The sequence below is a fragment of the Phascolarctos cinereus genome, unplaced genomic scaffold (assembly GCF_003287225.1).
Source record: "Phascolarctos cinereus isolate Bilbo 61053 unplaced genomic scaffold, phaCin_HiC Scaffold_726;HRSCAF=1367, whole genome shotgun sequence".
NCBI lineage: Eukaryota > Metazoa > Chordata > Mammalia > Diprotodontia > Phascolarctidae > Phascolarctos > Phascolarctos cinereus.
The window spans coordinates 216903586-217043705 of NW_027556098.1; the positions used below are offsets into that span (position 1 = coordinate 216903586).

At 38.9% G+C, this 140120-nt stretch overlaps 2 protein-coding genes across 6 annotated transcripts; both read right to left on the minus strand.

The window, feature by feature from the left end:
• Nucleotides 1-3629: 3629 nt before the first annotated feature.
• On the minus strand, nucleotides 3630-7690 carry DLX1 (distal-less homeobox 1). The gene is given in 4 exon segments (XM_020990835.2): nucleotides 3630-4960; nucleotides 6418-6617; nucleotides 7235-7340; nucleotides 7342-7690. Coding segments are annotated over 4 exon segments (768 nt in total). The 5' UTR covers nucleotides 7549-7690; the 3' UTR covers nucleotides 3630-4705.
• Nucleotides 7691-13492: 5802 nt separating this feature from the next.
• METAP1D (methionyl aminopeptidase type 1D, mitochondrial) lies at nucleotides 13493-102591 on the minus strand. 5 transcript variants are annotated; one of them, XM_020990965.2, is made up of 11 exons: nucleotides 102500-102590; nucleotides 43877-44035; nucleotides 34142-34311; nucleotides 31967-32116; nucleotides 29654-29802; nucleotides 28974-29016; nucleotides 25057-25220; nucleotides 17054-17151; nucleotides 15129-15176; nucleotides 14141-14219; nucleotides 13493-14011 (listed from the first exon to the last, which is right to left on the minus strand). In XM_020990965.2, the coding sequence occupies exons 2-11, from the start codon at nucleotides 44001-44003 to the stop codon at nucleotides 13933-13935; spliced, it is 1107 nt and encodes a 368-aa protein (XP_020846624.1). In that variant the 5' UTR covers nucleotides 44004-44035; nucleotides 102500-102590; the 3' UTR covers nucleotides 13493-13932. The 5 variants fall into 5 exon arrangements, 4 of the variants coding, with proteins under 4 accessions (XP_020846624.1, XP_078003097.1, XP_020846626.1 ...); XR_002325439.2 differs by having other exon boundaries at nucleotides 13999-14011; nucleotides 15066-15176; nucleotides 102500-102591; XM_078146971.1 differs by lacking the exon at nucleotides 15129-15176.
• Between the last annotated feature and the right edge of the window lie 37529 nt (nucleotides 102592-140120).

Below are 140120 nucleotides of genomic sequence, written 5' to 3' on the forward strand. Positions count from 1 at the left end.
GAGGTTCACATTTTTTGAACAAGAAAAAAAAATCCTAAAATTGCATTTTGCCATTACAGACTCATACATAAGGAAAGGTTGTGTTTTCTAAGTGACAATTGTTAAGACATAATATTCGAAATCAGTATTTAATCATTGTAATGAGGTATTGTTTAAATATAACCACCTTTAGATTATTCATAGTTTAATTAATATACTCATTATGAAAATCTTTGAATCAGATATTTGATGAACTACTTGTCAGTAACAAGGCAGCATTAATTAGGCCTATATTGAGATTAACATTTTTAAAAGTACAACCGCTTATAATTATAATAGAGCCTAACTAAAGACCGCCTTCGTTGAGATAAAACTAATAATTTCTCTATTTGAACTGTTAGCAAGACATTATTAAATTAGTATAAGCTAATATCTCAAAGTATTAAAATCCTCTTGACCAAACAGATTCTGCCTGTGGCTCAAGGCTTTGGACCCCTGGCTGCTGTTTCTGGGGAGAAGAGTAGGCTATATGATCTTCATCTGCCAGTAACCTAACCAGTAACAAGTGAGTCACGTCTCACTGGGGAAACCGAAGTCTGAGTGAACTCCGCTAAGACCAAATGTCTAGCTCTCTGGCCTGGCAAACCCATTCACACTCATTCAGGAATAGGAAGTGGGCTGAATTCGTGGTTTGGAGGTAGATCGCGGTGTGGAATTTTTTCTGCTTTCCTATTTTTCTTTTAATGATCCTGGGTCAAAACTCTCTGGGCATCCTGGAAAGGCCAAGATAACTACTTCCCGGAAATGTCCTCCAGTTGCCGGAGTGAGAGCCCACCGTTTTCCCATCCCTACACGCTTCCATCCCGTACTTGTGCTTTTCTGGAGAGGCGTCGAATGGACCCAGATCATTTGATCATTCATCATCATGAATTGAAAAATGGGTGCGTGTCACAACAAAAAATCAATGCCATTTATCAACGCTTTCCTCCCAACCACCCACCGGAAATCCACCCCACCCCCACCCCCAACCCCGGCAGAGGCTGCATTTGCAGACCCAGACCTAGACCTAGTCACCGGAATCAAAACCAGCTGCCCCAGCGCTCCCCACCCCCAGGCCAAACCCGTGGTGACTGGCAGGTTCGGTGAATGGACTCTGAGTGCGGGTCAGGGCTCAGATCCCGGACTAGGGTCGCGACCCGCAGCAACCTCTGAAGAGAGGCCTAGACTCGGATCAGAGAGTAGGGCAGGGGCAGAAGCGGCTCACGGGTGCTATCCAGGGAGGCCGGGGAAGTGGGATAAGGTGAGAAAGAGTTAGGTTCGGGTTTGGTCCAGGTGGAATCTTCCCCAGAACGGTCCGAAAGTCTAGGTGGATGGCTTTGGGAACTGGAGAGGTAGTTGAGTCTGCTGGGGGTAGAATGGGAAGGCTGAAACTGAGAGAAGCAGGCGACTGAGTTTCCTGTCCTGACCCATTGAGTTTCCAGAGTCATCCCCGACGGCCCACACAAGCAGGCTACCAGTCAAACCATCTCACAGGCGCATATACTACAAATCCTGCTTTTTAAAGAGGGGAGAGAGTGTGCATCCGAAAGAATCCACTCTACAAAATAATCATTTACAAAGTCCTTTAACCCAAAGCTTCCTGTGCTAAAGACCCCTCCCTCCACCTCCCCTACCTCCCGGTGGAGATTTCAAATCACATTTCAGTTCCAATAAGCAGGGGGAAACATTTCCAAACTGTTTACAGAAATGTCATTCTCCTGGTTAGGCAACGACCAGCTTCCCTGCTCGGACATCGAACACACCCCACTCTCTGGTGAAACACTAAGGCCCAGGGAGCGCTTGGCAATCCGTGAACTAAACAAGCTTTCAGAAGTGCTTAAATCAAACAAGGCTTTGCGAATAAGTGGCCTTAGCCCAAGCTGTCTCCGGCATGGAAGATCCTGCTGCTTTTTTCACCCTCCTCCTGAAAAATGGGGGAATGCTCCCTACCCCCTTTCCTTCTCCCTCTCACTAATTGGGTGTATAGTAGGCACTCAATAAATGGTCGTTGATTGATTGAAAAGGGAGAAATGAAGACATAGACTTTTGAGCTCCCCACCCCCTACCCCGCTAGTGTTTGGCTGGAGACAGATCTGAGTGCTTTCAGTCCAGGGACAGGGGTCAGAGTCTGTCAACCCAGCGAACGAAGGAAGTCCTCTGTTTACTGCTCTTCATCCCAGCCCAAACTTAGTGACTTGGGGAAGGGACACTCCTGAAACCCAAGGCAGTCATAGATTGGCCCAGCAGCTGTCTTGATTGCCCGTCCTTTCTTCCTGCCCTTTAACTTATATTTCCCACTCCCGACTTCAACTCTTCTCGGAAGCACCTGTTCCTTCTCTGAATTTCCTTTCAACAACCTCGTGCTCTCTCCCCGACCCCATTCCCTCTTTCCTCCGCCTTTTAAACAGGAGTAAGGGAGGATTAGAGGAAGCCGCTACAAGAAAGGAGAACAAACTTCTAATGTTGAGAAGGAAAATCTGATGCAAAAAGAGGGGACTGAGGGCCTCAGAAGGGCCAGGAGGTTTCAGGGGCTGAGAACGATTCCCTCCTCTCCTGGGGTGGGGTGAGCACCTAGTCCAAGGACTTCGGGTCTGTGGTGTCCAGACGATCTCAGAGAAGCAGAGCAGGCCATAGGAATGGACACACCAGGCTTGGATTAGACACACTAGCCAAGGCAATCGACTCACTCAGTTTATAAGCATCGAAGTCGCCACTCTTCAGCAGGTCCCGTGGCGAAACTTAGCTAGCATTACACTTTGTCCCAAAAGTTCTTTTCTGAGATGCATCCTTCCCTAGGGTCCAGGTTCTGCCAGCCCCCACGTCTGGTAGGCTCTTGGCCTCTGAGGACTAGTGGGAAGAGGCCAAGGGCCAACCCGCATTGGGCCACAGACAGCATCTGTTTCTGCCTGACTCGAAGATTCCGGGTCCTGGCATCTCAGCCCTGCTCCTTTCTCTCTTGCCCAAAATTCGCTCCTGTACACAGCACACAGGGCATCATCTCTTTTTCGAAACCATAATTTTACTGTCTCAAAGAAACTTTATAACTTATTTACAAAGTTTTTTTTCCCCAGATACAAAGCAATAAGTTAACATTCTCAATATAAAACTAAACTTTGACATATAGAACACTAAACACAGTTGATTTCAATTGATCACATTTTCCAAATTTCACAAGTAAAATGTCAAGATTCCCATTTCACAAAGCATCATGTTTTACAGCCACACAAAACGGAACAAAAAAAGGCTAAATTTGTGCAACATGTTTACAGAACAATAATAATAATAATAATAATATGTACAGCGATTAGATCTTGCACTGGAGTATGTGCATGTAGATTTTTGATTGGCATTTTTCTGTGGCAAAGCCTCTGGAGATCGTTTTTAAAGCTGCACTGTCTCAATTCAAAGCCCATTGGAATAATTTCGCTTCCTCTCTCCTCCCTCTTTCTTCTTTTCCACTCAGAGCAAGCAACTCTCTCTCTCTCTCTCTCTCTCTCTCTCTCTCTCTCTCTCTCTCTCTCTCTCTCTCACACACACACACACACACACACACACACACACAGAGAGAGAGAGAGAGAGAGAGAGAGAGAGAGAGAGGAGAGAGAGAGAGAGAGAGAGAGAGAGAGAGAGCGCCAAGAGAATTCAAATTTTTTCACTCTAAGCAATCAACCGCTCGGAGGATGAATGAAATTGTGTTCGCTTATTTTCATTTTCTTTTCTCTCTCTTTTAAATAACACTGAATATGTAAAAAAAAAAAAAGAACGCAAATCATTCGGACCCAACCTCTCCACATCACCAAAGTATAAAAGTTATTGTAAAAGTTAAAAATCACATCCTCATTATTTTTTTTCCTTTTTCGATTAAAGTAAACGGTGCTTTCAAACAGTGCACTTTGCAAGCCAAATATATTCACCAAGTGTCTAGCACTCAGATAGTGGTAGTTTAAGTCAATTTGTCAATAAATAAAATCCCTTCCCCTCCCTTTCCTCCCATCCCACCCCAGCAAACTACACATATGGATAGGCAGGGCACAGGAGAATGTCCAAAAAAATTTTTCCAAACTATTACAAGGCGGGGACAATTGAGGGGGAAAGAGTATTCCGCTTCCGTGCTCATTGCTATCAAAGAGGCTGTAAAGGTGGGGAGAACAAATGAAATTACCTATATTTGATCAGGGCACAGAGACAGAAAGAAGACGACGAGACAGACAGGACAGAAAAGAGAGTGTTTCTACAAACATTGTTTTGTTTTCTGATCGCCCCACAAAGCTGAGGGTCGAATTGTCTCCCTGCTCCCAGGTTGTCCTCCGAGTGATCTAACAGAGCTCAGAGGCAGCTTTCTCAGCTGTCAGCACTTGGGAAACAACCCCGCATCACATCCGCGCTTGTTTGCGGCACGCCAGAATTTGGAGCGTCATCCAACCGAAGGCTCTCCCGGGTCTGAAGAGGTCCGGTGCACTCTGTGGTCTGTCTGGAGACTGGTGCTTAGCAATGGTGGTTGGTGGCGGCGGTGGTTTGCATCCTTTGTTTATGTTTTCCTTTCCTTGGCTCTCCCTTCTTCTCCTCTGGACCCATAGTGCGTGTCAACCGGGGGTGGGCTGGGCTGGACTGGGGAGACAAATGGGGACCCGGGTACTGGGTGGGGAGAGGCGGCAGGAAGGAAGATGGGTTGGTTTGCTTTTGTAAATCACATGAGCTGAGGTTGCTGCATAGCTTCTTGATGGGCTGAGGGGTACCACGACGTGTAGCTCGGTATGTAGGTGCCCGCGTTGCCAGTGGAGCTCTTACTGGAGGAGCTGCTGGTGTTCCAGCCCGGGGGTACTGGAGGTGAGCTGGCGGACAGAGCCCGGCCGTTCGCCAGGGCGCTGCTCTCAAGCGCAGCCCCTCCCTGCTTCATCAGTTTCTTGAATTTGGACCGCTTGTTCTGGAACCAGATTTTAACCTGCAAAATCAAACATCACAGACGTGACTTGGGGTGTGGGTATGGGTGGAACTATGCTTAAGGGACAAGATTTATGACTAGGGAGAATGGGGAGAAAGAATCGAAGGGAAAGGGGAGGGAGTAGTGTACAGAGAAAAGCCCGGCCTTTCCTGCAAAGCCTAGGAAAGTGAGCCCAGAAGGCAGCGGCGCTTCTACCGAGAGAATGAAATGTGATTCCCCTCATCTAATCCCTTCGCATTGACTTTTAATGATAAAGCCAGTGACCAGCCCGTGGGGCTAAGCAACGCAAAAGAGGAAGAACAGAGCTTACACTCAGTCCAGGGGGCGCGGTTGGGAATCCCAACTACTGCTAAGAGAGAACAGCTTTTTTTTTTTTTTAAAAGAGAGAGAGAGAACAAGTTTTAAAAGAGCAAGGATGGTGTGCGCTCGTGTTGGCGGCGGGGGGGGGGAGGTGTTGAGGAAGGTCGGAGGGTAAGGGAGAGAGAAGAATCGAAGAAGAGAAAGAATAAAAGGCTTTTTTCCTGCCTAAGCCAGAGACAAGAATTAATCTCACAGGCTTTTCCATTATTTGTCTACTACCAGATGCCGAGATCCCATGAATAACCCTTCCAATTCCAATTTAAGCAGTTATTTAGAGAATAAAAAATAAAAACAAAAAGTGTGGAAACTACAGAGATTGTTTTAGGAAATTTATTTCGAGTCCACGGCGTTCTCTTCTCACTGATTTCTTTGCCCTAGGGTGAGTTGGCTGAGAAGATGGTGTTACGTTTGACATTTCTCTGGGCTCAAACCAATCATTGCTTTTGTGTTTGTTTGCTCCCCCCACCCCCACTCCGCTCCAAATACCGGCCCGGGACATTCAAAACCAAGAATATTACTAAATGACAGAGATGCTGAGAGAAAGAATGCTTGCTCTTTCTCTCAGAGAAAATCTAAAATGTAGCTAAGCAAAATTATGCGGTTTTCTCGTTAGGATCGTGTTAAGAGAGATTGTGCCCTCGGGGCGGGGAGGAAAGTTCCCCCACTCCCACCAACAAAGTGGGAGAGAAGGCGGAGGAGGAGGAGGACTGGGAAGAAAAGAAGGGTGGCAGCGTCGTGGTGCCAAAAGGCTGAGTGATTAGCAATGCACTTCAAAGCCATAGAGGGGATTAGAACCCGTCTCGTTCCTATTGTTCCAGTAGTTCGGGCACGTGCGGCCCCAGCGCCCCCAAAACAAAACCCAGCGAGGAAATCCTACCGCTTCAATGATCAGAGTGCCCGGGAATCAAAGTACGGCAGAGGATCACTGGTAAAAGGGGAGTGAGGGCAGTCGGAGAGACAGAGAGGTTATATGTAATATGACATTACATATGTTCTATTCTATATATGTATATACATGGGAGGGGGGAAAAAACAAAGCAAAGCGGGATAAAAAGAGGCCTGTGTGAGTGGTAGGAGAGGAAGATTCTCTCTTGTACCTGAGTCTGCGTGAGTCCCAGTGAGGCTGCGAGCTCCGCTCTTTCCGGCAGAGCTAGGTACTGAGTTTGCTGGAACCTCCTGTTCAAAGCCTGCAACTGCAAACTGGAATAAATAGTCCTGGGTTTGCGAATTTTTTTCCCCTTCCCATTGAAACGAACTTCCCCTCCTTCTACCACGGTGCTTTTCTCTGAATCTGCTCCTGAAATAACAGCAAAGAAGATGGGCAATCATTAATAGTAATAATGATGGTGGTGGTGATAATCACAACGATAATTAATAACAAGCAAAGAGAAGAGCAGAAGCAGCGACAAGGTTGGGGGAGAAGTGGAGCAAGTGGGAAAGAGGTGTGAAAAAAAGGAAAAAATGCGAGATCAAGTTCCTCTAACAAAGGCTGGGGGGCTATTTCAGAAGCTTGGGCTCCTTCTCAGGGAAAGTTTGCTATTTTTACAGGCTGCAGTTTAGGTTTAATTACCCTTAATTGCATACATTGTTTATAGCGCTACGCAATAAATAATTACCAAGACTAATACGTGCACATCTGGGTTTCTGTTTTCCAGAGGGGCATTGTGTGCTCAGCACACGGAGCCGCCCAGAGACACAGCCAATTCGGGGAGGACGAACGCTGGATTTATTCTTTTCTTGATGGTTATGAGTTTTAAATTTTTTCTTTGATAGGATACGGATGCATAGACTGATATCCGAAACCTCTCTTGCTCTCTCCCGCCCTCCCCCCTCCCTCTCCCCCTCTCTGCTCTCTCTCTTTCCTCACACCTCCTCCCCTCCCCTTCCTCCCTGTGGAAAGCCAAGTGCACATACCTGTCTCCTCTAACCGGGTCTGAGTCAGGCTGGAGCTGTTGGGATAGGATTGCACTGAACTGATGTAAGGATTAGACGAGTGGCTGCTGACGGAGTTGACATAGGGGGTAGCCCAGCGGTCTGGAGAAGGATGAGGCCGAGCTGTAGGAGCTGTCGGGCTGCGAGTGGCCAGCAGAATGTAAACAGTGCATGGAATAGTGTCCGTGGGACATGGGAGAAGGAGACATTTGCTGGCTGGGTGGCCCAAACTCCATAAAGACAGCCTTGCCCGACACAGGGCTGTTGAGGCTTTCTGGCATAGTAGTCATGGTCATTTCTTCTCGCTGGGTCTGGGTGTGGGTCTCTCTCCTCTGCTTTCCTTTTTGGGGTCTCTGTGTTTCTCAGGACAGGAAGGAACCCAATTTAAGCGGAACAGGGATTTTCACTTTCCATTCATAAGAAAATGGAGTTTGTCTCTTTGAAAAGTCTAAGCATGATGCTGCCGAGCTCCCCAAACTCGCCTCAAAGCTTTGACTCAGCCAAGGTCATGAATATTCATGAGCTGGCGGATCTGATTGGTCCGCCGTCTTGCATAATCGCCTGGGATTGGTCCGAGGTGCTTTGGCTCGGCTGGACTAGAGGGAGAGAGGCAAGCAGGACTTGGGCGAGATGCGTCCCCGAGCCCCTGCGAGTGAACATCTGCAATAGAGCAACACGACAGGGCTCACAATGCGGCGGCGGCAGGCGCCAGAGCGGAGAGAGTTTACAATCCCTCCAACGTCCCCCCCCACCTCTAACTTCTTTACCCCCTCTTTTCCTTCTCCCTCCTCCCTCAAAGCGCCTTCTTCCCAAGAAGCCAACCAGCAAGTCCCCCCACCCAGCCCCAGCCAGCACGCCCCCCTCACTGGGGGACCTCGGGGGGGCTACAGCTTGCAGCAGCCGCCCCCACCTCCTCTGGTCCTCTGGGCCCCCAGCCTAAAACAGGGACGGGGAAACGCAATGGGGCGGAGGGCGGCCTGCAGTCTCTTGACTGGCCTCACCACTACCCCAGTTCGCGCTTCCCCTGGACCGCAGCATCTTAGGCGCCAGCACGCATAGACGTTCCTGGGACTAAGTGCGGAGCAGAGACTCCCAGGGAAAGGCGCCTCCTTCCACTCTAATCACGCTTACTTCTTTCTCCGGTCTCTTTTTTGCCCCTTTCTAATGCATCTATTTCTTGCCTGTTTTCCACTCTTTCTCTCCTCCCCATGCAGTCCACCTTCCCCTTTTCTTGGTGACCCTCCTCCCCAACTCCCCCTCCCTTCCTAACACATACACACAATTGCTCACTCCACCGGCGCTCCTCTGCTCACCAGGGACGGCTCGCATCTCTCCAGCCTCGACTCCTCGCGTACGCTGAGGCTGTGGCTGATCTGATTAGTCCCTGTGAGCGAGGTGGACCCCACGCTTCTCCTCCCAGGAAAAGAGGATGCACCCCCCCCCCAGACACATACACACTCTTCACCCTCCTTCCTTTCCTTCCCCTTACCCCGTTCAACCGCCGCCTTCCTCCTCCCCTTCCCACCTCATTCCCCTTCCCCTATGGGCTTGGTGGCTAAGGGCTAGTTTCCAGCACGCCAGGGGAGCAGAGAGAAACCAGGACATGGGCAGAATCAGCAGGGGTCAGAGCAAGCTGAATGGTCGCTGGAGGGTAGGATTTCTTCGTCTCCCTAAGGAGGCCTTGTTAAAGTAAAGGGTGTTACCTGTGCGAAGGGGGAGCACTCTCCCGCACGCAGCAACAGGGTCTGTGTCCGTTGGCGCACGACCGTAGGAGGACGCATGTCTCCATTTATGCTCAGCTATCTTCCACATGTATAGGGCTTGGCCTCCAAACCCGGTTAGAAACACGAATGAACTGGGGCGGGAAGTGGGGGTGAGGTGTAGGAGGGCGTTGGGTAAGACCCTGTGCTGCTGCCCAGGAGGTGGTCCCGGACTAGGGCCCAAGGCGAGGCGGTGAAAATGGAAGTGGGGAGGGGGGGCGGGCGAGTGGGTGGCTAGTGAAAGTGAGAAGGCCCTCCAGTTCTGCCCCGAAGCATAAGACAGACAACAACAAGCACCTTTCGCCTGAAGCAAAACACACCCCACAAAAATACACACACTCACACAAAACAACTGGCACGGAGTCGCAGGCATGCTGACAACGTTGGGCTGCAGGATCCCAATCCCGCTAGCCCCACGGTGAATCCCAAATTACTTTGTTAGATAATTAGAAAGTGTTGATAATTATTTCTTTCATAATTTAGTGGTGTGACGGTAACAGGGAAATGATCTTGTGAAAGTTCACACGTGCAGATGTATTAGTTACTGATTCATTTGATTAAATGCTAGTCTCAAGTGCTCTGATCCACAGCTGAAGGCGGCCCCATTAGCATAACACTGATGTTTAATTTTCATACGCATAATTAGCCATATATTTAACACTAATAGCAACATGCAGCCTTTCAGCGTTAAACAGCCTGGGATTTGATCTGGCCTGAGCTGAACCTTCTCCGTTACACCTTAGCCTGTCTAGGGTGCGCAGTTATCACAGGACCAAATCTATGTAATCAAGCACATTTTGGCAAAGAGAGAACACCAATAAAAATGAACATTCAAAACAAATTACATTGGTGATGTCGTTACAGATATTAGTGGAGGGGGCTTCTCTCTTTTTTAACTTCTGCAGCAGCGGCTGCAGTCGCCGCTGTTGCTGCTGCTGTCGGAATTTTTCTCTCCGGGTTTAGGACATTAGGCTGGGGGCAGAAATATGTCAGGAAGCGTGGTTGGAGCAAAAAATAAAAACAAGCTGGGGAGGAGGAAGAAATCTTCCAAACCAATAATGGGTTTGCCAACGTTAAAAAGATTTTTTTTTAAATCTCTGAACCACACGGTGATGCTTTGTAGCAACAACCAGCTAATGACTGAAACCTGACAGCCCCCGGAGCCTGTGGGTTCTTCCTGATTTAGTTAGCAGTTACTCTCGTGATTTTAATTGCTCCTTCCTAGAGCTTGTTTCACGCTCGTTTTGGGGTGAGCCCGGTAAAAGTTCATTTCTCTGGCCCAGCCGCGGATCGGTGGTGGTGGTGGTGGTGGTGGTGGTGACGAGATGGGGGAATCATGCCTGCCATTCCCCCAGCATGAACTCCGCTCTGGCAATCAGGTCTCCCCTGCGTGCTGCCTTCCTGAGCCGTGGCCATGTAAGTGATCACTCGAGGCGGGTTCGTTTTCGGGAAGAAGCAGGGGTTGGGGGCCCCCAGAGCAGGAGGAGATTCGGGATAAGGAAGGGGGTTATTGAGACACTAGGTTGAAAGCATGTCAGTGGACAAACTAAAGTGACTTGTTTAAGGAGAGATTCACTAAAAAAAAGCTGTCCGAGAGAAGGAACAGCTAGGAAGGAGTTGGCAAGAACGTGAACCTAACTAGCAAATGCAGGTCAAGGATCCTTTTGATGAATTACTCTTATTTGCATCCGGACAAGGGAGTAAAGGCAGAGAGCTGCAGTCAGCATTATGGTTTGCAAATGTGATCCCTTAGACTGATTCCGTGTAAACAAAGCCAACTCAAAGTCCTTTCAGCTGTTGGCTGGTTCCACAAGAAAAAAAAATCCTAACCAGAAATATTTAGATTAGCGTTATACTTTAATGCTGAATTCTTCGGCATATCGTGGGAGTGCTTATGTATGAACGCGCTTATCTGGAGTACCTGTGCATTTATTTACACCTAGAGAGAGTCGTGTTCGTGTATAAATCTGAGGAGAGGCAGCGGAGAGAAAGATCTAGTACACTGGACAGACTCAGCTTTCTTATCAAGCTATTTTTTTTCCTGGTTGTCACCAACTTTGCGTGATCTTATCTATCTTCTACAAACCTTAAGAGAACAATCCCTCTCCCCATTCTCTTCCCCATTGAGAGTAACACCTGTTCTAAAATGCCTAGCTTTCCCAGGTCTCTGCATGTCACAACTCTGATAGGAAAGACAGTCCCTTTCCTCCAGAGTTTCAAAAATACTGAAGCTGAACTTGTTTTGAAATTCACCAAAAACCAGTCAGATATCCTTACAGAAAGTTGTGGCTGTGTGCGTGACTGTATCTAGATGTAAAGTGAAATAATTTCAAAAGGATTCAAAGTCGGTCCTAACAAATATTTACAAATAATTTGTCATGAAATGGAGTAGGACTGTTAGAGGCAAAAGAAATACTTTTCAAATGGTCATACTAATTTCATCCCGAAAGGCCATTCTACTATATATAGCGGGACTGGGTTGTCTTTGTTTATTTTTGGTTGGGGGTTGGGGGGGGTCGGACATCTATTTTTTAAAATTCTAGCAATAACCTTTATAATTAGGATTATAAATACATATCATAAATATAATCACCTAGTTATAATTGCCACATAAACAGCTTGTTACCACAGCAGTTGGTAGAATCCTGCAGTCCTAATAAAAATGATTCTCAAATAACCCCAGAGTCAATAGATCCTAACCCGGGATCCCGGACTAATCTCCAACAATCCGATTATCCTTCGCAGAAAGAGAAATCATTCTTTTGGCAAGCGTCCCCGAGCATCGAAATGGCCCCGGTGCTCTTAGGAGACTGCATTGTTCCGTGCTACCCCAAGGGCGTTCTAACGCTTCTCCACTTCCTTCTCTCATAGCTCTGGTTGCCCAAATCCTGGGTCAGCCTCCTGCTAATTCCTTACTGCACTTTCTTAAACTGCACACTCATCGCCTTTTTCCAACTCTTTCCTCTTCAGTGTACCAACTAAAACTGTGAACAGGACGCATCTAAAGAACCCAGCTTCTTGCCCATAGAATTAACTAGTATCCACGGTTGCAGAGACAACCAAAATGTGGTTGCACCAGGGTTTGAAATGCAGTGGGAAACCGTATGTCCAGGTAACAATCCAAATACCTCCTTCAAAACGAGATGTTTTCCATGGGCAGCATACCCGTTCATTTGTCTCTCATTACCTTCCTATTCTAGTGGTGTGGAGTCTGAATTTGTCAGAAGACTGGACCCTCCAGTAATTCCACTTTGCTTGGCTGCAACACCAATATCTGTGATACTCTGGAGGAAAGGGACTGTCTTTTCTATCAAAGTTGCAGACATGCAACAGCAGACATACACACACACACACACACACACACATTTGCTTATCAAGTTTCTTTAGAAACAAGTATCTATATTTCTCTTACTTTAAAAAGATACCCCCCCCCCCACTGATTGGATTCCCAATTGGTGTGCGAAGTTCAAGGCCTTGCAGTCCCAAAAGAAGCCAGGCGGAGTCTGGATAGCTGAGTGAGAAGGAGACAAGGAAAGACGTTTGGGTTTGGGGGTTTACTTTTGTAAGACGTTAGGTCTTTAAAAGGATACAGGGTCTGTACAAGGGGAGTCCCTCAAGTGAGAGATTAGTCCCTTAAGACAAAGCAAAAGTCAAACCCAATAGCCACCATCCGCCTAATTTCCACACGATCCCCCACCCCCAACCTAGCTTTTCAGATACCATCTAGCCCCTCCACCCTGCCAGAAACCCGTTAGCCCCGCCAGTCAGAAATCATTTCATTCGGCGGATGGAAGGTCTAGTTCGTGATTTTATGGACAGAAAATATACATGTATACGTAAAAGGAGGCACTGCACCCTTCCCAATCGCATGCGTTTGGCTTGGAGAGCTCGGGATAGGTTTTCTGGCCAAGTTTTTGTTCCAAGGGACTCCACGTCCTATTCGAATTTTGAATTCAAAGCTCTGCCCTTTTGGTGTGGGTGGACTTCGGCTCCTCTGGGTTACTCTGAGTGTTCTTGTAGATCCTTCTTTAAGGGGACCGGGGAGAGGAAGAAGTACTAAGAGGCAGGAGAGACAAGTTCCTGCATTTTGGAAGTCCTACTAAAATAGACTTAATCCCCACAGCCAAGGGGATTGTTTGGAACAAACTCCTCCGTTTACCATGAGTTGTTTTTTCCTTTCAAAATCTGGCTGACAAAACTAAACAACCCCTCAGTGAACCATAACCTACCTCCGCACAAAGACGACTGATATACTGGCACTGGCAATAGGAATAGTGGTAGGATTCTGTCACTTTCTTATGTGCAAGTACGAAGGGATTTTTCTTTTTTAAAAATTCTCTTACCAAAGAAAAGCCACAGTTACAAGTAAAATTTTTTCTGATTGTGTGCACTCAAGTATGTGTTTTTTAAAAAAGTGCAAACACTTCCACTTTACCCCAAACTATAGGAGAAACATTGTATTGACACCACGGACAACTGGTTTAAAACACAAAACCTTTTACTCGTGCAGATTCAATTCGAGGAAATGCTGGTTAATTACGAAGTAGAATTATGCTCCTTCGGGGAGTCCTCTCCTAACCAGGGATTCACCAGTTCCGTCTCTTTCCAGTGGAATTTGAGCCTGCAGACAGGAAAGTGTCAGCCTGATTCCTTCTTATCCCGAATTCGGAGGGGGGAAGGCAAGTTCTGTGGAACCTGACACTCCTCAAACGTCCGAGGAGTGGTCTTCAAAACTTTCGACTATAATCCCTCACCCAATAATCAAATTGATTTTCAGAAGACTCTAGGTACCATGCTGCTCTTTCTCCTCGATCTGCCTTCACCGTGTCTTCTAAAAACTCTCCAAATGAGTTTCTAAACCTTTCTCAAACTAGCAAACCCTAAAGGATCGCTATCCCCAAGAAATCCTGGATGCAGCTCTTAAAGTTCTTCAAGCAGTTTGGTCAGGATTTCGGCCCCTCCAGATGTAATTACGATGGTATGTTCAAACTGCGCTGATCTGAAACACACATTTAACAATTAGGAGAAACTATGTAGGTTAGCAATATTGAGACCTTACCCCAGAATTCTGGCTGAGAGCTGGTGAACTTGAAATAAAGCAAAGAAGTAAAGGGACCGAAATAAGCACCTTTTATTATCTGTAGAGACTACAGTCCATTTATCCTCCAGGACTTTAAAGTCGGGGGATCCTTCCACGATGATTGGCTCTGTAATGGGAAAAATATTTACTTCAGTGACCTCATCTGCTCCTTGTCAAACACTGTTTGGGCTCATTATCAAAAGATTTATCAAAAGGTTTATCTTCCAAGTACTTCCCCACTGTCTCATGTTGTCATTCTGTAAGGTTTCTTTAATTGAAGTTTTGCTTTCACATTAAACTACCAACTAAACAGTGGGAAGAAGAAACATTAAGGCATTTAAACATGTATGAAGTTACCCGTCTCATTTTTTAGAGGGCATTTTAATCAAGCCTTAATTAAGACCCTGTGGATAATCACCACCAAAACGCAGGCCCCTCTTATACACATCAAACAGTTTAAAAATATTTGAATTTTTAAAACATGCTCAAAATGTTCATTAATCAGCAAAATAACAATTTTCTTATTTTCCTCTAATTGCTTTGCCATTAAGTCACACTTAGGGGGGGAAAACAGTACTTTTCCATAGCTGTGTATGGGTGAGAGATCTGGATGGGGGATCTAGCAGTTATTAAACAAGCAGAAAGCAAATTGGCACGGGACATTTGCAGACCTGGAGGAAAAAAAGAGAGAGCAGACGCAAACCATCCAAGTATTAAGGAAAAACGAGGGTTACAAACACCTCAAACTCGTAACACTACACTGAAAAGGGAATTAGATGTTGGACGGCTGCCGTTTACAAAACGGGCTGGAGAAATGTCTGAATTAGGAAGATGGGTCTCCAGCAACTAGATTTAATAAGATTTACTATGGAAGAAAGTTCGCTCATTAGGTAGATGAGTGGCTTTGCTCCGGCCCAAGTTAGTTGCCTCAAGGCTCAACAGAGACGGAGCAGACAGACAAACAGACGCTTACAAGACGTGCAGAAGAACCCGGGAGGAGCGAGGTCTAGGACTTCGAGCGTTCAGGGAGACTAACCTATGGTAAACGCCATTCCCTCTTCCATCAACAAATCACTGTCGTTAGCTACAAAAGAAAAACACGGGGAAGGGCAGGGAAGAGTGAGAGAAGGAGAAACATAATCAGGAGTTTGGGCCACTTACTCAAAAAGCTACATTGCACGTGTTCGGTTTTTAAAAAAAAAATTGGGGGGAGGGGAATTTAAATTTAGAAGAGTGAAAATCTAGTGAAACATAGAGAAAAAGTATCTTTCAAAGTAACTCACCTTCCAAGGAGATATAATACACCTACCAGGCCTAAAGCCCAGTCCCACCCGGCCCCAAAACAAATCCACCTGAAATCTCTGAGTTACAGGAAAGAGAATGGTTTGGCCTAGGTGAACTCGAAGCCTTCTTGTATTCTGGCCCCAAGTTCACCCCCCCCCACCCTTGGAAGGCCAGAAAGTACTGCCTGCATTGTAGCCTCACTCTATCTCCCTACCCAGCCAAAGAAAGCTATAAAGTGAATCTGGGGTGAAAGAAGGGGAGAGGAGAAAACACCTCTCCAAAAGTTTGCTCCAGCCAAGGGGTGGAGTGGGGGTGAGAAGTCTATCAGAGTTTCCAATGGGGGGGGTGGTGGAGGAGGGAATCATCCATGTGGCCATCACCTTGAGAAATTATTTCCAGGTGTTGGCACATGGAAGGCTGAGTTGGAGAGCTATGTAGGAGACTCCCCAGCAGCAGGAGGTGGAGTCTGGAGACAGACAGAACCTCCACAGAAACCTCGATGGCCTCTTCACTACCTACTCCCTTCTACAAGGCTCAGACACTGGATATGTGAATTAGGACACTGTTGCAGGGTGCACTTAAGGAGAAAGAAAGCCAAAGCCTGGCAAGTGTGGGTTCTGAACTACTCGGTTACACCAGCACAATTTCTTCCAGATGGTTAATTCCAGTAGATTGATCTGAAAGACTGTCTTAAAAAAAATAAATCACAATACAGCACCAGATATTGCCTCCCCACTCCCCTAACTCTGCCTCTTAAGAATCGAGAAGTTGTGGCCAGAGAATTTGTGATCAGAGAGCTCACACTGGATGGCTTAAGGTGGGGCTCTTTTGGGGACACAGAAATCCCTAAAGTTTCAAAAACTGGGGCGAGACTACCTTGGTGCCTTCATGTGATCTCCCCATCTTCTCCCCTGCCCCAAACTCTAGGCAAATCTCAGGACCAGAAGTTAACTCTTTCATAACTACACCCACACTCTCCCCACTCCTACTTTTGCTCACACCCTCCTTTACACCCACCAGCCTTACACAAAACACAACTTCCTTTCCTCACTCCCACCCCCCTCTGCATAACTCTATTTCTCCTTACCACTCCCCACCTTCAACCCTGCCTCACTGGAGGGGCACACACTACCTACTGGCAGTGAGAAGAGAGGGATGATAGAGGAACATGAGGGAGGGAGGAGTAGGGAGGTGGGTTACAACCTAGAACTCACAAAAGAGGTAGGTACATGCTGCTAAATACATCAGCTGTCAGCGCTGTGTAGGATGTAATGAAGTTTAACCACAACAGTCAGCAGTTTGAAAAGGGGGCAGAAAAAGAAAAACAGAAAACAGTCATATGAGCATGCTGGGATATTGATGCAGTAGAGTTTTGTTTTTATCATGGGTAACTTTTTTTCAAGAAAAATATTCCCCTCTGCCTTCCAGCCAAGTACCCTTCAGGAGAAGACATAAAGCAAAAAAGAAACCTTATTTTAAGATTGGAAAACTGCAGGGCACTAGTCCAGTAACATAATGTGATGGTTAAGAGTAAGTGGGGTTTTATGGAAGTGCAGTTTTGGTTTTTGGTGGTGTTTTTTGGTCTTTTTTTTTTCCATGCTAAAAGATGTTAAAGAGGATCGTCTGTGGGGGCATAGCTTCTATTCTGCTAAATTTCCCCTATGTTAATTTGCTTACCATGATGCCAAATTTCTGGGTGTCCATGAAAGTAGGATCCTATTCCATGCCCAACAAAGTGAGGACAGACTTGCAACCCATTTTCACAGGTTATTCGGCTTTAAAAGTAACCAAACATGAGATGTATTATTTTTACAGATGTAGGGGCAATCATTTCAATGCAGACTCTTGCCAAGCAAGGCCACTTAGAAACAGTCTTCTGAAGTTTAAAAAAAGTAACCATATTCATTAGTCAGTTTATAACATTAAGGTTCCTTTAGTGTGCTTAAATAAATTTAACCCCCTATCTTTTTTGGAAAGTAGAAACACAATATGCACACATATAAAACCCATAGGCACTATGGTTTGTTGCCCCCTATTTAATTCAGCATAGCTTTAAATGAGGCTTATTTTAACTTCTGAGCATTTGTAAGATATCTAGATATTAGGTGCACATCCTGGTTATGCAGATAGAATTCAGAACACAAAAATCTACATTCCTTTTGTCTGAGATTCACTAGAAGACTACATAAGTCACTGCTGGTTTGAAGAAAACAAACAGAAAAGAAACATATTGGAAAATGTTTTGACTCTTCACCTAATTCTTTTCATTCTAGTCTCTTCCAAAGAATTATACATTTTGTAAAAAGGCAGGTCATATCTAGTCAAATCTTTTTTGTCAATGTTCTTATAAACATACCCAAATCATGTGATCATTTGGGAACTCTACATTAGTCCTATATCATTTACAAAGTTAATAGAAAATGCTTAATCACTACAACATATAGGCTAAACAGTACTATTCTTTGAAGCTAAGTAGCTAATACCCGTGGACATGCGTTAGACTGAATTTTTTTTTAGACTAAGTATATGATCTGCATTCAAACAGAAAAAAACTTCATCTAAAAGGGTGAAAAGCCATGTTTTCAAAATCAAATGGACACACTTATTTCTGTGAGTACTGGAAAGATAAGTACTTATACACCTTCCATTAACTACTTATATTTTCATGCTGATGAAGGATTTTGTGGCACATGCAGAAATTTACCCTGCGTGAGTCATGGTCCAGAGGATTTAGAGGCACTACAATTATAGTCCTTACTAGTGTCATGGGACAAAGACCCAAATCAAAGTTTCAAATGGACCCTTGGCATTGGCTTAACATGCAAACAATGCTTTGGAGCTAGAATCTTTAACATTTTGGGCAAAATCACTATCTGAAAACATTTTCAGCCTTCATCTGACTTTTCTTTAAGACACTGAGTTGGACTCAAAGCTTTTTAATCATCTATTTTGAAGTCACTGTGGCTATTTTACTCTTCCTGGTCTTTTCTCTCATTCAGGTATAATTTTAGTCTAAGAGATTACAGAAAGAAGAATGTAATACAGAGCTTACAGTATGGAGCCAAAGGGTTATGAAAACCTTATAAGCTTCACTGTATGTTTTATATTTTATACTTTGATCAAATAAGCTTTAGGACAATTAAAAAATTTTTCCAAGGTTAGATGTGCAAAAGTCTCAAGTCACTGCTAAATATAAATACAGAAGGAAAAAGGGAGATTGTAAAAATAATATAAGAACCATGTATTTTAAAATTAGTGCAGTCTATTGGAATTAATATATTTGTATCAGGCCACTTCTAACACATCTCAGTAAGGGTAACTGCATTTGACAAAGCATTCATTTTGCAGATAAAGAAACAAAGAAGCTGAGAGGAGTATTCTATTGGTCAGGGAAAAGATTTGTTGTTTTTCAGTTGTTTCAGTCATGTCTACTCTTTGCAATCCCATTTGGGGTTTTCTTGGAAAAGATACTAGAGTGGTTTGCCATTCCTTCTCCAGCTCATTTAACAGATGAGGAAACTGAAGCAAATGGGGTTAAGTGACTTGCCCAGGGTCATACAGCTCTTAAGTGTCTGAGGACACATTTGAACTCAGGAAGATGAGTCTTCCTGATGCCAGACTTGGCGCTCTATGCACTACTGTGCCATCTAACTGTTCAACAAAGTCCAACTCTCCTGATTCCAAGATCAGGGCTTTCCCCACTACATCATGGTATATATCATGGTCTACTGAGAGAGGTTTTAGGGGATAATGTGCAGGGCTTGGAGTCAAGAAACCTGGGGCTATATCTGATCTCAGATATTTATTAGCTATGTGATCATGAGCCAATCACTCAACTTCCATAAGTTACAATTTCCTCATCTGTAAAATGGGGATAATAATACTGGCACTACCCACCTCACATGGTGCTTGTGAGCAAAATTCTCTAAAACCTTAAATTAAAGCACTATAGAAATATGAATGATTCTATCTAAAGCCCACCCCCAGGTATGTATTTCCTAGTAAGCCATATCAGAAGGGATGCTCCCTCCCTCCCACAGTCTGACATTATTTTGTATTTTTTGGCATACATTTTCTATGTAGTTATCTGTTGTTTTCTTCCAGTAGCAATGTAAACTCACTAACAGCAGGAACTTTTTTTCTGTTTTGGTTTGTTTTTTATTTTGGCCTTTGTATTCCCATGACCTAGCAAAAGGCCTGGTACACAGGAAAGGCTTAATAAACGTCTGTTGAATTGTGGTATTTCTTCTCCACCACCTTTCCCACCTCCCTGCCCCTAAACACAACAACAACAAAACCTGATGGTCAGGGACTTAAATGCTTGACATGCACCACTTCCAAATTTTAAGACTGTATTGCAAAGAAAAAAAAGAAAAAACTGAGTCAAACCATTATGTTCATTTCTAAAGAAGAAAGAAGCAGTATGTCCATTGTGTTTTTGAGCTCTCCTCTGCTGTTCATAAGATATTCTGGGAGTACCTAGTTGGCCAAAACCATTCTGAGTTTATCCTTCTATAACAATTCATTTGCTTAATTCTACTAGAATGTCTAGTTCTAGCATAGAATGTATGCATTATGGATGCCTGAGGTCAAAGGAATACAAAGACAAAAGGAAAAAGAAAGCACAGAAAAAAAGCATGGTTGGCTCTCTTGTTGAATACCATCTACTCTACATCATCCCTAGTGACTGATAATGGGGAGGGGGAGGTAGAGACAAAGCATATGCTTCTGAGTCCTTGCTTCTGTGAATTTTCATTTGGGATTGGGATTTAGTATTTATATTCAGTTACTGGGGACAAAGGGGATAAAATACCACGTAATGAGTGTTTAAACTGACTACCTACAACAATCCAGGGATACTTACTAATAGACCACATGGCTATTTGCCTTTTTTTGTCATTTGGAAACTTCACATGCACAGACAATATAGGGGTTATCAATGGAGAATCTCATTCATATGAGCAGTAAAACAAATTATGTAACCCTGTTTGGCAAGGAGAGGTCCAATGTGTGAGTGTACTCCTGACTAGTTCATTCAGAATGAAGATGGTAGTGCCAACAACACTGAGATGTGAGAATTTGATGCAATTCCTTTGTGGTACCAGAAGTGGCAGCGCCAGGACCTATTTCAATGCAAGGATGCTTCTCTTGCCCCGGACAGTGGAGTATCACATCTATTACACTTACCGATGAAAGTCTGCCTTTTCTGAATTTAAGCTGTCAGTGCTAGCTTTTCTATAGTTATTTTCTCTGATTTAAAAGAAAACAGGAACTAATATGGAAATGTTTAACATAATTGTACGTGTATAACTTCTATAAGATTGCTTGCTGTCTTGGGGAAGGGGGAGGGAAGGGAGAAAAATTTGGAACTCAAAATCTTACAAAAATGAACGTTGAAAACTATCTTTACATGTAATTGGAAAAAAAATAAAATACTATTATGTGCAAAAAAAACAAAACGGGGAGCAGAAGGTATTATATATGTACTTGGAAGTATAATTTTACTTGCAAATATTCTGAGCACATTCATAATTTTAAGTTCCTCATATAGGCTTTTCAGGGGCAGGGGTGAGGATAGAGGAAAGGAGAAGATATAATAAGATTTTATGCATCTTATTCTTTAAATTTATTTTAAGTTAAATAAAAACCTTGTGTCATATTCATAAAGTCAGTTTCCAGTTTCAAATGTCTCACTTAGAGAATTTCATCTTATGATAATTTTCTTTAGTTTAATTCTCTTTGAAAAGAAGCTCATACTCAACTAAAATGGTTGTTTCCTGGTGGGGGGGGAGGGGCTTGAGAAGGAAGGCTGGGCTTATTCATTCTCCAAATGGATGAAGGAATAATAAATGTATGGCTATACTCTTTAAAGAAAAAAAAAGAATGCATATGGGTACAGATTTAATGAATTTTTGTTATAAGCTAACAGACAATACTAACCCCCATACTGATCATGTCTTTGAAGTGGTTGACAGTACCTGATTTGGTAAGTTACAGAATCCCACCTGAAATATTTAAAATGTTTTTATATTAAGTATTTATTTTTGACTGAAGGAATGTACAAGTCCAGGGGACTCTTTAATAACAAGTAATGTTTAAGTATAATTAGTAATATTTTTGAAAACCGACAATTGTTTTTTGAAAGAAAGGTACACTTTTTGTTTCAAACTGGAACATAAATTACTGTATTTTTCTTACAATACTGCTGAACTTTTATTTGAGGTTTTCTGTTTCTGAAAAGCAGACATGATGGATTGAAATAAAAGATAATTTATTGCAATGCTTACTTTCAAGTGTAGAGAGAAGCAGTGTAATTGTAATTTACAGTAGCTGTCAAGGAAAATCTATCACAGATGACATTAAAATGACTTATTTTGCCTGAGCCAGTTATTGTTTAAATGTGCATAATCTCATAGAAACAGATTATTTTTTAAAATCTGCTTTATATTGTTCTAAATTAATATCAAAACATATACTTATGAGTTAAACATTTAAAAAGCATTTATTGAGACTTTGATCATGGAATTTACACCTATTGAGTATGAATTATTTTTACTGAACTGTAAAATATTTGGAATGTACAAACCTGTATCTTTACAACATTTTTATAGGTACGAATCTATCTACAAATGATAACAACATCTTTAAGCAAGTGGTTGGGTATAATGAGTTAGTACCATTAGTGGCCCTAACAAAGGTACATTTGTCAACATTTTCTTGTTTTATACAATAATACTAGCGAGTTATTATCCTATGTTTCCTACAGAATTCCAAAGCCTATCCTAGTGCTGAAGTCCTCTATGTATGGTACATAATATAGTTATTAATAAAAATACTCAAATTCATGGTCTTCTCCAGGGAACTCATGGTATGTGTGGACTAAGATCAGCTGTTGAGGGGGAAGAGTATGCTAAAGATGATGAATGCCTTTTAGCAAACAATGAACCCAAGTTGAAAGGTTTGTAAACCTTCAGATTGTAACAGTTCCAAGTTCTTTTTTTGGCTATGGATAATGTCTGTTTCTAGGTGTACTGCTATTCTTAAGATTTTGCTTGCACATGAAAAGGCAAAATAATAGCTATCCAAAAACATTATACTTCAACAAACCAGGGCAAGCATTTATCAGAATAATTTTTCAGTTTCTTCCCCAAATGGCACACAAAATGCATTTAAATAATAAAAGTATACTAGGGTAAAAGTAAAAAGTTCATCCTCTGTTATTTTTCATATAGTTTTGTGAATGTAGTTGCAAGGCTTGATGTGGTTTCCAAAGAAGCCTGGGCATGCAAATTCATAGTCTAAGGAAACTGACCTTTATATCCAGATAGCTAAAAATCCAATGTCACTTTCAATTCTACTCTTCCTTTTTTTTTATATAGCTAGAATTAATGTAGTGAATATGTAATGAAATGCATTATCCTGCATGGAGATTTATCAGATTTTCCAATTCAATGCCATGCTTTGCTAGTGCTAGCTGGAGTTCACCTGCATGTTGGTGTGGCGTGTGGCTCTTTTTTGTAAAGAGTTAAGTCGTACACAAAAAAAGGGAACAAAGGTCAGCACCCAGCCGCCACTTGAATGTGAGATTTTTCTTTTTATTCCCCTTGATGTATACTAGGCTCTGTGTTATTAGTCTTAATGATGGAAAATTGTAGTGTTGATACAAATCTTTTTTTCAAAGTAGTAGGCGGGAGCTCCATTTGTTAGTAAGTTTTTTTGTGACTAAAAGCCACGGACAGTACATTTATGTAGCAGTAAAAGGCCTAGATGCTCTTTCCATAGCAGAGCTAATTATTCCTACTGTGACCTTACTGATCTACCCTGTTCCTAGTACATCTCATCTGCACGCCTGTTCCTCTGTGTAGATGGTGTCAGAGAATATGAAAAACCCTATAATGAAACCATTTTCATGATGGAGAAAGGCTACCGGAGTTGCACTTGCTACAAAGAGGCTCAATTATATGAGTAATTGTGATAATTTTCTACATTCATAGCCTTCAATGGGGAAAAAAGAATGAGAGCCACAAAGGAAAATTACTTTAACAAGAAAGTACAGAGAGTAAAAATGGAAGAAGAGACAAAAAGGGGGAAAAAATAACCAGAAAAAAAGTTTAAAAAATAGATCTGGAGGGAGGAATAGCAAGACAGGGAGAACAACAGAAATGCTCAAAAAGCCTATGTGCAGCTGTGTTGCACAATTAAATTGAATTTTTTTTCTGCAGTTGATGAATGTGACTACTGCAAATGTGCCTCTGTAGTTAGCTATCATTTGTTGTTCCGTGACAGGAAAAGGATAATTACCTCTCAGAGAGAATCAAAGGCTGACATGCCCTTTAGACACAGCCATGAATGCAGAGCTCGATAGAATGCCTGAATAAGAATCTAGTGTTCTATGCCCCCTTCTACTGAAGAATAAATTTGGTTAAAATGCAAGAGTACCACCAGTAAATTTGTTGAACCCTAGGTGTTCACAAATATGAGGTGCATCTATCGACTCATCCCATTTGCAAAAATAAAACTGCATTTTGAATTCATTTCTATTATATTCATGGACAGTAAGATAGTGAGATATGCATTAAATTTCTTTTCCCAGTAGGGGTCTGATTCAACATTTCCTAGGCAAGAACAGAAAGACACTATCCTTTTTTTCCCAGGCTAGTTAGCCTATAATTTAAAACTGTCAAAAACACAATTTTGTTCAAAGTCTTCAATAAAAGCTTCTCAGATATAACCCAAAGAGATTTTACTAAAGTTTGATGCAGACTCTGTTACAATATTTTAAAATCTATAAATACATATAACTGATATCTTACCACTTTTTTCTTAAGTATTTGAAGGCTCACAAAGAAAAAAAGACAGCATCTTTCCAAGGTGACTAAGCCTTTCATGTTTTAGGCAAACAGAATATATTCAATAGTTTATATTAATGAGAAAAACACTTTTACAGAATACCAATGTGACCATCTTCAGTGAAATGAGATGCCTTTTAATGAAAAACAACTCCACGTGCCCTATTTTGCAACATTTATCCAAAAAAAAAAGATCTAAAAATGGGTAACAGAAGCAGCTTGAATTCAGAAAAGAAACACACATATACACAAAAACAAGCCTAATGGATCACACTTCTCCGGAGTATTACATATAAACAATGATTCACAATAAAAATGAGTCTGTCCAAAAAAAGGACAAGGGGTCTTCCTTTCCGGTTATTCGCTTAATCTCAGTTTTGAAAGGTAAAAAAACTCTGGGGTAAACACCTAGTTGTCTTTACAATAAGGAGACATCTTTTGGTTGGAGCCTTCTTAAAAGTGAACCTTTCTTTCTGCTTCCTCACCATCCTCAGAGTGTTGGAACATCTACTGTTTTCTTAGTCAAATTTATTTAGTAACTTTTACAGTTTTAGGTAAAAGGGAAGCTATAAAACCAGAATGAACCTGCTCAAGGAAGCTTTGTAGACACATTCTGTTTCCATAGGTGTCTTTGCTGACCTCAGTGTAAGTCACTTTTTAAAAACCTTTTTTTACCCAGGGAACAACATTACAGGCTGGCAGTTCACATACTGATATCAGACTGAAATGATGGTTCTGAATCATAAAACATGTCATCAGTTTTATACCAAACCACCAATAACCTTTGTCCTACTTGCCAACCCTCCCTTTACTTGTCAGTATAAAGCTTACCTGATTGTGTTTCCAATTACAGAGAAGGGAGCCCCTGCTCTGCAAGCTGCAATTGCTTCATCTCTACATCTCCTGGCAACCTCCACTAACTTTTTACCATATTTATCCACATTGCCCACCAAAAATGTTTCGGAAGTATCGCCGTGGTAGCCATTGTAATAAACCTACAGGTAAAAATGTCAAGATGTATTCTAGCTGTCAAATTCACTTTCTCAATAAAGTATGTATTTTGAATGAATTATGTGTCTATATTCATAGATTTATATATCCCCAACTTCCCCCTTTTGCCCTTCCCCAACCCCAAACAGTGTTACATGAAATTTGTTTGTAAAACATGGGATGAAAATACTGGACCTCATTCAAAGATTTTTAAAAATGCAGTGACAGAGTGAAACTGCAGAGCTTAAAATAAACAGAAGACTAATAATGTGCCACTACTTTGGCACTGTGATTAGTACTGCCATTTGAACATTTTGGGTCACAGATTTATCTTTGAGTACAACAGTGTCTAGTGAGTATAATAACCTCATCATCAAACACCACATTGTAAAGTTGCTCACCATTAATGGGCAAAGAATTTGACCTAGGGTTGGCACACAGAGGATTATAAAACAATATATTGGAAATAATTTCTTTAATATAGTTAGGATATCCCATGTATTCCTATGTATTTATCAATTCTGCATTTTAGAAGTGAAGATATTACTACCAGAAGAAATGAGCGAAATGTGTCCATGCCCTAACACATAACAGGGGAATTTTATGCCAGAATTTTATGCCAGTATTTCATTCCCAGGAGAATTGGGAATATTTTAAAGTTACATTACAGCAGACTATTGTTTATCTAGAAAATTTAGGGAACGATGTTTTCTGGTTAGTTAAATTATCTGGTAAACAGAGAGTTACAGAATCACAGAAACCTTATCAAGTTTAACACCTCCTTGTTATAGGTGTGAAAATTGGAGTCCAAGGTCACATATCCAATTACCCATGTGACCTGGAAATATTAGAAGTTAGAATAGTGCTGCTGAACAATAAAGGTAAACATCTGAACACAGCAAAATGTACTCAAAACTAAAATGATGATGAACATAATTTAACTCTCTTTTAGTGATTAAGAAGGCAAAGAAAGACCTTGTGAGCTCAGGATCACTATCATTTTGAACATCAGGGATCACGGTCTATTACTGTTGGCAAAGAGTCAGCCGCTTACTCTCTTTGCCATTTCTCATATCTGGAGGCTGTACTCTGGAATAAATTCTTGATATTAACTGTGTATCATGGGTCTCCTTGCAAAAGTAAAATGAGGAATGTGTTAGTTCCATGAGCTTGACCTTTCTAGTTATGTGAAGTCTGCACTAATAATAAGACTTCAAGTGTGTATAGTTTCTCACAGTACTCAACAGGGTGTTTTCAAATATCTAGTGATGCAGTAAACGATTATGATCCCATTTTACAGATCGGGAAATTGAGGTATAGATTATATAACACAGCAAATAGTGGCAGAACCAGAAGAGAACTCAGGTTCCCAACTGCTAATTTAATGCTCTATTCCACACTGCATCTGTATATTATTACTTTATACTTTTCAAAGTATTTTCATATCCATCATATAATTTGACAAAGAGGATACTCTGGTATAGCAGAATAAACAAAGAACTTAGAAGCACAGGACCTGGATTCATGACTTAGCTCTGATGCTCATAAGCTGAGTAACCTTGAGCAAGTCATTAAACTTCTCTGGACCTCATTTAAAAAATATACTTCCCTTGTCACAGGGTCATTAAAGGGAAAAGACTTTATAAACCAAAAGTGCTATGGAAAAGTGAATAATTATTATTAAAAAGTAAAATTTTTTAGAACAGTAACAACATAAAAAAGGGCAAGACTTTGATTTTATAACTCATTTTTTGACAACGTAAAGATTAGATGAGCTAAATGAAATGGCTTCTAAGAATATGGGAACTTTTACAAAGCATCACGTAGTAATGTATGCAACAAAACAGTTTTAAAATGATCATGTAATTTTCATTTAGTGTAAAATATTCTTCTCCAGTAGTCCTAAACAGGATCATTTTAAAGAGTCAACATGTAAAAATAATAACAGTATTTTAGACTCTACAATAACTATACTAAGTCTCTAATCATAGCTTCCATATACAAAATATCATAGTTTTTTGCTCTGAATTTGGATTTTTTTAAATTTTAAAAGTTCAATTAAAAGAAGTGAGGAAAACCTGTTTTCTTCTTAGACATAAGGAGTAAATCATAAGTCTATTTCCTATGAAAAATGTATAGAATCAGAGAATGTAGCCCTCCAAACAAGTATCAGATTTCTCTGGATTCTTGGACACTTGAAAGTACTAACTTTGTTAAATGAGTTTCGTGAACCTGAAGACAACTAGATGTCAGAAGTACTAAAAATTCTGAGTAAACATCCAAAAAGGAGAATACTCTTTCTCTGTCTAAAGAAGAGACACTAAAGATGACATTACTCAAAATAGTCAAGGTTTCTTTGGCATGATTAAACAAATTAATAATTGCAAAGCAGGTGACAGCTGAAGAAAGAGCCTACTAGGAAAAAGGTTTTATTTAAAGCATAATTTACAAAATACCTTTAAAAAAACAGTTCGGAATTGGGAAGAAACAGAATCTTCAAGTATTCTAAACAGGATACAAAGACTTTGAAAGAGGCTCAAACTCAGAATGAGTAAAATAATGAAAAATGGTATCAATCTCAAAACTAAGATATCTACTACAAAAGACTTACTGGCTATGCCTACACACAAAGTGATATTCCTGAGAGGGGAGGGAGGCTAACTTAATTCAAACAACTGGCTATTTTCAAAACAACTGATTTAATTCAGTCAAACAAAGAGTAAGGTACCAGTTGTGTGCCTGAATTAACTAATCCCCCCCCCAAAATGGTTTTGTGTGTATGGACAGAATATAACTATATTCATAGTATTTCCTCATAAAATGAAAATGTATGTGCTAGCTTCCTCACAGAATTACCAACTGATGTTTATGATCTATTAAGACTCTAATGTATATTATATACTTAAGGCAACAAAAAAGCTGAAGACCCCTTCAAAATGAATTACCTTTTGAGCAAAGTGAACTGCTACAGCACAGATAAATAAATCCAACTCTGAGAATAGTGAAAGGCTAAGAGAATGATAAAAGCTTTGTATTTCTGTAATTGGAGTTCCTATGTTGGATGATTTCACCTTGTTATTTAGAAGTACCACTATTAACCATTTGGTGAAAACTTAAGTTCATGGGGATAACTGCTCTCTGCTTGTGAGCTTAGACACAGTCCAAGGCTCTTTATACCAGAAATGGAACACAACACTACCTTCGGAGATTTTAATAAATGTAGGGAACACTGCTAGCACAAGAGTTGCTGTCCAAATAGACTGACATACACAGGCCAATGTAGCCTCTAATGACAGAGTAAGATAATGACAGGCCCCACTCAAAATCAGCAGGAAGAGGAAGATCAATCTTGGCAGAGTGAAGGAAAAATGCTGGCTTTCTTCATGTTAGCTCATCTCATACATATCTATCTTCAGCAGCTGCCCAGTACTGCGGCGCTCTGCATTAACTACACAGTGGATCAATAACAATTACACCTTCTCAAAAACATGACACATAGCAGGATTGGGTTGACATTTCACTTAGGCCAACATTGATCTCAGTGCATCTGATTCCAGCCCTAAATTCAAGTCAGGCCTGGGTCTTGTTGGAATAAACACAGAGTTAAAAACAAAAAAGGAAACCAGCTGCTTGCTCCTGGGTTTAGAAGTAAACACCACGTCCATCTGTGCATTCCATATTTTCAATCTACTCTTCTTCCTGTTGCTACCAGCAATTCTGAAGTTGATCAAAGACTATTTTTTATATGATTTACTCACCGTGACATCAATGTTGATAATATCTCCATCCTGAAGAGGTCGACTGAAACATAAACAGAAAAAAAAATAATGGTGATAGACAGGCCTCAATAAAATAAGTATAAAAATAAACACCTAATGACTACCATCACAAAAACCAATGAGACACAAAGATAATTTGGAGTGGAGGAGGGAGTAAATGGAATAACTATATCTAATCTTCAGGTCTTGCTACTTAAAAAGAACAAGTATAATCACATGGATTTTTACAAGAAACATCTAATTCAAACTTATTGTCATTGTGTGAAAACCTTCCACCGCTCATCAAAAGACCCTACTTATTGGTGGCCTGGTATTTCTTTGCATGCAGCCAAAACAAGGGATGACAGCCAATATTTGCATAGTTCAGATCTTATCATTATCATCATTAAAACCTAAAATGATTTAAAGAAATAGCTAATGTACAAATCCACCATCCCCTCTTCCTCCCTTCTTAAAACTACATGCTTCTTCAAGAGACCTTAAGATGTGGTTCTGTCAAATTAGAAGCAATACGATTTCATAATCAGTGCTTTACCACATGGAACTACGGAAGCTTGCAGGTGGGTTTCAATTAAACCAGTGTCTTTCAACATGAGCTGTAGATCTTGGTTTCAGGTTTTAGTGAGCAGGGGAACAATGTGTTATTAAGAAATGAATACCTGTCAGGAATACCATGACACAGCACGTTGTTTACAGAGGTACAAACGGATTTTGGAAACCCTCCATAGCCTAGAGGTGAAGGATAGGCGTTGTGACGGATTATTTCCTGATGAACAAGAGAGTCTATCTCTTCAGTTGTCATGTCAACCTAAAACATTAAATTTTTATTTAAAGATATGCTGAGACAGTTGAAGATATTTCTTTTATTTAACAAATATGATTGTGGGAGAAAAAATGCAATAACATTTGCTTTGCACTAGTTTGTTGCCAAAAACCATAACTACAATATTTTAATGGCTCACATGAGTTTTAATAGTGGTATAAATTTTGTACCTTACTGCTTAAGTGAGTATATGATACTGTTAGCACCTATTATGAAATAGAATTTTTTTTTAATTTGAAGGATCATGGAAATTCTCTATATGCAATTAAATAATACATGTTATTGTACCCTATTGGTCCCAGAAATTCGCTCTTAGGCAATGTCTCTCTCCCATTTTCACCACTGGTCAGAATTCTAGGGTTGCCATTAATGTTGGAAATCAAGGGCTTAATTTGTATGATAAAGTTAGAGAACTAGGTCAACCTTGTATCCCTTAATCTGGACAAAACATTAAATTGGGTTTGATGGAAATTGTGTGAAGATTGTAGACTTCCAACTTCTAACAACAGTCTTTGACATCATTGAAAAATTCTGTTTGTTTTATTGGGTGATTTAAAAAAATCCATATCTGGTTTCCAGGACATAATTTTATTCTTGCCTGTCAGTTTTCTGTAACTGTGGGGAAGCATCTAGTATCCTTATTTATCCATATTTTGCACAATAAGCATTTGGTAGAATTATATAGTATCAAGCCCCCTGTGAGAGTTCAATAAATACCTTACTGAATGAGGGGTTCAGCTTTTGATATATTTTTATTTCCCCATTTCCCAAATGGTTTAGTTCCCCTTCCCCCCACTGGAAGGCACTTAATTGCTCCAGAACCCTTCAAAGTTACAATTTTGTGAGTACATGAGAATTCTCTAATGAGTAGGGAAGGAAAACCCTGCCCCAACTCACAGCACAAAGAAAGTTGGGATAAGAAAAGTCATGTTCTTTGTTGTAAATGATCTACTACTGCTACAATTGTTTCTTCTATGGCTAAGGATTGTGCTTTCACCCAATTACTCACACTAAGAGTTCTTACCTGCATGGAAGGAGTTGCTAACTAATATAACTTCACATGCAAGTCTCTCTGTCTAAACTCCGCAACAATTTCTGCAGAACCACAAGATATTCCAGATAACCGCTGAAGAATCCTGCTATTTGAAAGACCACTAAAGGATGGTGGGAGCCATTGCAAAGGTTAAAAGGTGCAAAACTACACAGCTACTGTGATGGTAGCCAGAGCTTTAGGTGCTCCAGCTAACAGCAGAACAGAGAGGGAGTGTGAGAGAGGTGAGTCAGAAGACCCAGGTTAAAGACCCATTTCTGACATTTGATGTATGGCTAGGCTAGTCACTTCATGTCTCTGTGCCTTAGTTTCCTCATCTGGGAAATAAGGACATTACTAGTACTGTCTAGGGGCAGCTAGGCAGTACCATAGTGCATAGAGTGGTGCTGGGCCTGGAGCCAGGAAGACCTGAATTCAAATCTGGCCTCAGATACTTACTAGCTATATACCCTGGGCAAGTCACTTAATTCAGTTTGCCTCATGTTCTTCATCTTTAAAATAAGCTGGAGAAGGAAATGGCAAAGCACTCCAGGATCTCTGCCAAGAAAATCCCAAACGGGGTCACAAAGAATTGGACACAACTGAATAACAATTTTATTAGGTTGTTGCAAAGATCAAATAATATAATGTATACAAAATGTTTTGCTAACTGTAATGAATTATATAACTATGAGCTATTATAATTAATCTTCCAGAGAAAAGCAAATATTAAGGAAAAAGGAGACAAAAAATGAGACAGCACAAAAATGACAGGAAGAACAGAAATAAGTAACAAGTGTAAACTGACGGCAAATGGAGAGAGTTTCAAAGTCAAAACAGTCTATGTTTTTGATCCATCTTTTAAGTCTTATTTAGGGAAAAGCAGCTCTAGAACTTTTTTTTAAATCTTAGATACTTATGATCATCCAGTAAATTTCATACAGATCAAAAATTATCTTCTGAATAAACACCCAGAACCAATGTAACATTCTTCCTCCCTTCCCCCACCAAAAGCTAACAAACTGGATGTACATTGAATAAGAGTCTGAAGGATAATTTTTTTTAAAGGAAAAGTCTCCATAAATAGACAGTCCATCTAAATTCTCATGAAGCTACTACCTTTAAACTCTTTCCAGCTAGAAGGAGGACATGACGGGCCAATTGACAAGCCTGACGAAGGCCCTGAATCTGATCTTCCTTCTTAACTTCTATGCTGTCTCCCCAGTCTGGTACAATGCCTGTCGTCACATAGTCTGGCTTCTTTATGTGCTTGAAGAAAAAGGATTGAAAATGAAGATCAGAACACTGAGCATGACAATGGGATCATTTTCTCAGATACAGCCTTCTGCTTCATGGCACTCTGCCCTTCCTGTTGAAACACCGACCTCCCTAAGCCCGCAGAACAAACCCTCAAGGCTGCTTCAGTATTTCTTCTACTGCCCTTGTGAACTTAACATTGCCTGTTAGGATTGACTTCACATATTCTGTTAACCTCATGGTGCTAAGATCCAAGTTAGACTATAGTAGACTTCTGGTCAAAACAAACAGTTTCATTTTCTTTCTCCTGCCACCATGGGAAACATATCATCATCATTGGTGAAAAATGCCACTAAACTTCAAAACAGCCAAATGGTTAAAAAAGAGCACTTTCATCAATTTAACATAAATGTAAAATTTGTACAAAAGGTAGCAACTTGACAATATCATTTCTGAATGGATATATCTTAAAAGATATCAAGTTCACTGAAAGTTACCCTTTTCTTATACTTTGCAATCATTTTCATGTAAAGAATAAGGGAAGGAATAGACAGAAACAGATCCCTTAAATCAAAATTACCTGTAATATTTCTATTACTTTTATCATTTTTAAAAAGTCTACAATCTCTTTCTTAGAAAATTCTACATTAGTTATCACAAGTTCTTGGGCAGGCTTCATAAAATAAATAATAATATTTTACACACAGAGTTTCTTTCAGTCCCAAAGGATTCCTTAGCACTTTACAAACTATTTACAGAAATTGCTACATAAGTATGATTTAATACTTATATACAGTATACAGTAATACTACACAGTTTAGGACAGGAAGCTGAGGAAGACAACACTATTCAGTTGAAATATCAGGGTAAATACTTAATGGCATTGAGGTTAATGTCTCCTCCTCTCTATGAAAAACACGATTCAATTCTTAGTGACCTCAAAAGTTCTTAATATTAGTTCTCTATTTTCTCTTAATAGCAAGTACCTCCAAGAGCATTCTGCTTCAACCACCAACTCACAGCTCTGATTTGTCACTACTTTACTGTGGATAAATAAATGTTTGCTCTTCTGAGACTACAACAAGTCTCCCTAAAAGAATTTATGACCATGACCCAGTTCTGTTGGGCAATCTGCTGAAGTCAGAGCTACAAGCAAGAGCATAGGCAATGGTTACTATTGAGGCAATGCTAAAACAATGTGTTGCCACTTTTATAGGTTTTCCTTTTCTAACCAACAAGTTAAATTCTTACTCCATCATGGCTAATATCAAGTGCTAAATCCCTATTCTCTATGACATTAAAGTACTTTGCCCTGGAAAGGGAATAGCTTTGTTGGTCTATTCAGTGTTAGCAAACTTTATCAACAAGACAGTATTTTTAACTTAGGAAATACAATACCCTTGTCATTGGTTTACTGTAAGGGGAAAAATAGCAGAAGAAAGAAAAAAGAAAAGAGCTGCCTTTGTGATGAAGTCTCCTTCTTTTTAGCTTTTCTGATTCTTCCCTCATGACTCCTATGTCTTTTTTACACTGAATTTTGAAAAATGGACCAATAGCCTTTTGTAAGGATTTCATCCCCAAAAATCTCAAGGACACTCGGAGGCCTGATATTCTGTTTTATTTATTCTAAAGAAATTATTTTAAAGCAGCAGCAATAACAATGGAACTGTGAAAGTAAGGTTTAGGAAAAACATATCGTGTGTCAATTTTAATCTGCTTTTTTGAGGTGTCCCCAACCCAGAACTCAAATCTTTGCTCTAACAAACACGATATGTGCTTTGTTCAAGCTAGGAATGCAAATTCAAATGCTGTGGAGGAGTTATTGGCTTAGAGTCTTAATGAACAGATTCAATCCTTTGCCTGGAAAAGACTGTTAGAAGTTCTAACACTAGTGTTTCTATGTCAAATCACAAAGCACGTAACAGACATATGATATACATGTCCTCACAATCCAGAGAACAAATCAATGTACTCGATCTTTTGTGCAGCCAACCTTTCTAGGACACAAAAAGTAGCAGAGAACAGGCTTCACAGTACCTGAGGAACTGGATGAGCTGAAGAGACTGCAGCAGGCAAAACTATCCTATGAGATGTGCATTTTTGTCTTTGGAAAAAGAAATACTTCCTTTGCTGATTGCTTGTCTGCTTGTGTAAGTAGACAGGATTGACAGGTGAACAGAAAACTCTAGGACAACCAGTCACATGACCTTTGAGGGGGGAAAAAAAGTCTATTTAAAAACAAAGAAAAGCAACACATGCATTGCTATGGCCAAAAAAATGTTGCATAACATTTAAAAATTCTTCCATATTTAATTGATTCCAAAGGACAAATTCTCCAGATAGAGAAGGAAAGCAGATAGCACATTAAGTTTTGGCCCATGGGATTCATTACTTTGTATACTATTGTAGTATATTTATTAGCTAGTAGTTGGGTTTTATTTAATGTTTGGCAATAAAAAGCAATCCTTCTATAATGAAATACAAATATCTGCAACCATCTTGCTATGTATCAGAGCTGTCAGAAGATTCTGTGGGCTATATCTGGTAAAGACAGAACCAAGAGGACCCTTGACTCAGGTCTCTGTTTGGATTATTTCACACTCAGACTGATTTTCTTCCAAGTTACACAGACCAACTGTCAGCAGGACCCCCTGACCTTGATCAGATTACTATGTGTTAAGTTGTATACAGTGGGTCATTACAATGAAACACAGTGGCAAATGTTTGAATCAGATAAAGAATAAGAGACATGGCAAAAATTCAGGGCCTCACACAAAAGGGTAATGAGAACAAAACAGAGATGGCATTAACAGGTCCAGAAGTGACTCCTCGGCCTGTGCTGTTGGGAGATCCAAGAGACCAGACAAACCACTTAGTTTTGGATGGTAACTGTGACAGGGATTGAGCACAGTGTCCTCTCATAAAATGACCTCAGAAATAAAGTCTCTAATTGGATTTGAAAAGGACGTTATTCATGCCAACTCAGCTAGCCAGTAAGTCAGTCTTCTTCATGGAACTCTTTCAAGTACTTTCATCTGGAAAATAAGGCCTGGTTTTTTGCTGACTGGCTTTAGCTTTAACTAGGATTTCAAAAGAGTTGTTAAGACCAAACAAAACAGTAGCAGTAGAAAGGCAACATGGTGGTAGCAGAGTGCTGGACATGGCACCAGGAAGACCTGTGTTGTAATCCTGCCTCCAACACTAACTAGTTGTGGACCAAGGGTAGGTCCCTTACCTTAACCTCACTGGGACTCAGTTTCCTCACCAGTAGAAAGGAGATACTTTTAGCACCTACCTCACTTGGTTGTTCTGAGTCAAAAAAGCCTAGATAAAGTATATAAAATGCTTTGTAAACTTTAAAATGCATATACATGTCAGTTATTCCGAAAGACTTAAAACACGTGAAAGCATCAGGAACCTTATTAAAGTATTTTTTAAAATGTGCCTTCCATATACCAAACTGACCATACTAATGAGGAGCAGAGTAGCAGAGTGGAAAGAACATAGTATTGTTCCAGTGATACTCCTAGGCCAATACAACAAAAGGATCAAAGAAAAAGGAAAAAGTCCAATATATAAAAAAATATTTACAGCATCTTTTTTCATTGTGGCAAAGAACTGAAGATTAAGAGGGTGCCCATCAACTGCAGAAGAGCCAAACAAATTACGGTATATAAATGTAATGGAATACCATTGTGTTGCTAGAAAGAGACAATTTCAGAGAAACCCAGGAAGACTTGAACAAACTGATACACAGTGAAGTAAGCAGACCCAGGAGAACAATTTACGCTTTAACATCAATATTATAAAAGCAATTTTGAAAGACTTAAGAACTTTGGCTAAGGCAATCATCAATGATGATGCCAGAGGATTGATGAGAAGAATGCTATCTCCTTCCTGAGAAAGACATGATTGACTATTATGTAGAATGAGACACACATTTTTGCATTTTGACCAATATGGGAATTTAATTTGCTCGACTGTGCTTATTAGTTATAAGTTTTGTCTTCTTCTTCTTCTTCTTCTTCTTCTTCTTCTTCTTCTTCTTCTTCTTCTTTTAGTGCTGAGGGGAGCTAAGAGGGGGAAAAAATAAATGTTTGATAATTTTTTAAAATTAAGTAAAAAAAAAAGAAAGAATGTGTAAGAAAATACTAATCCTATTTCCTTCACTAAGTTTGTGATCTTGGGCAGACTATTTTATGTATCTTGTGCTTCTGTTTCTTCATCTGTGAATTAGGTATAATAATAAGAACTGATATTTATACAGCACTTTAAAGTTTGCAAAACTCTTTATGTACACCACTTCATTTGAGACTTGAACAACCCTGTGAGGTGGATATCATCATCATTATGAACATACCCATTTTACAGAAACTAAGGCACAGTGAGGTTAAGTTATTTGCTCATGGTCACATAGCTAATAAGGAGAAGAAGAGGAATCTAAGCCCAGGTCTTTACTCTGAGTTGAGCATGCTCACCATTAATCCATGCTGCCTTTTTAAAAATATCTCACAGGATTATTATCAGCATAAAATGAGACAAAAACATGAAGATACTTGGCAAAATTAAAATTTCTACATAGAAGGCAGTATAGTACAATGGAAAATACCAGATCTGGTGTCAGAAGTTGGGATTAAAATTCTAGCTCCCACACTTCCTAGATGTGTGACTAAGCTTTATAAATCTGTTTCCTTGTCTGTCAAAAAGGGGGAAAGGATTATACTACCTACCTTACAGGATTGCTATGAAGAAACTGCTTTACAAACCTTAAAAGTCTACCTAGTGATTATCCCTGTTGCCATTCTTAAATACAAAGTACTTTTCTTACGGAATTGTTTTTTTTTTTTCCAAAAGGCTGATAGGCTTAGATTAAGCCCTTCACATTGTCATACCTTGTGATCAGAAACACATCTGTGAGATGCCTGGCTCTGGTAAAGGATCCAATCTGTAGCTATCAAACGGAAGTTGTTGGGTTTTTATTTGTGGTTTTTTTTTAAGTTTAATTTTTGTATGCCTTTTGCTTGCCTATATTTCCAGGCTGATTAAATATTACTTTTCCTCACCTATGCCAAACTGTCCTACCTGCTCTTCCTGGCACACTGTATTCCATCCCTCACCAGGCATTTCCCCACGCCTGCAATGCTGTCCTTCAGCTTTCCTCCTTGGAACCCTCCCTTCAAGTCTCAGCTCCCCTTTAAGAATCCTTTCCTGATTTTCATGTTGTTAGTGTTTCCCACAAATAATTATAGATAGATAGATATAGATATAGATATAGATATAGATATAGATATAGATATAGATATAGATATATCCTTCTATTTACTATTTGGGAACATGCTGCAATCTCCCCAGAGAATATGAGCTCCTTCAGGGCAGGAACTGTCTTACTTTTGTATTTTTATCCTCAGTGCCTAGTATAGTGCCTGACCCATAACAGATGCTTAATAAACATTTGCTGATTGACTAATTTATATCATATTTATTTCTTAATATAGCTCTTTCCCTGTTCCCCCTTACCCAGCAAGCCTTCCTTCATACCAAAGATTTTTTTAAAAAGAGACAACACGATACGTCAGCCTCATCTGACAGCACACAATCCACCTTTGGTTATTATAATGACGGTGCTCATTTTGCTTTTTCTTTCATTTACACTGTGGTAATCATTGTGTAAATTGTTTTCTTGGTTCTGCTTACTTCCTTCTGCATCAGTTCATATAAGTCTGTAAGAAAGATTTTCTTCTCTGCAAAGTTCACTGAATAAAAACAGCTGTCTAGAATCCAACCCCTGACATAGGCCTCATTAGTATCAGACTTTAGGTAACTAAACTACATGGACAAGACTAAGTATTGGTCACTCAACAACAAACACCTAAGTCACACCCAAAGGTGATTTGTAACATATTCACTGCCTGACAATCAGCTGCCAAGCATAATTCATGGCTGACTTGATTCTATGAAGTCCAGTTGTTTAGCCCTCATCTCTTACAAGGATGGCTCTCTTCTGATTTACTCTCATGTCCCTGGGATTATCTGGAATATTCCTATTGGAATATTCTGAATTAATAGTTTATAGCAGGAATAGCAGGGCCACTGAAGATGTTCCCATTCTTGGCTAGGTGTCAGGAAATTTTCAGGGAGTTATCAAAATAAAATGAATTTAAATTAACTTTAAATTTAAAAAAACCACACACACACATATATAGTTAACACCCTTCATAATGATGCTGTGAAAGGACAGGAATAACATCTGGATCATATGTAGTCGCTATACCTTTGAGGACATAATTTTAAATCTGTGATGATGTTGATAATAACAGCTAACATTTATATAATGCTTTAAAGTTTATAAAGATCTTGACATATGTTATCTTATTTTGTAAAACAGTGAATATACTATGAAACCTTTTTGGTGGAGGGGGAGATATCACAAAATCAAGCAATAACAAATCACAGCATTCATTTCTACTGGGAGACAGAATTCCTGTCTAATTAACTCATACATGTAGTATGAGCCCATACTGGATTAGGCCCTATTTAAGAGAATTATTTCTTGGCAGTCTGGCTCATCACTACACTAGTAGGAAATTCTTCCTTTTTTTTTTTGTTAAAGATTTACTGATAGCTTTCATTCCCCCCCTCTACACACACACACCACAAGTCATTTGCCAATGTCTTCTCCCACACTTACTGAACCCTCCTTCATAACACATAAAAACAAGCAAAACCAATTGACCAACAGACCCTGACAACATATGCAACATTCTGATCCCATAGTCCCTCACCCCTCAACAAAGGAAGGAAATGTACTTCATTATCAGGCTGACCAAAATCAGTCACTGATAGAAATTAATAACCCATGCTCATAAACTGTTTTAAGATTTAAAAATCTCTTACTTTATAACAATGATTTGAGATAGCTAATTCCAGCATTACTAGCACCATTTTAAAGATGTGGAAACTAGAAATTGTTCTAGAATCATTAGTAGTCAGGCATAATCTCTCAAAGGTCCGTTCTAATAGAAGTATTTTTGAATTGTCTGATTTTGTGTTATATCCATTTTCTTTCTTTTAGAATTTAAAAAAATTTTCTTTTTAGGGGCCAAGCTAATAATTTTATTGCTGTTCAGAGGAAACTCCTATTTTGGAAATTCCCTCTATCAATGGAGACAGACAATTGTTCATGCACTTAGTCTCTGAGAGGTGCCTTGTACACTGAGAGGTTAGGTACCTTTCCACAGCCACTCTAGGTCAGAACTAGGAGATGAACTGAGTTCTTCCAGAATCTGAGGCTAATACTCTATCTCCTTTGATATTTCATATTCATTTTTTTTTAAAGCAAGTGCTTCAACCCAAAGTCAACTCGGTGCAATGTATTGTCAAAGACAAATAATGGGTCTTTCAAGGAATGAGTTGTTTTGTTTTGTGATAGGTTGGGGTTTTTTTTGGGGGGGGTGAGTTTTTTAAATTTTAACAAGAGAAAAAGTAAATAAGTAAATGCTAAGGATAACAATAAGAATTCAGATGACACTTTTTTTTTAAATAAAAAGAATTCAGATGACATGTTCCATGAGACTCACTTACGAATCTCATCCCAACCTCCAAAAGCATTCAAGGGGACCAATAGTTATCAGGGCTTCCACAGTGACAACATGAAATACTGGACTAGTGATCTGGGAATAGTTTTGACTCTGCCATATAAACTCTCCACGACACAATTTCCTCATTTGTAAATTAGGAGATAGAATTGGAGGAATCCTAAAATCTCTTACTAACTCCTCTTGAGGGCTAGGGAATTGTGAATGGTGATGAAGCCTAGGTCAAAGCAGCCAAGCCTCTTACAAGGTGGCCATCTACCAGTTTCACCCAGCTGCAGTACAGAGTCACAAAAGGGGAATATTTTTTTCTGTACCCTGAAACATTACATCTAGGCATGAGACCAACTAGGGTTGACTTGCACATCTTTGAGAGAAAGCATGACCCAGTGGGGTGGGTAGGGAGGATTTGGACCTTGGAAAGCCTGGGTTCAAATCCCAGATCAGACAATAGCTGTATGTATGACCTGAGGCAAATCACTTAACCTCTCTGGGGTTATATTGTTATTAGCTACAATAATAACAGCGTACATTCACATAGAGTTTTAAGGTTTTCAAAGCACTTTATATTCACCGTCTCCTTAGAGTCCTATAACAACCTGGGGGAACTACACAGTAAAAGTTTTATTATTCCCATTTTAAAGAGAAAGACACAGGTTCAGTAAGGTTACTGGTCCAAGGCTACTCTTTCCACTATGCCTCTCTCATTGAGATGGGAGCATAGATATCTTTTAGATATTCTCTGTGAGGATAAAATGAATGTTGCCATTGTACCTGACTTGCCACAGAAAAGACTGATGAAAGGTTAGATGCAGATACAAACGGAGTTGACTGTATACTAGAATTCTAAATATCTGATTCTAAACTCTAAAACACAACCAAAAACATTCAATCTGTTAACAATCATGGCTATACATGTGCCAAGTTATCTTATCAACTATTCCACATTCACAGGATACTTCTTTATTTGGAATGAAATCTTTTACCTCTATCCCATAAAAGACACACTATAAATGTTGTCACAAGATAACAGGATAATAAGGTACCGTACTGTGTTGTTATTCCACTAACTATTCATTACAAACTAGGAGGGAAAAAAAAAAGCTAGTCCTTTCACAGGTGAAACGAAGAATGTACTTAAACCAACCATATGCCATTCCAAGATAAAGGCTGTAGTAAACCTGACTAAAAAAAAAAGAAAGAAAGAAAAAAATCTGTTTTATCAAATATAAACTGCATAACAAGATTTTTCTCAAACCCACAAGACAAAACAAAAATCTCCATGTTCCATTTTAACAGATAGCCAGAAAGGAAAAAAAAATTGTATATCATAATTTCCAGAAAAATATTTTAACACTTTGTATACATTTCTTTTCCCCCTCCTCTCTCCCTTACCACTCCCAGTCAAAACAGTATTTTTAATACCTTTTTTCAACTAACTCTTAAGTTGCTGCATTCACAACTAATTTGATGCAACCACCTCATCAATCATCAGAGACAGGAACAACCTGGCCTGTTCCCATCAGGCCATACTTCCCCCCTTCACTGTGTTCCAGTGTTCTATTCACTATTGTTCAACTACAATCCACAGCTCATCTTCCTTTTGTTAAGCTATCTGGAGGGTAGGGTGGGGGGGCACGAGTTATATGGTGGTGTTAATTACAGAAAGAGGCAGTTTTACCAAGCTGGTATATATACACATATATCTATATCTATATATAGTATATATACACACACATACATATATACACATATACTACATACACATACACATATGCAAATATTTACATATATATACACACATACACACATACATAAGACTCCAATGGGAAGGAATCAGAAACATCAGGAGAGCCTGGAGCTCAAGAAGGAGATGTTTTGTATTATCACTACTGGTCTTGAAACAGATCATCACAGTGAGAATGTATAGTGTTGATTATTTAACAAAAACTCTGTACAGGCTTTTTTTAGGTAGCAAATCTATATGTTATTTGTTATGAATCCTAGAATACTTACTGCTATCAACTGTAATAATAAGAATTATTTTCAGTGTCACAAAAATTGTATCAGCACATAGTTTGTGCTGAACACTGAAAATTATAGTCAAGTGCTTCTTTCGTTCCATGGAGAATCACACTGTGCAGTCTGAGCACCTCTCAAAATTACTGTATGTATCCTGGATCTTGTGGCATATTTTTCCTGTCTTAAATTTGTATTTACAATGTAAATCTTTAGCATGGCTTTAAATGTTCCCATATACAGTAATAACATAATCTACTGAAGGCTGCATTTCTTTTCCCTCCTTGAACAGATTCAGCCCCAAAGGTAGAATTACAGAATTCAAGTATGTTGGAGGCTGGGGTACATTTTAAGTGACTAATTTTGCTGCACACAATGTGCCCTATATTTATTAGCCTTTTAGTCTAGGTCGGTTTTAATTGTTATCTGTTCACACAGGCTATACTCCATAATGAAATACTCCCATTTCACCCACTAAGCAGTGGGGCTTTTTATGTGCACCTCTATTAATGACCCTTAATTAAGTTGATTTTAGCCTTGTAAATGTGATTTTTCTCTTGGTCAACAAGTATTTTTTAAGGGAGAGGTTCAATGAACTTTCCAATGGGTGTTTTAAAATTCTTTTTGAACAGCTATAAAATCGAAGGAAGTCCTCTTCTAGAGAGGGGTGGCCTATTACCATCTAAACCATTCATTTACATTAAAAACATTTCAAGGGAAGCACTATCACATGTTTTTAATTCTCAGTTATTCTGCATTTCAAAAGTATCAAGTGTTAGAGCAGAAAACAACTTATCACCCATAAAAATCAGCCTGGTACTAATTCACAGAAGTTGACAAACTCAACTGAGATAACATGTAATTTTAAAGGACACATTGTAAAAATGTCTCTTTTAATATGATTTTTCTGCAATCATCAGGAAAAGCTTGGATCTGGTTACAAAAGTATTATTTATAGTATGTTCATGTCTAGTTGATTTTTATAAAAGAGGCAGTCCTTCTGGATAAAGTGAGGACTCCACACTAGATTTAAATAATACTAAATTAGGATACCAAATTAGAAAACAATTATGTTTTACCAATCCATTTTCAAATACTAGATTTATATTCATTAATTATTTTAACTTTAAATCTGATTATTTAAAGAACAGGTTACCTTTTAAACGGCATCTAATTCCAGCATGGCAGTCTTTGAGATACTTTTAACTAATGCTTAAAATAACAATAATAATTTAAAAAATGCTTCCTATGGCAGTCTCAGTAAGTAATATGCTATAGGAATACCTTTTGAAGAGGCTAATTTAGGAACTGAGGAAAGATAACACTTCAGTAACTCCAACCAATTACCTAGAGTAGGGACGCAAGCTTCTAAAGTACTCTGTTTCAAAACCAAAACGGAATATGACAAAATGTGTCTCTGTCTTCTATTTCTTAACCTAAAACACTGAAGATCCACATGACAGTGTTGCTATCTTAGAAAAATTGCAGTGAATGGAAAATTAAATAGTCTGCATACTTAATACACCTCTCTTATTGATTTTTTATGACTATTCAAGATGCACATTTCAAGAATAAATGTAAAAGATTAAAGGTTTCTTCCATTTCCAAGTAACCTGTATAGCAGAAGAGAAGCTCATATTTCACAAGAGAAAACCTGTGCATTTGGTGAATAAAAGAACAACATAGAGGAATGCCCCAGGCTGAAGCACAAACTGATTGGGCAAAGCAGAAGGACAAGAGCCCTTGAAACTAAACAAAAGCAAATTCATTCTGTTGACAGATGTTGATTACATCAAAGCAACAAGGAACTTTCTCCCCTCCTCCTTTTTTTTTTTTAACAACCAATACCTATATATTATATACATATAGTGGGTCTTTAACCAACCACAATCAACATTATCTAACTTGTAAAAATTTCTAAGTCAAGTTAAAGAATAATGTAATGAAGTCTTAGCTAGGCTTCTCTAAACAGTGTATTCAATTCACATGGACATGTGTAGCCATGCTGGCCCACGCCACCATCAGCCCCTTACTTCCAGGGGTTAACTGCTCTGGCAGCCAAATAAAATACAGAGAGAGCCATGTAATTATGGAGACAGTCAAAGGGCAGGCTCTATTTTGAAATCTATTTGCACAGACAAGGTCTTCCAATTTAGCTTACAGGAAACAAGCTGGTAAAGGGAGTCTCCTTTTCTCCAGATGCTTTCCACACTTTTTCTCCATTTCAGGAAATCATGGATATGGACACCATACACGACTGTTTCCTGGATTACAAGCCAAGATGCCATTACAGAGAGAAGACTAAATCTGTTTTACAAGCCTGTAAAAAAAATATTTTTCTCTAATTAGCAGCATTTGGCAACTCCCCTCCCCCCAGATGACAAGGCTACAGTGTTTATTAAACAACATTTTTAATGAGGATACAATCCCATTTGCTATGCAGGTGTTGGGAGGAAGGAGATTTTTTTTTTAAAAAATGCTCAAAATATGGTTAAATGTACAGCTGCACCCCAAAATGTAATGGCACATATACTTGTCTAAAATAAAGATTCTAATTGAGATGCAAAGAATAGTGGCTTTATGGTTAATTTTATTCAATACAGTCATATCATATTTTGAAAGCATAAGATATTATGAAATGCAGAGTGTTCTTATATGGCCAGAAAAATCAATCATAAATGCTTTTTTACACAGAAACACCATGTAACGTGAATCTCACAATTTGTACCAGTCATTTAATGCTGTAGTTGGCAGTTTCCACTAGACTAGAGTAAGCTAATAAAGGCCAATAAGGTTTTGTTTGAATTCCTATATTTTTCTCATATTAAAATTGGGCACACTACCACCACTATTTATGAAACCATCTATTATTTCTCTGCTTAGTGTGCCTATTCAAATGAAGGTGAAGCAAATACATAACTAGAGTTCTCAGAATTCATCATTCAGCCATAAACTAAAGCCCCAGAGGTCACAGTCCTAGAGAAGGTAAGTTAGAAAGCTAGCAAGACTCAGAGCCTCTTCTATGTACAGGAAGGGTGACAGCCTTAGGGCTCCCTTGCCTAATAATAACAACATTCAAGCAACAGTGCCCAGGTCACGACAAAACATGACCCCCTCTATGGCTCTTTCAGGAAGTTGGCTCCATGCCACCTTTTTTTCCTCCTTTTTCTATCAATAGCAATTGATGGAGTATAATGTCAATGACAAACAAGAAGAAAATTGAGGGGAAGCTCTCATTTTACTTCTTTTAAAAAGCTGGATTGCTAATTCTCTGATCACTATTCAACTCCTTTGCAATAGGATAAAATAAACCATCCTCCAGTCTGTGGGAAACAAGAATATTTACTATAATGGTACATCCTAGAGGAGTGAAAAGAATATTATGCTAGAAACCCAGCCCATGTTTTTGATATAAAAAAATTACCATAGTAAGAACTCATACTCAAAGTCCAAAGCTAACAGAAAATTGCTTATGAGATGAGGGAGGGCAGGAGAGGAGGGATGAGGAAAGAAGGAAGAAGGAAGGAAGGAAGGAAGGAAGGAAGGAAGGAAGGAAGGAAGGAAGGAAGGAAGGAAGGAAAGAAAGAAAGAAGGAAAGAAGGAAGGAAAGAAGGAAGGAAGGAAGGAGTATTAACTTGTAGTCAAATTTCTCCTTAAAATGGAAAGCTTTTTCAAATCAAAATAGAAAATCATTAAGCTCGCCTTTATGATCATACTATACATGTAGTACATTTCATTGCATATAAGTTAAAGTTTATAGAAAAGTAGAATTCTTTTGCATTTTAACAATGCATATACACAGGCCAACTTTTTGGACAAAGAAATATTGTATTCTTCTTGGGAAAACAGAGAAGTGATTTATTAATACCATAGTTAAAATGTAATAGTTTATTCTAGTTAAGCCTTGTGAAAAAATGTCATCAAAAAACCATTCCTCTTTAGGCTTTCTGAATCCAGCAACACCACATAAGTAACAAAACAAAAGACAAGTGCTAATTAAAGTAGAAGCACAGAACAACATAAAATGAATCCAATCCAAAAGCTCAGGCTGAGTAGTATTAAGAGTTTCACACTGGTGGTACCTAGGGAATATAGATTCCTAGTTAGCATAAGACATCTGGCAAATTTCAACTTTTCAAAGTCTAGCAAGAGAAACATTCCTTTTACCTTACACACTTTTGGTGAAGATGAAGAAAATAAAGGAGTTTGCAATAAAACACACAAATCAGAACCAGAAACAGCAAGTTGATAAGATTCACACACTGATTGAATCTTAGGAACAATTTATATGAAAAATATCTCAATTAAAAAACAGATAAAGTACCATTACTTTGTAACATCCTTGCCTGCCTTTAATTCTTTTAGAGAATAGGTCACACACACTCTCCTGTTACACATAATCCTAACTAAAATATGAGTTATTTAGGACCAAAATCACATAGTACCATAGGAAACCTAGGAAAGGGGACAAAAAAGCCTCATTGCTGCTGACTAGGGATACAGCTTTAATATGCATTGCTTCTACTGTATTAAAGTGTATGAAAACAACTAGGAGAATTTGGGGGCTTTATTTCACAAAAACACCAATGATACTGTATATGCAGTATCTTAGAGCTAGCTGGTCCCCCCCCCCCCAAGTATGTATGTGTAGCATTTAAAGTCATTTCTGCAAACAATTGGCATAAAATAGCTCAGAAGCTTCCATCTGGGCTGACCAATGCAGTACCACTGCCTTTAAAAAACCTACACCAAAATGCTTTACATGCAATGTTTTCATTGATTGCATAACTCCAGGTGAAGAACAGAAAACATAAAGAATACATTTGAATACAAATTCTGTACTTGGATGGTTTTGATAATTGTGTGGATTTTTCTCTGCCTTATCACCATGCAATAGAAGAGATGGTCACTAGAGTCAGTAATCACAACCCAAAATGAAAAGGCGAAGGCTTTAAGAAAACAATGTACTTTCATGTTTCTGTGATTGAATATACATAGCACTAAAACAATAGAAGCTAAGGTCACACTTCAAAGAATTATTTTCACGATGAAAATAAAGACAAAATACACAGCAGACTGTAATAAAAAAAGAAAATTTCATATTTTCTGAGAGTAGCTTTCTTTGGGGTTGGAATAGTTATGTCACCACAAATACTATATATGTAATACATTCAGATTGGCTGGATTGTAAGTACAATTTGGCTAACTGTAAGCACAAAAGCTTACTTAGCCCCATAGTCTTGGGTAAAAATACAATAACTGAGAGTATCCCAAATATTACATACTTAAAAGGGAGACTTGTTGAGTATTTGGTCAGGTGTTACTCTTCTTTGGCAAGAGAGATATCTGATGGTTCCTCCTGTTGGTTTTAATTTTTACTTACAACTTCACTAATGTGAAAATATGTTTAATGGGTATGTAAATGTAAAGCCTATATCAGATTGTGAGCCATGTTGCGGAGGGTCAGGGGGAGGAAGGGGGAGAAAAATTTTGAACTCAAAAGCATATGGAAGTGATTGTTGATATATCAAAATAAATTAATTTTAAAAAAAAGAGAGAGATATCTGACCATAAAATCATTTCCTCAACCTGAGATGGTTTTTTTAAGTACCTATAATTTCTATTTTTATTTAAACAAGCTGCTGCTCACATCTGAAAGCACGATTTAACTTAAAATGCTATCATCCAATGGAATTGGATAATAACTGTCACACTTAGTAGACAGTTAAATCCATCTTCACATTTTTATATTGAAAGGCTTTGATATAACTGTCCTAATAGCAAAATATTATTTATAACCTTTTGAACTATATTTCTAATACAGACATAATAATAATTAAAAAAAAAGAACACATCCATTAGAGGGAAACTAAGAGTGGGGAACAAAATGCAAAATGGTGGCTAAGCCAAAAATCCATTGGTTTTGTGAGGAATGTCTTTTGGAATTTTCTCCACATTTATCTAATGACATTTTACCTGAGCTATCAGCCCAATTATTTTGTATTCCCTGATTGGTAGAGGGTTGATGGTGAGCAAAAATCAAAGTGTATTGATTGGCAGTGAAAAACTGGTTTAAAATTTTTTAATGTGCTGCAGGTAATTCATGTTAATAAACATGCAGCTACATCATCCTAGCTAACCTTCTAATGTTGGAAACTGTCCAAGCCCTAAAAGAAAGAGCCAGGAAGTTCATAGGTACTATCCAACTAGGTGAATTATGAAAGAGTCAGTCTCTGTTCTTATTCCAACTTCCTTCTTAGACAAGGGAATTCCAGTGTCACCGTATACAGGAAAATCAACTCTTCTACCACCTGGCCTATCATCAAGTCTGTAAAACTTAGGTATTCATCCAAATATCAAAACTGATGTACCAGCTGTTTTCATATTTGTGCATGTGGGGAGGGGGTGTTAAATGGTGGTAGTGGGAGAAGCTATTTACCCAAAGGTTCCACTGTGCAACTACATCACTCCCCAAGTTCATTATAGAAAACATGCATTGAAGTTTTATCAGAAAACTTCTATTTTTATCCCATCTTTAAATATTATTCATTTAATAGTATGGTTACCCATACATCCCTATGTAACATTCAATATCCTGAGTAATTGACAGAATTATAGAACAAGTTCTGAAGAGAACAGTTAAAAAAATACCTGTAATGTGAATGTTTCATAGGAATATCAAATTAGATTTTACCTTACCTTATTGCTTAAAATATACAAGGGTCTCTTCTTTGCATAAAATTCCCTGTTTATTAAACAGTGATAGAGGAAGAACTTGTTTATATTTGTAGTACTACCAACATACATCATTTATGACAAAAAAAAAACAAGCACTCCATGAGAAATGCTCAATCACTGTCAATCACACACACTAAAATATACATAAACCAAAGCATGTGGTGTGAATTGTATTAAATTCAACCAAACACAGAATTACCAATGTAACAAACAAAAAAACAAATAATTATAGGTGACTCATAGACCTATTTACACAATACACAAAATAAATCAGAAAGGTTCGTAACTATAGAAACCTAATAGCCTAAATTCACTATCTTTGAATTTTGTATTTATTTAAACTCACTGGAAATAATGTCCATATAAAATTGACCTTTCTTTTAAAGGGTTATCTTATCTGTTGTCTGATGGATGATCAAAATAACTTTTCATTTCAACTAAGAATTCAGAGGATATTTTACTAAAATAATGAAAAAATAAAGACTTTTTTTTAATATTTTTGATACAGCTATGTTTTAAGACTGCCAAATTGCTAATTAACAAGTGAAAGAACTTAACTACATGAAATAAATCCCATGATATCAGAATATTAAAGATACATCTGACATATAGACTTTTCTTAAACCTCATACTGTTGCACGTCGCCCCCCCAACCTCCCCTAATTAACTACTATAGTTGAAATGCTATTAGTCTTTTCTGTTATAGTTCTTTCTCAATGACAATTACAATTTGCATGGTTTAATATTTAATACTATGATTCGTACTAATGTCCCATATTTTACTTCCTAATATAAATGAGTAAAACATTATTTTGTAGTTCACTGGCTCCCACACTTAAGATCTAATGTTCAGTGTGTATTTCATTATGTAGATGAGCAAGGGATGTTGTTTGACATGATTTAAATGGGTCAACAGTATTTTCCTAGTCACATTAATCATTCCGACAGCTAGAATGAAAAAAAAAAAAACAGTCCATGAACATTAAAACTAGAAAACCTGTTAATGCCAATGGCACTCACCATTGGTCAGTTATCTATGCGTGTGCTTTTTGAGAAAACAGAGTTACAGACATCAAAAAAAGTATTTTGTTATTTATTCAGAAAAATACTTCAAGGCCACTGGCCCTATTTTCAAATACTATGTAGGCCTCGAAGGGCCAGGTCTCAGAGGTAGCAAATTGCAACAAAAACTAACATGACGTGGCAATGTCGGAAAACACTGAACTATGTTCTATTCAAGGAGGAAGAAAAAAATCAGGGAACTTAGTCATAGAGAGGGTAAGAAAAGAGGCTTCGGCCAGTGATACCACATATGTAAATTATGTGTCTGTAAAGATTCCAAGGATGACAAAAATATTCCTTCAAAGTGGACTCCTGTTTTGACATGGTGGCTGCCTTAACTCCAACTAGGTCAGCAACCCTGTCACCACCAAATAATGACTCAGCTCTGTTGGGAGTTAGGGGTGGTAGGGAAAAAAGGGGTAGAAGGGCAAGATGAAACAGCTAAATATTCTTTAAAACATAGCTTCAAATCACCTCAAGCTAGTCCCAAATGAAATGAAGCATGTGCTTTGGAATATGAAAAGCAACAGATAAAAAATGTGAGAATATTTTCTTTCTTTCCTTGAGAATGTTTTCAACATCAGACAAGGAACAACCCTAGAGTTTCCTTTCTTTCTAGCAGGGGACAACACTGGGACATCTAGAGGAACAATTCAGTTTACTGCTGGGGAAAGTCAAGTTATCAAAGGCACTTTCAAAAGGAATACCCATTCTCCCCACTCAATGGTATGTTATATATAAATTAGGCTCTTTAAACAACAAGTATGAACATGACCATGCTACTAGCAGCTCTTTGTTCCCAAATGTAAGCTTCTTTAGAGTTCTGAGCTGTGATGGAGGGGACACTTGCTAGGGCACATATCTACAACATTAAGCTTTTTCATTTTGTTTATCTTTCTCAAAGGTCATTCTTACAATTGATTCTGTTCCTGCTAGATCCCATGGAATGAGTAGCAATGACTTGGGAAAACCTAAAAAGTTCTCTAAGATTTCTCTTTTAGTAAAACGACTTCACGTATTAGAGCAGGAACTATCTGTTGGCTTTTTATGGCACCATTTCCAAATGCTGCCTTCCACCCGCAAGGAAGTGGTTGTTAGTGACAGCTGTGATAACCCCAGACACTCCCTCCCACGTAGTTGCTATATACCTTCACTCCCACCTTAGTGAATACTACAACACACTGGGTTTGGAGAGAGAGCAGCATAGTGCTATACCCTAAAGGCACATTTGCAAGAAGCAAAAACCAAAGTCCAAGGCTTCTATACATCTAAGTTAAATCAAGTCAACAAGCTTTTATAAAGTGCCAACCACATGCCGGCACTGTGCTAAACACTAGAGATATAAAGAAAGGCAAAAACCAGTTCCTGCTCTCAAGGAACTCATAGTCTACTAGGACAGATGATATGCAAAAAGCTACATGCAGACACAATATATACAGGATAAATTGGAGATATCAGAGAGAAGACACTAAGATTAAAAAGGACTAGGAAAGACTTTTTGCAGAAGGTGGGATTTTAGCTGATACTTGAAGGAAGACACTGAAGCCAGGAGGCAGAGATAGGGAAAATGAAAATTCTAGACATTTTCACGGCCAGTGAGGAGAGTCTTGTTTGAAGAATAGCAAGGAAACCAATGTCACTGGATTTCAAAATACATGGGGGAATGGGGGCTGGGTAATGGTGGAAGACTAGAAAAGTAGAAAGGTTATGAAGGATTTTAAAAGCCAAACAAGATTTAAAAAGCCAAACAGGATTTTATCCTGACCTTGACTCTGTAGGTAATAGGGAGCCACTGAAATTTGTTGAATGGGGATGAGGGTGGAGAAAATATGGTCAGACCTACTCTTTTTTTGGGGGGGGGTTAGGCAGTTGGGGTTAAGTGACTTGCCCAAGGTCACACAGCTGGTGAGTATCATGTGTCTGAGGCCAGATTTGAACTCAGGTCCTCCTGACTCCAGGGCCAGTGTTCTATCCACTGCACCACCTAGCTGCCCGAGACCTACTCTTTAAGAAGACAGTTGAGTCTAGAAAAAAGTTGAGTCTAGAAGACAGATGGACTAGAGTGAAGAGAGAGTTGAGACTGAGAAACCAACCAGAAGGCTGGCTGCTGTAAAAGTCCAGGTGTGAGGCAATGAGGGCCTGCACCAGGTGATGGCAGCATCAGAAGAGAGATGTTACAAAGGTAGAAATGACTTGGCAACTGATTAGGTGGGGGTTGGGGATAAGAGACAGGGTTCCAAGCCCAAGTAATTGGAAGGATGCTGGAGACAGAATATACAACTACAGTACTGAACCTGGAATCAGCAAAACATGAGTTCAAATCCTGCCTCAAATACTTAACTGCTATGTGATTGGGCAAGTCATTAACTTTTGTCTGCTTCAGTTTCATCATTTGTAAAATGGACATAATAATTGTACTGATCTCCCAGGGTTGCTGTAAGGATAAAATGAGCTAATATTTGTAAAGTGCTTTGTAAACTTTTAATACTGGAGATGATGATACTCTCATCCGTAAGGGGGAGGTTAGGAAGAGGGGAGAGTTCGGGGAGAAAGGTAACCAGTTCTTTTGGATATATTAAGTTTAAGATGAGACATGTCTTTTGATATATCCAATTGACACCTGGAAATCTGAGAACGGAGATCAGAAGAGCCAGTACCTAGTACTCATTTAATGAATGTTTGTTGAATTTGTCATTCATTTGGTTAAGGAAAAAAGACTGAGAAACCTATTCTCAAAATATTTCAAAGCTCTGATTTTTCTCTGAGACCCAATAGGTCATGGGGTAGGTGGTTGGGGAGTGGTAAGTCCCTGGTTTTCTTTGGTATTCTCAAATTGATAATAGAGATGAATTCTCTCAAGTCAATTAAACTGAACAAGCATTTATTGAGCATCTACTACTATGCCCTAGGCACAAAGAGAGAGATATAAAGATGAGTAAGACATGGTTCCTGTCTTTAAAGAGTTTACAATTTAGTGTATATTCTTTTTATGGTGAGTTTTCTTCAACTCCTTTATGAGAAACAAAACTTCTTAAAATTATTCCCACTTGATTGATTTTTCCATTAAAAAGTCAAAACACATAGCCAGTACAAAGAAACTGTCTCCGTTAAATTATTCCAAACTACAAGCGGAAGATCTAATTTTAAACCTGTGATACCTTGTTTGGATTTTCATCCTGTGAAACAACAAAAATTTCAAATGATAGCTAAGCCCTAACCTGCAGTTGCTTCCTGTTTCTGAGCAAGGTATAACTGGAAGAAGCTGGAAACTCATCTCGCCTCAACAGAGTGGAGATCACAGCCTTTTCTTGAAGACAGATTTCTCCTTGTGATTATTTATGCATTTGTAACCCCCACATCACTGCAGCACACTGTTCTTGGAGTGATAATGTGGCCCAAAGTTTCAGCCAATGCAGACTAGAGCAGCTCAAATAGCTTAAAGCACACCAGTGCTCTACAGATCATATGTACCTAATTATTTCCAAGTGCAGTATGATTGAAGGTGTTGGCTTTGATCTTAAAGCAAATCGGGCTTGGTCACCTTGAGGATTTTCTACTTCACCATGCACCATCAAGCCAGTTTTAGACATCAGAGTGACTAGAGACAGAATATGCAATAAGCAAATTCCATTTCCTCTTCTGTATTTAGAAAAAAAAATTAGCTGGCAAGCAGGCTTCTGCAGAGTGATATCAGACCTGTCTCTTAAGGCATTTTCTTGATGATACGTGAAAGGAAAGGTTATATATCATGAAAATCAAGTATGTGTTCAGTTGCTGGGGAAAGGGGAGTAACATGCATGCTTTAAGATCATTTTATTTCTAAGGCTTTGCCATAATCAAATACATTCCATACCTGTTCTCATCACCTCAACTGCTATGCCTTAGTAGTAGTAAGGATGACCTTGGTGATGCAACCCAACCATGTAATCAAAGAGATTAGCAGTATCTAGGTTTGGTGGTAGGTAATTTGGGAACACATAAAAGTTCTTCCAGCCTCGGTTTCCCCCTCTCCCTGCCACCCTGAAACTTTCAACCACAAGTGGCGACCTAGCAACCGGAATTTATGAACTCTGCTTTTATAACTGAGAATGAATATTTCCTTTTGAAATTATTCTGGCTCATAGCCTAAAGCAGATAATCATTTCTAATGCCTAAATAAGTTAGAGTAGCAGCTATTATTGAGTATATGTTTGAACTTTTTATATAAAATGTTAAACTGAGGCCCAAACTAAAGATGGAGAGAGAGAGAGAGAGAGAGAGAGAGAGAGAGAGAGAGAGAGAGAGAGAGAGAGAGAGACAGACAGACAGACAGACAGAGAGACAGAGAGATTAAACTTTTGGTATCAGTAGCAACTTTGCAAAATTCAGATTTGGTCATCATAGTTTTAAGCCATAGGATCACAGAGCTAGAATTAGAAGGAACCTCAGAATCCATCAATTTCAAGGGTTCTTAACCTTTTTATGTGTCATGGACCCCTGTGACAACTTCTGTATACTCCCTTTTCAATCTGACTCTTTGTGACCCCATTTGGTATTTTCTTGGCAAAGACATTGGAGTGGTTTGCCATTTACCTCTCTAGTTCATTTTATAGGTGAGGAAACTGAGGCAAACAGAGGTAAGTGACTTATCCAAGGTCACACAGTGATAAGTGTGTAAGGCTGGATTTGAACTCAGGTCTTCTTGACTCCAGGCCTGGTGCTCTATGCACCACCTCACTGCCCCATATATTGAAATACAGTTATCAAAATGTTTTAAAAAACAAATTCACAGACCCCATGTTAAAAACCCATTATCTATTCCAACTTCTTCATAATAGAGAGGAGAAAACTGAGGCCTAAGTAAGGTAGGTCACTTGTCCAGCCTTATACAAGGGTTGGAGGTGGGATATGAATTCATATCCCCCAGAGCTCTTCCCTTCAACTGTTCGATACTACCTTTTCTATGTACACAGGATTGTGTCTTATTGTTCATTTTTTCTCCTTTCCCACCAAATAATAAACACATGTTGCATAGTATTTTTGGAGCAGAACATTTAGGTGCTGAATAATTAATTTATGCAGGAAACTCTCAATTTACAAATAATGGCACTCCACAAATGTGTTTACAAATCAATTGTCTGGAACTTTGACATGTTTTCTCACAGAAACAATGTTACATATAGTGGTTAGGTTCTCAGACAAGCTCATTAACCAATAGTATAAATAAAATGTTGTATATATACAATAGAAGGAGTGAAAACTACGATATTGCAAACATATGGGAGCTGTAGTACATTAAAGATTGATGGCATGGTCTGAAAAATGAACATCATTTATAATATCGTTTCTACAGGAAAATTCCCTCAACATTATACAAGGAGAAAGGAATATGGAGATTCTAGGGAGGCATTCACCCTTCCATTCACCTGCCCCAATCCTGTTCCCCCACCCCTGGTGGTTAAAAGGTTCAAAGGGTCTGGAACTACCAAGGAAAATGGGCGAGAGGGAGACTGGCAGGAGGGAAGGGGAATGAAGAGGGTCAAAGGATCTTAGCCTCATTCCCATCTCCTAGGATCCTTAGAAGCTAGCAAACTCCTGCCCCAGTTAGCAGCCTACCACGGGATAGCAGAGATGTAGGGCTCTAAGTATAATATAGAGATAGAGGGTGGGGAATGCTACAGCCAGCTTGAAATGGCTGTATAATTGTTAATTTTTCAGGGTGAGCAGTCACACTTCAAAAATTGGCCAACCTACAAATCATAGCTTGATTTACGGTTTTGTTGATTGTCTAGACTTAAGAAAGCAATGGAGAAAACATTAAGCATGCAGATTAAACTTAAAAGTATGTTCTGCATGCATTCACACACCACCACCACACCCAAAGACGACTGTTAAATAATTACTAGCACACTACTGTATAGATATATGTATATATGTAAGAAATTTAATGTACTTAGTGTTCAGGTCAGCAGCTGGGAACTTTGTCAGCAGCAATGCCCAAACCTGATCATGTTGGGAACGTTACAGCATGGAAGGAATGGTCTTCAATTGTAACTTGCCAACAAGGTGATTCTACGATTCAATTGTCTTAATCAGTTGTTCAGAAGTTGTCTTAAGGTTCTCTCTCTCTCTCTCTCTCTCTCTCTCTCTCTCTCTCTCTCTCTCTCTCTCTCTCTCTCTCAAGAGTGGCATCCCGGAGAAGCCTGTGGCTATGAATATCTACGGTTGCAGAAGCAGTTGGTTCCAGGGGAATCTAAAAGTACTCCCTCTATAAATCCTTCCTGAGAGGTATTTCCCTTCCTGTAGTGGCCCCAACAAGCTCAGACCTTATACATCTGTCCTCCTGACCTTCACCCTGGGCTTGGCTCATAGGATCTTTCTCCCAACCCTTCCTTCCCACAAAGAAGGCAAACCACAGGAAACAACACATTTCCAACTGCCTGCTCTTCAATGACTGACCATAAATCTAGAACTGGAAGGGACCTCAGAGGCTGCTCAGTTGGACTCTCTCATTTTATACGTGAGGAAACAGGCTTTAAAAGGTCAAGTGTTCGTGGGACCATATATCTAGAGTTGAAAAGGACCTCAGAATCCAACCTCCTCATTTGTAAGATGAGGAAACTGAGGGAGTTTCAAGTCACGTGCTCTGGGTGACACAGGTACCAAGTGTAAGGGGTGAGAATTAAATCCTCATCCTTTGACTCCTGAGCCAAAGCTTCCACTGCATCATTTAGTGGCTTTGAGAAACATTTCTTGATTTCTATGGGCTATGTATAATGGTACAGGATGCTACTATGTTTCATTCATAGAAATTCAGATCTGGAAGGAACCTCAGAGATCATCAGGTCCAACTTCTCCTTCCCTCCATTTAAATGTGATCAGACTGTCTCTTAAGGGAATAAATAAGTGCCTTGCTCAAGGTCACACAGTTAGTGGCAGAGCTGTCTCTAGGCAGCCTGGGCTTTCTACTATCCCAACCCTGCTAGGGAAAGCTTCCTAGGTGTCGGGAGAAAACTGTCTACTTCTCAGATATATGGCTTTTTCAAGACTCTAGCATTTGATACACAAGAAAAAGTAATTTGCTAACTAGATATCAGCCTATTCATTGTTAGAAAGCATTCATTTAAGACTCCCCCCAAAAAAGCAGCAACTTACTCCCCTTTTCCTCACAGGTAGTTAATAATCTTGAGGATTAAAAGTAACAGCTATAAGGTTGTTACTTTTATCTCTATTGCTCTTACTACAGATCAACACATTTCTAAATAAAACATTAGGATTACCGGATTTAGAGTTGGAAGAGACAGTCCAATCTCTGTTTTTACTAATGAGGGCACTGAGGTTTGGCCAAGTTCATATGTACATAAATATACACTCATTCTACTTAAATACATTTTTATTTTAATGCTAGTAACTTAAAATACATATTGATAATCTGGAGGCAAGGAAAATTTTTCATGTTTTATTTTAGCTCTCAAAAAACACCATGGCATAGTAGACAGAGAGCCAGCCTTGGAGCCAAGAAAAACTGGGCTCCACTCCTATCTCTGACACATGCTGGCTATGGACCCTGGGCAAGTTGCTTAACTTCACAGCCACTCTTTAGGACAAGGGTTCTTAACCTTTTTTATGCTGTAGACTCCTGTGACACATTGGTGAAACCTATAAACTTTTCAGAACAATATTTTAAAATGCATAAAATACATAAGATTGCAAAGGAAACCAATGATTCTGAAAGTAATTAAAATGTATGTATTTTTTTAAAAGTTGCTGGATATATGGTCAAGTGCACCTGCCCCAAGACTTTAAGTTGCAGAGAAGGTGCTGACCTATATTAGCAAAGAGAATTTCCCCATCTGGAAGCTCTCTATACCAGTGAAATCACAGCTCTAGTTTTTATCCCTATTTATAAAAACAAACAAACAAACAGAAAAACAAGCAAGATAACGAAAAATAATTACTACACAATCAATTGATCCAAGTGAAAGTAATCTGCCTTTAAAATGAAAAAAAATTTAATGTATTACTTCAGTAAATATTTTGTTATGAAAAACAAGTGAACAGGTATCTGTGTTTGTAGATATGGACTCACCCCACTGCTTCACACATGATAAAATGCAAACAGGAAAAAAAAGTTATTATATAGCAAGATTAGCTTGCTGAAGCAGCAAACTACTGGCTTCTCTAGGCCAAGTAAGAAATATTTTTCTTTTAGAAGCTTTGAAATAAATAGGGCTCAGACAAAATTAATAATTCCAGCTAAAAATTCCTACTTGTAAAATCCACCTAAGCTTTAAACAATCAAAACATTTCTCACTAAGATAAATAAATCAGTTGCATCTAACAAATATTTGCCAAAAAGGGAAATGTCAAAACCACTAGAACTCAATGAACCAAATATCCATCCTTTTTCCCTTCTGTCTCCCTGCCCCCTCCCCCCCAGCACAAGGAGGTAGGACAGGACACAAGACATGACTGGAATCATTTTTAAAATGCATTTTACTATAGGAAAGAAACTCAAAACTCAAAAGAAAACAGGTAAAGTTAACTATTTAAATCATACTCATTTAAATCAATTCATCCTAACCACATCTGGCAGCATTTAGTAGCCTAGGGGTATGTTCCGTGCCCCATGGTACTGCTACATGTGTTTGGCCAATGGAGCAACAACAAAGGACATGGAGTAGCAGCGGCAAGGATATGGAAAGTGGCAGCATGGTAATGATCAGCCCGACCAGCTGAGGCACTTAGGGAAAGCATACAATAAAGCTTTACTTCTCGCTACTGGTTACTTCACTGCTGAAAAATATTTGGTCAATTTATGTATGGTTTTATTTTAGGATTCAAATTCCCCAACTGCCATTTCTTAAGCCACTGAGTCACTGCTCACTTTCATCAGGCCCACTACCAGTCTCCCCCCTTTTCTGAAAAAGGCATTTAGTGAAATGTATCAGAAATACACTGGATAAAACTAAACTGTAGTCTTGCCAACAATCCACATGTGAATTTAACATGCTATTTTCTAGGCTTGCTCTCTCTGTTTAGACTCCAAAAGAAAGACTGCCTCTATGTTTAGTTCTCAGCCACAAAGGTATTATTTCGCTCAAGTAGCAGGTATGTCAGAGAGGTAAATGATGTTCCATGAACATCATTATTATACAACCCAGTTGAATATGATGGTGTAAAATTCATTTTAATTGTATGGGCTCTATAACTCGATCTCTAGACTACTTCCCATCAGCTGCATATTTTAACTGCACTTCATTTAGTGCTGTAAGGATTAGGGTTTGGCAAAATTGCTAAGTTTGCCTTTAGCAGGTCTCCACTTCACTTCTGGGAGCCCTTCTTTTTCCCTCTCTCCCCCATCAAAAGCCTCCAAGGACTTTGCTCCAGATCAACCTCAACTCTTCTCAATGTTGACCTATTTCCTTTCCAGTCTAGAAGTAAAAATATCCTTTCCCAGCTAATCAGAGAACAAATACCTGCTAATTAGGAGTGTTCAAGGTTTAACTATTTTAACTCCAAGGTAATATATTTACATATGCATTTTAACTTAGATTTTCTGGAAAAAGATACACCCAAAAAGGACCAACCCTGGGAATTTCAGGCACCCTGGAAAGAGATGGGTAACCTATATTTGATAACTATTTTGGTTTGTTCCCTTCAAATTTCATCCTGAGATATGAAGCCTTTAAACACACACACACACACACACACACACACACACACACACACAAACACACACATCACAACATCAATAACTTCAAAATGTTTATTTAAGTGATGTTTACCATAAATTGATATCTAATATTTTTCCTCTAGACTCGTTATTTTTATTGGTGTAGGAAACTTCTGGTAAGAAAAGTCCTACCAATGCAGAATGATGATTGTTTGTCATCTTAGGTCTTAGATTTAGAGCTAGAAGGAGCCTCAGAGATCACATCTTCACTTAATGGATTAAAAAATAAAACCAAGGCTCTGGAAATCCGTCAAGCGAGCTGGAAGGAGCCACTACAAATCCATGTTAAGTCATTTCAACAGGGCTCTCATTCTTGCAAGGCAGTCCAATTCTTATACTCTCCCCCTAATTAATTCTCTATCACATTGCCCATGGCAGGCTGCATAAATCTTCTCTCCTCTCCTCTAGCTTCCCATATCATTACTTCCCCTGACTTTCACAGCTGAGGAACTCACATCATAGTTTACGGGGGGGGGGGGGGGGGGGGGGGGGGGGGCACCAGCCATTCACACCAAACTTCTCCATTTTTCTATATCACACAACCCCTTGACATCTTTGGGGCAGCTAGGTGGCACAATGGATAGAGAGCTGAGCTTGCAGTCAGTAAAATCTGAGTTCAAATCTAGTCTCAGACTCTTAAGAGCTGTGTGACCTTGAGCAAATAGCACCTAACTCTTAGTGCTGTTGTGAGGATTAAATGCAACAATAATTGTAAAGGTGCTCAGGCACAATGCATAATATATAGTAAGTGCTAAATAAATGTTACCTTTCCCTGTACTCTCCTCGTTTACTCCATTCTCAATACTCTTCTTGCAACCTTGATCCTATCCTTTCCAGATCCTGAAATCCCTCCCTTCCCCATCTTCAATCTCTCCCTATCTATTGGCTCCTTCCTTGATGCCTCCACATGACTTGGTCTCTCCACTTGGTCCCACTATCTCCTTTAAAGTCCTGTATCTCTCCTCACCTTTACAAGGAACTCCTGGGTGGTGGTGGCGGGGGAAACAACACTGCCTCTACTTCTCATTTCTCTCATTCACTTCTTATCTGTTTGTAATCTGGCTTTCAGCCTCATCATCTGATTTAAATTGCTCTCTTAAAAATTATCACTGATGTCTTAATGGCCAAATCCAATGGCCTTTTTTTAGTTCTCATCTTTCTTGACCTCTTTGCAGCATTTGAACTATGACCCTCTCTTTTCTGGATTTTTGTGATAATACTCTCTCTTAATTCCCTCCCTACTTTCTGACTGGTCCTTGTCAGTCTCCTTTGCTGTCTCATCTACATCACACTTCCTAACTGTGGGTGTACCCCAAGGCCCTTTCTTAGGCTGTTTTCTTCTCTCTTTGCATCCTCTCAATGGCCTCATGAGTACTCATGGGTCCAATCTGCATATGATTTCCACCAGGCAGGCATATCTACAGTTTTCTAAACTTCATCCTTCATCCAAAACTGCCTAGTGGGACATTTAAACCAGATGTCCCATGCATCTCAAATTCAATATGTCCCAAACAGAACTCATTAGCTTTTCCTCAGAAACCAACTCCTTCCTAACTTCCCAATTTATTTTGAGGACCCCATAATCCTTCTAGTCACCCAAGTTCACATGTTTGGACTCGATGTCTTCATTTTCTCTCATTCCATGTATCTAATCAGTTGCTAAATTCTGTTAATCCTACCCCCATAACATCTCTCATCCCTGTCCCCTTCTGCCTAACTCATACAATCATCACCCTAGTTTAGACTCTCCATCTCTCATCTAGACTACTGCAACAACCACTTAATTAGGCTCCTTGCCTCCAATCTCTCTCCTCCAGTTAATTATCTACATAGCTGCAAAACTGATATTCCTAAAGCTGTTTGTACATGCCACTCCCCTGCTTAAGAAGATTCTGTGACCTCCTATTGACTAGAGGATTAAACACAAACTAACATTTAAAGCTCTTCATAAATCTGGCTCCAATTTAGCTTTCTGCCAGATTTCCCATTATTCCCCTCAACCCATTCTATGTTACAAAACTTCTTGTCATAAGATCTGCCATTCCTGGGATGTACTTCCTCTATATTACCACCTAGTACCCTTCACAACTGAACTCAAGAGCTACCTCCAAGCCTTTTCTAATCCCTCTCCCACAGGTAATAGTGTCCCCTCCAAGTTTTTGTATGTACTTTGCACATATTTTGTATTTACTTGTATGTGTACATATTGTTTCTCCTGATGGAAGGTAAGTTCCTTGAGGGCAGGAACAGTTTTGTTTTTTGTTTTTTTCTTTTCCTCCCCAACACAACTGATAGCCCAAAGTCACATAGCCCATAGATAGCTAGAGTGGGACCTGAACTTAGGTCTTCCTGATTCTCTATCCACTATGCCATGCTGCCCCTCAACTAGACTTTACTCCACCAAATAATTTCTAAAAGCTATGTAATGGGAAATTTATTTTTGAAATTATTTACAGCAATCACTACATAAGAATTAGAGAAATTTGCTGAACAAATGGCCTAGATAAAATGAACTGTTTTTGAAAATCTAAGTGTATTTTCACTTACAATCACAGATGCAAGTGAGACTATTAAAAAAACCTGGAAGAATCCTGTTGTCAGGCAATTTATGCAGCTGCAAATCTCTTAGGGCCAAAACTTTAAGGTAGAAATGTTAACTTATAAGAAAGTGTTAAGTAAAAACATTTGCCTGGATTATAACAATTGATATTAGTATTTTTTTAAACACTTGATATTAGGAAGATACTATAATAGAATCTCAGAAACAGAAGGGATTTTCCCAGTCCCCTTAATTCTAGAGTCTTCTCTTTGTTGATTATCTTCAATTTATCTTGTTTATACAAAGTGTTTGCAAGTTGTCTCTCCCAACCATGAGCTCCTGGAAAGAAAGAATTGGTTTTCGTTTTTCTTTTGCATCCCTATCTATTAGCATAGTACCTGGCACACTGTAGGTACTTAATAAATGCTTGTTGACTGACTGATCTCAGAGGACATCAATTTCACCCCCATACTTGAATAAGCATTCCCTGCACAATATCCCTGATAAGTAGTCACAGAGACTTTGCTTGAAGAATTCCTGATGCAAAGGAACTCACTATCCCTGACACATTCCATTTGTGAATATCTCTAATTGGTGGCAAATTTTTCCTTAAATCAAATGGGAATCTGCTTTTCTATCCATGTTTCCCTACTCTGTATTTATGAGGTTATGTTGGGTTTTTTTAATTAATTTATTTTTAGTTCTTAACATTCACTTCCACAAGATTTTGAGTTTCAAATTTTCTCCCTATCTCATCCCTTCCCCCACCCCAAGATGGAATGCATTCTGAATACCCCTTCTCCTAATCTTTCCTCCCTTCTATCTCTCCTCCCCCCTTTTCTTATCTCCTTCCCCTTCAATTTTCCTGTAGGGCAGGATAGATTTCTATATCCCATTTCCTGTAGATCTTATTTTTGAGTTGCATGTGAAACTATTTTTTTTTAACATGTATTTTTAAAACTTTGGGTTCCAAATTTTCTCTCTTCCTCCCTCCCCACCCACCCTCATTGAAAAGGCAAGCAACTCAATACAGGTTATACATGTGTAGTCACGCAAAATACTTCCATAGCAGTCATGTGAAAAACTAAGTATATTTCCCTTAATCCCATCTTGCCCCCCCATTTATTCTATTCTCTCTTTTGACCCTGTCCTGCTTTAGAAGTGCTTGCCTCTCTCTTAGAGAGTAATTACCCTCTCCCCCAATCTGCCCTCCCCTCTATCATCCTCCTGCTTTCTTGTCCCCTTCCCCCCTATTTTCCTGTAAGGTAAGATAAATTTCCATATCCAATTGAATGTGTATGTTATTGTCTCCTTAAGTCAAATCCTATGAGAATAAGATTCACTCATTCCCTCTCACCTTCCCCCCCATTTCCCTTCCACTGTAAAAGCCTTTTCCTGTCTGTTTTATGTGAGATAATTTACCCCCATTCTACCTCTCCCTTTCTCTGTCTCCCAGTATAATCCTCTCTCACCCCTTAATTTTATTCTCCCGATATCATCCCTTCATCTTCAACTCACCCTGTGCCCTCTATCTATCTATCCACATACATACATACATACATATATTTTTTTTCCCTCCAACTACTCTAATACTGACAAAGGACTCATGAGTTACAAATATCGTCTTTTCATACAGAATGTAAACAGTTCAACCTCAATAGTGTCTTATGATTTCTGTTTCCTGTTTACCTTTTCATGTTTCTCTTTAGTCTTGTATCTGAAAGTCTGATTTTCTATTCAGCTCTGGTCTTTTCATCAAGAATGCTTTCTGAAAGTCCTCTATTTCACTGAATATCCATTTTTTCCCTGAAGGATTATGCTCAGTTTTGCTGGGTAGGTGATTCTTGGTTGTAATCCTATCTCCTTTGCCCATTCGGAATATTATATTCCAAGCTCTGTGGTTTGTTTTTTTTTTTAAACTCAAGTATATATCCCTATGAAATTCTGTCTTCACAGGCTTGAGACAACATTCTGGCCTATCTAAATCTTTTTTCACACTGACATGTTAACTATGCTCTCCCAGTTTTAAGTTATTTGTAACTCTGATTAGCACACCATCTTTATTTGTACTGATAATTTAAAGGACAGGCTCAGAGACTTACAATCCAGCCAAATGCTGAGATTCTTAAAAGCTAGCCACTGCTCAGATTCCTTAAGAGTCTGCTCAATATGACAGATGTTCTAATAAACCTTGTGTTTGGCTGAAAGAAGGCTTGGGTTGAATTCTTTTGGACAGGACCCACATGTTGTGATTTTGGGGTCCCTCACCCCTAAACCTTGTGGCCTGTATGGGGGAAACTGCCTAACCATAAGTTCTTCTGGAAGAAGAAGGTATGTAAGCCCCGCCCCTTCTTCCTTGCCCTGCAGTTGGGATCACTCTCCGAGCACCTAGAAAGGCTTGGAAGTACTTTTCAGGCAGACAGTTACAAAGCTGTCCTGTACTCGGCCTGATGCTCTCAGGCTCTCAGTCCACTGCATTGGTTTGAGGCCATGGACCTGGGTACACCTTTCACAGCATAGAGGATGAGGACAGATGCCCTATCCAGAAGCATATGCCCAATCTGTCAATTCTCTCGGCGCTAGAGAATTGTGAAAACTGTAGGTGCTTTTTGGTTCTCTGATGCTTATTTACTTCCTTCCCTCTAAACCCCTGGATCCTCCTTCATGGAGGTTACAGGGAAAAGTTAGAACAGCTAAACACATCTTAGCAGATTCTGGAGGTTTTGTGATCAATCATTAAGGACTTTTGAAATTCCTCCTTACAACCTTGATCACTTTTTTCTCCCATTCCCTTTCCCTGAGTCAAGAGGGTATCTGTTAACCCTTCTCACAGAAGAGAGTTTCACTCTTCCCCACCCCCTCTCCTCCGAATTCACCCTTCCCCACCTGGCGAAAGGAAGGAGTGGGAAATGGCAGCAGCTACAGCATGGGCCCCACTGGCAATGGCCTTGGGTCCTGGGGCAACCTTTGCCTGTAAGTATCACCCAGGTTCAGCATTAACAGTTAAAACTATAACTTTTAAAAGAGCATACTTAGCTAAGTTCAGAGGCTAGCTTCTTTACTTTGAGTGGGTTGTGCTGAACCTGGGTGATACTTACAGGCAAAGGTTGCCCCAGGACCCAAGGCCATTGCCAGTGGGGCCCATGCTGTAGCTGCTGCCATTTCCCACTCCTTCCTTTCGCCAGGTGGGGAAGGGTGAATTCGGAGGAGAGGGGGTGGGGAAGAGTGAAACTCTCTTCTGTGAGAAGGGTTAACAGATACCCTCTTGACTCAGGGAAAGGGAATGGGAGAAAAAAGTGATCAGGGTTGTAAGGAGGAATTTCAAAACTGAAGTCACCTGATTAGTAATGGGTTTGTTTCAAGTTCTAATTGTTTCAGTTATGTCAAGCAACTTTTCATTATTTGGTTACCCCTAAAATAATTTGGCTATTGTTATGGTTATTGTTTTTAATGTGTAAACTTGCCAAAAAGCTTGTTTGGGTTATGGCTTGCTGAGATTTGCAAGTATATAGAAATCTCTAATGATCACCTTTTTACACCAGGACACATTTAAATTTGGGATGTAAATCCTGGAAAAGTTTTTTCCAAGCTGTGATTAGTGAAACTTGCTGTTTGAGTCATGGGATTTTATTTTGAGTTGTCTAATGGAACATAATCCATTGATAATCAATAATCCACCACCTGAAAGAAATGCCACAAGCTACTCAGAGAGCATGTAATACTGGTGGGAAGTCAGCATTGGGAAAAGCTGAGGACAATTTTAGCCTCAGTCTAAGATGGGATCCTCCTGGCTCAGTTTCCCCATTTAGTTCCATTGAAAAGGAATGTTACCCACCTGGCTATTCCTGAGTCTGGCTATGAGGTGGATTTGATACAGCATGGTGGGAAAACTGAATTATCTAAATCCAAACAGAGCTAAGGATGTTTTATCCTATCATTTGGGCCTTGCAGTCTTTTCTGTTAGATTTATGTCTTCCAGACTACAGGCCATTCGCCTACAATTCATAGCAAACAGCAGGTACCAGCCACTGTCCCCCCATTGTTCCCTGCATACCGCCTGTGCTCCGTTCCAGTCAATCTCCTCTTTGGGACCCCCTCAAGGCAGGGACAGCTCTATCCCCCTTGCCAGCAAGAAGCAATTTCAGAAGCCAAGACCTTCTCCCCTTATCCCAAAAGAATTTGGATCCCATTTGTTTGAAGGGGGAATGATGGGATGGGGTTGGGATCTGGACCCCAGAAAGGAAAAACCCTGGACTTTCCCATATGGCCAAATCTCTGGCATTCACCTGAGGCTATAATCCCATCAACTGGCCTTTCATTGTAGCTACACCCAATCTCCCAACTCTCTGTTACCCTTAACGTAGCCTGGCCCTCCCAGATAGTCTCCATTCTCCCTTGGCCACTTGGTCCAAGGTCCCTGACATTCTATTACCTCACAGTCCCTGCAAACTACTTGGCCACTCCTAGATCCCTCTCACAGTGTTTCTGTATATAAGGTCCATCTTGTGTCCATCAAGGTATTTAGATTCTTACAAACAAGCCAAATGCTCAGATTCTTACAATCTAGTCAAATGCTGAGATTCCTAAAATCTAGCCACTGCTCAGATTCCTTAAGAGTCTGCTCAATATGACAGATGTTCTAATAAACCTTCTCTTCGGCTGAAAAAAAAAATAATTTAAAGGACAGATTCTCAAGGTACTTCAATGGAGACCTCCATCTAAGTTGACAAACATAAAGTGTTTTGTCTAGGAATGAAGTCTAGGATCTGATCAAGTTTATTCTTCTTAAAGGAAGCTTATTCTTCTTAGAGTTCTCCATTTTCAATAATCTCTGCTGAAATTGTTCATACCGTATCTTAAAATAAACTAAAACATAAGAGGGCATACAAACTTTCCTCCATTGATACAAAGTTTTAGTTTTTACTGGAGTTCCATAGGACAAGAGTTGTATTCAATAAGGTTGGGTCTTTTCCCCTCTCCTGTTCTTTTAGGGAAATGAATGTTTTGTTTTGTTTTGTTTTGTTTTGTTTTTTATGGCTCTTTGGTACTATGTAGCTACTAAACCCAGAGAGCAAAACAATTTTTTGTTTTAGTAAATTAGTAATGGTTCCATCTATTCTCAAGTTTCTGTTTGCTTCTCATAATGGATAAAAAAAAAATGAAAGGATTCTATATTCTTTAGAGTACAGCAACTGGTAGCTTCATTTATTAACATTTAAGAGTTTTAATAATGACATTTATATAGTCTTTCAAGCTTTTTAAAGTGAAGCAAGTAGTATAATATAGTAGAAAGAATACCTCCTCAAGTCTTAGAGTTAAAATTCTACCTCTGATGATTACTGCCAGTGAGACCTTGGACAAGTCACTTTATTTTCTTAGGTCTCATTTCTTTCTACTGTAAAACTGAGGAGGTTGTACCAGACAGCCTCTGTGTGTGTGTGTGTGTGTGTGTGTATGGATGGATGGATGTGTGTGTGTATATATATTTTTTTACATATACATATGTATATAACATATATAATATCTCAGTTGATTCTCACAGCTCTTTGAGGAAGGAACTACCTTCGCTGAGCCTCAGCTTCCTCAGCTATAAAATGGGGATAATAATATCTCACAAGGTTGTCCTGAGATTTATATGAGCTAACATGTATAAAACAGTCTATAAACCTTAAGGCACCATGGAAATGTTGGATACGGTTGTTGTTGTTATTGTTGTTATCCAGCTCACAAGGTTGTTATAAGGATGAAGTGGGATAATACATTGGAAAGTATTTGAAAGTGTAATGCACTATATACATGTGAGCTATTATTAGTAGTAGTAGTACTACTCTCATCATTTGGACTGGCCTCTTTGATCATTGTTAACTGAAAAACCTCAGCTCCCATTTATTTCTTGCTTTTTAAACTTTGTGCAAGGTGCACCATATCTTGAACAATCTCTTTTATGAACTTTTCCAACCATGTTCCCATGATCCCTTGAACCTCAACTCAGAATTTGCCTTCTTCTGAAGAATCTCCCCTTTAGCCCAACTCTGAACTAAGAATGAATTCAAGTTAAGTCCCATACATCTAGCTTGACCCTCCATTATCCCTCTTCCCCCAAGAAACCTCTATAAAATCTAAGTACATAGCTATATAACTCTACTTTAACAAAACCTTATATGGAAAAATTCCAGACTTACAAAATAGATGCATTAGGGCACGATTATTCTCATTACAAAACTATTCTTCCTTCACTAAATCACTTAAATAGCAGCATAGATTCTTTTCACCTTTCTTTCCCTTATAATTCTATGTTAAGGTGAATATTTACATTATTAACAACGTGACAGACAGGCTGAGGATTAAAGAAATTTACAGCTAACTTGTTCAAAGACATAAAGATGAAGATCAATCAGAAATTAAGATAAAAAATTCCTGAAATTACAAAGGAGAGTTAGTAGGAAAACAGGATTTAATTTTTTTAGATCTTACTTATTTAAAATATTTTAACACATTTATTATATAAACTGAGGTACACAAGAATATGGCTCTTAAAGTGCTAGAAGAAGTCTCCTTTATGATCAACCAGCTCCTAGCACCAACTCTCTATCCACTTTTCTCTTCTGATCTTTCAAACACCCCTGAGTTCCAGTGGTGCAAAACTGGATTCACTGTACTTTCATCCACTAAATCAGCACAAAGCATTTGCCTCTAAATGGTTATTTCAGCTCCATAGCAAGGGGTTTTCTAATTCAATCACAGTGTCATTCATTCATCTTAATGTGCCACAAATGATACTGCTAATTTATCAGGACATCGGTAAAAAAAACTGAACTAAATTACAAGTGGTAACAGGGTTCAGTGAAAAGTCATGGACTAGGGGCAGCTAGGTTGCACAGTGGTTAGAGCACCGGCCCTGGATTCAGGAGGACATGAGTTCAAATCCTACCTCCGACACATAACACTTACTAGCTGTGTAACTCTGGGCAAGTCACTAACCCCATTGCCTAGCCAAAAAAAAAAAGAAAGAAAGAAAAGTCATGGACTCATATGGACTCATTGAGATCTGGAATATAGTGCTAGCTATGACACTCATTGTCTGTTTAGCCTTGGGTGCTTAGCACAGGGCCTGGCACATAGTAGGGACTTAATAAATGTCTACTGAATAAATGAATTTAACCTTTCCGGGTCCCAGTTTCCTTAATTGCAAAATGACAGAACTGGACTAAATTATACCTAAGATCTTTTCTGTGGTTATCTAAAAATGGATGACTAGAACTGGTTTGCAACTGTGAAGGGGGCCACTTCTATTAGATGTTATCTCTCTTTCCCTCCAACAGTGGTCAGATCACAACCCTGACACAGCTTCTCATCCTGCTTTGACTTCTGTCCACATGCTCCTGGGAATCCTGTGCAGGGAGGCTGCTCAGTGTTTTGGGGACCTACCTACTTATACATTACTTGATGTAACATGGTTACCAAGGAAGCAAACTTAGTCTTATTACACAACTGCCCCTCTTGTTCTCCACTCACAACTGCTCCTTCTATATTTTATATCTCACTTGATTGGTATACAATCAGAAAGTCATTGAGCTAAGTTATTCCCTCTGATCCCTCAAGGCTTCCTAGGACTACAGGATCATAGATTTAAGGCTAGAAGGGGCATGTAGTCCAAGCCCCTCATTTCACAGATGAGGAAACCAAGAACCAGGGAAGTTGAGTGACTGAAACTCAACTCTGCTGACCTCAAATCCAGTGCTCTTCCCAGCACACTGTGCCACTGCCTGGTGATTTGAAAGGAGCGATGAGAGGGCCCCTGTTGGAGGACAGTCATTTGGCAGCTTTTGGCTCTATAGAATCAAATCAAATGCTTTTTTTGGTCAACAAACAACAGGCACAGTAACTGTTTGACCATAAAGATACAGCCAGCTGTAGATTATTTAATGTTAAAAGGCTTGCTCTTTCCTTTCTGATACCTCCATCGAGGACGCCCTTGAGGAATGTGCAAATTATTCTCAAAAACTTCACAGAGGTGGCAAAACAGGCATATGGGTCGGTAATTATTGATGTTTTCTCAAGAGTCTTTTTTCATAGTAATACCATTCATGATTTTTTCCCAAGTATTTGGCATCACGCTTTCTTTCAGGTATCTTTCAGGCCTTGAAGTTGTGCTGCCTCCAGCATGGATCTCCTCTATGTACACATTTTTTAGTTTATAGCATCATTTCTACTTCTGTGTGCAACACATGACTGTGAGGTTAGAACCCAAAAACAAAATGAGTGAATGAATAAGGCATTTATGAAGGGCTTACTATGTGCAAAACACTGTGCTAACCACTGGGGATATGAAGAGAAAATCAAGACAGATCTTGTCGTCAAGGAGCTCACATTCTAGTATGAGAGATTATATATGTGGAAGGTTCAGTTACAAGTCAGATGGAAAGGTCCCATTATTTTAGGGTGTAGCAGCAAAGTAGATGGTAATGCCTCTTCTTTAATATCATATTATATGTGTTGGTTGTACTGTTATTGATGGAAAGAAGAGCTTGTTATGGTTTATCATCCCTGACACCCCCCTACACACACACACACACACACACACACACACACACACACACACCCCTTCCCCCCTCCACTCCTACCATTTTCATCTGTTGTCCTTTTATTTTTTATCCTTAAGTTCCCTTGATGATCTGGTTAAACTGAGCCTCTTACCAAGCTTTTGTAAATTTCTTTCTCTATCCACCATTTCTTGCTATTTCTGAGACAATACTGTTCAAGAACTTTGACTACTTCCTTCTGTAAGGCTTTTACAAATGGGTATCTACACTAAAATGTCTTTGCCTTTGGCCACCACCTCCCTCAATTTTAGCAAGCAGATCAAGTATTTGACTGCTAAGGCCATTTTTAGGCTCTTTTGGTTTCTTTTTGTAGCAACTGGTTTCTCTCTGTTAAACTCTTCAGAAAAAGTGATTGCATAGACTGCTTCCTGTAAAAAATGTTATCAAAATGCTTTGCATTTTCAAGGGCAGCAAGGTGGGGCAGTAGGTAGATCTCAGATCTGGAGGATCTGAATTCAAATATGGCCTCAGACACTTACTAGCTGTGTGACTCTGGGCAAGTTACTCAACCCTGATTGCCAAAAAAAAAAAAAGAAGAAACTATACATCCCTTCTATCAATAATTTTATCCTTGAGAATACAAAAGAAAAACCATGATGGAAAAGAAAAGGAACTTTAGATATTAATATATTCAAATTACACAATACAAAATTAAGCTGGCTATTGATATCATATCTAGCATGCTATCAACAGCCATCTTAATTTTTGAAAATTCATGCCACCTCTTGTTGAAATTCTAACAGATTCTATCCTATGAGGCTAAAAAATTGAATATCACAAGGGTTTCTCATAAGAGATCTTTAAAAAGCAGGCTCTCTAAGGTTTGAAGAGATAGCTTGGCAACACTGATAAAAGTAGGGATGGGCATGGGCAAATTCCTGAAACTTGGCTATAAACTGAAAACCCAGTTTAACTCAGTAGGGCAGTAGTACAAAGTTACCGGCTTGCCAACGGTGAGGTGTGTGTGTGTCTACAGGCAATGTCTTTTTCCACAGTTCTGCAGTCTGGCAACCAATGTTTACTGCCATTAGTTGGGCTGTGAAGGTCTCACCCCTCAACACTGTTTTGTCCCAGAATGACATCTCATCTGCACTCCACTGGCCCTGTGGTGAGTTTTTTGAAGCGGAGAAAGCACAAGATGTCTCTATTTTTGTCCTTGCTTAAGGGGATCCATTCAACATTTAAATGTATTTGGTATTAATCTAAATGTTTTAACTTTTAGATCACAGTGGAAAAATGTTGAAAAAATTACTGTGCACAAACACCAAACACTAGAAATACCCCCACCTGACAGGGTGCTAAATAGCACCTTCTTTGTGTGCTTTAAAGATATCTCCTCCACTTTGACAGTTTGGGGAGGTGGGGGCAGACATTATTGTGCTATTTCACAAATAAGGTGATTAAGGCCAACAAGGTGAGGTAATGTCTCCTAGGTTACCTTGCAAAAAGTTAAAAATGTAACTCTGGTATGTGAACTTTTTGGTGATCTTTGCATTTGACTACATGCTAAAATTTAATTTGAAAACTTCTAAAAGTACAATATAAATCTGTGACTTCTGACTGTTCCATAGCAAATATAATTTTCCCACAACCCGAAGCAATCCCACAGTACACAGAGCTAGTACACAGAAGGGTAAAAATCACAAATGCATACAAAAACAGACTAAAAATAAATCACATAGGAAATGCAATTAAGTTTAATTACATTGAATGCTAATACTCCCTTTGCAATCATAAAAACAAATGTTTAAAATATTTTCTAATGAAAGGAAAAGCCACCAGGAGAATATTATGAAGCTAAAAATAGCATATTTGTTTAATGTTTGAATGTTATATCATTACTCTAAATCCAACATGACCTAGATTTTCAAATTAATTCAGTTCATCTTACTAGTTTCTATCCATCTAAATAAGAACAATAATAATTTCTAAAAATGTTCCAAAGACATTTAAAAATTACCAACAAGGAGCATCCATCTCTCTTCTTGTTTGTTTAATAACCCACTGACACTTTAGGTAAGCAGCAATCAGAAAATGTCAAACAAGTTCTAATATTCTGTATACCGTTAGATGTCTCTGTGCTGGTTTTTGTTGTTGTTTTTTATTTTAGAGGAATCTTTTACCAATATCCTAGCAGAGCAGCAGCACAACTGTTAATGTTCACTGGTCCCTGGGTACAGAAGGGATGCAGTGAAAGAAAATAATAAAATGAGGCCTGAACACATTTTTCTTTCAACTCCCTTGAGGATCCTTCGAAGGACTCAAAGTCTTAGATTCCTTTAAAGGAAAAGGAGGGAGCTCCATTCAGGGGGCAGGGTGGGATCATGTTTATCAGTCACAACAGTTCATCTGGGCCTGGATCCAGGTAGTCTGCCTGTCTAAGTCTGATGAAATATAGGCGCCACCAGGTAACAGAAGTGGTCGGGGAGCTTGCCAGAAGCGTGTAACTCAAAACTAAAAAATGAAATTAAAATACTACTTCAGCCAGGCAATTTCTTTCTTCAGGATTCAATAACTGCAAACTATGGCGTCTGAAGAACAGAAGACAATTGCTGGTATGTTTTCAGTTCCTTCCTCCCCATACAGGCAGAAACATTTAGACCAGAAAAGGTGTATGTACACAAACATTAACAGCTTGTTTCTAAACCAGCATTTTCACAGCACACCACAGTGTTTCAGGAGACATGACTCACCTATCCTCCCTTCCCAAAGCTTCTCTTCTTCTGTATGTGTGAGCTTTAGTACTACAGAAAGGAACTGGATTGACAGCTCAAAAGGCTGAAGTCTTCATGTGCCCTGAGGGCAGGTACTGCAGGGCAGTGGTGGGAGCACAGAATGCCTGACCCTGCCCTGTCAATAAACCTCAACCCTGACCTGTCAGTGAGCCAACTACTCTCTGTCTATCCTCGTTTTTTAATTGCTCTAAAAATGACTCTTCATTTAAAAGTACCTTTGTGTAAACACCCCACAGGAACTGACAGTCATCAAAATTACCACACAGTTCTAGTTTTTAAGAAATACTAGGAAAAATCCTTCATCCAAGGTAAGGCTTTGCAAAACATTTTCCACTGCTGAGAGAAATAATCATCATCATTTTTAGCTTACTCTCTCACTGACATTAATTTTGACTTTTAAGAATATTTATACTGGAAGTTTAGGTCTGTTGTTTAATTTGCATGCAAACACATTAGAAAGATAAGTGATATTCACAAAAGCAAGCTCCCCTCCCTCAAGCCAGTCTGATCCATTCTGAAGTTTAAAAGGAGAGCTAAAGTCCCATGCTTCTCAGGCAGAGGCTTTCACACAAGTTTTGGATGAGACAACAATCTTTCAGGCTAACAGCTGTAATCCACACATTTTCTCTTTTTTAATGAAGGAAAGGGAGATAGAAGGGGAAGAAAGTTTTGAACTGATTTTTTTTTTCAGGAAGGAAATTTTTAAAATGCCAGTGCATTAAATCAACCTTGTGGAGATGTACAAAAATTAAATAAACAAATCTATAATCCTTTGTCCAAAGATTCTTTGAAAGGTACAACAGAGATTTCACAAACCGTTTGGGGTTGGGTGTGTGTGTGTATGTGTGTGTGTGTGTGTGTGTGTGTGTGTGTGTGTATTTCAACCTAGCCCCTATCTAGGCACTACAGAAGCAATAAAATTTTAAAGCCAACATTTTTTATTTATGGACCAGAATAAATCATTACTGACCCCCTTGAGTGATGCTTCCTCAAAGACAATGTCACTTCATCTTTCCCCCAGTTACCCCCAAAGCTGGACACTCAGCAAAGTGAGAGCTGAACAGCTTAAGCATATATTCTTTTTTAGCTTCAAAATTACTCATCATCACTCAGACTTTGTGTCATAAGCTACTTGTGTGAGGGCAAAAATTGAGGACTGCCTATGCCATCTTAATTATTAAAACAACAAATTTTTCCATAGTTGCACATGCTAGTTGCTAGAGATAAAGTCCTATGTACTTTTAAGAGCTTTTAATTTTTAAATCTTGCAGATGGTCATTTGTTGGAAGGGGTCTTGAAGGTCATCTGGTTTAACCTCTTCATTTTACAGAGCAGGAGTTGGAGGCCCCAGAGGTGGGGTGACTTGCCCAATGTCACATGGTTAGAACTAGAATCTGGGTGTCTTGATTCTCTCTTACCTTTATATGCTTTCCTTTTTTCACACAAAACATATTTCTATATTAACCATATTACAAAAAAATAGGCAAGAAAAGTAAAGAAGCTTCAATCTGCACTCTGAGTTCATCAATTTTTTTCTGTGGAGGTGGATAGTGTTTTTCATCGTGATCCCTTTGGAACTGTCTAGGATCACTGTGTTGATCAGAGAAGTTAAGTCTTTCACAGTTGGTCTTCATTACAATATTGCTGTTACTGCGTACAATGCTCTTCTGGTTCTGCTCACTTCACTTTTCATCAGTTCATATAAGTCTTCCTAGATTTTCTGAAACTACCCCACCTTGTCATTTCTTACAGCACAATATTATTACATCATAATCATATACCATTTGTTTAGCCATTCCCCAGCTAATGGGTATCTCTTCAATCTCCAGTTCTTTGCCACTACAAAAAGAGCTGCTATAAACATTTTTATACACATAGGTACTTTTCCTTTTTCTTTAATCATTTTGGGATACAGATCTAGTAGTGGTATTGTTCGGTCAAAAGGTACGCACAGCTTTATAGCCTTTCCGGCACAGTTTCAAATTGTTCTCCAGAATGGTTGGACCAGTTCAGAACTCCACCAACAGTGAATTAGTGTCTCTATTTTTCCACATTCCCTCTAGCATTTATTTTCTTTTTCTGTCATGTGAGCCAATCTGATGGGTGTGAAATGGTACCTCAGAGTTCTAATTTGCATTTCTCTCTAATTTCTCTAATAATAATTTAGAGCATTTTTCCATGTGACTATTAATAGCTTTGATTTTTTCACTATTCTTTCCTTTAAAAAGGAAAAGTGATTTTACAAAAGCCTCTATGAAGGAGTTTGGCTACCTGCTTGTACCAATTTGTCTCCTACTGTTTAAAAAACAGAACAAAACATTGCAGTAGCAATTGTGTTTACTGGATTTGTATAAAAACAAAACAAAAGTATACCCTGTATCAGATTGCATGCCATCTTGAGGAGAGGAGGGAAAGGTAATTTAGAACTCAAAATCTTATAAAAGTGAATGTTGAAAACTAAAACTTAATTAATTGATTAATTAATTAAAACAAAACAAAATTCCCTAATGAATTCAAAAGTTCTTTCTTTGAGATTTATAATTCAAGTTTTATTGATGTTCTTTTCTTTTTTACATGATTATCACTACCCATCCCCCATAACAAAACTCTCCCCTGTAACAAACACTTACAGTCAAGCAAAACAAATCAATGCATAGAGTCTATCTACAAATGCCTTACTCCATAACTATAGGCTACCACCTCTCTGATAAGAGGTAGGAAGTACATTTACCCACCAGTCACAAAAAGCTCCTTAAGACAGCCCTAGCCAATATGATAGAGTGAAAAAAAACCATGGATATGGGACTAGGGGATCTAGGTTCAAATCCTGGATCTATTCCTTATCAAATGAAACCCTAGACAAGTCACTTTCAACTCTCTAGGTCTCAATTTCATCATCTGAAAAAAAAAAAGATGCTTGACCTAGATAATTTTTCAAAAGTTCTTTCTAGCTCTAAAGCTCATGATCCTCAAAGTCAGTAGTTTACAAGAATTTTCCCCATTTTTATAAATGAGGAAATTGAGGTTCAGAAAAATGCAGTAACCTGCCTAGGGCCACACAGCTAATAAGCATCCAAGCACTCTTCTTGCAGAACTATCTGTAATGTAATTTTCCCAGTCCCTTTGCTAAATCATAGAATTACCCTTATATCATAAAATTTTACAAGCTTGAAAGAAGTATAGGGGTAACTAATGCAACCCAAGCTGGAAGCAGAGATGTCTTATACAAGATTCAAACAGATGGTTATCCAGCCTCTGCCTGAATACCTGCAATTCTTCTGGAAAAATTTTTTTTTAATTTTAAAAAACATTTTACTTGTTTTAATCAGCATAAATCTGCCTTCTCACTCTCCCCTATTCCTACCCCCCTCAAATTGAAAAAAGTATCTACCTAAAGCTATAGCAGTCTTTGCTATCTATGGTATGTTTATCTTCTTACCCTGCCCATCCTATCTGGTAATACGTAGTAATTTTATTTCTCTCTTCTACTATTTGATTTCAACTGGTTGAGTAACTCATCTGCATCTCCTTCATATGAGCAAATACACAGCTAGATAAAAAATATTAACTGAATGAAAGAACTCAATTCCACTTAATTGGCTATTTTCTACCTGTTCATTCCAACCAAAATCACTTTCAACTGTAATTACTCCTTCCTCCTTCCTAACTCATAGGATATTAGTTTTATCTTATTAAAAGACTGCAGGTCATTAGGTACCTCTCAGGAAAACAAAAAAGGAAGGGACATAAAGAAGGAGGAAGAGAAAAAAAGAAAAAGCCTTGATTTGGATTTTTTGGTGTTCTCATCCCATTTCCATACTTTCTTCTCCAGTTTTTAGAGAAGTGGTTGTCTTTTGTAGCCAGGGTTTCAATTTTTAGTAGCTAGATTCACAACATTTTTTTGCCCCTTAGTATGGAGAGTCCCCTCTAATAAACTGCTAACAACTTAGTATTTGCAAAGCATTTTTTGCAAGTTGCTGAAGGAGATAACAAAAATGATTACAACATGGTCACTCCCTTCATGGAGCTGACAAGGGGAATAAAATACATATAATTAAACTATGACATAACTGTAAGTAGACTAAGGGCCTAAGAAAAGCACAAAGTATACTTTGAGTTCTGAAGAAAGAAGAATTGAAAAGCCATCGCTGGCTACAGGAATTTAAGTGTTCATAGAAGAGGACTTTGAACTAAACTGGAAGGGTAGGCAGGATTTTACCAGGCAGAGATGGGGCTGGAGGAAGACAGTGTAGACATAGGTAAAAACAAGGACCATAAGTTCCTAGATCTAGAGGCGAGCAAGTCGACTTCTCTCATTTTACAGCCAAGAAACTAAGGCCAAGAAAGATTAAGTAACTTGCCCTGGGTCACAAAGCTATCAAAAATCCAAGGTAGCAAGGTGGCGTAGTGGATAGAGCTTTGGCCTTGGAGTCAGGAGGATCTGAGTTCAAATCCAACCTCAGACACTTGACACTTACTAGCTGTGTGACTCTGGGCAAGTCACTTAGCCCCAACTGCCTCACCAAAAAAAAAAAAAAGAATCTAAGGTAGACTCAAAACCAAAGTCCTTCTGATGTCAAGACCAGTATTCTCTACTATACCATACTCCTCCATTGAGTAGTCATCATCTGGGACTGGTACCCCTTGCCAATGACCCCAAATCTGACTATAATGATTATGACAGGCTATGAAACGCACTATATAGATTGGACACTATCTGATCTCCTCTGCATGAAGGATGAGAGAAAAATGACATTTCTGACCTGCTTCAAACAAGAACACTACGTAGTCAGGTCTTTTGGAGACTAAAATGTGCCAGTCACTTTCCAGAGATTTACTTTAAAAATAAATAAGTAATTTTTATTACAAACAATAACCTAAATAAAATCAAATAAGCAAAATTAAGAATGAAATCACACAAGCTAAGTATAGATTTTAACAATATAACAACATAGACTGCTTTGTGCTCTTGTGTTCCTTTCTAATCTTCTTCCCAACTGTGTGTTTCTAACATTTTTTGCTGATTTTTTTTCAATAGTCTTAGCACAGTGTTTCTTTTGGGTTTGCCTCAATAATTTCTCTGAACGTGGAACTCTCATAGTCCCCGAAGTCCTTTGAGGTACTTCCACGTTCAAGTAAAAATAAATATATTCTGAAGCCTACCCCCACCCCTGACAAATGGCCACCCACTGCAGAAGAAGTCTTTCAGAAAATGAAAGTGTTTTTCTCATAGAGCCCTTTGGTCTACCTAACCTGGGTTGTCCCTTCATGGTAGAAATGATAGTATTCATTGCGGCTGTTGGGACAATCTTAACTCAGCATGAGATGTTTCACCCCTGAATCTCTTCCTGAAAATGTTTACAGACAGAGCATGACTTCATGGTCTGTGAAGAGCTCTTCATCACCATGATAGCATTTAAGGTTTATGCCATTATGCTGAGGGAGTATAACAACAAGAGGATCTTTTAATATGAGATGTGACCACCAGAACATAGAGCACCTGCAGGCTACCCTAGAGTTAAGCCAGTCACAGGTTCACTGGGTCCTCTTTTTTATCCTTTCAGGTTTCCAGATCCAGTATGCCCCTGGGCAACAGAATGGGCAGCAAACACCCTCTCTTAGAAGTATGAATTGGGCCCTCTGAGGGAAATCTACTACTTCAAACCACATTGAGATTAGAAAACTTCACAGCCACTTTCTCTAATGTTAAACTGGTGAAAATCAGTTTGACTGGTACTGGCTCCAGGTCACCCTCTCCCCAGAATGTATGTATACTAAGGTTAATAAAACCCAGACTGGGCATCCCTCCTTCCCCCCACCTCCCAGCTTCTTGCTATATGGCACAATTAATGAGTTAAGGTCCCTATATCCCCACCCCTCATTCCTCACTCTTGATTAAGCATTTTTGAAAATCTCTTCATTTCACCAGTGTTGGTTATAGATGAAAGGGCAATCTCCTATTGGAACCATGTAGACTTTTTGTCTAAAACTCACTATTAAGTGTGAGCCCTAAGGGGTTCTAGGCCTTTGTCTGGAGTGTGAAAGCCATGGGTTGCACAGTTCCACATCCAGAAGTCACTCCAATGTGTGATGCTGGGGGCCACATACTTGACTGTCCCCTTTAGGCATCTGTTCTTCTTTTGTGACTAGAAATAGTTTAGATAACTTTGATTACTGTGTGGCTCTGTTGTTCTTCATCCAAATTCTCTTGCATTATATCTCACCTGGCAGAAGCCGTCCTTTCACCTAGGACCATATTGTCAACCTACAAAAGAATCTAGCAACTGTCCCACTGGGAGTTCTTCAGAAATGGAATACTTCACATAAAGAGGTATACATATAAATATGTGCATGTGTGTATATACACACATACAAATATATGCATACATATATACACACATATAACATTGTATTATTATATATTATATTTTATATTTATAAATGTATGATGTTTTTATAATTTTTTTCTGTGTAAAAACACTCTATTTCATATACTTTAATTTCAGAACAAAACAAACATAAACAGCCCACCTCTCCAGATCAGGAGAGGGGGAAGAGGGACCCTGTAAGCTCTGTCCTAATATATTCAAAAACAGGAGAAAAAACCACTAGACACTGTGAGCGCGCGCGCGTACACACACACACACACCAAAAAAAAAAACCTCCAGGAAAGGCCAAAAGAGGCCATCCAATACAATAACAGACCATTACTGCAATACCAAGAAATGTGGAAGACTCTCCAGTTGGTAGTTCAAGAATTCTATTGGCTTCAAATAAAGCCCAACATTAAGCAATATGTCCCGATCTGTGAAATCCATGCCTGAGCCAAGGACCCAAAGTAAAACACCAAGAATCCTCCAGTCAATCACCAAATCCCAACCACACTGTGCTTCAATCACCCCTTGCTCAGAGTAAGGACCACAGTATGGTATTGGTAGACAGCTTCACAAAGATAGCCTCACTTGATCACTCTTCCCCCGCAACCCCAACCTCTGCTTATGGAGGTTGCCTTGCTTTTTCCTTTGGAAAATATTTTACCTGACCACATTACTACAGATCTTGGATCTCAGCTTGTCTTCCATTTTTGGACCACTCTTTTCATTACTCCAAGTGTCAAAATATAGCTCTTGGCTACCTAACTTCTGGGCAGACAGAATAGATGAATCAGATATTTTGGTGATCTCCAAAGTGGAGATTATGGCCCCTAGGTAGAGTGTAAGACAATTAAAAGGGGTATAAGAAGAAAATATGGCCCCAGGCCCTTGCCCATTCCCAAAACTGTCAGTTTCTGGTCGAGATTCCAGTTATGCATCTAGTTGCCCTCTGCATGAGCTGGGTGGGCTCTCTTTTCTCTCTCCTTTGTTATCCACCAAGAGCTGAGCACCAGTGGCAGTGGAGAGAGATATAGACTGAGAGGAGGAGGTGGCAGAGGCAGAGGCAGCAGCAAGGAAGAGGAAATATGGTACATATGACCAATCAGGAAGTTCCTGGAAACAGCAAGGCCAGGTCCAAACAGCAAGTCCAGTGGGTCTGGTATAATGTGACAATCAATCAGGAAGTATGTATTAATCTATTTAATTGCCACCGGACAGCTAGGTGGTCCAGTCAATAGAGTTCTAGGCCTGGCATCAGGATTCAGCCTCTGACACTTAGTAGCTATGTGACCCTAGGCAAATCACTTAGCCCTGTTTGCCTTAGTTTCCTCATCTGTTAAAAGAGGTGGAGAAAGAAATGGCAAACCATTCCAATACCTTTGCCAAGAAAACCCCAAATGGGGTCATGAAGAGTCAGACACAACAGAAATGACTGAAAATGATATGCCATGCACTATGCAAAATGTGGGCCACACAAAAGCAAAAACGCTCATATTTTATCAGGGAGATGACATATGCTTATAGGTACATATTAAATAGATACATACAAGGGTACATACAAAATAGAAGCTTAAGCAGTTGGGAAGGGGGGAGGGTGGGAAGGTGTGGAATTGGGTCTTGAGAGAAAATAAGTATTCTAAGAGGCAGAGATGAGGAAGGACTGAACTCCAGGCAAGAGCACAGTAAACGCAAAGGCCCAGAGATGGGAGATAGAGTGCTGGGTATGAGGAACAGTACAAAGCCAGTTTGGCTAGACTGAAGAGTGCATGAAGGGAAGTAATGCATATTAGAAAGCCTGACAACATGTGAGACAATGTTATAAGGCTAGAAAGGTAGGTCAGGGCCAATTTGTGAAGGGTTTCAAATGACAGAGGACAATATTACAGAAACCTATGAAGGAAGAACAATGCATGGGGAAATTAATCTAAAAGAAAGATTGCTTCTAACTGGCACAGATTAGAAGGAAGCAAAAAATGAGGCAGAAAATCACAAAGTGGGGCAGAGTTCAATGTCCTGCTTAGCTGTGCAGATGACTCCTCATATTTTCATTTTGTGCAAGAAAAAGAGTAAGATACTGAAGCTTCATCTCCTAAGCCCATCTCAGCCCTCTGTGGTCTGTGAATTATTGACCTGAGACCTTCAAGATCTGCCTATATCATTCTGGTTAAATGTGCCAGCTGAATTAGTAGTGTTCAACCTTAGTCACTCTAGAGCTCCCATAGATAAAATCAAAGAAGATGGGGAAATAGGCAACATGGACATGAGATGACAGCTCTTGTAGCCAAACTCTGGTGTGATCTCTGACCCTGCTAGCCACCCACTGCCCACTAGTAAAGGTACACTCAGCTGATGTCCTTTGGATGCTGATAGACAATTCCTTCCCACCTTCTCCCCCTTGCCCCAGCCCCCTAAGGCCAGGTGTAGATAATCTGGATGAAGCTAGATCTACAGCTAAATTTAGATACTCCAATAAAGGAGGAAGATTACACTCTAACAGCTCAGACATCTCGGGATCCCAAATCCCAGGACGAGAGGACGGCAGACCTAAAGAAAAATGTTTCTACAAAACTCTGTGACTAAAGAAAAGAGTTTGGAATCTGAGCAACCACCAAATACATCCCAAAATGTTATAGAGGAAGAAACTGAAGATTATTTAGACAACACAATTTCCTAAACAGAAAGAAAAAGTGCCTAAAGAATTGTGGTCACCTTGTTACTTATGGGTGGATTAAAATGGAAGACACAGAACAAGGTAATATGCTGGGAAGAGCTATTTATAATCACACCCCAAATCAGGTTTCCCACATGGTTACTGCAGCACGTCTACTTCTATGTTGCAGGCACAACTGACATAATAAAGTAATGAGGTTCATTTTAATCAATTATTCTTTCCAGCCTAGAATTATAATAACCTGACTTCCTTAAGTAAGACGAATGCTGTCCAACACACCCTGGGCTCACTGCCTGCCAATAGTAAGATCCAGATTCTACCTAGCCTACAGTGTTTGTCTACAGCAAATCAGGAGTTGCTGATTAACAGGATGTGCCATGGACAAGATATGATTGGTACCTGTACACATTTGAGAAGAATAAAGTACAAATCCTGGTAAAAACTTCGTTTAAAAGAATAAAAAAGAAATTAAGTTTTACTAATATCTAACACTGATGCCCTCATCTAATCTGTATGTCAGACATTCACATGTCACATTAGGGATGCAAGGTATCCTGAAAGAAGAGTGGGTATTCCATGATATGGGGGAATGACAGTGGTACTCTTATTTCTTCATTTGTATACTGCAGCATGTTGCTTTATCTCAAAGTGTAAACCAAGATTTTCTTTTTTCTTTTCTTTTCTTCTTTTTTTTTGCTAGGCAATGAGGTTAAGTGACTTGCCCAGGGTCACACAGCTAGTAAGTGTTATGTGTCTGAGGCCACATTTGAACTCAGGTCCTCCTGAATCCACTGCGCCACCTAGCTGCCCCCTAAATCACAAACTAAAGCACATTCTATCATATTGCTCTTGCTAAAAACATTGTTTTTCATTTAAGTATCTTTTCTGTGCAAGGCACTGTCCTTGGTACCATGGATACAAAGACAAAAGAAAAACTGTACCTACTCTCAAGGAGCTCACATTCAATTGGAGGTTCTTTTATTTTTCTTTAACAACACTCTTCTTCTGGTTATGCTGTATTGCTTTGAGTCATGGAATTCCTAGGCCCTACAGAACTAAGGTTGAGGGTCACCCAAGGAGCAAAAGAGAGTTATACAATGGGTTGTAACACATCATAAATTAAGACATACAGGAAAAGCAACATAAAAGATGTGAGATAAATGTATTTATGGAAAAAGAGAAGAGCTGGTCACTCAGAGAGAGAATAAGGGATAACTGATAGCCCATGTGCTCCCCTATAACATACAAACTGTCAAGAGATAATAATAACAGCTAACATTTATATAGCACCTATTATGTAGCAGGCACTATGATAAGCACTTTACAAATATTATCTTGTTTTATCCTTCCTAGAATACGGACCTTAGCAGACTGGGCACCCCAATGAAGGATGCATGGGAGGGCAAGAGTTGCACAGGACAGCCAGGCACGGTGAATGGGTTACAATCTGAATAGGTGGAGAGAATAATTTATATCAATGATACCACAGATTATCTAAGTATTGAAGTTTCAATACAAATTTTCAAGCATATATCTTGAGTTGATCTTGATCTAATAAAGGTAATTTATTTGTAGAATTAAAAAAAAATAAAAAGATTGTTTCTGATAATAATTACTGATGATAATTTTAGTGAGAGCAAAAGGTTTTGTGGATTGTTAAAACAGCAAAATTATTTTAAAATATTTTTCATTTCATCTTTATATCACCTTTTAAAATGCCTATTTTATGTGTTTTATGATGTACAGAATGTTAGTACTGCAGCACATGTATAATTGATGAACAAATATTTGGTATAATATGCTCAACAATTGTTTTACTGATAGTGTTAAATAATCAAAAAAGTTTAGAGACTTCTATCTCTATTAGATATTAGAACAATATTTGTTATTTTCTCTCATTAGTAACAAAACTGGCTATCCTTTCTGTCTATTGCCTAGTTTTGCTTTAACTATTAGATGGTATAATTATACTCATATAATTTTTAAAACTTAAATTAATTTTTTAGTGAACAAAAATCCATTTTATCTCCCATATACCTCTCCCTTTCCATTGGAAAAAAGAAGAAAAAGAAAAAAAATTTAAATATGCATAGCTGAACTAATTTCCTCATTAGTCCCCTCTTTTTTGTGAATCATGGGTTCAACCTTCATCATTTCCCCACACTCATCTACTACCATACCACAATATACATGGTTGTACTTGGAGAAGCTAGAGACCTCTTAGGTCACACTAAACACTACCTTAGATGCAGCCATAGTCTCCTACAAATTGGCAGCTGATCACTGATACATAGAAAACCATGAAGGATGAAAAATCAGATTGGGCTATCCACAAAACATCCTTGTTCATGCATCCCTTTCTATCAAGCTATAGAGTTTTTGGGTCTTTTCCAATTATATAAGTCTTCAATCCAGTGGAACTCCTAGCAGGAATGAAGGGGACATCTACTTCAAGTTCTATAGGGCCTTTTGTTATAAGTTCAGTGAAAAGCTGGGGTTATACTCAACACATTCTCTGATTTCTCCTGCTGCTAGAAGATGGCTAAGTGAAGTTCATGATCCAAGCTCCTGGAATCTCCACTGCATAGTGAGTAGTAAGGATACAGGTATGAAGACTAAAGTGGTAGCCTGCCCAGAACCTCCACAAAGCTGACTTACAAGCATACTTTGTAATACACGCCACCAACCCCACCTGACAAAAAATAGCCCGGGGAACACTCATGGGAGAGGAGATGGTGTTTGTGTTAGGTGGCAGTACAGATTTTAAAGCCCACAGGCAACTGAACAAGTTGACAAAAGCTAACACTGAACCAGGTAAAGCAAGCCACACATGCTAGGGCTGTAGTTATAAACTCAGTGACCTAAACTCTGTTTGCTTTCCTGCCTACCAGCCTGGACCTTTGTTGCAGCTGAGTTGATTGCTCACTTCATATTTCCTTGTTTATAGTGTTTGCTTTATGATCACTGTTTGGAATCCTTTTGACACTTTGGCTTATCTTGAAACAGTTACCCACTGTGACTCAGAGCTTTGGATTATCGTGAATATACTGAACTAAGCCAATAAACTGTTGTGGGCCTTGACAAGTAATTATCTGTGCAGGTATCAGCACTATGAAATTCCCATGCATAGAATCACAGAACTAAGGAGCCTTTGCCCAGCTGATAAAGGGCACCACACTTCTCCCCAGGGCAAGGAAATCTGCCACGATGAATGTAGCCCCAACCTGGTTAAGGGGGGGGAGGTGAAGACTGATAAGCTAGAATACCTGCCCTGAGAAATCTCCCCAGTAAACCCAATCTCTAATGCTTCTTAACCATTTTGAATGAAGCCACAGACCAAATGTGGCAGTTATGCAGCTCACAGTCACGGCGCCCAAACACCCAGCTGAGTCATATTCATACCCTTGCTCCTGGTGGTAAGTTTCACTGCCTTAAGGAAAGGGTCCATGTCCCTGATTCGGCTGGGAAGACTATCCACTGATAGTCTAATGAGTCAGATTGAAAAGAATGCTAGAATTGGGGTCAAGACAGATCTGGGTTTGAATTTTCCCACTGATACTTTACAGCTATGTCATCATTAGCAAGTCATTTCACTTTGTACTTATCTCACTTTGTTGTGAAGATCCCTTTCCAATAATTTCTTAATTGCTAAATCTGCCACTCACAACCCTGATCCTTCTGGACCCCTCTGCAGCATTTGCCACTTTTGATCAATTCCTTCTGGATATTTTCTTCTCTGGGTTTTTGTGACGCTGATCTTTCTCGCTTCTCCTCATATCTCTCACCGCTCCTCAGTTTCCTTTGCTGGTTCACTTTCTGTACCATGTTCCCTAACTGTGGTTCCCAGACTGTGTCCTGAGACCTATTCTATTTTCCCTATACTCTTTCACTTGGTGACCTCATCAGCTCCTACAGGTTTAATTATCACCATTATGCAGATAACTGCTAAATTGATATATCTCGTTCTGGTCTCTTTCCTGAGTACAAATTATACATCTCTTGCTGCCTATTGGCTATCCTTTAGGCATATCAACATGGACAAAACAGAACTCATTATCCTTAACCCCAAACTCACTCTTCCACCCAACTCTTCTTTTTCTGGCCAAATCATCCTTCCAATCACCCAAGCTTGCAAGTTTGGTGTTATCCTTGATTGCACCCCATACTCTCTATCACCCCACTCACCTAATCAGTTGCCAAAGCTTACCATTCTAAGTCCCCAGTATCTCTTGCATATTTGCCCTTCTTTCTATTCAGATGGCCACAAGGCCTTCATCACCTTTTCTCTGCACTACTGCAATAGCCTTCCAATTAGTCTCCCTGCCTCAGGTCTTTCTCTTCTGTACTACATCCTTCACATAGCTGTCAACATGATTTTCCTAAAGTGCAACTCTGGGGGCAGCTAGGTGGCGCAGTGGATAGAGCATCAGCCCTGGAAGCAGGAGGACCTGAGTTCAAATCAGGTCTCAGACCAGACACTTGATACTACCAGTGTGACCTTGGGCAGGTCACTTGATCCTGGGCAGATCACTTAACCCCAACTGCCTCACCCAAAAAAAAAAAGCACAACTAAAGTGCAAGTCTTACCATATTCCTCCCCTACTCAATAAACCATGAGGTCTTACTATTGCCTCTAGAATGAAATATAAGCTTCTCTTTTTAGCATTTAAGGCTCTTTAGAACCTGGTCCCAATCTACCTTTCCAATTTTGTTATACATTATCCCCCTCCCACACTCAACAGCTCAGTGAATACAACAGCCTTATTTGTGCTTCTCACACACAACACTCCATCTTCCACTTCCACGTCTTTGCATTGGTTGTCTCTGCATGTACATTCCTTGTAGCTGTACTATTAGTGATATAATTTTTAAGAATTACAAGTATCCTCTTCCTATGTAGGAAAGTAAATAGTTTAGCTCTATTGAATCCCTTGAGTTTTTTTCCCCCCTTTTTACCTGTTTATGTTTCTCTGGGGTCTTGATATTGGAGGTCAAATTTTTCATTTAGTTCTGGTCTTCTCCTTATGAAAGCTTAAAATTTCTAACAAACTAAAGATTCTTTTTGTTTTCTTGGCTCTTGCTCCAATATCACAAAATATGTGGGGGAAGGGGGAGGAACAGTACTGTGCTAACTTGACCCAACAGAAATTGTGCTTCTCTAAACTCAACTCTTGTTATTTCGGGGAAATTTTACCCCATCTTATGTTGATTCCTTAGCACTGAAAGGTTGTCCTTAATCTTTTCTACTTTAAGTTCCTGATCTTTTTATTCCTCTTTTTTTATTGCAAACTTAACAACTGTTAACAAACACAAACAACTGGTATTTTTCTACAGTTCTGGGGTTCTACTTCATATCCATCAAGTTGAAAAAAAAAAAGAGAGGAAAATAGCAGTTGTTGGAGGAATGTGGGAGGAAAGGCAAGCTAATAAACTGCTAGTAGAACTGTGAATTGATTCAACCATTCTGGAAAACAATTTGAAACTGATTTATCCTCCCTCCAATTCCAAAAAAAATAACCTTACCACTAAACTGTACATAATCTTTGATTCAGTGATGATGCCATTTCTAGGTAATACCCCAAAAAAGGTCAACATTAGGGGGAAATTACCCATATGCACAAGAATATTTATAGAGACACTTTTTGTTGTAGCAACTTGCTTCTTGGGAAAAAAATTACCCATCAAGTGGGGAGTGGCTGAACAAAGTGTGGTATGTGAACGCAATAGACTATTGTGCTGTGAGAAATTATGAATATGACAGACTCAGAGAAATGTGCGAAGCCTTGAATGAACTGATGCAGAGTGAAATGAACAGAAACAGAAAAATTTATGCGATGATCACAATGATATGATGAAAAACAACCCTGAAAGACCTTAGCATTCAGTCCAGCACTTGCTATCTGTGTGACCATGGAAAGTTATATCATACCTTTGGGCCTCAGTTTCCTCAAATGTAAAATGAGGGCTCTGAACCAGAGGATACAGTGAGATAGAAAGACAGCTCAGAACTTCTCTGGGTGTCAGTTTCTTCATTTATAAAATGAGGGGCTTAAATTAGATGACCTCTAAGCTCCTTTCCAGTTCTAAATCTATGATATTATAGTGGCCTGCTTTGAAAAGACTGAAGAAAGTGTTCTATGAATACACAAAAATCAAATTTGCATTTACTTTTGTACAAGAAATAAAGGTACTGCTAAGAAAGAATTAAGTAGGACAACACTGGGGCAGATCACATTCATACAGGGCCACCTGATACTTTCTGAAGCATGCTAGTCTCAGTCACATTTCTGCCTCCCACACACAGCTTCCCTCTCCTATAAACACTCACACATTCCCTCATCCTCTCTATCATACACTCACACACATAACCCCTCACTCAGATCCCTCTTATATCCTTACCTTCTCTTGAACCTGTTTCCAACTCATACCCCTCACCCACATATTCTCACCCTCTCCCACATATTCTCTCAGTTCCTCAACCTCTCAACTCGACAATAGGTCCCAGTGCTGATCTGCTCCCACTTTGGTAAACTGTGCGTATGAAGAAGGTACCAATCTGATGCCACCAGCACACTAGGGATCTGAGATACAACCGGAATGGGAGAGGGGTTGCTGTGTTCAGAGTAACAGCAGCCAGGGAGCAAGATCAATGTCATAAACAGAAGATAGGGAAGCCTGGGGGAAAAAGGCCTGGAAATGGTGTTCAGTTGCTGGTTAGATAGCACTGAGCTAGTCAATCAATTAAGAAGTATTCAAGATGTGCAAATGACCTACAATTTTTTCAAATTAATCTCAACTTACATACTATTTGGGGATTTGTGCTTTTGAGGGATGAAAATCATTTTTACTGATTATATCCATGGCAGGAGTCACATAAAATCTGAGGGAAAAAATCAGATGAAAAAGTACTAAAATTACTACTGAATATTAATTTTCTTACTTTGTGTAGATCTAGGGACAAGCTAGGAATTATTAAGCATTTAGTGACTTAGTATACTCCTCTCTGCAAGAATTTTGCCTGGAGAAGAATCTTGGCTCAAGGTCAAGCAAGCTTAATTTACATGCAGGAAGTCATCAGCACTTAAACTTAAACAATGCCAATCTTATTAAATCTTCCATAGCTCCCCACTGCCTACAGAAATTAATAATATTCTAATGATCAAGGAGGAAAACAGTGCTAGAAAACATATCTGACACTCAAAGTAAGTAGCTATTTTTAAAGTATGTAGAATTTCTAAATAAATTTAATTACTGTTAAAAAGATAATCAACATAGCCAGCTTCTACAGAGTGGTTATAGGCCCTCTGAAAAATTTCCTTGGCAGCTGTGATTTTCCATAAAAATTCATTAGTTCTATTCTCTCACCCCATTCTACTGATATGGATGGTATCACCAGAAAGCCACTGACATGAAGGCATTCAACATCTGGGTTTTTTGATTAAGGTAATTGATAATCTTCAACAAGCTCACAACTGGCAATCATACCAATAGCCGTCTGCTTGTCCCATCCCCCATTTAGCCATCATATAAAAATCTCATTACCTCCTACCAGAGAACATCACCTACCTGTCTCACATCATACTCGTTCTCCCTGCTGTGTCCCTCACTTACCTTTCTGATTGCAGAATTCTAGCACTCAGAAATGCACTGAGCTGCTCCTACTCATAATGCAGTAAAGTAGGAGTAAAGTAAAAGCAGGAACAGGGACAACAATCTTTGGAATTGATATTAATCAATTCCATAGAGCAGCCAGTTTTCGAGCAGTCAATTGAGGGCGCCACGTGGGTGTTCTTTCCATTCCTGTACTACTTTTATCTGATGTTATAGGGATAGTTTGTGACATCTCAAACTCGAAACAATCATAACACTGAACAGGAAAGAGAGCTAGGATGTGAAACACAGCCACACAGAGTAAGAAGACTTCAAGGAACCTCGGATGTAGTTGTCCTTAGATACTATTTGTAATTAACTAGTAAACTTTCTCTTACTCTGCTAGCTACTTAATTTGATGGCAGCTTAACATTTTAAAAATCATAGCATCATTACAATTTTCTCAACACTGAAAATAGCTGAAGCTCTGGGGGAAAAATTCTAGAAAAACTCTCCTCTTCTGACTTCAACAAAAGTACCCTCTTCCTCTCTAAAATTAATCTCTACATGAGCTTTGTAGCCAATATCTTTCCACTACCTCCTTGACTTTGCTCCCTTGATTATGACTTCTTTCTCCAGCATGCTCATTCTATTTCTCACCCTTGGTTCCTTCCCTTTATCTTTACACACAAACAGATCTCCTTATCTCAAATAAAGTTTCACTTGACTCCGCTACCCACGTCCTATCTCTCTTCTTTTCACAGTCAAACTTCTTGATCAAATAGTCTACACCAGTGATTCCACTATATAGTTCAGGGTCTCTGGGGTCTCCAAAACTTTTTCAGAGGGTCCACTAAGATTAAAACTGTTTTCATAATAATACTAGCATTTGCATATTTCTAATGTGGTCAATATCAATAGATATAATCTACATGAGCAAAAGTTCTTTAGGAGATCCTCAATCATTTTAAGAGTGCAAAGGAGTTCTGAGACTAAAAAGGGTGAGCAATACAGGTCTACACCCTCTACCTCCATTTAATCACTATGTCCTCCACTGTCATCTGGCTGCCACTTCCAAGATTCAACTGAAATTATTCTCTTGAAAGTCACCAATCATTTTCTAAAGGGTGTATCCAGTGACCTTTTCCAGGACTCATTCTCCTTTACCTCTTTAAGTATTTAACATGATGCTGACCATTCCTTTCCTTGAGACTTTTCTCCTCTGCATGCCATGATGCTTGCTCATCCCAAATTCTCCTACTTTTCCTATTTCTTTTTCTTTTGTCTGCTTCACTGGCTCTTCCTCCTTCCCTCTAAATGTGAGGGTCAATCCATTGTTCCTGTTTATAGCTGAGCTCAAATACAAGTCCCACTTGAACTATCAGGTCTGTGTAATTGTAATTAGCAGTCCTGGTCCCAGAGAAGAGATGAGGAAGCCTGTTCCCTTTCAGGGTGGGTCACTGATATGGAATGGTGCATACACTGTTATCAGATGAGTCCCTGTGTCAAGTGGCTTTGCTTCACCGTTTTTCTTTGTTACAAGAAGTAACTCATTTGGGGAGATGGGTGGGGAACTCATCTGGAAATCACTATGATTTTAAAACAAAAAGTAACAATAAACCCCACTGGAGAGGAGGGAACCAAACCTACCACCTCCTTGTAAATAATTCTCAAATTGAAAACTCCACATCTGCAGCAATGATTTATCCCCCAAACTTTGTTCATCAGTTCTACACCTCCAAGTGTCTAAAGGACATCTCCACTCTCAAACACTGCATTACTTCTACTTATGAAGAGCAGTGTGTGTGGGGGACAGCAGAAAGCACACAACACTAAATAAGGAAAGGAGCAAGGAAACTTGGGCTTAGATCTCAGTTCTAAACTAATTAATTGTGTGACCATGGAGAAGTTCCTTCAGCTGTAGGAGCTGCAATTTCTTCACCTGTAAAATGGAGATAATACTTGTACTACCTACACTCATACAGCTGTTGTGAAAAACATACTTTGTAAATCTTCAAGTGAGCTTTAAAAAAAATACACTGACTTTGAGACAAAGAACATTTTTTACTTAAATGAAAACTGCATTCACGATCACATTCTCCCTCAGACATCTTTTCTTTCTGACTCCCTCTTTTCTATTAATAGTGCCATCATTTCCCCAGGCACCTGGGCTCAAAGCCTCAAGAGTCAATTTTGACTTTTTCTTCTCTTCCTCTTAATTGTAACCAGTTACTAAATTCTGTCTTCTTCAAATTATTGCACACATCTTTCCTGTCCTTTTTATTTTTCCACTGGCACAAGGCTTTATCATTTCACCCTTGAACTACTTCAATAGCCTTATCATTGGTGTCTCTGATTCCTCTCTGATTCTCCAGTCAATCAATTAATCCAGCATACTTGTTCATAGTTTATGTTCATGCTGAAACAGAAAAGTTGCACGGCTGCTTTTTCCTACGAATTCAGGATAGGCAATCTAAGCATAACATCATGGGACCCTCAATCAGTTTTCTCCAGCATCCCTTATTCCCTCCCCCAAAATAAAACACACACACACACACACACACACACACACACACACACACACACACACACACACTTACACCAAAGCACGAGGATAAGCTTTTAGAAGTTACGTTCTACCCAACTTTATAAGCCATTATTACATCTGCTTATTGGTGGATATCCATACACAGTCTCAAACCATTCCCTTCAGAAAGACTGGGTGAGTTCCAGGCCCAAGAATGATACATACTTTCCTCTTAGTCAGAGCATTAAGATTGATTGAAGTTATAGTCCTGATCCCTGGATCAGTAAAGTCTTCTGAAGTCCCAAACTAAGTGGGTAAATTTTCTGGGGTTTTCTATTACATAGGACTAATTCTTCTTTCATTTGGTGCAAATAATTAAGCGTTGCCCATGTAACAATCATTGAAATACTCTTTTTTGTCCCGGGATCATAAATAGGTATCACATATTCAATTACATGAAGGATCACAGGTCAATGAAGCATGGCTGTGTCATCTGTTTCTTTGGTTAAAGTAGCTGCCCTAAGCACTGGCCCTGGATTCAAGATGACCTGAGTTCAAATCCGGCCTCAGACACATAACACTTACTAGCTGTGTGACCCTGGGCAAGTCACTTAACCCCATTACCTAGGGGGGAAAAAAAGTAGCTGCCCCCTTATTTTTCTGCTGAGAACAAGAAGGGGTAGAATCCACATGGCACCATTCATTCTATGATTCTCTACGGTGCTTTATTGTGTTCCCAGACTGACCCTGGCATCTGGCAGCAACTGATGTTAGGCAAGATAAATAAACATTTTTGTACATTTCTCAACTGAAAAGACTATGAAGGTCTTAATGTTATTTGGTTATGTGACACTTAAAGCACAGCAAAAAGTATTTTTTTAACTAAAGTTTATTTACTAAAAATGCAAGGCAAAATATCTTGCATGGAACACAGGCTAAATTTCAAACTTCATCTTTCTTTTCACTTTCTTTCCTCTCTTCTCTCTCTCTCTGCTTTATTTCTAAAGTAAACAATTTCTTCTATTTCTTCTTTTCACTAAGACAATCCTTTTCCAGTTCACATTCAGTTGCAAGATTCCAAGTCCAAGCTCTGGAATTAGGGGTCAAGACTTGAAAGTCACATGGTGATTTTCATGATTAGGTTCACTATACTGATCTTTAGTATTCTCATTGAAAATTAGGCATTGCTTATTTTCTGAAAATAATCAACATACTCTCTAAAAATCATCATTTTATTTTAGGTGACAAATACCACCCAAATAGATAGGCACAAACTATGTTCCAAGTACAAGGTCTGGCAATCCCACTGCATTGAGAATTGAGTGTCTTTCTATAATGCTGATGCCTATTAGTGTTAGCCCCAAATTGCTAAAAGCTCTGAAGGACATTCATTCCTTTCTCATCCTACAATCTTCCACTCCAGCATTATGTACCAATAAGAATTTCCTAAATTCATCTTATAAAATGCTACTTCTATCTACAACAATTTCACTACCATCACTCATCCTTACATACCTTCCCTCTCTCTAATCTTTCCACATTCTTTTAGCAAATGAAGGATAAGAAATAGAACACGCAAAATAGAACTACCCAAGAAACATACTACATAAGAAAAAACAGCTTTCGGTGTAGGACAAGTCAGTCCTCAAAGGCAAGGTCTGCTTTAGCTTTGCCCTTTTTCAACCCTTGTTGCTTTTTCTACCCTTAAAGATATTGTTAAATGTTAACTCATCAGCAAAATTAGCATCCCAGGATGCTCCAGTCTATCTACCACTCAGCTATCAAAATCATCTTCTTTAAGTACAGACCTGACCATGTCACCTCTCTCGTCCATAAATTCCAGTGTCTCTCTGTCACCTTCAGGATCAAATATAAAATCCTGTGTTTATCATTCAAAGCCCAGAGTCCAGTCTTCTTATACCTTCCACCCCCACCCCCACCTCCCATGCTGTTCCTCAAACAAGACACTCTATCTCCTGATTCCCTGCATTTTCTCTAGCTGTCCCCCATGCCGGAAATGCTCTCTGCCCTCACCTCCACCTACTGGTGTCCCTTCAAGTTCAAGCTAAAATCCTACATTTTACAGGAAGCCTTTCCCAATCCCCCTTAATTTTAGTGCCTTCCCTCTATTTATTATTTCAAATTTATCTTGTATACAGCTTGTCTGTACAGAATTGCTTGCATGTTGTCTCCTCCATTAGACTGTGAGTTCCTTCACAGCAATCTTTTGCCTTTCTTTGTATTCCCAAAGGCCTAGCGTAGTGACTGACATACAGTAGATGCTTAATAAAGGTTTACTGACTGATTAGAAGCATCTCAAATTTAATATGTCTAAAAATGGAATTTATTTTCCCCAATACACCCCTCCCAAACCACTCTTCTGAACTTCCTTATTACTGTTTAGGTCAGGACACCACCATCCTCCAGCAATTCAGATTCACAGCCTTGGTGTCATCCTTGATTCCTCACTCTTGCTAACCCCGAATATCTAATCAGTTGCCAAATCTTGTTTCTACCTCCACAACATTTCTTGGACACAATCACTTCCCTCTTATACAGCCTCCACCTAATTAAGACTGTCATCACCTCTCATTAGGACTATTGCAATAGCCTTCTAATTGGTCTCCCTCCAGCTCTTCCCAATCTAAGCCACCCTCCACACAACTGCTAAAGTGATTTTCCTAAATGGCAGGTATGATTATGTTACCCTCCCCCACTCAAAGAACTCTAGTGTTTCCATATTACCTTTAAGATAAAATATAAGCTCTTCTGCTTGGGCACATAGTCCTTATACCCTGGCCCCTTTGTACTGTCTGCCCCCAAGCCTAGAATGCTCTTCTTCTTCACCTCTAATTCCTGGAATCCCTAGGTTCCTTCAAGACTCAGCTCAAACACCACCTAGTGTGGGAAACCCTTCCTGCTCCCTCCAAGTCCTAGTTAGACCCCTTCCAGGGGAATTGGATTTTCATAGATGATGTACATTCTTACATATTTATTTGCATTACAATCTGTCTTTCCCATGGCACTCTTTTTTAAAAATTTATTTTATTTTTTATTTATGAAATAAAACAAGCACTTCCATAATATAGTATAATGAAAAAGATGATTGCACATGAAACTGCAAATCTACTATGTATAACTTGCTATTGCTTTTAATTATACAATACTTATCAGGTAAATTTCTTTTTTTTCTTCGTTCTCCCATCTTCTCCCAGATAACCACCATTAGACACAAATAGGTATATGTGTGTAAAATTATTCTACACATATTTCTATTTATCAGTTCTTTCTCTGGATGCAGATAGATTGTGTCTTTCTTCGTATGTCCTTTATAGTTAATTTGGGCATTTAAAATAGTCAAAATAACTTATTCACTCAAAGTCGTTCTTAAAACAATATTGCTGTTACTTCATACAATGTTCTCTTGGTTCTGCTCATTTCACTCTTCATTATTTTGTGTAAGTCTTTCCACGTTTATCTAAGATCATTGAGTTCATCATTTCTTTTAGCACAGCAATATGCCATCACAATCATATGCTATGACTTGTTTAGCCGTTCCCCAATTGATGGTGATCCCTGCAATTTCTAGTTCTTTGCCACCACAAAGAGAACTGCTGTAAACATTTTAGAACATACAAGTTCTTTTCTTTTTCCCTAATAATCTTTGGAAATAGACTTAGTAGTGATATCACATTACACTCTTCAGTTCCTTGAGGGCAGGGACAGTTTTATGTTTGTCCTATCACCAACTCTTAGCATAGGGCCCGGCACACAAAACAGCCGGCTTAAGAAATGCCTGTTGATTGATTGATTGGCTGACTAGCATTAGCCTCATGGGCTAACTCTATTACAGAAGGCACAGAGGTGTATGAGTTGGTTTCAGGGACGTGATTTAACTCAAAGTACATCTGAATTTGTATAAGCATAGGTCATGTCAGATTAGGGTTCTCCTCAATAAAAGACCATGATTATGCTACATTCTTATTACCTGTCTTTCAACAGAAGTATACATAACATATATATCACACCTTATTAAAACTAGCCTCATACTGTCAGGCAATTAGAATCAACCCTAGTGGAAGAGAACACCAGCACAAATTATCCAAAACAACAGATAATTCCAGAAGCAGCGTGGTTATTAGAAAGACTGCTGGATTTGAAGTCAAGATCTGAGCCTGAATTCTGGCTTAGGTACTTACTAGCTATGTGACCCTGAAAAAGCCTTTTATGAGCCTGCTTCCCTTCCACAAATTGGTGATAATGATACCTACAATACCTACCTTTCAGGCTTCCTGCGAGGAAAGCATTCTGGATCTTAAAGTGTTACATAAATGTGAATTTTTATTATTATTTTATCTGACACTGCACTACATAATTTACAGTTCTGCAGCAGATTTGCTTTCCTGACTATGCCTAGGTTAGCCTAATGTTAAAGTTAGTTTGACTTCACTGAGGACACACTGACAGGCAGAGGAAAGAATTGTCAAATAGCATGCTGCTGGGCAAGGCGAAGACAGGCTGGAAGTCTGCCAGAAATAATGAACAAACTAGATTACTGACAGTTCATAGGATCATGGATCTATCCTAGAACAGAAGCCATCTAGCCATACCCCCTCATTTTACAGATGAGGAAATGAGGATACAGGAAGATTAGCTAACTTACCCAAGGTCACAAGGGCATTACGGGTGGGATTTGAACCCAAGGACCCTGACTCCACACTAAGTTCTTTCCAACACTCCACTCCCCTACTCTGACCTCTTCCCATTAATATATCCTCTCTTCACCTCAATGAGAGAGATTCATTATTCTATATACTCCAGATCAATTAATTCCTAACAATGTTATCTGAGCAATTCAATTCAATAAGAATTTAGTTAACATCTGTAATGTACTGGACACTGGGAGATACAAAGACAAAAGTGAGATTGACTTTGCCCTCAAGGAGCTTACATTCTGCTAGCATCATGGGGAGTCACAAACTTTACCTTAATTCCTAAGCAGTCATCTGCTTTTCTGAGACTCTCTAGACAACCCCAAATGTGTCATCATCAGAGCTTTCAAAAATTTAAAATCACTGTCCCCTGCAAAGAGAAGTCAGTGTTTCTCTTTCTCCTTTAAGATCTACAAATGGGGCTGAGGAGAATTAGACATGACTGAAGCTACTCAATAACAACCAAGCAACCAGAACTATATGGGAAGTTAAGTGGTGTAGGGGATAGAGCACCAGGCCTGGAGGCACTGAGTTCAAATTTGACCTCAGACACGTACTAGCTGTGTCATCCTGGGCAAGTCACTTACCCTTGTTTGCCTCAGTTTCCTCACCTGTGAAATGAGCTGGAGAAGGAAATGGTAAACCACTCCAATATCTTCGCTAAGAAAACCCCAAATGGGGTCACAAAGAATTGGACATGACTGAAATGACTTAACAACAACCAGAGCTATGCCACAAAATTCCCTGGACCCTCTTCACTCCCAATTCAATTTAGTGCCTGAATTTCATCCCTTCCCTAAAATCCTTTATATCATGTTATCCCTTATATCACGCTAAACCACACTATAAAATGCTAGTTATTATTATCATTCCCCTAGCCTTATAAGAGGTGCCTATATCTTGTTTGTCCAGTTGTTATCTCATTCAGTCAGCAATTTCTACTTCCCTCTATTTCCTTTCTATTTTTATTTTTACAAGTTAAAAGCTGGAGAAAATCTTTGAGTCCTCCTTTTACAAATGAGAAAACTGAGGCCTATGAAAGTAGACTGATTTGTCCATAGTCACATAACTAATAAGCAGCAGAGCTAGAATCTGAACCCAGGTCCTTTGACTCCCGACCCACTGCTTTTCCTACTGTTCCATGCCGTATTCTAACACTAAATTTCTGGTCTGGGTCTTGCCTGGACTATAACATAACATTTTATGTTTGTAAAGTATAATTTACATATACTTTGTATATAACTTATATTTGTAAAGTATATAATACTTTGAAGTATTGAAAATATTTTTAAATTTAAGATCTAACTTGATCTTCACAGCAACCCTATATGATAGATATATCAGGAATAATTAGTTACTTGACAGATGAGGAAACAGAGAACTGATTTTCTCATAGTAATATAGTCAATCTGGAAAAAAGAATCTAGGCCTCTTCACTTCTGGTCCAAGACAATCTGGTCCAGATACCACTTACCATTACCTTTAAGTCAGCCTTCATTTCTCTTGTTCATCTCCCCTCCAACCAATTTAGAAGAATATCTAAATAACAACTGTATATAGCACTTTAAAGTATTAAAAAAAAACACTTTCTTTATAATAACCCTGAGAGGTAGTTAATACAAGTCATATTGTACTCATTTTATGGAACTGGAACCTGAGTTCTTGAAGGATTAAGTGACTTGACTGTGGTGGTAATCATCAATTAATAGATCAATCAACAAACAAGAAGTTATTAAACACATATTATGTGCCAGGCAGCAGGGACAAAAAGACAAATGTGAAAGTCTCTGTTCCTAAGAAGTTTACAATCTAGCTGAAGATGGCAACATACAAATATTTTGGAGTTGTCGGTCAGTCATGTCTGACTCTTTGTGATCCCATTTGGAGTTTTCTTGGCAAAGATACTGGAGTGGTTTGCCATTTCCTTCTACAACTCATTTTACAGGAGGCAAACAGTGTTAAGTGACTTGCCCAGGGTCACACAGCTAGTAAGAGTCTGAGACCAGATTTGAAGTCAGGAAGATAAGTCTTCATGATTCCAGGCCTGGCACCACTTCTCTGCCCTGTGTACAAAGTAGATAAACTAGATACAAGATAATTGGGGGAAGTGATTAAGGAACTAGTACCTGGGCACTCTGAAGAATGAAAAGGATCATGTAGAAAGTGGTATTTGAGTTAAGTTGTGAATGAAAGGAAGGATTCTAAGAGGCAAAAGTCAGAGGGTAGTGCATTACAGGTATTCAGGACTGACAATGGGAGAGAAAATGTTGTATATGAGAAGCAAAAAGGCTAATATGGCTAGACTGTAGTACATATGAAGAAGAGTAGTATAATATGGCTGGAAACGTAAGAAGAGGCCAGGTAAGGAAGAGCTTTAAAAGCCAAACAGAGGAGTTTTACATTTGATCCTGGAACTGAAGTTTAGTGAATAGAGGAATGACATGTTCAAACCTCTGCTTTAGGAAAAATCACTTTGGCAGGTAGGTGGAGGATGTATCAGAGTGAAGAGGTTAGAAGCAGGGAGATCAATCGGAGGCCATTGCAAGAATGTAGGAGATCAGTGATGAGGACCTGAACTATGGTTGTCACTATGTGGGTGAGTATAGGACAACGAACCCAGATTAAAATCTAGCTCTCCTAACTTTAAATACTTTCCACTATCAATCTCTCACATTCTTTTTCCTAATTCGTCTGCTGCTACACCCTGCAGACCCCTGGGGACTGCTTTGTGATCTGCCAAAATAGTCTAAAGGGCAGCTAAGCAGTACGTGGATAGAGCCCTGGGTCTGGAGTCAGGAAGACCTGAGTTCAAATTCGATCTCAGACACTTACTAGCTGTGTGACCTTGGGCAAGCCACTTAACCCTGTTTGTCTCAGTTCCTCATCTATAAAATGAATTGGAGAAGGAAACAGCAAACCACTCCAGTATCTTTGCCAAGAAAACCCCAAATTGGGTCACCAAGAGTCAGCGCCCTAGGCCTTGTCATCAGTCTTACCACTGAAACCTAAGGACCTCCGGGACTTTCTATCTGCCCTACAGATGGTCCCTCCTACATGTATTGTCTCCTCTGACTAGAACGTGAGCTCCCTGAGAGTAAGAACTGTCTCTGTTTTTTAACTTGTATCCCCAGCACTTGAGAAGCAGCATGGTTTGAGCTGGGCTCAAGGCTAGGAAGTCCTGCTTCCAGGGTTTAAATTCTGCTCCTGACACATTTAAGTCCCTAACACTTTCGAAGCCTATAAGCTATAGAGAAGGTGCACTGATAGAAGTTTCCTTATCCAGGTCATCCCTGCACCAATGAAAGCCCAGACCCAGTCCTGATCCCCAGCACTTCCCCAGCACAAACAAAGGGCTTGACACTTTTTCATTCACTCTTTAAAAAACTCCAATGGCTCCTCATAGACCTCTGTAGCAAATCTGCATTCCTTACTCTGAAGTCTGAAGAGGGATCCCTTCAACCAGTCTCCTCCAATTTATCTCTTCATTTGTATATACACTGCTGCAATATTTCCTGTCTTCTCTGTCCAGTTGTTCCCCGGCGTAAAGTGCCACATTCCCCGCACTTGGAACAACATTACTTGTCTCCAAAACCTAGGAAGCTAATATAATTCTAACAGATTTCTCTGATTAAGAAGAATAAGGATATATACCTCACTCCCATGCAAACCTTCTAAAATCCATTTAATAGCATTTAGAGTAGAAAGTTCAACTCTAAATGAGGCACACAAACGTGAACATATATTCAGTAAATGAGAGAGTAAGTACTGGAACCCAAGATCTTTCTATTAAATGGCTGCTGAATAAATATCCATAAGTTCTTGAAACCTAGGATAGCCTGATCTTGGTGGGTGACAGGAGCATGACCACAGGAGTAGAACAGGTCATACAGAGAGCTTAGAATCAGAGCTGGTGGGGACCTTAGAACTCATCTAGTCTACATCTCTCATTTTACAAATAAAAAGCCTGGTGCCAAGACATTAAGGCACTCACTCAAATTCACAAATCTCAAACTGGACATCCCATAAATATCTTAAACTCAACATGGCCATAACTGAACTTATTATCTCCACCCCACCCTCAAACTTTTCCCTCTCCCTAAGTTTCTTATCTCCCTACCTTTACATCTCTCCTCTATATTCCTTTCTTTCCTCTGACATTGCTACTACTCTGATATAGTCCCTCATCATCTCATTCTTGGACTATTTCAGTAGTCTTCTAATTAGTCTCCGTGCCTCAAGTCTTTCCCCACTCCAGTCCATCCTCCACTCAGCTCTCAAATTAATTTCCCTAAAGCATAGTATATCTGAATATGTCACACACACTTTCTACCATGCCCCCTTCCCCAAGTAAATATACTCTAGTGGTTCCTATTATCTCCAGGTTTAAATATAAGAAAAAATTCCCATTTGCCATTTCAAAACCCTTCATAACCAGCCCCTACACCTCTCTTCCCATCTTCTTACATCTTACTCCCTACCATGTACTCTGAAATCCAGTGACACCTGCTACTCCTCTCACTCTGCATTTGGCCTAGCTGACTCCCTGTGTTTGGAATGTTCTCTCCTCATTCTCCACCTCCTGCTATTCCCCTTAATTCTAGGGTCATTCTTCTGTTGTTTACTTTTTTTTTTGGCTAGGCAACGGGGCTAAGTGACCTGCCCTGGGTCACACAGCTAGTAAGCATTACGTGTCTGAGACCAGATTTGAACTCAGGTACTCCTGAATTCAGGGCCAGTGCTCTATCCACTGTGCCACCTAGCTGCCCCTGTTTATTTCCAACTTATCCTATACATATCTTGTTTGTAGATAGTTGCTTGTCTGCTGTCTCCTCATTACACTATGAGCTCCTTGAAAGTAGGGACTAGTTTTTGCCTCTCTTTGTCCCCCAAGAGCTTAGGGTAGTAGAGGCAAGATTTGAACCCAGGTCCTCTACCTGGAGTCTAAATCCAGCACCTCTTCCACTCTATGTATTCCTCTTATCTTTGAGGATGCAATCTCTGAAGCAGCATTTCCCCAAGTCTTAGCATATAATTAAGGGGGGGGGGAACAATAAAGGAAATTTACACTGAATCTGAAGTAGTAGTAACTGCTGACAAGTTGATGAGATTCGGGGGAGAGGGGGATATGGAAGACAGAGGGAAAGGGAGAGGAGTTGGGGGAGAAAGGGGGAGGAAGAAGGGGAGGGATAGGAGAGGAGGAAGAAGAGAGGGAGGGAGACAGAAAAGGGGGAGAGAGGGAGACAGAGGGAGAGAAAAGGAGGGAAGGAGAGAGAGAGACAGAGACAGAGAAAGTAAGGCGTGACCTTGCCAGGATGCAGGTGTGTAAATACGTCTATAAGTCCTGGTGAATCTGAGTGTCAACTTGTAACTCGTGCGAGTGCACGTGCGCTCGCTGTCTAGGGCACCGACATGTCCGGAGTGCGTGTGTGAGTGTTTCGGTGAGTGTGAGTATGGTGTGTGTGTGCGCGCGCGTGTGTCTGTGTGCACACACGCACTTCAGTCCGTCCCAGGTTCTTACCTCTACTGAGGACCAGGTGGACACCTCTGGGCGCCGCCATGTTGGGGAGGTCACGTGGTCAGGAGCCACCTTTCCCCTCCCCTCCCCTCCCCCTCCTTCCACTGCCCCCGCTGCCTTACTCCGACTGCTTGTGGCGCTCCTAATGACTTGGGAGAGGGGGTGGGGAGAAACTGTAGTGGAGTCGAACGGAGGAGCAGCGCGCGTGCGCGCGGAGTGACTGACTGCGGGAGCTCTGGCCCTGGAGCACCCCGGAGCCTGGAGGAGAAGCCGACCTAGGCGACCCGCAGCGGCAGCGGCCGCTGCAGCCTCCCGGGCTCCTCCACCCGCTCCTCCCACGGCGCCCCCCTCCCGCCCCCGCGCTCACTAGCGGGTGAGATGCTGGAAGACTGTCAGGTAAGGGTTGCAGCAATATTTTTGGCATCGCTTTGGTGCATGAAAATGTGAAGCCGGCAAGATTTTGGGAGGAAAAAAAAATACAACCATCAGCCGGTCTTAGAATAAACAGCTTCTGTCACTTTTTTTTTTCTTTTGCAAATTATTTTCCGTGTCGGAGCTTCGGGGTCAAGTCTTTTTCGAAGTCATCATCAGCCGCTGCTCCATTGCTCTGTTTCCCCAGAGCATCCCGATCACCACCTTGCTACTCAGCAAGACAGGGAGGACCCGTGTGGCTAATGAAATTAACCCCATACACTGGGTCATTCGTGAGCAGGGAATTTTCTCCTTTTTTCAGTGATAACCTTTGCCATGACAATTTCTGAATCCTGAGTTGCCCTCTTAAGAAACAGTAGAAGAATCAGAAATGAGATGTGGAAAGATCATTGGATTTGGAGTCTGTTACCTTGGACGAGTTACTTAATCCTTCAGGCTACTAGTTTCCTCATCTGTGGAATGGGTATAATAACAATACTTGCCCTACTCACCTTCCAGGTTACAGTGAGAAAATCAGGCTGCAAAACTTAAAGCAAAACAAACAAAGCAAAAACAACCAATAACCCTACAGCGCTACATAAATGTGAGATGTCTCTAAAATAACTTCCAACTTTAAATCCAAAGATTCTAGGAAATAGAGGTGGGTTCCAGGCAATTTCACTGCATATAGATAGGGAGCAGAGAAGGCTAACTGGTCTCCATCACATTGAGGTACGAATGCCCTATCCCACCTCAAGAATAGCCATTTGTTTGAATTGCATTATCTTGTTTGACCTAGTCTAGTGCCCCATCACTCTTTGGGCCAGTCTAGATTTCCATCATCACAATGAACCCTGCATAACATCATCCAACCAAAGCTCCAGAAGTAAACTTGCCTTTTTAAAAGTCGTGGCAATGCAGTAAGGGTCATTGTTCAATTTGCATGATGTCTTATGATATGAATCTTTGATTTAAGGAAAATTAAGTATGATAGCTCACCAGAGGGAAGATACTAAATAGTTTTATTTTTGAAAACCAAATTATGTGCTTTTGAGGATAACCTTCAAAGATAAAGGTGGAGCATGGTTCTGATTTCTTTCTGAATGAAGGAAAATGAGATGTACAGGTTTTCCCTCAAAAATAGATAAAATCCTTTGTTATGTCATGAGAGGCTCTGTTTTTCCAAACTTGAACATTCACTAGGGCAGGAATTCTTAACCTTTTTGTGTATCATCAGTTCCTTTTTGCAGCCTGGTAAAGCCTATGGGGCCCTTCTCAGAATACGGTTTTTAAATAATTGAAAAAAATGCTAAATTTCAGTTAGAAGTTAGCAAAGATAAAGGTGTAATTTTTAAAATTTTTTAATTTTTTTAAGGATGACCTGTTAAGACCCCTTGCTCTAGTGAAAAGAACATCTGAGTCACTTGAAGACTTTCCTAAGCAGCCCATGCTTCTTACTCAAGTGCAGTGGGAAGGGTAGGAAAGCTGTTTAAGTACATGAAAGACATAGTAGTATTGGGGGGGGGGGGGGGGGGGTGAGACAAGGAAACTATATAGACCCTAGCTGAATGACAAAAACCATTGACATGGAAAATATATTCCTCTGATTCAGCTAATTGACTATCCAAACAAAATATACTATCTTTCAATGCTGTTAGAAGATAAAATAACAATCATAATCTATAATTTTAGTACAGCTTTAGGGTTTACAAAGTGCTTTGAAGAGCAACCTGTTAAATGGTACTTATTTAACCATGTACTGTGTACCATGAAATAGAAGAATCATGGAACTTCAGAGATGGGTAGAGACCCCAGAGGTCATTTAGTTCAATTCTCTTACAGATAAGGAAATTGATTCACAGGAATGTGAAAAGATTTGCCTAGGGTCCCCCAGCTAGTGAGTGGCAGAGTTGATGTCTAAGACCCAGATCCCTTGATTTTCTGTGCAGTGTTCTTCTATCATATAGTGGGAAGGAACTTTAATTATCCAGATTCAACTGGCAATAAACCAGTTACAAACTGATACAAGTGGTGTCTCATCCAAAGACCTTAGATCTAATTTTCATCCTGCTATATCCTTCTGGCCTTAGAAAGACTTGGAAGTCATGGATTTAATCTTCTAAAGGCATTAATTTACATTAAAGTATGTATGTAGGATAAAGGGAGCAGCTAGACTGCTAAAGAATCTCTCAAGTCCTTTCATTCCATGAGTTTGAGTAATAGAGAGCATTTGAGTGGAAACTGATAGATTTAGGGGTCTGTTCTAAGTTCTACCATTTATTTGCTGAGTAGCCAGTAGCACTAAGTTACTTCTCTACCTCTGTGATGTGGGAATTAATCATACTATAAAACTGCATTATTTTGGAAGTAACAATAATTCAGACACTGTATATGTGGTTGTTATTGAGTAAAACTGTTTGAAACAATTTCTTCCTCTGCAGATTTTCAGGGTCTTGCAAGGGGAATCCAATCTAAAATAAGTAACTTTTTCAAACCAAAGGCTAAAGAAATAATGGCTCCTCCAACGCGCCTTCAGCTACTGCTTTCAAATAGTTCATTCTTGTTAAAAGATGTTCATTCTTGATTCGGTATGGTTTTTTTAGTGTTATTTTGAATCATTATTTTTAAATTAACTAGGTTTTTCATTAACTTAGTAGCAACAATTCATATTGGGTAGGAATATGTAAAATGTTTTATAAAATGTATTGTATTTGATAGCAACAAAACTGCTTTTATGAAATATATTCTCACCCTTCACTAAGTAAAATCGGCCCTTTCTTCTCACCTCCCACCACACTATTTATTATATGTGGCTGTACCCCACTTTTCATAATACATGTGTTCCTGAAAAGTATAAAAACTGAACTTTTATATATTCATTCACATCCAAAATGCAAGAGAGCCTAGTACTTCTCAAGGAATTCTCAGGCAAATCTTTTTGTAAAGTAAATAATGCTTTTGTGATGCTAATAACCACCTCCTAATTAATGTATTATAAATTTGGATTTTTTAATAGGCTAGTTTTTTTTTCATGGAACACATCTGTACTTTTTTTTTTCCCAACTGAGACAAAGGTGCTTTGAAATCCTTAGATGAAAAATGTTACATAGATATGCATTACAGTTTAATTAGAAATAATGTTGTATTTCCTGCTGGAAAGAAAGCAGGATCAGATGGCCCCTCAAGGAAACTGGGAAAATGCTAGTGGCCTGGCAACCTGAGCAGCTTTTAAAGACTTGTCCAAGGCTAAGGTTGCTTCAGTTTTAGCTCTGGGCCCCAGCTCTCAGTTTTGCTATTTGATCCTGAAAATCAGTATTTTAACTAAATAAGATATAATAAATCATTCAGTATTATACTCTGTGACCTGAAAGAACATTTCCAGTCCTCTGTTAATTTAATCATGCCAACTTAATTTTTGTGCAAGTAGTTGTGAGAACTTCCCATAATTTTTGCCTTTCTGATTCAGTTGTTTCATGAATTTCACCATCAAAAAAGGTATTTTTATCCTTTTTTTTCCATTTAATTCCACTTCAAAAAATTAGTGCAAAAGTAGATTTAATGAATCTTTATGATGCCCTAAATGTAGATGTAACTTTTTGGTCAAAATATTTTTCTTTTGGGGGAGGGAGGCTAGATAATTATGTTGTTGAGGTTTTTTGTTTGTTGAAGCGAAGGAAATGAAAGCAAAATAAAGATATATTTGATTTGTAGCACATCCTCCAACTCTAGTTTACCAGATTTCTATTTGAAAGTCATTTGGTAAACAATAACTCTTAGAGTAACACTCATTCTCTTAGCTTGCTTTGAAAACAGTGTCTTTACCCTATTTAGGACTTTCTGTTCCTCAAGACATGCCATCTGCTGACTCCCTGAATTTTCACTGGCTGTCCCCCATGTCTGGAATTTTCTCCACCCTCATCTCTTCCCCACGGCTTCCCTGTCTTCCTTCAAGTCCAAGATTAAAATCCCACCTTCTGCCGGAAATCTTTCTTAATCCCCCTTAATTCTCATGCCTTCCCTTTGTTGATTAGTTGCAATTTATTCTGTGTATATATCTTGTTTGTACATAGTGGTTTCCATGTTTTCTCCCACATTAGACTTGACAGCAGGGACTTATTTATTTATTTGTTTGTTTGTTTGTTTGTTTGTTTATTTTGCCTTTGTTGTATCCCCAGTACCTGGCACATAGTAGGTGCTTGATAAATGGTTAGTGATTGTGTTCCCCTAGGTAACTCCTAATTTGGTCATCACTGTGTGGCCATAATGGGAAATCATTTTAGTTGAGAGGAACGTTAGATTTTCTTTATGTATTGAAATACCTGCAACAGTTTAATTGGTTGCTATAATTTTGGATTATTTTGCATTGAGAGGAAATTTCTGGAACTTAAGAGCTGCCTATGTTAGAGGTAGTACTTTCACACATTGTCATCCATGGATCTGGACTTCCCTTGGGGGGAAGGGGATAATTTTTGCATTTCTGACCTTATAGCAACAATTCAAATGCCTTTTCTTTCAACCTTTCTCCAAGTTCAGCACTGGACAGTGATTTTGATGTCATTTTGAACTCAGTAGGAGTTTTTAGTTAAGTAAAAATTAAAGGGGTGAGGGATGTTTTTTTCTTTCTCTTTGCTCATTTTATAAGTGAAATAAAATCATTTTTCCTGAACCCAGTCCAACCCAATTTAGCGCCTTCCCCTCCTAACTCCCACAGTCAAATTTGTGAACAGAAATGCTATTCATCATTTGACAGCCAGAAATAAGTATTTCAATTTATCACCACCCCCATTTTACTGCCAATAATAGTGGTGGACAATCAGTGGCATGAAATTGGCAGTAGACTGAACATTTAAAATGATGCTTACCTTTCCTAATTATATGACGTCTAGTGACAGTTGTTGCTTGAAGATAAAGGGAAAACATGTACATCAATATTTGTGGAGACTCAAATTACAAAAACTTGGTTCTTCTTAATAAAGGAAGCCCTGGATTCACTGCCAGATACATGATCTATATTCATCATATTCCACTGAACTCTGTACTTCTTTCTTTCCTCACACAAAATATATAGCAACAAAATAAAATTTACAAAAGCATTTTTAAAAATTACCTCATCAGTACTAGGCAGTATCCAGAAAAAGTCTCTTTCCAGCTTTGAGATGTACAGGGGAAGAATTAAGGGTAAGCCAAATCATTTGCTAAAATGAAGGGGGCCAGTTGGAGTTTTTCCTGTTTTTCTTTTTTTTTTTCCATCGATTTTTAAATTTTGAGTTCCAAATTCTCTCTCTCCATCCAGTCACTCTCCCACCATTGAAAAGACAAGCAATATGATATCCATTATACATATGAAGTTCCATGCAAAACTTATTTCCATATTGGCCAAGCCATGTTGCAAAACACACGCGCCCACACACACACACACCAGGAAAAAGTGAAAAAAGTATGCTTCAATCTATACTTAGAGTTCATCAGTGTCCTTCATATTTCCTGTGATGTATTAGGTAAGCTAGTAATCTTAATGTATTTGTAGGAAGGAAGGAAAGAAACAAGCATTTATTAAGCACATACTATATGTCAGACACTATGCTAAATGCTTTATGAATATTGTCTCATTTGATCTTCACAGCAACACTGGGGAAGAAAACAAATTGTGCAGGGAGTTCAGTGTTTTCAAGAATTAGTCAGCAGGGGCAGCTGGGTGGTGCAGTGGATAGAGCATCGGCCTTGGAGTCAGGAGGACCTGAGTTCAAATCCAGCCTCAGACACATAACACTCACCAGCTGTGTGACTCTGGGCAAGTCACTTAACCCAATTGCCTCACCAAAAAAAAAAAAAAAGAATTAGTCAGCAGACATTTGTTAAGTGCCTACTACGTACCAGGCACTGTGGTAGGTCCTGAAGATTCAAAGACAGAAATGAAACCATAAATATGGACTCTTAAAAATATTCTATCAGAGGGGCAGAGCCAAAATGGTAGAGTAAAAGCAGTGACTTGCTTGAGCTCTCCCCTAAACCCCCCCAAATACCTGTAAAAAATAACTCTAAAATTCTAGAGCAGCAGAACCCACAAAAAGACAGAGTAAAACAAATTTCCAGCCCAAGACAACCTGGATGGTTGAAGTAAGGTCTGTTGCACCAGGCTGGGAGAGGAGCACAGTTCAGTATGGGCTGTGCAGGCAAAGATGGAGCCAGAGGCCTCAGAAGACTGAATCATGGGCAGCTGTGGCTGTTTCCAGACTTCTCAACCTATAAATACCAAAGAAAACTTAGAAGGTCAGTGGGAAAGGTCATTAAGACCTGGGTGAAAGAGGAGTGCGGTCCAGCCCTGGCCCTAGCACAGCCCCAGGGCAGCAGCCACAGCAGCAATGGTTGCTTCTGGAGCTCTTGGCCCACAGATGATAGGGGAATGGAGTGACTGATCAGAGGGGTATTTCAGGAATCCCTTTGCTGGTTCTGGGGCAGGATTCTCTTGCTTTCCCTGGGCCTGGATCTGGGTCACAATCCTGGGTGGCAGTCCTAAGGTGAGAAGGAATGCTAGGGAGGCAGAGCTTGTGGCAGCATGAGGAGGCAATCCAAGGCAGAAAAGAGTGCTTGTGGTCACTCACAGACCAGAGCAGAGGCCAGGAAGGGAATAAACATCACTCCTTTATCATACCACCTTGGAAGAACTGAAAGTTTACAGGTCCCTGGAAGTATCTCTGAAAACACGTGCACAAAACCCCTGAAGCTTGGGACAATACACCCTCCACCCTGGAAGCAGAGTCCTACCTTAACAAAGAGTTAAAAAGTCAAGTAATTGGCTGGGAACATGAGCAAACAGCAGGAAAAAAACCTCAGACTATAGAATCTTACTTTGGTGACAAAGAAGATCAAAACATACAACCAGAAGACAATAAAGGCAAAGCTCCTATATCCAAAGCTTCCAAGAAAAATATGAATTGGTCTCAGGCCTTGGAAGAGCTCAAAAAGGATTTTGAAAAGCAAGTAAGAGAAGTAGAGGAAAAATTGGGAAGAGGAATGAGAGTGATGTAAGAAAATCATGAAAAATCGGTCAACAGTTTGCTTAATGGAGACCCCCCCAAAAAAATAGTGAAGAAAATAACACCTTAAAAAATAGACTAACCCAAATGGCAAAAGAGTTCCAAAAAGCCAGTGAGGAGAAGAATGCCTTAAAAAGCAGAATTGGCCAAATGTAAAAGGAGGTACAAAAGCTCACTGAAGAAAATAATTCCTTGAAAACCACAATGGAGCAAGTGGAAGCTAATGACTCTATGAGAAATCAAGAAATTATAAAACAAAATCAAAGGAATGAAAGAATAGAAAACTATGAAATATCTCACTGGAAAAACAACTGACCTGGAAAATAGATCCAGGAGAGATACTTTAAAAATTATTGGATTATCCTGAAAGCCATGATCAAAAAAAGAACCTAGACATCATCTTTCAAGAAATTATCTGAAATTATCAAAGAAATTATGAAGGAAAACTACCCTGATATTCTAGAACTAGAGGGTAAAATAGAAATCAAAAGAATCCACCAATCACCTCCTGAAAGAGATCCCAAAAGGAAAACTCCTAAGAATATTATAGCCAAATTCCAGAGTTCCCAGGTCAAGGAGAAAATATTGCAAACAGCCAGAAAGAAACAATTCAAGTATTGTGGAAACATAATTAGAATAACACAACATTTAGCAGCTTCTACATTAAGGAATCAGGGGGCTTGGAATATGATATTCTGGAGGTCAAAGGAGCTAGGATTAAAACCAAGAATCTCTTACCCAGCAAAACTGAGTATAATCCTGCAGGGGAAAAATGGACATTCAATGAAATGGATGACTTTCAAGCATTGTTGATGAAAAGACCAGAGCTGAATAGAAAATTTGACTTTCAAATATAAGACTCAAGAAAAGCATGAAAGGTAAAGAGGAAAGAGAAAGCATAAGGGACTTATTAAAGTTGAATTGTTTACATTCCTACATGGAAAGATGATATTTGTAACTCACGAGAGCTTTCTCAGTATTAGGGTAGTTGGGGTGGGGCATAGGGTGAGTTGAATATGAAGGGATGATGTCTAAAAAATAAAAATAAGGGGTGAGAGAGGATTGTACTGGGAGAAGGAGAAAGGGAAGGGTAGAATGGGATAAATATCTCACATAAAAGAGGAAAGAAAAAGCTTTTACAGTGGAGGGAAAGAGGGGGAAGGTGAGAAGGTATGAGTGAACCTTACTCTCATCGGATTTTGGCTTAAGGAGGGAAAAACACACACTCAATTGGGTATGAAAATCTATCTTACCTTACAGAAAAATAGGATGGAAGGGGATGGGGGGGGAATGATAGAAGGGAGGACAGATTGGGGGAGGGGGTAATCAGAAGCAAACACTTTTGAGGAGGGACATGGTCAAAGGAGAGAATAGAATAAATGGGGGGTGGGATAGGATGGAAGGAAATGTAATTAGTCTTTCACAACATGACTATTATGGAAGTGTTTTACATGGCTACACATGTATAACCTATATCACAGTGTTTCCCTTCTCAGTGAGGGTAGGTGGGGAGGAAGGAAGAGAGAGAATTTGGAACTCAAAGTTTTAAAAATGAGTGTTAAAAATTGTTTTTACATGCAGCTGGGAAATAAGATATACAGGCAATGGGGTATAGAAATTTATCCTGCCTTACATGAAAATAGAAGGGGAAGGGGATAAGAAAAGGAGAGATGATAGAAGGGAGGGCAGATTAGGGGAAGGGGTATTCAGAATCCACATTGTCTTCAGGTGAGGGGTGGGTCGAGATGGGGAGAAAATTTGGAACTCAAAAATCTTGTGGGAATGAATGTTGAAAACAAAAAATCAATTAATAAAAAATCAAAATTTTAAAAAATATTCTTTCTGAGAAAACAACACATAGACATGTAAGTAAACATGAGATAAAGCAAATGCAATATAGTTTTGAAAGAAGTACTATCAGCTGGGTGGATCAGGATAGGCTTCATATAGGAAGTTGTACTTGAGTTGAGCTTTAAAAGAAGCTGGGCATTCTGAGAAGTGGGGGGTGAGGAAGATAGAGCATTCCAGGAATAGAGTATAACCTGTACAAAGGCATGGGGCTGGAAGATGAAATGGGCCTGCATGAAGAATGACAAGGCAGCTGACTGAACTGTATAGTGTGAGAAAGGTAGTAGTGTGTTATAATTCTGGATATTATGAAGGGTTTCAAATGCCAGAGGAGTTTTTATTTAATCCTTAATAGAGAACCATGGGAACACTTCAAACAAGGAAGCAACAATGATTGGTAGAAGGGAAATTTTAAAAAAACAACAGAAATACTTTTTTTTCTTTTTGATCTGTTTCCTGGTTCTTTTGCTTGCAGGATAGGCCTAGAACCATGACTAGTATGAGGCTAATGGAGTTTCACCCCAGAGTACCAACCTGGAAGAGGACCATAGTTCATGAGGCACAAGATTTCTTCTCTCTAGAGCAACCACTTCTTCCTACTTCACCTTGCAGTCTTTTTCCAGCCCTTTCCTGAAAGGCTCAATTGCACGTGAGCCTCACCATCCCAGCGTCCAGTCTAACAACACTATCCCCTACCAGAATTGAACCATGAAGTTATGCTGGCTTCTCCAGTGCCCTCTCCCCTATCCCAAATGTTTTGACCCAAGGCGAAATTATTCCTAGTAAGAACTTGGGGTAAGGTTCGGTATGGAGGCTCCCTACACTGTATGGATGCCCCTGGGAGCTGGTTCTTACAAAAGGTGTAATAAATCAAGAGAATCTACACTAGTATTGCCTTTTCTAGGCTGAGCAGAAGGATCCATGAAAAATCTTATGTACATTTGGAGGAGGAAGGACCCTATTATACAAGTGTTTAAAAGGTGCAAATAAAATGGAATAATTACCCATCATCACTATACCCTGTGGCCTAAGATAATATATTCTTTTAGAAAATATTAAAAAGGTATAGTCTTCAGAAAAAGAAGAGAGATCAATCGATCAGAACTGAGTGAATGTCCTCTGGGTATTACCATCGCAACAGCTCTCAGATGAGGCACAGCCTTTGTTTCCTCTGACACGGCCACCACTCTAATGCAGGCCCTTCTCATCTTATACCTAGACTTGAAATAACTTGCTAGTGGTCTGTCTCCTTCAAGGCTCTTCCCCACTCCAGTCCTTTCTCTGTTTAGCTGTCAAAGTGATTTTCTTGAATACTATTGTGCTATGTGAAATGATGAGCAGGATACTCTGAGAAAAACCTGGAAAGACTTACATGGGCTGATACAAAGTGAAATGTACTGTGTACAAAGTAATAGTAATATTTTGAGATGATCAGCTGTGAATAACTTAGCTATTCTCCATAATACAGTGATCTAAGACAACTCTGAGTGACTTATGATGAAAAATGCTATCTGTCCCCAAAGAAAGAATTGAATATAGATTGAAGCATATTACTTTCTCTATTTTTCTTGAGGGTTTTTGTTTTTGTTTTTTTTGGTCTATGTTTTCTTTCACAACATGACTAATATGGAAATGTTTTGCATAACTAGGCATGTATAACCTATATTGAATTGCTTGGCTTCTCAATGAGTGGTGTGAGGAGGAAGGAAGAGAATTTGGGACTCAAAGTTTTAAAAACTAATGTTAAAAATTGTTTTGAGGAGCATCTAGGTGGTGCAGTAGATAGAGCTCTGGCCTTGAAGTCAGGAGGACCTGAGTTCAAATCTAGCCTCAGACACTTAATACTCACTAGCTGTGTGACCCTGGGCAAGTCACTTAACCCCTATTGCCTCACCAAAAAGCAAAAACAAAAAAAAAGTTTTTTACATGTACTGGGGAAAAATAAAATACTAAATAATGTTTTTTAAAAAGTGATCTACTTAAATTGTAGGTCTGACCCTGTTGCCTTCTTCCTCACCACTCCTCCAATTCAATAAATTCCAGTGGTTCCCTCTTGCCTCCAGGATCAGCTATAAAATTCTCTGGCTTGTAAAGCCATTCATAAACAGGCCTCTTCCTGCCTTGCTAGTCTTCTTACACCTTACTCCCTGTAATGTACTTTACAATCCAGTGATATTGGCCTTCGTTTCTTGCACAGGACTCTCCATCTCCAAACTCTGTGCCTTTTTGCTGGTCGTCTTTCATGCCTGGAATTCTCTCCCTCCTCGTCTCTATTTTCTAACTTCCCTGCCTTCTTTCAAGTTTCAGTTAAACTCCCACCTTCTGAAAGAAGCCTTTCCTGGTCCTTCTTAATGAGTGCCTTCCCTCTGAGATTATCTCCAATTTATTCTATCCATATCTTGTTTGTATATAGTTGTTTGCCTGTTGTTTCCCCAATTAGACTGTGAGCTCCTTGAGGGCAGGGACTGCATTTTTGCTTTTCTTTTTATCCCCATGACTTAGCACAGTGCCCAGCACAGAGCTTAATAAAAATGATGGTTTTTTTAAATTAAACTTTATTTTTTCAATTAACAAATATTCTCATCTCTCTTCCACCTTTCCCTCACCAATTAAAAATGAAAGAAAAACAAAACCCCTCTTATAAACAAAAATAATCAAGCAAAACAAATTTTTAAAAAATATTTTATTTTGGGGGTAGTTAGGTGGCACAATGGATAGAGCTCTAGCCTTGGAGTCAAAAGGACCTGAGTTCAAATTCGGATGCAGACACTTGATGCTTACTAGCAGTGCGACCCCAGGCAAGTCACTTAACCCCAATTGTCTCACCAAAAAGCAAAAAAAAAAAAAAAAAAGAATGAGTACCAGAGTTGGGACTTGGGGCAGCTAGGTGGCTGAGTGGATAGAGCACTGTCCCTAGATTCAGGAGGACATAAGTTCAAGTCCGGCCTCAGACACATAACACTTACTAGCTGTGTGACCCTGGGCAAGTCACTTAACCCCACTGCCTAGCCAAAAAAAAAATTATTTTTCCCCCTGCCTACATGTGAAGAGAATTTTTAACATTCATTTTATAAAAACTTGAGTTCCAAATTTTCTCTCTCCCTCCCTCAACCCCCCTTCCTTGAAACAGTAAGCAATTAGTTATATGTTGTACCTGTTCAGTCACACAAAACACATCACCATATTAGTCATGAAGCAAAACATTTCTGCATTGACCATGTCCAAAAGAAAAAAAAATGTGGATATATGTCTCAGTCTGCACTTTGAGTCCATCACCTCTCTATCTGGAGGTGGATAGCATGTTTAATCATTGGTCCTCTGGAATCACAATTGGCTAGTCATTACACTGATCAGAGTTCCTAAGTCTTTCAAAGTTGGTCTTTACAGTATTGTTACCACTATGTAATTTGTTCTCTGGGATCTGTTCAGTTCATTCTGTGTTAGTTCATACAAGTCTTCCCAGGTGTCTCTGAAACCATTAATAAATTCTTGTTGACTTGATTTGACTTGACTATACATGCCCACCATTTTGTACAGATTATGTGGGAGCAGAGAAAGATAAAATATGACTGCTGCCTTTAAACAACTTAATCACAGGTGAAATAATTTAAGACTTTGGACTAAAATACCAAATTCTGTGGTTCAAATTCCAAGGAAGACGTGGGAATAAGAATTAACACCAGATAAGGTAACAGGACCAACAGTATGTTTGAAAGAATTTTTATTCTGGTTCTTCACAAACTCTTAGAACTGATTGTCTAAGAAAAATAAGAAAATGCTCCCTGACCTTTTATCCCTCAAATCCCAAGATTTCTCATCTCTCCTTATAAAGAGGATCATGTAAGAGACAAGATGCATTTGTGCCAGAAGAGACAAGTGTTAAAGTGTGTAGACAAAGACTTCTTTTGCCCTTTTGATTGGCCTTTTAAAACAACATATGTGGAGGTCAATAGGTATTAATGGTAGGCTTTAGAAGGTAAGATTTTACATAAACTTTACCCTTTTACTCCTTTTTACTTTTTTCCTTCTTGCTTTTTTACCACCTTGTCTTTTCTCTCTTCTTTGCTTCATTCTTTCCCCTCTGTTTTGAGTTGTCTTGTTAATTTCTCACTTTCTGGGTTTCCTTCCATATTGAGCTACCCTGCTGTTAACCTGCATACCTTTTTTCCCATTTCTTTTCTTTAGCTCCTATTAGCTTTTGCTAGATTCATAGGAAGTTATGTTTATGGGTGAACTCTTGAGAATGTGAGGCTGCAAGTATATATAGGGTTATATTCTTTTAGTCTAGTGATTATGGAGATGGGCATGAAGAGAGGGGCAAAAGGACCAGTCATCTCACTGGTATAGGCTTTTGAAATTTTCTGTGGGTGAGTAATTTTGACTTATTCCAGCTATAAAGATTAAATTGTTTTGTGTTCCTTTGCAGCCACACAATTTAGTTTGCTGCAAGAACCTCTACACGTCTATATCAGAAAATACACAGCAACCTAGGTATAAAATAAGCAGAGATTTAATGATAGAAAAATAATTCTTCTTGCTTAAACTGGTGTATTTCTCAGCCTATTTTTCCCAGACTCACCCTTCTCCCTCCTCCCAAAACACACACACACACACACACACACACACACACACACACACACACACACATATACACATACACGCACGCGCACACACATCTACATTTGAGTTTCAGTAAGATCCTGCCTGATTTAAACTCTGGAAGTAAGAGGGCAAATGCTGTGACTTCCCTTTCCATTGAAATATATCTCATCTGCCTTCACTTCAGTCTCCTTCAACTGCTTAAAACTACGTTCAGTCTACTTTAACTGGAGGGCATTCTTCTCATTAGAGGCATGTTCAAAATCATTGCCTTTCCCTCTGCTAGATAAAGGAAGAAAAGCTGCAGCTGCTGTGGGAACAGACAGCACACAGGGCTTACTCTGCTGTCACCCAGAGCTATCACAATGGAGAATTCAGGAAGCCCAGGCAAATAAACATTTACAGCCCACAGCTTCTGCACAGATTCACCTGCCAAAATAACTCATTACAGTTCTTAAAGACTCATCCAGCTAAAGTGAGAGCTTGACTAAAACCCATTTCCCAATTAGTCTTTAATCTGGGAGGGGGAGAGTAAATCATATTTAAAATCCTGTGAGCTTGAAGATGCAGTCCTGATAGGGGAGGAAACTGAGGCCCAGATAACTAACCCTGCTTAGAGCTACACTGTTAATTAGTACAGGAAGTTCTTTCAAGTGAACCTTCAAAGTAAGGAAGAGTTTAAACACTTCCTACAATGCTTTGAATAAAGTACATCTTCAACCATGCTTGACTCTGGTGATCAAATAAAAATATTACAATCTGACTCACTCAGTATTATTTGTCAGATTTTTACTTCTAACTCCTGAATTAGCTTATTTTGAAGAAGGTAGATTTTAAGTTTCACCAACAGGTGTGTTTCAGATTGAATTTTGTGAAGAACTTTAAAATGTCTTTTTTTTCCCTTTTGGCTCTACCTGGCCCTGAACCAAGGTATGAAGATCTGTTACCACAAGTAAGCCTTTTTCACCTCTGGTATATGACATGGGAACCAATATTCTGGTGGAAAGTACTGAGAACATGAAGCTTCACCACAGCTCCATTGGGTATCTGTCTATTGTCTGATTTGGTAGATCTGCAACTTGGAAGTATTAAGCACAGCCTTGTCAGGAACAGTGGTCTGACTGGTTAAGCAATTAACTAATTAGGTTAAGCTTCTATGTGGGAGGCCTGACCACATCATTCATAAGTGTTGAATGGAAATCCCAAATGACTAACCAGCTCTTGCAAACAGTCACTGAAAATTCCATCCATTGCAGCCACACATTTCACCTACATCCTTTCCCTTATCATCAAAGTAACCAAAGATTAGCTGATGACCTAGGAGCCAGGATGAATATTTTATCAGGGTGAATTTTAAGGCATTTTCTTGATGGGAGAGGGAAAAGGAAACAGCAGTTAAATACTGCCCTTAGAAACTTTCCCTAGCTAGTAGCCTAGCATTATAACCCAGTAATTTGTCTGCTGTCTGTTAACAGTAATAATGACAATTCATATTGACATAGTGTTATAAGATTTGCTTAATGTTTTTCTTTAAGCTTATCCTATAAAGTAGGCAGTATGTATACTATCCCCATTTTACAGATGAAAAGATTGTGATTCTAAGAAGGTGAGTTATATATGGTTACACAACTAATAAATGTTTGGGGCAGGATTTGGACCCAGATTTCTTTATTCCAAAGCCAATATTTTTTCCACAGTGATTTGGAACTGTCTCCTCTTTTTCAGAGGCAATTTTAATTTTAAATGCTGAGCCCTTTTCAGGGCTGCTTATGTACCTTTGGTGTCCAACTGGCATTCAGCTGTCACCTGTGGGTCCAAGAAGTAGTAGCATGCACAGTGACCATACCTGGATAAACTGTCTTGGCAGACAGACTAAACCAGGTGAGGATAACCAACAGGCCTCAAACCCATTGGTGAGTTGGGGGGCATCTACCCCAACATGTGAAGACTTCCCCTGGCAAAATGAGCAGGTGAGAACAATTTGTTCCAATGGCCATGAAGGCCTCTGAAGTAGACCCTGTAGAGCACTTAGAGCTTGGTTAGACATTGAAGACACCAAAGTCATCCTGTGCATCCTGGGTCATTGCCGGTTGTCCTGACTTCTGTCTTGTCACTGCTTTGATGATTCTGGAAGAGAGAGTAAGACTGACAACTTTTTGCAACTGTGCCTCACTTAAATCCAATTCCCAGTCACCTGGTGATGTCATTGATCCTCTTCAAAAACCAAGAACAAACAACAATTGAGCCATATAGAATTTTTAGGAAACTGCTAGATATGTAGCTTTTCTGGATCTCACCAAGGGAAAACCTTTCCCTGGGAAGGGCACAGTAAGGTTAACTGGAGGAACCTTCTTGACCCATTAAGGTAAATGTTCTGATCCAAGCCCCATTCCCTTCTCTCTATATTTTTTTCTCTTGGCAATCTCATCTATTCCCAAAGCTTTGACTATCACCCCTATTCAGAAGGCTCTCATATATCTATCTCCAACCCTGATCTCTCTCTCAAACCCAGGACCACATCTCCAACTGCCTATTCCATAACATCTCCACATGGATATATCCTGTCAACTCCTCAATTGTAACGTGTCCAACCTTGAACTTATTATCTTCTCATTGTAGTTGCTTTGTGTTATTTTGTATTTAACATGTTTAACATGTGTTAATGTTATTTTCCTTCCATAGACTATAAGCTCCTTGAAGGCAGGTACTGTTTCATTGTTGTCTTTATATTACTAGTGTTTATTGCAGTTCCTTGTATTCCTACCTCCTGATTTCAATATTTCTAGAACTGGACCACTTTTTGCTCAGTCTTCCAGGTGTAAAACCTTGATGTCATTTTTGATTCCTCATTCATCTTTCATATCTAATTAGTTGCTAGTTCTGATGATGCTAGTTCTTTTCACATTTATCCTCTCCTCCCTATTCTCATGGTTACCATCCTAGTTTAATCCCTTGCTACTGCTCACTTAGACTATTTTAATATTATCCCAACCACTCTTTACCCAGTCTAATCTGTTCTTACCTCACCCTTCCTGGCCCCAGACCAGATCATGCTTCTCATCCAACTGTCTACCGAAGCCATGCTGCCTTCTGCCTTATGACTATTGCCCTGCTTCATTTAAAAATTTTCTTATTCATTATGAATTGAATAATCATCTCAAATACAAACATTTCAACATAAGAAGGACCGCCTGGACCAGCACTGTCCACATTAGGCTTCCAAAATCCCTCAGTCCCTAGGGGAGTTAATCCATTTAGTTTTGGAACTCCCACCCTGAGGCTGAGGTGTCTTGATTGGTGATTAAGTGAGTACAAACCTATCTACCTTGACCAACCCCGAACTAGATTATGCTTCTCATCCTATTCATCTGTCTACCATGTCCATCTTTCTGTCTGTTCTTCCACCACTTGTGTGGATTTTATATCTGATCCATGTTGCCAGTGAAAGATGAAATGACTGAGGAAACAGAGGTTCAATCTTCCAAGCACATTGATTTATTAAGCAATGCATGCCAATTGCCCAACAAACCAGAACAAGTCCTCGTCAGCTTAGGCCTGGACTCTGTATACAGGGGGAGGCAGAGTTTTATATATTAAAAACAGTCAAACAGCCAATTAATTAAAAAGAAACAATACCATTTTGAGTAATCTGATTTCTAATTAGATGAAAGGTTGGGAACTTTCGGAGTTGAGAGGAAGAGAGTAAACAGGTACAATTCCTTGAAGTCAGAAAAGGGGTATCCCACTCCCCAAAGTGTCTATAAACAATTAAAGGAACATGGAAATAATAAGTGATTGTTCAGTATGGAAACCAGTTTTCAGATAAGACATATGGGTTGCTTGAGATATACAATTGTGAGAAAACGTTTTGTATCAATCTTTGGATCTAACTGAGTTTCTGGTCAGTATAACCTAGTTCCTTAGTTAAGAGTCTCTAAGCAACAGATAGCGACAGTCCAGCTTCCCAGCTACTCAGGGCTAGGGTCAAACAATGCAACAGTTTTCTCTCAATTCCCACAACTGAATAAAGGTTTCTCACATGATAGAGAAGTTGGACTCAACCCATTATTGAATAGCAAGTGAACTGAACTAGCTCCAGAATTGAGTCACAAGATGGAGTCAGTGTGGTTCACTCAATTCCCATAATTAACCACTTGTTCTCTTAATCCCCTCAGTTCTCACATCTAGAAGGTAATAGGTAGCCACTTGCAAAGGGGAATGACTTGGTCAGACCTACACTTAAGGAAGATCAATTTGACAGGTGATTGGAATATGGATGGGAGTGGGGAATGACTAACCTAGGGAGACTAACCTAAGCTGTTACGATAGTCCAGATGTGACGTGAGGAGATGCTGCAGTAGGGTGGTGGCAGTGTCAGAGGAGAGAAGGGAGCATGTAGAAGAGCTCTTATGCAGGTAGAACCAACAGATCTTGGCAACAGATTAGATATGAAAGGTGAGAGATAGTGAGGTGTCAAGGATAACACCTAGGTTATGAGCTTGGGCGACTGGGAGGATATTATTGCCCTCTACAGTAATAATAGGAAAGTTAGGAAGAGAGAAGGCCTTGAAGGAAAATATGATTTCAGTTTTGGAAAAGTGGAGTTTAAAATCCAGTTTGAGATATCTGATAGGCAGTTGGAGATACTAGACTAGAGGTCAACAGAGAAGGCTAGATAAATAAATCTAAGAATCACTAGCATAATGATGCTAGTTGAATCCATGGGAGCTGATGACTAAGTAGGATAGTATAGAAGGAGAAGATAAGAGGGCCTCAGCCAGAGTCTTGGGGGACACCCATGGTTAGCCAGTGTTACAAAAACCTAAAGAGTAGAAATATCATAGAGAAAGTATCAAAAACTACAGAGAGGTGAAGAAGAATGATGTTTAAGAAAAGGCCATTAGATTTAACCTTTGGTTGGAAAATAGACTGCAAAGGGATAAGATAGTGAGAGGAAAGGAAGTTGGGGCACCAATTATACAACACTTTATCAAGGAGTTTAACCACAAAAATGAGGAGAGATTTGGGATAATAGCCAGTGGGAACAGATTAAGTTTTTAAAGGATAGAGGAAAAATGGCAGTGTAGGCAGTAGGGAATCAACTAGAAGATAGGGAGAGATTAAAGATTAGTAAGAGAGCAGGGATGCCAGAAGGGGAAATATGCTGGAAAAGATGGAATAAAAAGGGATCACTTGTGCATGTAAAAGAGTTAGCCTTGACAAGTACAATGGCCACCTCTTCATTCATGCAGTCTGATTCCCAGACTCATCATTCAACTGAAACTGCTCTCTCCAAAGTTACCAATGATCTTTCAATTGCCAAGTCTAATAGTCTTTTGCTACTGCATTTGACCCTCTTCTCCTAGATTCTCTCTCCTTCCTGGGTTTTCATTAAATTAGTCTCTACTTATTGTTCTCCTTTGCTGGATCATCATCCGTGACACAACCACTAACTATGTTTCCCAACACCCTGTCCTGGGTCCTCTTCTTTCTATAGATGCACTCTCTCGGTCACCTCATAAGCTTCCATGGATTTAATGATCATATCTTTACAGATAACTCAAACATCTCTATATCAAGTCCTAGTGTCTGCCCCTGAACTTTAGTCCCACATAATTAGTGACGGACATTTAAAACTGGATATCCCAAAGATACCTCAAACTTGACATGTCTAAAATAGAGCTCATTATCTTAATGAGTTAACCTTCCCTTTCTCTGACTCCCCCTTACCTTCTGCTAGACAGTACAGATACAAAGATAAAAGCAAAATATCCAGAAACTAAAATGCATAAATAAATAGATACATAGACAAATAAATACATTTATGCTTATTTACATATATAATGTAATATATACATAAAATAGATAAAAGATAATGGAGGAAGGGAGAAGGAAGGACACTAGCAACTGGAGAGATTGGGAAAAGCCTCAGGTAGAAGGTAACTGAGTCTTGATAGATAACAAGGATTCTAAAAGGTACTGGTGAGGAGGGAGTGCATTCCAAAGATAGGGGAACAACGAATGCCAGGGGCCAGAGGTGAAACATGGAGTGTTATATATGAGGAACAGTTTATTAATTTTACCATTTTTGTGGTTGGATTGTGATTCTGTGTTAGGGCCAGGCTTTGAACATTTCTGAAAGGATTAGCTGGGCTTTGCTTTGACTTGTTTCATATTTTCTTGGATCCTGATGCTGTTTTCTTTGGGTGCTAAGTCATGAGGCAAAAGTCATGAAAGCTGTGAGTGCACCCCAAGCTGTCTGATCCAAGGTGGTTTGATTACTGCCCCCCTGGTCTAAGTTTTGTAAGCTCCTGACCCAGATTTGGGCCTGGGCAATACAACTATGAGCTTGCCCCTAGTTGGAGCTCTAATAGACTACTTCTGGGCCCAGTTACCATCAGCTATCTGGAAGATTATGCAGATTCAGAGCAACAAAATTGTAAACTTCCTCTCATTCTGCATTCCTTGCTCTAATTATATATCTGCAGGCTTCAGATCAGACTGGGGGCTGGATGCAAGACTCCACTCCAAGTCCAGAGTCACATAGTTGCTACTAGTTTCTGTGCTTGTTCCTTGCCTACTACATAGCATCAAGACTGTGACCACTCCTTGACCACTCCATGCTCACTTGCAAGTCCTTCTCTGAGTCAGCACTGGATCTACAACCTAGCTCTAGAGTGTGAGCAACAGAGCTGCCAATTTCTGCCTGTTCTTAACCTCTGCACTGCTGTCAGCTTCCTCCGTGCTAAATCTTTAACTATTTCTTACCCTAGTGCACAGCCTCAAGCTCCTGTCTGGTGTCTTCAAGTTGTAAGGTTTCCTTTGGCACTCTCCTGGCTAGACACAGTCTAAACAGTGTCTATAGACCGCTGTAAATTTCCCAATGCCAACCTGAGATGAAAAAAAAATGACTTACTGTGATTTTTCTTTGGATTTCCCAATCAGGACTCAGTGTGTTATTTTTCTAGGCCTTTGTTGGAGTAGTTGTGGTAGGGAGCTGGTCTCTACTCCTTTCTCCTAATCTGCCATCTTGGCTGGTCTTTTTTGTATATGAGGAACATTAAGAAAGCCAGTTTGCGCCATAGAATGAAGGAAGGAGAATAATGTGTGATAAGCGTGGAAAGGTAAGTTGGGGCTGTATTCTCTCTAAATTCCCTTGTCCCTACTGGAGGTAAGAGTGTTTCATCATCTGTCTTCCAGAATCAATATTAGCCCTTGTGTTTAGTCCAATTTCCTTGTTTTGTGCTTTCATTTTCGTTATCATAGTCGTTGTGTATATATTGTTCTCCTGATTCTGTTTACTTCTGCATGAGTTTATTCAAGTCTTCCCACATTTGGGGGTATGGATGTTCTACAGTTTAATGAAGATGTCCAGATCAAACAGGCCCACATGGACTTCCTCTTATAATAGTTGTGGTATAGATTTGAATAAAAAGTGAGTTTTATCGGTAAAAATTACCTTTTTCTGGGGGCAGCTAGGTGGCACAGTGGATAAAGCGCCAGCCCTGAAGTCAAGAGGACCTGAGTTCAAATGTGGCCTCAGACCAATCACTTGACACTTACAAGCTGTGTGACCCTGGGCAAGTCACTTAACCCCAATTGCCTTTAAAAAAAAAATTACCTTTTTCTAATCTTGAGTACTCTAGTCTTTGCCCATGACAAGGGGTTTTTCCTTGTAGCAATAGTTAGCACCAGTTTTTGTTTTGTTTCAGCTATTTTACTGGTTTTAATATTCTTCTAATTTCAAGAAGCCCACAATACATTGTTGAAGTATCAGTAACAACCCTTTCAGCTGCTGTGTGCCTCCTGTCATCAGGAAAGCACATGCACGTGATCATTGCTATCACAAAATGAAACTGTATCAAAATTATTCCTTGTCCTGCAAAGTTCACATACCAGTGGAGGCCACATTCAGTTTTAGTTTTTTTTAATTTTATTTTGCCTTGCTGATATGTCACCCTGTTAGGATTAAGTTACTTTGCAATTGTAAGATGGACGATACCAGAATAGGAATAAATAAAATTGATAGTATTGTTTTCATGATAAATGATGACTGTGTCAACTATATAACTCCATTAAAAGAAGGGAATGATTAAGTGGTTAATAACAATAGAGGCTGCAATTAGGACTTAGAGAGGTACATTTTCTTTTGTTATGACATTTGAATAATTACAAATGATTCTTAGCTGACATGTCTAGATTTCTTATTCAAAAGAAGTGAAATGATACAGGTAAAACTGACCTCAAATCAGAATACTGAAGTATGTATATTTTAAGCAGCATTCATCAAAGCAGTAGTCAATCAATCAATAAGCATTTATTAAGTCCCTAATATGTGTCAGGACAATGCTAGGTACAAGAGATAAAGACAAAAAAAAAATGAAACAGTCTCTGCTCTCAAGAGGCTTACCTTCTATTAAACAACCTGTACTCGTATAAGTAAATATGAAATATGCTCAAAAGAAATACAAAGTAGTTTAGGGGGAAGCACCAGAAATTGGGAGTATCAAGAAAGGGCTCAAAGGAGAAGTGACATGAGGTGAACTTTGAAGGAAGCCAATGATTCCAAGAAGAGGAGGTGAAAAGAATAGGGGATAGCCTATTTGAAGACAAAGAGATGTTATGAGGAATAGCAAGTAGGTCAGTTTGATTGAAATATAGGCTGTATGAAGGGCATTAATTATGACAAGCCAGGAAGTAAAATTTAGAGTCAGATTATAAAGGGTTTTAAATGTCAAATAGAGGATGTGGCATTTTTTTCTAGAAACGAGGGAGCCAGTGGAGCTTTTTAAGAGGGATTTGTTATGATCAGACATACTAGTCAAAGCAGATGCAAGAATAATAAATACATCACAGTCTTTTAAAAATAAGTTTTTTACATCATCATAGTTTTTCCCAGTGCTCCTACCTTTCCCCTCCCAGAGAGCCATCCCATATAAAAAAATAGTATTTTTTGAAGACAAAAAAAGAAAAAAATTTTTAAAAGTACAATTTATTAGTAGTTGGGGGGGGAATGTTAAATGTGTAACACCTGTTACAAAAAAGAGTGGGCTAGGAGTGTCCTTTCATATCGCTTCTTTCAATCCATGTTTGTTCTTTGTAATTTTGCAACATTAACTTTTAATTTTGTGTGTGTATAGTTGTTCTTTCCACTTACATTGTTGTAGTGATGGTGTCTATTGTTTTCTTGATTCTGCTTACTTCATTCTGCATCAATTTGTGTAGATCTTTCCATGCTTCTCAGTATTAACACACATAATTTCTTATAGCACAGTAATATTCCATTACTTTCATGTGTCACAGATAATGTTTAGCCTTTCTCCAATCAATGTGAATCTATTTTGTTGTGAATTCTTTGCTATCAGAAAAAGTGATATAAAATATTTTAGGACTTTCTTCTAATCAATGGCTTCCTTGAGGTATAAGTCCAGTAATGGAGTTCAGAGAGTATGAATATCATAATCACTTTATCTGCATAGTTCTAAATTGCTTTCCCAAATGATTGCACCTTTTCATGGCTCCACCAACAATGTACTAGTGTGCTTATAATTCCACAGTCCCTTCAACATTGATTATTGCCATTTTTTGTCATTTTTCTAGTTTGCGGGGTGTGAGGTAAAACCTCAGGGTTGTTTTGATTTGCATTTTTCTTGTTATTAGTATTTTGGAGCATTCTTTCTTGTGGTTATGAATATTTTGCAATTCTTCTTTTGAGGACCGTTCATTCAAATCCTTTGACCACTTCTTTATTGGGGATTGGATTTTAGATATAGATATATATATATATAGATATATATAGATATAGATATATATATATATATACATATATATTCATTGTGTACATATCTTAGATACCAAATTCTTATCAAACTTAATATAAAAATTTCCCCCCATTCCATGACTTCTATTCTTATCCTACCTGTATTAAGTTTGTCTGTGAAGAAACTTTTCAGTTTCATGTAATTAAAGTTATCTACTTTATTTTTTGTAATTGCTTCTGTTTCTTGTTTAGTTAAGGTTATCTCCTAAACATAGCTATGGAAGACATATGATTTGCTTCTCATCTAATTTTTTATGTTATGAGCTTTAATATCAAGGTCACAAATTTATTTAGAATTTATTGTGGAATCTGTTGATGTATGCCTAATTCTGACAGCTACTTTCCAGTTTTCCCAGCAGTTTTTATGAAAAAAGGAATTCCTCCCTCCCGTGGGTAATTGATGCTTTCTGCTCTATCAAACTCTGGATTATTGAGTTCTCTTGCTCCTGATTTTCCTTGATGCAGTCTGTCCCATTGAGTTGTCTCTCTATTTTTTAATCAATATCAGGTGGTTTTGATGACTGCTGCTTTATAATACTTTTTGAGGTCTGGAAGTGCTATTGCCTCTTCATCCTCCCTCCCTTTTTTTCATAATTTCCCTTTGTATTGTAGATCTTTTGTTTTTCTGAATGAATTTTATTATTTTATCAAGTTCTGTGAAATATTTATGAAGTATCTCTTTGAAGTAATTTGATTGGTATACCATTAAGAGTGTATACTTTGGTAGTATGGTCATTATTGTTGGCACACTCTAGCCATGAGTATTGGGTATTCCTCTAGCTCAGGGGTGGGGAACCTTTTCATGTTGGAAGGCTGCATTAATATTTAGCTGTAATCAATAAAACTGCATTCAAAAAACTTCAATTAGATATACATAAAAATGTACATTATTTTGCAAACATCTAACTACTATGTACTTGATAATTTCAAAAAATGAAAAATGTTAATTTAAAAGTTAACTACCCTTTTAATGACTTTATTGTATTTGCTTTTTGTTGGAAAGCATTTGAATATTTGGTTGCAGCATGCAGGTCCCAGTTTCAGTTGATCCTCTAGAGAGGTATCAGTCATTTGTGACCTTAAGAGCATCTTGATTTGGGTTAAGTAGGAGAACATAGATTTACAGCAATAAGTGGTTGAATAGCAAGAAAACATTTTTTAGGCATGTTGCCATAGGTGTTCTACTGTACTTTTCCATATTTCAATTGGATTTTTCTTAGCATCAAACAATGACTTCAAAATGTCATCTACTGAAAGCTCAGTCAATTCCATCTGTAGTTCTTCAGGTGCCTTGGTGATATCAACTAGATGAGGCTGAAATGCTAATTTGAGTGTGATGTCTGGATTCTCAAAGTCAGTGAATCTTTCATTGTATTCGCCATTTAATAGATCTATAATAGCTGTATATTCTTCAGATGATTCATATATCTCATCCTGCTCATCAGTGACGTTTGCTAACTGGGGAAAATGTTCATCTGAAATTTCCTTTTGAAGAAGTGTTTTGAAAAACGATAGCTTTTTTCGAAATGCTTTATTTTTTTTTTGCCACATATCATATATAGACCTAGTTTTATCTTGCAAAGAAGTATTTAAGTCATTTTGATTTGACATGATATCACACAGAAATGCAGCATTCCTATAGAAATCTTCTTTCAACAATTCACATTGCTGATTCTGTTCTTTACAAAATTTAACTATCTCTTCTTACAGAGATAAAATTTGACTAATACCTGTCCCTATGATAGCCAATGTACTTTAGAATGATACAGCAAATCCACACTGAATACCTTATCATTCAACTTTAGCATGTTATGAAATTGATGATGCCATGTTGCATTGCATGAATATAATTAACAATACTTATAACTTGTTGCAAAGTGTCACTTAAAATAGTAGCTTTTAGCACAGAGATTTTGCTGAAGCAAGATACAATGAAATGAGAGCATCTAGATCTGTTAATATTTTTTTATCTGTGCAATAAACCCTTCATGTTTTCCTGTCATGAAAGGTACACTATGCATACACTCACTAAATTTACCAAATTCAGTCCAACTTCATAAAGTTCATCTTAAAAGTTGTTGAAGATATCTGTTCCCTGTGTTCTGTTTGCAAAAGTGCCCAAAGTAAGTAACTTTCTAGCAAAGAAAATCTTCTGTTATGACCCGAATGAAGTATAAAACCTGTGCCAAGTCGGTACTATCAGTCGATTCATCCAAAACGATTAAATAATATATATTTTCTTTTTAAAGTATTGCTTGAAGTTATTCAGTTAAGTTGAAGGCTAATTCATGCTGTTGATCAGTTATGGTTCTCCTTGAAAGAGGCAGTGGTTTGTACTTTGAAATGTTATCGGGGTCTAAGCGTCCTACAACTTTGACCATGCATTCTTTTTTTAAAAAAACAATTAATTAATTTTAGTTTTCAACATTCACTTCCATAAGATTTTGAGTTTTACATTTTCTCCCCCTCTCTTTCCTCTCTTCTCCCCAAGACAACATGTAATCTGACATAGGCTCTAATTATATCTTCATATTAAGCATATTTTCACATTAGTCATGATGTATAGAAGATTTAGAACTAATGGGAGGAACCATGAGAAAGAAGAAATCAAACAAAACAACAGAAGAAAAGGAGAGCAAGTAGTATGCTTCCATCATCATTCAGACTCCATGGTTCTTTTTCTGGACGTATATAGCATTTTCCCTCATGAGTCTTTTGGAGTTGTCTTAGATTCCTGCTTTGCTGAGAAGAGCTAAGTCTATCAAAGTCAGTCTTCTCACAATGTGGCTGTTACTGTACAATGTTCTCCTGGTTCTGCTCATTTCACTCAGCATCAGTTCGTTCAAATCTTTCCAGATTTTTCTGAAGTCTCATAGCACAACAGTAATGACATTCATATACCACAACTTCAGCAATGCATTCTTTCACAATTTCAGCATCACTGAATGGCTTCCCTTTTTTCCCCGAGTATATACGCTACTTTATAAGTTGCTTCAGTGGCATTATTTCCAGGTCTTATTGCTGCTTGAAAAAATTATCTTTGGTTTTACTTTTCATCTTTTAATTTTTTGCAATACAACCTTTCACGCCTCTCCCTACTAATTTAAAATATTTGTGGTCCTTATGAGTGTTATAATGCTAACGAGCATTGAATGTCTTTAAAGTTGATATTGCAGTATCACAAAGCAAGCAAATCATCTTATCTTTAGCAGAAACAAGATAATATTGCAATTCCCAATCCTCATAAAAAAAATCTGTTTCCTTCCTTTAGCATTTTCTTGGTCTTCTTTAATATGATGGGCTGTTAAGTAGACAGAATTAAAAAAATACTATTTGAACTGTGTAACTATTCACAAATTCCACTTTAAACAGGAGCACAGTATACGATTGTCAAAAGCTGATAACAGACTGGTGTACTCAACTCCCATAAACTCTCACCAACCAGCTTTGTGCAGTAGTGGCACCAGTCAGGCAGGGAAAGTTAGAACTAAACAATGGGCATAGCAGCGGTCAATTTAGCCCTTATAGCTTACAATGTTCTAATTGTGCCAGTCAATCTGGGAGGATTACTTCGTTGAAACTTATTTTATTCTTTGGTATTTTAAATACATTCATTTTAAAAATAAAATAAAAATATAAAAGATGAATAAAACATATTAATAAAAATAAAAGTATTTGTTCTATAAAATATGGATTCAGTCAAAAGGCCACACTTAAGGACTTAGAAGGCCACATGTGGCCTTAAAGCCACAGATTTCCCACCCCTGCATCCCTGTTCTTTGTTCCTTTAAAAAATACTTTGTAATTGAGTCTATACTGAAGTCTTTTGTGTGCTTTGGTAGGTTGAGCCCCAGATCTTTTATGAATTTTTGTAGTTATTTGGAATGGGTTTTCCTTTTTTATTTTTGTTTCTTGGGTTTTGTTATTACATAGGAATGCAGTTGATTTTTGAGGGTTTGTTTTATAGTTTTCAAACCTGCTGAAACTACTAGTTGTCCTGATTAGTATCTTTGCTGATTCTCCAGGATTTTCTAAGTATGCCATCACATCAGAAATACAAATAATTTTATCTCCTCTTTACCTATATATGTGCCTTTAGTTTCTTTCCCTTTTCTTATTACTGTTGCTAAGATTTCTAGAACTGTGTCAAATAATAGTAGGGAGAATAGGCTTCCTTGTTTCACTCTCATATTTACTAGAAAAGCTGCTAATAAGGTATCCTCATTACATATGAAGCTTAAATTTGGTTTTAGAGGGTGCTTTTATATATTATTTATAAAGGTCCTTCTGTGCCTATACTTGTAGGGTTTTAGTATAAAAGAATGTAGTACTTTTATAAAAGATTTTCCCTATATCTATTAAGATGATCATGTGGGGGGCAGCTAGGTAGCACAGTGGATAGAGCACTGGCCCTGGAGTCAGGAGGACCTGAGTTCAAATCCAGCCTCAGACACATAGCACTCACTAGCAGTGTGACTCTAGGCAAATCACTTAACCCCAATTGCCTCACACACACACACAAAAATGATCATGTGGTTTTGGATATTATTGTTCTTAATATGATTAGTTATGTTGATTGTCTTCCCAAAGTTGAATCATCCTTGCATCGCTGGCATAAATCCCACTTGGTCTTAATAAATGATTTTTTAGTTAAATCTCTGTGCTCTGTTTGACAGGATTTTGTTTAAAATGTTTGAATCAATGTGTATTAATGATATTGGCCTATGATTTTTCTTCTATGTTTTATCTTTCTCTGATTTAAATATCAGGACTATATTTGTCTCATAGAAGGATTTCAGTAGGGTTCATTCTTTTGCAGTTTTGGAGAATAATTTGTAAAATATGGTTATTAATTGTTCTTTAAAACTGATAGCATTCTCCTGTGAATCTGTCAAGAATAGTCCTTTAAAACTAGATTTACTTCCTTTACTAAGATTGAGTTACTTAAAATCTCTGTCGGGTATTCTGAAGTTTGAGTATTGTATATTTTTAAAGATATTCCCTCAATTTCTTTTGTGTTCTCAGTTTTGTGAGCATATAACTGTGCATAATTATGTTCTGCTTATTCTTTTTATTTCTTTTGGTTTTGTTGTGATTTCATCTTGCTCATTGGCTATTATGTTGATTTGATTTTCTGCCTTCTTCTTTCTAATCATATTCACTAAATTTTTATCAGTGATACTAGTATTTTTAAAAAACCAGCTTTTAGTTTAATTATTATTTTTATGGTTTTTTTGTTTCCAATTTATCTATTTCTCCTCTAATTTTTTAATAACTTATGTTTTGTTCTTATTTTAGGTTTGTTTATTTTTTGGCTTTCTAATTTTTTAGATGCATATTCAGTTAATTAGTCCTCTTTTCCTATTTTGTTAATATATGTTTGTAGGTATTTTATTTTCCCCCTGAAAACTGCTTTAGCTGCATCCCAGAAATTTTGACATGTTTTTTCATTGTTATAATTTTCTTTCACATAATGATGAACTGATACCACTACTGTGATATCGCTCAGCACTCCCTGTCCCACAATCTTTTCACATTTGTTTGCAATGTCTCGCTGCTCTAATATGTGGTCAGTTTTTGCAAGTTTCATGTCTGTGTATTCTTTTGCTGTCCCATTTAGGAGATGCCAGAAGTTTGTTTGTTTATATGTTTTTAAATCTAGTTACTCCAGCAATTTTTCAGTTCCATATTTTCCCTTTTGTTCATCTTTCTATTAGTCTTATTCAGAACTGAGATATTGGGAGATATTGAAGTCTCCTGTCAGTATTGTGTTATTGTCTATATTTTCTTGTAGCCAGATGATGTTTCCTTTATGAATTTGGATGCTAAGGCATTTGGAGTGTATAAGTTTATTACTTACTTTTGTTGTCTATGGTTCTTTTCAGCATAATATAGTTAGTTTCCTTGTTTATCCTCAACTAGATGCTGAGTTTTTTCTCTCAGGCTTAGTGAAGTGCTACATGACTCCTCACCCCCAACACACACACACACACACACACACACACACACACAACACACACACACACACACACACACATACAATCCTGCTTTGCACTCCTTCTGTTCCTCAGTTCTCTGACCTAGCACCTGCACTTTGGACAGGTGCCCCAATGGTGCTATGAAGTTGATTTCTGTAGTTCCAAGACTCTAGGAGAAGGGAAACAGTAGGGTAGAATGTGAAGTTGTGTTCTTTTTCAAACCCAGACACTTGTCCTGACCCTTTCCCTCTGTTCTGCTGCTGTTTTGCAGAGATCTTTTGCAGCACAAAGTGGTCTATCAAGGTTGGAACAAACTTCTAAAGCCTGGATCCTAGATCTCCATGGCACTAGAAAGAGGGAGGGAAGATTGGGGTATGTGGTTGGATTTTGCTGCAAGCCTTTCTGTCAGTAGCATGATATACATTGAGGCAGGGAGTGTTGAGTGAGACCAATGTAGGCATCAGTTTATAGGATTGAGGGTTGTTTTTGTTTTAATTTAACTTTCTTTTTGATTCTGGGTATGCTAGACCAGAGGTATCAAACTTGAGACCTAAACCAGATTAAAATGTAATTTCAGAAATATTTAACAAATTAAAAATCCAATACAACATAATGTTATTTTGTGGTTTTCTACATCTGTGTATGACCTATAGGGATTGATTTCTATTTGAGTTTGAGTATGTAGTATGGAGACAGTTGAATTTACTTTATTTTTGGCACATAATTTCAATTTTGGAGAGGTCTGAGAAATCATGGGGCTCAGAAAAAATTTCTAGTCCTCCATCTTGTTGATAATGTGCTACAACTCTTTATTTCTTTAAGGAGCACTTTGTAACTGAATCTATACAAGTCTTTTGTGTGCTTTGGTAAATTAATCCCCAAATACTTTATGTATTTTGTAGTTATTTGGAATAAAATTTCTTTTTCTATTATTGTCTCTTATATTTTGTTATTATTATTACATAGAAGTAATGTTTTAAGGGTTAATTTTGTAGCCTACAACTTTGCTAAAAGCTATTAATTGTCTATTAATAGCTAAAGCTATTTATTAATTCCTTAGGATTTTCCAGGTATACTATCATATAAGCAGAGAGAGATAGTTCTATCTTCTCTTTACTAGAATTATGCTTTTAATTTCTTTATCTTGGCTTATTACTATGGTTAGCATTTCTAGAACTATATCAAATAATAGTGGGGAGAGTAGGCCTGCTTGCTTTATATCTATATTTATTAGAAAAAAGTTTTCTTTCAGTTTTTAGATAAATGTTATGATGTAAAAAAGGTCCCCCATGCCTATACTTTGTAGGATTTTTAGCATAAATGAGTGTTATCTTTCATCAAAGACCTTTTCTGTATCTTTTGAGATAATCATATCATTTTGAATATTTCTGTTTTCAACACGATTAGTTATGTTGATTGTTTTCCCAGTTGAACCTTCTTTGCTGACAAAAGAGCTCATGATGCTGGGATTCTTTTTTTTTTTTGTTTGCCCATATTTTCAGCCCACTGCTTGACTTGATGTCAGGGTTGGGTTTTGCCACCCTTCTGGAAAGAACATTTGCTGCATTCTTGGGGTACTGAGTGTTGTGTTGTTATAAGATCTTAGGGACAGGTTGGAGACCTATAAGCTTTCAGTGCTTCCAGAATGCTCTGGTCCAGGGCAAAATCTGATTGCTGCCCCCATGGTCTGAGCTCTGCAAGTTCTTAACCTTAGTTTTGGTTTTTGGTTGTTTTTTGTTTTTTGTTTGTTTGCTTTTAGGCAATTGGGGTTAAGTGACTTGCCCAGGGTCACACAGCTAGGAAATGTCAAGTGTTTGGTCTGAGGATGGATTTGAACTCAGGTCTTCCTGACTTCAGGGCCGGTGCTCTATCCGCTGTGCCACCTAGCTGCCCCTCTTAATTAGTTTTGGTCAGCAGCAGTATACTGCTGCTGGACTCTGGCCCTTTCAACCAGGCAGAGTGACAGAACTGTGGGCTCCCCTTTTGTCTAGGATTCCTGTCCTGGCCATTACTTTGCAGGCTGAGCTGGGTGCTGAAACTAAAATTCTGCTTTGCCCTTGGGGTCTGATCCAAACCACTGCTGCTGATTTCTGAACCTTTTGCTTTCTTGACACACCATTCAGAGCTTTCCTCTCTGGGAATGACACCCATGTGTGCAGGTCTTCTCCATCTGCCCTGGATTTGTGATCCAAAACTAGGTAGTAAGTGACAAAGTTGCTCCAGTTGGCACCTGTCCCCACTGCCATGCCCTAGTATGGATCTGGGGGTACCCATGTCCTGGTGCCGAGCTGGTATATGTATAGTTCCCTGGGCTGGATGAAAGACTCAGTGAGACTTTTTTTGGATTTCCCTTCAGGATTCTGTCTAGTGCATGTTCCAGATCTATTTGGAGAAGTTGTGGTAGGGAGCTAACCCTATATTACTTCCTGCTACTCCACCATCTTGGCTGTACCTTCCCAGCTCCATTTGAATCCCAATGGGCTAAAGCCTGGTTTTCCAGAGCTGTGTTTCAAGAAGTCATAAATGAAAACTACATGAAATGAAAGAGTTAATTGTCCCAGTTTTAAAAAAATAAACAATGGGGGCAGTTAGGTGGTGCAGTGGGTAGAGCACCAGCCCTGGATTCAGGAGGACCTGAGTTCAAATGTGGCCTCAGACACATAACACTTACTAGCTGTGTGACCCTGGGCAAATCACTTAACCCCATTTGCCTAGCCAAAATAAATAAATAAATAATGATAGAATAAATAAATAGGGAAGAAAAATCTAGCCCCCAAGCCCCAAAATACCTTGTAAAGTATAAGCAATCAAAATTTATATTCCTTTGGACAGACTGCCTGTCTGTCAGGTATGTCAGGGTATGATTCCTTACATGGACAGAGGGAGAAAAGGAAAGGGAGGAGTACGAAGTGGAGGAGGAAGAAGTAGCAGCATTGTACAACTGCAACTGGACAGTTGGGTCCCCAGGGGCAGCTACTACTACTCACCAACAACACCTCCCCAGCTATTTACTTACCAGAATGTTCTGTAATCTACTCAGATTGCAGTCAAGAGAGCTCCTAGTGAAATAGATTAGGTTGACTCTTGGGACAAGGCAAAAAGGCTTGTGACTTATATCAGAGCTTCCTGGTGACTCCTCTTTCACTTCACAGATTAAAAACTAACCAAATGTCCCCTATGAAATCAACATTCCTTATTAAATCGTCTTTTAGCTCCAGCTGCATTTATTTTTATTTTGTGAGTTTTACCTTCTCAAATCTTAAAACTCTTACATGCAGATAATGACCTGAGACCACAGTGCCCTGCAGCTACCACCATTAATCAGTTCTCAGAATGGCCCTCCATCACAGTCTTTGTGCTTGAAAAGCATTTCTTTAAAAAATTTTTGATTTTTTTTCAATTAACTGTAATCTACCTTCTCTCCCTGTCCTTCTCCAATTAAAAAAAAGAATAAAGAAAAACAACCCCTCTTTTACAAATATATGTAGTCAAGGAGAACAAATTCCTGACCAAATCAATCTATACTGAGACCATTACCTCTTTTAGCACGTTTAGCACATTTCATCATGAGTCCTCTGGAATCATGGTTGGGCACTGCATTGATCAGAGTTCCTGCCAGCACCTAACTCTTGGGGTGCTTCTGAGGATCAGATGAAATATTTGTAAAGTGTTTAGCACAATGACTTGAACATAGTAGGCACTTAATAAATGCTTGTTTCCTTCCTACGTCTTTCACAGTTGTTTATAATATTGTTGTTACTTGTGATAGATGATTTTAATTAGACCCCTATTTTATTCCAGTCAGTATTAATCTGTTCAGTGTGATTCCATAGGGGCAGTGATTGTTAGTAATTAATAGCATTATGCTTGTCTATCAATATACATTTAGTTAATCAACTAGTATTTGTATAGGAAAGTTCATATTAATATATATTTTACATTCAGGGATAATTCAATAAATTAGGTTCTTTCTTATCATAGGCCCCAAACTTTAAACTACAAGATTATAAGTTCACTTGCTTAATCATAGGAAGCTAACTAGAGGACCTTCCACCCTTTCTTCCTGCTGAGGAGAGGACCAAGCCCAGTATGGCAGAGATGAGTCAATGATAAAGAAAGTCCCCTCCATTCCTACACCTCCATTCCTTGTCATTCCTCTATTGCTCAGCATGGGAAGATGACTATGAGCACTTGACCACCAAGTGACCCTGTTTGCCAGCCTGTGGCCTGCCTATCTACTGACCCATTGGTCCATGTGGCTGTTTTGACATCTGTTTATCAGCCCAGCGCATGAGCCTGCTCGTTGGCTCAGACCTTTTGAAAGGTCAAGATAGGTCAAGATAGATCTGCTCATTGGCTCAGTAGAACCTCCTAGAAGGTCAAGACATAGGTTTGTCAACCAATTGGATTCTATATTTTATGTAGACCCTCCTGCAGGGCCAGGTCAAGATCTATCAATCAGTGAGACTTTGTATTTTTAGTTTGTTTCATCTGTATTATCTAGGTATCAAGCACTTTAAAGGCCCTGGAGGAAGGGAGCATCTCAGATCATAAGGAAGATCTGAGGTCCCTTAGAGTGTGAGGAAAATCTGAGGTTCCATTCATTAAAGTGTGCCATGTCCCTTTAATAAATGGTTATTGGCTCAGAGTCCTACTCAGTTTCTTTTATTGCAAATTAGACAAGTTTGTGGCCCACATACTGTGTAAATCATTTCCCTCAAACTATGAACCATATTCTTCATCAATTCATACAAGTCTTCCCAGGTTTCTCTGAAACCAACCTCTTCATCCTTCCTTACAGCAAAATAGTATTTCATTACATTTATGTGCCATGACTTGGTCAGCCATTTCCCAGTTGATGGGCATCTCCTCAATTTCCGCATCTGCTCCTTACCCTAGAACACCATCCCTAGATGCAGATCTCCTCCTCAGTTCACCCTGTTTCTATGACCCAGCAGTGGGCAGGCAGCCATAGACATCAATTGACATCAGAGCCAGTTGACAACATCATTTGCTGCACCCTGCACAAATTTAGGACCCTTTGGCTTGGTTTGGGACTTCTTCCCCTGGTGCACAGCATCTCCCTGTGCTGGAATGCTGGACTCAGAATCCATAGATCTCTCTGTTTCCCTGTGCCAAACTAGCCTTGAAAAATGACTCAGTGCATTTTTCCCCTTGGGTTTCCCAATCAAGAACTGTTTTGGTACATTTTCTAGATCTGTTAGGAGTTGTAGAGTAGAACTTGATTATTTATCTTCCTTCTATTCAGTGATCTTAGCTCAGCCTCTCAAAACTTTTTGTAGTCTCATTTTATCATTTTTTAACAAATAAAAGTTCTTTCTCTACCCTTTTAAATAAACTGTTTACATACAAATAAGACATCACCCCCCAACCTTTACAAGGTGATCTAAATCTTTACATTTATGCCATAGTTTATTTTCTGCCTCAAAGTGTTTGAAGCCATACAACTTTGTTTCTTTTCACCCATTTTTAGTAGTTTTTATTAAACCAAAGTTATTTTCTTAATTTTTTTCCAGGCATCAACTTGTTCATCTATGAAAGGCAAAACCTTACATTTTTTGCCAGTTCATTGAATAATTTTGTTAATTGCTATCTTGGTGTGACTCTGCTGCTCTTCAATTGACCTCTCCTGAATCTCAGGTGGGTAGTATGTTTCATCACAAGTCCTCTGGCATTAATCCATCAATACATTGGTCATTGTATTGTTCAGTGTTCTTCATTCTTTCAAAGTTGTTTGTTTTTATAATGCTGTTGTTATTGTATTAATTGTTCTGCTGGTTCTGTTCATTTCATCCTGGATCATTTCAGTCAAGTCTTCCCAGGTTTCTCTGAAACTGTCCCCTTTATCATTTCTTACAGAATAATAGTATCCCATCATATTCATGCACCATAATTTGGTTAGCCATTCCCTAAATGATGAGCACCCTCTTTGTTTCCACTTCTTTTGCAGCACAGACTGCTATAAATACTTTTGTACAAATGGGTCCTTTACTTCTTTCTTTGATAGATTTGGGGGTATAAATCTCGTAGTGATTTATTACTATGTCAAAGGGTAGACACAGTTTTGTGAGTTTGGGGGACATAGTTCCAAAATGCTTTCCAGAAAAGCTAGACCAGTTCATGGCTCTACCAACAGTGCACTAAGATATCTGTTTTCCTGCAGGCTTTCCAACATTTGTTATTTTATTTTATTTTTTACAATTTTATCAATCTGATGGATGTGAGGTAGAATCTCAGAGTTACTTGAATTTATATTACTGTCATTATTAGTGATTTGGAGCAGAGCTGCCATATACTCAGCCTACAGGCTCCATGCAGGCCATAACACTCCCAAACCAGATTAAAATGTAATGGAGAAATATTTAACAAAATAAATTTTAAAAATACAACAAAACATAGATAAAATTACATTTTAAAACTAAGTCAATATGCAGTCTACAGGGATCCTTATGTATGGATAAGTGGTCCCTGTTTCTATCTGATTTTGATATCACTGTTTTGAAGCATTTTTCATATGGCTATTGATAGATTGGGTTTCCTCATGTGAAAATTGCTTGTTCATACCCTTTTTATCATTTTTCAATGAGGAATGGGTCTCATTTTACAAATTTAATTTGGTTTTATATGTGTGTATCTATATTTATATCTATATCTTAGAAATGAGATCTTTATCAGAGAAACTTGATGCAAAGATTTTCTTTCTCAGTTCCCTGCTTCTCTTCTAATTTTAGTTGCATTGGTTTTGTTTGTACAAAATCTTTTCATTTTATCTAATCAAAATTGTCCTTATCTGAATTTTACCTTCTGTGATTCTTTCTATTCCATTTTTGGTCATGAACTCTTCCTTATCCATAAATCTGAAAGGTAATTTCTTTTTTGTTCCTCTAATTTGTTTATGATGTCACCCTTTATTTCTAAGTTATGTACTCATTTGTAAGTTATCTTGGTGTAGAGAATGAGATGTCAGTTTACATAAAGTTTCTGCCATACTACTTTCTAGTTTTTCCAGCAGTTTTTTAAATCAAATAGTAAGTTTTTGCTCCAGTAGCTGGGATTATGAGATTGATGAAGCAGTAGGCTATTGTACACGTTTACTTGTATATATTATACCTAATCTTTTCTGTTGACCCAATCTCTTTATTTTCTAGCCAGTACAAAATCATTTGGTGCCATAGTTTGGGACCTCATTTTGCTAGGCCTCCTTCCTTCCCATTTTAATATATTTTTTCTCTTTAAATTTAAATCTTTTGTTCCATTAAATGAATTCATGTTTTCTTTTTCTAGCTCCATAAAGTAACCCTCAAGAAGAATGAAGATTGAGAATAGAGTCAGTGTCAACAAACATTTATTAAGCACCTATATGCCAGGCACTGTGCTAAGCGCTAGGGATACAAAGAGGGGTATAAGAAAGTAGTTTTTAGTAACTAAGAGATAACTAGTAACTTTGGAAGGAGAATTTTCAGTTGAATGATTCAATTGGACAACAAAATGCAAAGAGTTAAAAAGAGAGTGAGAGGAAAGGCAGTAGAGGCACCAATTTCAGACTCTCTTCTCAATGAATTTAGCCATAATAGGGAAGAGAAATATAAGATTATAATAAATGTGCATTGGCAAATCAAATGATGATTCTTTTGAAGATAGGAAAAACATGGTCGTATATTAAGCAGTAGGAAAGCAACCAGTAGATAGGGATTGATTGAAGATTAGTGAGAGAATAGGGATGTTAGAGGTTAGAAACCTGCTGGAGAAGTATCTGTTTTATTTCCTGTATTGGCTGTATTCCTTGTTTGTCCAAGAATTCTTCCCCTAGGGCCTAGCCATTGATGTATCTCCTTCTCTGTTCCTCTGATTTCTTTCTGATATGACTTCTTATGTCTAGGACATGTATGTATTTGGAGCAATAGTGGTAA

Bases quoted from the DNA above. Each gene is read 5' to 3' on its own strand.
- METAP1D (XM_020990965.2), bottom strand. From the start codon at position 44,003: ATGGCATCTTGGCTTGTAATCCAGGAAACAGTCGTGTATGGTGTCCAT. The intron at 17,152-25,056 runs GTAAGCTTTATA...TTACTTTTAAAG, and splicing joins GTAATTGGAAACACAATCAG to CCGAATAACCTGTGAAAATG. The intron at 15,177-17,053 runs GTAAGCAAATTA...TTTCTTTTGTAG, and splicing joins CCCAGAAATTTGGCATCATG to CTAACGACAGTGATTTGTTG.